The 107345-nt window shown below is 39.1% G+C and overlaps 4 protein-coding genes and 1 pseudogene across 4 annotated transcripts; 3 read left to right on the top strand and 2 right to left on the bottom strand.

Moving 5' to 3' along the window:
- The first annotated feature begins 10459 nt into the window (after window positions 1–10459).
- LOC139953047 (protein dispatched homolog 1-like) lies at window positions 10460–34519 on the top strand. The gene is made up of 4 exons (XM_071952442.1): window positions 10460–10587; window positions 28537–28660; window positions 28978–29146; window positions 29436–34519. Exons 1-4 carry the CDS (start codon window positions 10460–10462, stop codon window positions 32312–32314), a joined length of 3300 nt encoding a protein of 1099 aa, XP_071808543.1. The 3' UTR covers window positions 32315–34519.
- A 12249-nt stretch (window positions 34520–46768) lies between these two features.
- On the top strand, window positions 46769–49008 carry LOC139953203 (uncharacterized; annotated as a pseudogene).
- A 48-nt stretch (window positions 49009–49056) lies between these two features.
- On the bottom strand, window positions 49057–52469 carry LOC139953204 (uncharacterized). The gene is made up of 4 exons (XM_071952659.1): window positions 51665–52469; window positions 51232–51403; window positions 50670–50824; window positions 49057–50262 (listed from the first exon to the last, which is right to left on the bottom strand). The coding sequence occupies exons 2-4, from the start codon at window positions 51336–51338 to the stop codon at window positions 49934–49936; spliced, it is 591 nt and encodes a 196-aa protein (XP_071808760.1). The 5' UTR covers window positions 51339–51403; window positions 51665–52469; the 3' UTR covers window positions 49057–49933.
- A 2030-nt stretch (window positions 52470–54499) lies between these two features.
- Window positions 54500–82191, top strand: LOC139953141 (protein dispatched homolog 1-like). The gene is given in 6 exon segments (XM_071952560.1): window positions 54500–54622; window positions 55115–55335; window positions 77373–77496; window positions 77795–77963; window positions 78242–79425; window positions 79427–82191. Coding segments are annotated over 5 exon segments (3291 nt in total). The 5' UTR covers window positions 54500–54622; window positions 55115–55207; the 3' UTR covers window positions 81113–82191.
- A 1594-nt stretch (window positions 82192–83785) lies between these two features.
- On the bottom strand, window positions 83786–106447 carry LOC139953142 (glyoxal reductase-like). The gene is made up of 8 exons (XM_071952561.1): window positions 106277–106447; window positions 95603–95851; window positions 94614–94712; window positions 93438–93529; window positions 91407–91478; window positions 90642–90752; window positions 89291–89350; window positions 83786–87123 (listed from the first exon to the last, which is right to left on the bottom strand). The coding sequence occupies exons 1-8, from the start codon at window positions 106335–106337 to the stop codon at window positions 87007–87009; spliced, it is 861 nt and encodes a 286-aa protein (XP_071808662.1). The 5' UTR covers window positions 106338–106447; the 3' UTR covers window positions 83786–87006.
- Between the last annotated feature and the right edge of the window lie 898 nt (window positions 106448–107345).

Genomic DNA, 107345 nt, shown 5'->3' with positions numbered 1-107345 from the left:
AAAAACTATCTATGAACCGCTAACTACCTTTAAAATGCTCAAGACGATAATTAGAAGGGAGGATTTGGAAATCATCAGCTGCATTCAATTAGAAATTGAAACAGGGAGCTCGAGGTCATTGATAAGTTTACAATGCAATTTACATGGTATAATTGTGCTTAGCAGAACTATGAGGCACATGAACAAGTTGGATACATTAACCACTTGCTGCTTTATGATGGCCATCTTACACAACTTTTAGTGTGACCTAAATCTAAAAGGAACTCAAAATTTCACAAGTGATTGTGGAATGAAGCCACAATAATGGATTTTCGAAAGCAACAACATTTTGTTATTTCTGAAATGGCTGCATTATTTATTTCATGTTCCAGATGATGAGTGTTTTGATCCAGAGCCGTTGGGTCTTGAAGATGGAAGCATTCCTGATTCTAGAATAACCGTCTCATCTAACCCTGGTGCCGGAAGAGGGCGTTTGAATGGAGCCCCGTGGTGGCCATGATGAGTACCAGTAGAGATAACATGTTTTGTGATAGCTACAGAGACAACCAAATCTAAATTTTCTTCAAAGTTGTTTTCAATAATTATATCTAGGATATATCTGAGTCTGTGCAATTGTGCCAAAATAAAGTTTAATATTATTACAACGCATAAAATTTAACGCTTTTTTTTGTCAAAGAACATCAAAGCAAAATATGGTTTGGGTCTACACAATCTTTGCAACGATTTGAGTTATCCTCGTTATGTTTGATATCAATTGAACAGGTTACGAAAAGTATGTTGGTTTGAGGTTGATCTCGGTGTGAGCACATTGGTGTCTGGTTTCATCACACAAGGCTATTGGGACTGGCGAGTTACTCAATACACAGTAATAAGAAGCTACCATCATCGGACTAGTGACGTCGTACATCGCAGTGGAACCATTATTGTACGTTTATTCAAAGTCTAAAATAAGCATGTGCTCGAGTCACTAACAAACACACAGCAAAGCTCAATAGTTTTTGATCTGCAACAATATTTGGTTTCTAATTAATTTAACCATTAAATACAAATTATGCTCTAGGAAACTCCCGAAAACAAATAAACAAAAACAAAAACAAACAAACAAACAAACAAACAAACAAAAACAAGCAAACAAAAAACAAACCAAAGACAACAAACAGACAGACAGACAGACAGACAGACAGACAGACAGACAGACAGACAGACAGACAGACAGACAGACAGACAGACAGACAGACAGACAGACAGACAGACAGACAGACAGACAGACAGACAGACAGACAGACAGACAGACAGACAGACAGACAGACAGACAGACAGACAGACAGACAGACAGACAGACAGACAGACAGACAGACAGACAGACAGACAGACAGACAGACAGACAGAAAAACAATCCTACATTTACACCAATAATTTTTGTTCAAATGTCATTAAAAAACTTTCTTTTCTACACTATTACACATCGAATCACATCGAATCAATCAGTTGCAAATGCATGTTAAATTAAAATGCATCCATTATTGTTTAAATAAAATTCGATAAGAATTTCGCAAGAAAAAAAAAGAAGAAGAAAAAAATGGTTTCCGTGTCAAATCGGTGGTTCCAACAGCCTAATGTTCTTCAGTTGTCTTATAAACATAGTATTGACAATTGCTGCGTCGATTCACAAAGTACTCTATAATTGCTTCCCAACCTGCATGGGTATCACTAATACTTTACTTCACAATGCTTAATTTATATTACTTGCAGGTGTTCGAAGGTAACATTCATGAAGCTTACACCCCAGTCACCAATATGTTTGGTCAGAGCATCATGGCTACCACAGTGCGTATTGTTAACTTAGCGTGGATATCTGGCATTGCCCTACGATTGGAGTTGCTTGGATGCCGAACTGAAGTTGAAGAATGATCACAGCTATTTGTTTTCTGTATTGTTCTGTGTTGCTTATTAATTTCATCATTTTGAATTCTTTAGAGTTCAGATGACACTTTACTTTTGTTATGGTAAATGAACATACTGCTCTGTAGTACTTGATTCTAACCTAAACGGTGGACAGGTGACAGCATACTTGTTTTACATGACAATGTACAGCATATAGTTCAATTACTAAACAGTTCCAAAACCTAACACGAATAAGAAGAAAGAGAAGACGAGCAGAGTACACTGTTCGAAACGTCGAGACCCAACCGTCTCTTTTCAGAGCCAACACTCACCCTAAGAGATTTACACATGGTTGTACCCGCGGGTTTACTGTTTATTTATAGTTTAATCATATGATGTCTCAACACCATGGAAAGCTTCAAACAATACATATTAACATGAATGTTGAACCACTTTCACTTATTATTAAACATATCGATTGGGAACAACAATCAATAGGTCTCATTACATAACTGACATACAGATCCTTGTCATTTGATTGGTGGAACTTACTTCACGTGACATTCACTATTACTCCCATCCGCACCGGCGACCAAAAGTACCTATTCGCCCATGGGGAGTAGCATTTCCAATTCAACAGTTAAGATCATCCTTGTTCCCAATGTTTTTGAGCAGTACAGCGCCGCCGCGCCGCTGCTAAAACAATGAGCAAAAAGGTTGTGGTCCGATTTGTGCATTGTTGCCGCTACGCGGCGCTATATGATTGTTGGTTGTCAGTAATTTGTGTGACTTTTCATAATGTTATACTAAAATACAACAAATGACAATGATCTATAATATGTCAGTTATATAAAACAAATATTGAGTGGCTTTACTTTGTGGAATGGAAGTAATATTATCGCTCGGTAAAATTTGAACTGTTCCATTTCACACGGCTTCGCCTCGTGAAATGGAACAGTATTTTTTTTTTTCTCTCTTTTAATTTTGTCCTGTTGGAAACAACAATAATGAAGGCTATTTTAGTTTGGTTTTACCCGTATACACTGGTGTTTATTAGCATTGTATACTCGACACTTTCCCGAGTTTTGTAAGAAAAAACCCCAGACATATTACTCGGGTGGGATTCGAACACACAACCTTTGCAATTATAAATAAAAGAGAATATTTCACTTTTGTGTTTCATGCTTTTATTTGATGGTTTATCAGGCAAACTGTAACAGTAATAGTTCATTGCTTTTAATGAAGCGGGCATTACTACTAATTTGTTGATAATCTTGCGTGAAAACAGTTATATCAAAAACACGCAGTCTCTAGAGCAGTATGTCTCGCTGGGGCCAGCAGTCCCCAGAGAACATCGCCACTGTCGCAAGATTCTCGGGGAGAGTTGGAACGCCGCTGTCATCGCGATTAATATTTAACGACTTGTGCCAGAGTCTAACCATTCATTAAGTATAAGAACAAAGTAATAAGAATACAAAGCGAAGCATGAAAGTCGAAGCCTATTTTCAAATGACGGAACAATATTCTTGGAAATTTCTTATTGTTTTAACTTCGTATAAGAAGCGCGAAAAGTCAAATTGACTCTAAAACCCAATCAATACAAGAATTAAATGTGTGTGATCTAAATGGAAGGATTTTTGAGACACCAGGTGGCAGCAGATTTAAGTATGTATTCGATGAAAATTTACCTGGTAAGTCTGCTGCCACCTAGCGTTCCAAAGAATCCCAAACTGAATAAAATCCACAGAGCTATATATAGCTCTACGATCAAATCATAAATCTAGTGAAGAAACACGTGTAAAGAGTATAAGATGAATTTAGTATAAGAGTGACCTTAGCAAATGCCAACACACTTGTGAAGTTTAAACCTATTGGCTTGCAACTGTTCGTGTTTGCCTTTATTAAAGGGACACGTCGCCTTGGATCGGTCGAGTAATTAGATTATAATAATACACACAAATTTGCCTCGAAATTGCGTGGTTTTCCTTTAAATTGCAAACTAACACGGTCGGCCATACCGGACTCCATAATGACCGACCGAGTTAGTCGACCAGGTAAAAGGAAAACCGTGCAATTTCGAGGCGTGTTTGTGTGGATAATTGTATTCTACTTTTACAACAGCTTCCTACCCATATGCATTTTATAACAAACGGTTACAAACGCTTTTCAAAGACCAACTCGACCGATCCAAGGCAACGTTTTCCTTTAATGTAAATGACCATGTACATTATTCAATTCAATACAATTCTCAGACGTTTATTCCATACTCTTGTTGTAAAATAGTAAACAATGATAATTGATATATCTTTTAAGACTACTAGTTTGTATGCATTTGGCTGTTACACTTATTTTAACAGATAACAACCATGTGTTATTGTTGACTTATGAGAGTGTACTTTCAATATGATCCTATCTGATGTGAACTGCAATGGAATGGAACTTGATTAATTAATTGTTACTTCAATGGTTTTGCTGAGATATCTTACAGAACACGTGATTCCCATAGACTCACTTCTAATCGGTCTCTTTCACAAAAACTTCGTCTGCAGCGTTGACTCCCCAAACAACAAGTGATAGGGATTCGACCTGCTTCAATGCCCCCAGTATGAGCTGCCAACCCGTACCTGTCGGTGTACCGGCAGATACTCCTTGACGATAGAAGATGGCATCGGCAGAACTGACTCCGTAGATTTTATCAGAAGAACTGATGTACTTCAGCAGCTGTCCAGTTACCTCTACCACCCTGTCAGAACCACCGGTACCCAAGTCAGGATCACCGAAAGTTCCTCTATGGTAAAAAACGTTGCCATCGATTGAGAGGGCCCATACACCCCCACTACCCACCAAGATCTGCGTCGCTCCAGAACCGACCCGACGCCATTCATCGCCAAAAGGCTGACAGTTGCTGGCCCCGATGCGAAGGTAATAGCCACCGTTGGTATTGAAGGATTTCCGTACATATAATTTGTAGATAGTTCGGTCCATTGTGTAATGATTGGTCAAATACCGAGTGCTTAATACAAAGTAGCCTGATGTGCACATTGGATTAAAGCGGCTTTCATTTTTGGTAAGTTTGTAAAGGAGTTATTAAAGCTAAAAAACAAAGTCTAATAAAGTACGTACCCGTCTGAGTTAACAAACACTGCACAATTTCTTCATAATTATCTACCAAACTACTTGAACTGCTGAGCTAGAAAAAAAACAATGGCACCTGAAAATAAAAAGTAGTTTGAAAGCTCACTTGATTGTTGTTGACATAACCCACAGTGCAACGACAGCAGCTGTCATGATTAGTCTGAGCAAGTGAGAAGCGTTATGCTTGAGATGGCATGGCAATTATTAGCCCTATATATAGGACTCTTTCTCTGTACACAGGAACAGAAATTGTAGTACAAAACGAAAGTGTAAGGCCGCGAAGGCTAGGCAATTGTGTACATAGTGTAGCGTTGACCGTGGGTTGCGTTGCACACAGTTGAATGACACAATTGAAGGTACAATTAACTGCCTTTTCTCTCGGTTTCTTAGGAGGTTTATTCACAAACAACAAGTCATAAAATTACACAAAGCAGAAACCTAAGCCAGAGAGCGCCCTCTCCAGCGAGCAGACACGATCGGCTTGTCTGGGCCACCAGCGTTGCTCCGAAGGGAGTCGTGCTGGCGCCCCTACCGGTCGATCGGCACCGCCGCTACCGTCGGTACTTGGATGTTACATTGTATATCTTGCTCATTACACAAAGACTAAATGAAAACCCCTTTTGGACTGAGCAGGGCCCAATTTCATGGCTCTGCTTACCGCCGAATTCTACTGCGCTTACGATCACGATTCCCTGCTTACGTGCAGGGAATCGTAACGTGGAGTCATATATATATAGTTAAAACGTTCTATGGAACTTATGCATTGACGTCATCCAGCGGCCTTCTAAGTGGAAAAACGGTGACGAAACGATCGAAACGCACAGATTTGTACGAGCGGCGCACAGGATTGGCCAATGAACAACCTCCTTTTAACCTCTAGGTGAGGGCGCCCTACTGAAATGACGTCATGTGCATAAGGTCTATTGACCCATTTCACCTGACGTCATCATCAGAAAATCTTGAATGCGCCCGGGGGGGGGGGGGGGGGGCGGAAGGGGTCGCGGCACGAACCCGCCACCTACGTTGAAAATAATCTCATTCTTCTCTCCCGACGAGCGCCGGTCGAAGCTCTCCAAACAAACCTACGCAAACGGCGCGCTGTGTAGTGCACGTACATTCCCTTTATAAAATTAAAAGATTTCAAATACGTTCTACCCTTTGAACGCAGGCGCGCGGCCGTTGAGACTGCCTGGACGGGTCCATTTAATCAAGGGGTACGTTCATCTTTAAGTAGTGTTAATTCACCCAATGTCTACACTAGAAAACTTCGTAAATACATTTTTGTTTTGTATTACCAACTGCTTTAGTAATGTAATAATTTTTTTAATTATTAAATTACTAAAGCAGTTGGTAATGCAATTTTTTTTATTGACGTTTATGGGGGGGGGGGGAATGGTTCATAGAGGCACATAATAAAGAAAAACAAAATCAAAACCACATACTTAAGTGATATATTATCACTTAAGTATGTGGTTTTGATTTTGTTTTTCTTTATTATGTGCTGATTAAGCCTCTATGAACCATCCCTCCCCATAAACGTCATATTGAATTGTGAACTGAACTGCACAACATGTGCATGTACGGACACTGACCATGGTGCAAATTAGGCCTTGAGAAACATTGCCAAATCACAAACGTTTTCTTTACATGCCTTTCGTGAAACTAGCAGGTCTGAGTCCATTGACGTTATGCAACATAAAAGTAAAATAAAAAGGAACATGAGTTGCTAGCCGGTCCCACCCAGTTCCGATCTCAACTAAAATGCCGTTTCCGAGTTAGAGACAAAGTCTTCGGTTCAAGACTCTACTGAATGAGCCACAAGAGGGCGTGCTACTCACGCAGAATTTGACGAGAAAGTGTAGATTCGTGAATAGAATCTACGAGCCGAAGGCGAGTATAATAATTGTATTCACGAGTCTAGAGCTATTCTCTGACGTAAACTATTTCCCCCATTGGTCATGTAGCAGTTTCAATGAATTGGATTTCCCAATGTAACATCACAGTTGAGTCTATCTACTTTTGTACACATTGTCAAACGACGGTTGGTCACATTTTTTTAAATAATGTTAAAACGTATATGGGCATTTAACATTATAGCTTTAAACATTATAGAGTAGGCTATAATGCAACGTCACTTTGCTCAGCTAACAATAAATTATGTTACTAAAAGTTTTTTTTTCACAAATTTTTTTGTTGCACTTCATGCTATCTTTCAGCGGGAAAGACAGTAATTTTCATGTTGAGAATCTACACTCAACTGTAGAAAATGTTACGAAGCTACACTAAAGTGTAGATTCGTAACGAATCTAAAGTTAAATGTAGATTCGTAAAAATAATCTACGCTTTCAACAATAGAGTGACGTCACAAAAATAGTTTAAGAGATAATGTTATCTCATATTCAGCCTTTATTGCCAAGTTACCAGCTTTTATTCACTTATCCCGAGAATACATAGGTGTACCATTACCCCACTTTGTTTGATTCGTTGTCTTCATTGAGCCATAATCACCATTTCGATGTGTGTGACTTTTTATGGACACGGTTTCAACAAAAAATCACGAAGTCCTAAAATCTTAAAGGGGTGTTTTATATTTTCTGGGTTTGTTTTACTCATGCAGTACGGAGTCCAGAGCCAATTACGAATCAACTACACACGCAGTGAATCACTTTGAGGCCATGTTGTCATGACATACCAAGTCTTGCAGCAGAGTTTTGAATCAATTGAAGAGAGTCGGGTAACACAACAGTAGACCATTGCAGTTATAATGTAAAACCCAGAGAGCTCGAGGTGCACTACAATTTCCGTTGTTGTGGTTTTAAAGAACCTTTTAAATATTTATTGTCAACTTCATCAAACAATTAATTTATTCATTTAGTAGGCCTATTATGCACAAGTTTCATAACAAAAAGTACAGATGCGAATCACAATAGTAAAAAGTACAGATGTTAACAATTATATAAGAGTATTAAAACATAAATGTACACTGAACAATGGGTTGTTCTATAAAAAAAACTCGACCCCTCGACCCACGACTCTTCGACGATGTCTGCCCCGTATCAAAAGCGTGTCCCAATTGCGAATGCATAAACGGCGTAGTAAGAGTGCAGCCCGATTTAGGATTCACAGTGTGTGATCTAAAGAACAGGCGACACAACTTCCTTCTAATGTAACATTTTGTGCCAACACCAAATCAGTAAAGAAATGGTCTGCATATTTTTTTCCCAGGACAAATGAGGCAACTTGGCATAAAATGGGAGTATCCGCTTCCGCACGCCGGGTGTGTGAGAAACAACAACCCAGAAACGGTAAACACGTATGGGCCATTATTTGGTCAGTCGGGTCTCCAACCTCGAGCTATTGCCTTTATACACAACCACGAAGTGCATTGCTCTATGGTGGTACGTTGTACACGTATTAATTAGGGCTGCAGTTATATGCAACAATGGCCTAATGTGTAGCCTACACTACGTGCGCGAACGAACGCCGCATATAGCCATAGCAATTCTCTGAACTTTGCAAAAAAAAAAAACAACAACAAAAAACACGAGATTTCAAACTTTAAAGTCACCTGGAAGTGGTACTTTTTCAAAATAAAGCTTTTGTCACTGATGTGTGTTTTGATTAGTGGAATGTGAAAAAACAGTTAACTAAGGTTTTAAAAAATCATTTATTATGTTATTTACAAATTTAAGAGTAGACCCTGACCCGAGAGGGCGCTGTTCGTGACGTCAATCGAGGCAGACTTTGCCTGTAATGCGTAGAGTAAACACAATTGCAAAGTACATGTATGGACCAAGTCGTGAGTTTGTATGTTTAAATAAAAAATGTTTTTTGTTTTTTCCGGCAATGCCGACCAGGTGTTTTGCTGCTGAATGCAGAAAAACACTTTTTTGAAATGTACCAACTCACGACTTGGACGTACATGTACTTTGCACGTGTGTTTACTATACGCATTGCAAGCAAAGTCTGCCTCGATTGACGTCACAAAAGGGGTAGGCGGAGTCAGCCCCCAAACAACTTTATATATTTCTTAAACATATAAAACGTGACAAAAAAATACTAAAAAGAAAAAAAATATTGTTCGTAAGCATATTATACTCTTATGTTTGAAAGAAACAAAAATATTTCCAGGTGACTTTAAATCACAGTTGACTGGGGCTCTTTTGGTATGCATCAACCTTGTATTGGCTCAATCATCAGTGTGATATGCCAGCAAAAAGCTCTTATTCCGTGAAGTCCCCATGATGGGGTTTTCAAATGGCTCTGCTACCTCCATGCTCTACCATAAGCAAACAAATAAACTTGCGGAAGCAGGGAATTCTGTAGTTGCGCTAACGTAACCCTCAACTAGGAATTCTGTGCTTACGTCAAGCGTATTTCACAAGATAGTGGGGGGGGGGGGGGGGATTTTGGCTTGTGCGCATGCGTGCTCCACGTCAGCACTGGCAGCCCATATTTCAATTGCTTTACCGCAAGGGCATGAAATCGAAGCTTGGAAGCAGGGAATTCTTTGTTTCTTTCGAGCGTTTTACGGGTTAGCGAGAGATTTTGTACTCAACTTTAGCATTCTACGCTTACACAGCTAGCGCAGAAATTTGGCGCTTGCACCTTAGTGGAGAATAAGATAAATTGTATCTCGACAGTGTTCTGGGCCAAATTTCTGCGCTAGCTGTGTAATGTTGATAGTTGGTGATGATCAACCCAAACTGTCCCAGTTATTTATGAATCATTAATTAAACCGATATGGACATAGTATGAAACAGATGTGTATAACATAGGATCTCAACTAATCTGCCAGTAGCACAACCCAGATTCAAATTTTCGGGATAACAAGTTGTATTTTGTTTTTCATAACAGCCGCACTTCGTAGTGTGTATAGTTTATCAACATGCATTGTACTCTCAAAGGGGGCTGTGACTTCTTAGAATAGTATTACCTTAGCAAGTTTGTGATGTCGCCCCCAGCAACGCGACATTCAACACATACAAAGACACATCAGGACAAACCCAATGTCAGGGGCCTAGATAAAGTTTTTGGAATCTGACGAAAATAGATTACTGCTGATGGGCTAGTCTTGGTGCAAGACGTTTCTCGTTTCCTTTTCACACACACCGCGCGCGCAACGACTCACCTGACTTATAGTCCACTCACCGCCGGTTTCGGCGGTGAGTGGACTATAAGTCAGGTGAGTCGTTGCGCGCGGTGTCGGTGAATTCGCCGCGGTGTGCGTGATAAAAGAAAACGAGAAACGTCTTGCACCAAGACTACTGATGGGCGGAAAGTCCCATAATTATGAAAACGAATAAGAAAGCTCGCACAAAAAGTCTGGTATGAACTGTTGTACCGCAGTACTTACGCACAGGTGAATGTTATAAACACCAACAAAGTTTGATACGATAAGTAGCGAGAACACCCAGGTCGGAATTACTAATTCGACATCATGACTAGTACACATAGAGCTTCCATGAACGGTGACTGTTTGCGGGATTCGCACGAAGATGCACGCCGTGAAAATCTTAAAGGAGGCGGCATTGATACACGGCCACGACCAGGTGGTGTATGCTTTATGTAAGTATTTCAGATTGTCGCATCCCTTTGTTCGACGTGACAGAATTCGAAGTTAACGCAATAATTTGTTGCTAAAAATCTGTACACATTTCCGTGTCCTGCCACCACTATTATTTTTATTCGTTATGCAATAAAATATAATCAAATTTACTCAAATAAGATGTAATAACTTTTCGTAAAAATGTGATAAGGTGGTAGCGAAAACGGAAAGTGTTCCAAATTACTATATAAGAATTGACTAACATTACTTATAAATTAAAAAAGGCCCACACTTCGTGTATCACAACTTATACATGAAAATGATAAGCCTGTGAACATTTAGGATCAATCGGTCATCGGAGTCGGGAGAAAGTAACGGGAAAACCCACCCTTGTTTCCGCACGTTTCGCCGCGTCATGACATGTGTTTAAATTAAATCGGTAATTCTCGATAACGATAATTTATAATTGTTTTAATGTTTTCTCAAAAAGTAAAACACTTCTTGGAATGATATTTCAAGAGAAGTATTTCACCGTTACCTTCTCTAAACCCAGTAATTTTTTTGTAAATCTGTGATGTTCATTTTTTCTGTTGCGAAAGTGTATAATGGCTTCAACGTAATATTACGCTCGGATTGTAAACTTTCATGATACAGGAAAACTTCCCTGGAAATATGATTGCCTTGAATGATTTAGTTCCTGGATAATTTACATTCTATTTTGCATTTACATTATATTTGAAATCAGTGATTTTCGTCTTCACTATTTTCTTTTGACGCCGTTGACCGACGGAGCTCACTAACAAACCTTAGCAGTGACTTTCCCGAAATAGTAGTTTCAAATTGAAAGGGTATTGACTGTTACCAATTCAGCCATTGTTGTAAGCAAATGGTTCAATACAATTGTATTAATTTAATTATACCGATTTCAGATTGTCAAGTTATCGTTTAGCAACAACTATTGTAATTAAAACTTTAAAGGATTCGGGTACTTTTTCAAAATGTCCATAGATTTACATTAAACTTACAGGGTGTGAAGATAATGATAGTGGAAAGCTTCACTTCAAATATTACTTACTGAGGTGCTGTAGTTTTTGAGAAATGAGTAAAACAATGTAATGAAAATAGTTTGTAAACGCTTCAAATAATGTTGGTCTCATGAGACCAACATTATTTTCATTACATTGTTTTACTCATTTCCCCAAAACTACAGCACCTCAGCGTATAATATTTTCATGGTAGCTTTCTACATCACTATCTTCAAACTGTGTAAGTTTAGTGTAAATCTGTGGACATTGTGTTTTTGTCCTACAAAAAGTACATACACCCTTTAAAGACACTATAATTGGTTGTTGTTAAAGACCAGTCTTCTCACTTGGTGTTTATCACAACATATACATAAAGTAACAAACCTGTGAAAATTTGAGCTCGATTGGTCGTCGGAGTTGCGAGATAACTATGCAAGAAAAAACGCACTTGTCACACGAAGTTGCGTGCTTTTAGATGCTCGATTTCGGGACCTCAACATTCTAAACTTGAGGTCTCTAAATCGAATTCGTGGAAAATTACTTCTTTGTCGAAAACTACGCCACTTCAGAGGGACCCGTTTCTCACAATGTTTTTTTATTATCAACCTCTCCCCATTACTCGTTACCAAGTGAGATTTTATGCTAATAATTATTTTGAGTAATTACCACAGGACGAGAGAAGTTCCATAAAAGTGGCTCAGCCAAACGTGGAGACTTTAGCAAACTTGACACCGATATCCCATCAGTCGGTTAACTGGTTTGGTCCAGGTTGTTAATGCTCCTACAAGAGGACAAGCCATTCTTAACAAGATTCCTACTAATTTCAAGATTCACTATGAGGGGCGCATAAATGTGCTGTAAACCTTTCCCCTTTGGCATGTATTTTCTTTTCATTAATTGAGGTTTTTCTGTATTTTGCAATTATATTTTGCAATTCTGTATTTTGCAATTGTGTTTACTCTACGCATTACAGGCAAAGTCTGCCTCGATTGACGTCACGAACAGCGCCCTCTCGGGTCGGGGTCTACTCTTAAATTTGTACATAACATAAGAACTGATTTTTTTTCAAAAAGTAAAGCATTTCATGGAATAATATTTCAAGAGAAGTATTTCACCACTACCTTCTTTAAACCCTGTAAGTTATTTGTAAATCTATGAACTTTTTTTTTCTGTACCGAAAGGGTCCAATGGCTTTAATACTCATTCACATAAACCCATTTATGGAGCAAAGTTTAGTGCAGGCATAACTACTCTCCAAACTGATTATATAATACGCATTTGCTTTGTTTTCTTAACTGTATGCTTCAAATTATGCGCGGTGTGCGTGCACACTGCAGTGACTTTATGCTACTATACCGGTGACAAATAAATGATTAGCCTCTGTTAGACTCATACTTTTGTGCTTATGTTGAGTTTATGAAGTCTGCTTGTTGTCACTTATAATAGATATGGGTCTTTAAAACTGTGCGACAAACCTGTCAAAATAACATAGCCCATCGTGTGTTTAAGGACTGTTTTCAATGTTCATATTCAGCACGTTAAAACCAGCACGTGACTTATTAACGCGTCCATGAAGAACCAGGAATGTTTGTGTACGGCTAATGGCGCGTATGTACGCGCGGCCGAACTAGGTGCTATATTTAGGGAATAACAGTGTGAGTACCCGGTCTTCACTGCGTGGTAATGACCGGGTTGGTGGTTGGCGCTGTTAACGGACCGAGCGTGCGATAACAGTGCAACGCGCAAGGTTTACACAATGTATGCTGATTTAGTGGCCACTTTTTCGCTATTTTCCAAAGCCGGTCTTTATACCACCATTAACACTCTCACACGTGACCGGGTATTGACCAATCAGAGACTTGAAACCGTCCAAGGTATTTATTAATATAATATAAGGTCACTAACCCCTGTGAGGGATGTACTAGGAAACAACGCTGATTGGCCCAGGAAATTGGTGATGCATTATATGCATAGAAATCATATAGCTATATATTGACTAGAGCGCTAAGTTGCTCTGCGTTTTGAAGCCACCCTGGGCGCAGACATGTTTGATGTGTTGCGTAAATTCGGAACGATTTTAATTTTAAGAGAACACACTTTGCAGCGATTTTTTTTTTATTATTCGGCGTGTGCGCTTAACGTACGCGACTGCCAAATCGCGTACGTCCGCGCTACGAAAACCGTACCTTCGACTTGATTGACGTACTAAAAGAAATATACGCGCCTTGTAAACATGACGCACATGGCGCTCGCAGTTCGTACGCTGATCAGCAGATTGTGCGTTCACATTTGCTGACACATAACAAAAGAACAAACGCGCTATCATGCAAATAGCCATACAATTGCCGTACAAAATGTCAAGCTTTTGTATTGGTTTGTACATAAACATGGATGCGCCCACACGGCTTTAAAACCTTAGTGCGTGTATTATTATGGGGTGTTAGCGCTCTAGTCAAAATATATAGCTCTATGATAGAAATAGAACCCGGAGAATGCTGAGTGTCTCATTTTGCGTGCGGTTTCGTTGTGAGACCATTTTTATGGACGCGCACACGCCATTTTCGCGTGTATGGCAAAATATTTTGCCATACAGTTTTGCCATACAATGACATCATCATTGACCAATGAAAACACTAGAAATGGTCCATGTGCGCTGACATCTTGCCATCTTGCCATACGCGCGTGTCACACGATGATAATTTTGCCATACGCGCGTATTGCGCGGTATTGATACGCCGCGTCCACAGACGACACAGAGGGTGGTCGAGGTCAGCGTTCTCCGGGTTCTATTTCTAGTTCTATGTCAAGTGCGGCGCGCGTAGTTTTAAGATTATTTGCGTGTTGATCACGCCCGCGTTTTTTATGACACGAACATGTTTTTTTAAAACAAAACATTCTTTAAGAAGAAAAACATACGTGCGCGCTTAGAAAATATTGAATAATGAATATGTACGTTCATTAATGGCTCATTTAAATGTGCTAGCATAGCACATACAGGCCGTGTCCGAAACGACGAATTCGGCTACAGCTACGGCTAGATCAGCGCGTCTACCAGTGTTGAAGAATAGGCAGACGCGCGCGATCTAGCCGTAGCTGTAGCCGAAGCATAGATATAGAATTAAAATAACTAGATCGGCCGCGCGTACATACGCGCCATTGCCTGTGTAGAAAATTTTTTTGTTCGCCATGGACGCAGTAAAAATTTCACGTTCGAAAGGCGACGCGCGAAAATGAACACGGGAGATAGGGCTTTGACGCGCTAAATGTCACGTGCTGACGGCAAAAAGTCACGTGCTGACGGCAACGCACAGAAAATGTACACGGAAGATAGGCAATGGCGGCCCCCATGCCAGAACCCGCGTATGTACGCGCGGCCGATCTAGTTGTTCTATTCTATATCTATGAGGCGAAGTCGCCGTTTCGGACACAAAGTGGTTTCGTCACAGGCATATTTCTGAACAGAGCAGGGAGATCCTGCAAGACAGGCTATGAATTAATTGGTGTCAGTGTAATCCCTACTAATCCACTCCAAGTTGACAAAGAGGTTATCTGGGCCATTGTGATGCTACTTGTACTGACAGGGTTTAGGTTTGTATACAAACAGGACCCCCCTCCCCCCAATGTGGATGGCTATGCATTTATACATCTCACATTTTATTTATCTCTCTGCTTTTACTATAATCATTGATAACTTTCCTCAAAAAAATGTTGGCATTTAGTCAAATTTGTGCCTATGTTTTTATTCATTTCTTAAAGTAGCTACAGCATCCTGGATCAAAGTTGGAAATGGTCGAGCTTTAATCCATAGGCTATTGACAATGAAATCGAAACCAACACTCACTGGCCTTTGTGCTCGGTGTTGTTGAAACCGATTTCATTTGTGCTGCAGCAGCCAATTTTAACGAAACAGAGCTGGGACCTCATTGTATGTAAAAAAAAAAAAAATATATGTATTATAATTTTATGGTGAACAAACTTTTATCCCTTTGATCATCAGCGTATGAGGACAGGTGACTGATCGTTGCACTCTTGGTATTAGACCGGCAGCCCAGAGCACTTTGGTTAAAGGAACGAGGTACCAATATTTGACTACGGGAACGTTTAGTGGATAACCTGACATAATCAGATATGGATGTCTGCCGGGGACCCCCCGCTGCATGTGGCGCATGGACCCCCAACAAAGAGGCAAAATAATGGGCTGAATCAAACATTCTAGGTACCACATGAAACCAAGTGGAAATGGTCATTACCATGATACTAAGTAAACAAAATCAACCGCCAAACAAATTTTCTGCTGCATTAGGCCTGCCAGACACCCCCTTCCCCAAATATTTCGTGTACAAACCTATGAGTTAAAAATAACCAGTTGTCAAATTACCTCAGATTTACATGAAACTTTGTTTAACTGTTCCACTATGGCTAAAATGAACACAAACCAAAAATTAAATCCATACTCCATGTCGTTTCTGAGATACAGCCTCTTACAATATACTAAAATCTCCCCCTTTTGGAGCTCCGCCCCCGGCCGACACCGCGCGTCGTGGTGGTATTCTTTCAAACGTTAAGCCCGTAATTTAATAACGACACCAGCTTTGCGGCTGAAAGGTGTGTACTATTTAAGTTATGGCCCTTGATTCATAATTTGGCTGCATTGGGCCTACCAGACACCCCCACCCCCGGGGTTCAACATCGGAGGAACGACCTAAAACCAAGTTGAAATTACCAAGGCCTATTGCACTATTCTTAATACAAGACAATATCAGGCGCCGGACAAATGTTTTGCCCGGCAGACACCTCCCTTACCCGGTTTGAACAAAGGAATCACCTGAAACCAAGTAATGACCAAACACACTATTCTTTGACGTCCAGTATCAATCACCACCAGACGAACGTTTTGCTGCATTTGGCCCGGCAGACACCTCCCTTCCCCGGGTTAAACATCAGAGGAACCACTGAAACCAAGTTGAAATGTGACCAATACAATATTATTCTTAATACAAGTATCAACTGCCAGACAGCAGTTTTGTTGCATTGGGCCCGGCAGACAACTCCCCTCCCCCGGGTTAAACATCAGAGGAACCCCTAAAACCAAGTTGAAATGGCCAATAACAATATTCTTAGTATCAACTGCCAGACAAAAGTTTGGCTGCATTGGGCCCGGCAGACAACTACCCCCCCCCCGTGTTAAACGTCAAAGGAACCACCAGAAACCAAGTTGAAATGGCCAATAACAATATTCTTAATACAAGTATCAACTGCCAGACGAAAGTTTTGCTGCATTGGGCCCGGCAGACAACCCCACTCCCTCGGGTTTTAGAAGAACCGCCTAAAACTAAGTTGAAATAACCAATAACAATATTCTTTAATACAAACGGAAGTACAACCGCCAGACATTTTTATGATTCTTCATTGGGCCCGGCAGACACCTCCCCAACCCCGGGGTTAAACTTCGAAGGAACGGGTTTGTCTGCCGGGCCCAATGCAGCAAAACTGTTGTATGGCAGTTGATAATGGTATTAAGAATGTTGTTATTCGTCATTTCAACTTAATTTCAGGTGCTTCCTTTGATGTTTAACCCAGGGGGAGGGGAGGTGTCTGCCGGGCCCAATGCAGCAAAACTGTTGTCTGGCAGTTGATACTGGTATTAAGAATATTATTGTTATTAGTCATTTCAACTTAATTTCAGGTGGTCCTTTGATGTTTACCCCGGGGGGAAGGGGAGGTGTCTGTCGGGCCCAATGCAGCAAAACTGTTGTCTGGCAGTTGATACTTGTATTAAAGGAACACGTTGCCTTGGATCGGTCGAGTTGGTCTTTGAAAAACGTTTGTAACCGTTTTTTATAAAATGCATATGGGTAGAAAGATGTTGTAAAAGTAGAATACAATGATCCACACAAACATGCCTCGAAATTGCGTGGTTTTCTTTTTACCTGGTCGACTAACACGTCGGCCATTTATGGAGGTCAAAATTTTGACTCCCATAAATGGCCGACGGTGATAGTTCGCACAGTAGAAGGAAAACCACGCAATTTCGAGGCAAACTTGTGTGGATCATTGTATGCTACTTTTAAAACATCTTTCCAACCATATGCATTATATAAAAAACGGTTACAAACGCTTTTGTTTTGACCAACTCGTCCGATCCAAGGCAACGTGTTCCTTTAAGAATATTGTTATTGGTCATTTCAACTTAATTTCAGGTGGTTCCTTTGATGTTTACCCAGAGGGAGGGGAGGTGTCTGTCGGGCCCAATGCAGCAAAACTGCTGTCTGGCAGTTGATACTTGTATTAAGATTATTGCGTTTGGTCATTTCAACTTGGTTTCAGGTGGTTCCTTTGATGTTTAACCCGGGGAGGGTATAGTACTGTCGGGCCGCACCCAATGCAGCAAAACATTGTCTGGCGGCTGATATTGTCTTCTGTTAAGAATTGTGCATTAGGACTATTGGTAATTTCAACTTGGTTTTAGGTTGTTCCTCCGACGTTTTACCCCGGGGTGGGGGTGACTGTCAGGCCCAGTGCAGCCAAATTATGAATCAATGTCCACAACTTAAATAGCATACAATTTTTAGCCACACATCTGGTGTCGTTATTAAATTACGGGCTCTTAACGTTTGAAAAGAATATCACCACGACGCGCGGTCGTTCGGGGGCGGAGCGCCAAAAGGGGGAGATTTTAGCATTTTTCAAGAGGCTGTATCTCGGAAACGATATGGAGTATGGATTTAATTTTTGGTTTGTGTTCATTTTTGCCATAGTGGAACAGTTAGTCAAAGTTTCATGTAGATCTGAGGTAATTTGACAACTGGTGAATTTCAACCCTTAGGTTTGTACACTAAATATTTGGGGGAGGGGGTGTCTGGCAGGCCTAATGCAGCAGACAATTTGTCTGGCGGTTGATATTTTTTACTAAGCATGATGTTAATGAACATTTCCACTTGATTTCATGTGGTACCTAGAATGTTTGATTCAGCCCATTATTTTGCCTCTTTGTTGGGGGTCCACGTGCTACACACAGCGGGGGGTCCCTGGCAGACATCCATATCTGACTATGTCAGGTTATCCACTAAATGTTCCTGTACTAAAATATTGGTACCTCGTTCCTTTAACCAAAGTGCTCTGGGCTGCCGCTCTATATGTTTGAGCTTGGTTGATTACGGACGGGGACAAAACACTTTTTTCCTTTTGAAGTGAACAGTTTCTCAGAATGCATTACGCTATGAATACAACATTATAATGTGCCTTTTAGCCATTATTCCCTTTGTATTCTGTGTATGGGTAGTTTAAAGGGCAGGCATGAGAATGGGTGATGATAAAAAAACAGGAAAAAATTCAGTTGATTGGAAATGTCAATATTCCATCATTTTTGTGTTCGAAGCAACACGAGCGCGCAGCGCGAAGTCCCTTACGGCCGGGGTCCAGGGCCCGCTTAAGGGCCCTGGGAGCTATGGGTATTTTAGAAGCTCTGTGGTGGTCTCTGATGCATTTCTGATACCTATTTTTCCAGTAGAAGTGAGCTACTTTTGTATGATTTTTCCTTTTTTTAAACAAAAATAATAGGTTTAAGGGAAAATAAGGAATGTAAAGCTCAAAAAATTCAAACAATTTTGGGTTCGCCTGCGATTTTGTTACAATTCCAGAAAAAAAGAAGGGGGAAAAAAAAAAAATAATAATAATAATAACACTATTTTTATTTTTTTGACGATCTTATCCCTTATTTCTGCCCTTGAAAATCCTTTTTGTCTCACCAACAGCCATTTTTATAGGTTCTTGATTTGAAATTCGGTTCAATTAAATGTTTGTGATTTTAACGATCCGTCGGCGACGCACATTAATTTTTGGCGAGAGCGATGTGTTTTTGAGAAAGAGGTTGTTATTCAGCATAGAGTATAACTGGAACGAGGTTGAGATTAGACCCCAACATAGACATAGAACCAACGAAGAAAGCACGTCGTCCGGACGTACAGTGTGTTCGCTGGTTCCCAATATATCTTTCGCTGGTTGTGAGGCAATAACAGGTACCAGTTTGCCATGGCCTGCCGGCGATCTCAGATTCGTGCCGCGCCGCTCATTGGTTCGTGTACAAACCTGCACGTACACGGTTACACATGGTGCAAAACACGTGCATTGTTTTTTCAGTAGACTTTCAAAAGTCTCCACACGTGTTATCTTTGCTGTAGCAGCAAGCGCATTACATGCAAACATTATTAAAACGTACCACTATAAACGAAGCGAGGAATGAGGCAAGTTTATACATCTGTCGCTGCTGCTGCATGCATGCGCGATGCCAGGAAGACCACCACAAGCCGTAAACTGGGCCAACTGCTGGACGGCAATTTATTGTTAAGGTGCCGGTTTTTTCATGAACGCCGTGTGGATCCGCGATAATAACAATTACAAAGGTAAACTTACATTGTCTGACTAGAGAAGAGGGATTAGAGAAATCAAAATGTATACCCCCCAAAACCTACCCCCCGAATTTTATAGCAAATTCACATCGAACTCAGAGACCACAACTTTCAAAGGAAAAAAAACGGAATTCCGGTTTAAACCGGAAGATTCTCATGCCTGAAAGGGGGATTCCCTCAGAAAACACAGGTCATTCAACACATACAAAGAAGACAGAAAACAGCAAGAAATCGCAGCAAACCAATTTCCATGCTTTTATTCAGGGGTTTGTAAAACGAAATTCAGCTCGTGGGGGGTACCCGGATGCAGAAACAGTCCACCTTTCTGGAAGAAACATTGCAGGAGACTAAGATAAATAGAAACATAAGGAAATCATGTTTCTTTTCTTTTGTATTGAAATTTAATGTCTTTCTCGACAATCTATGCGATTTCTCTGACATGGCTGCATGATATGACGATTTACTACATTCTAGCTATTTTTTTTGAAAATTAAGCACAAAGGAAAATACCGACATTCTGCCAAATCTCATTTAGTGACTATTTTATGCAGTTTCCGCGTCTTTTCCCCCTAATTCATCTATAAGACAAGCACCGTTTTCAAGATGATTCGGTTTCAGTCTATTTAGTTGCTATTTGTAGTCGGTGATCTTCATTATTATATCATGACCAGTGTTCCCACTTGGTGTATCCCATCATAAGCATAAAATAACACGCCTGTGAAAATTTAGGCTTAATTTGTCAGCGAGAAAATGATGAAAGAAAAAAAACACCCTTGTCACTAGAAGTCTTTTAATATTTTAGTGAGGATTTACCTCTTTCTCAAAAACTATGTTACTTCAGACGGAGTCGTTTCCCACAATGTTTTATACTATCAACAGCTCTCCAATGCTCGTTAACTAGTCAGTTTTTGTTTTTAGTAACTACCAAACGTATACCTTCCTTTTAAGCGCATGTCCCCGTTTTATATACATTTCCAGACGCCGGCATACGCAGACTTAAGACTGGGTTGCTGTAAAAATCATAGCCTTGCTCAAGGCAGTCGAATTATTCACTCCGAAAAAAGACCGCCGCTGTATAAAAACCCACCCGTATTCACTGTGCGTAAAACCCACCCGTATTCACTGTGCGTAACATCGCACGACACGATGCCCCCGTACACTATCCGCATGCGGAGGCCGTCAGGCCGACAGCCTTGTAGGATCTGTGTTGAAGTAGTCTTGGCCCAAGACGATGGTGCTTGATTCTGGATAGTATACTACATATACTGCATATCATAAAAGGCTACACGGACGCTGAGCTCACGCGCTAGTTTTTACGCACAACGAACAGCCGTTGCCCAATCATTGGTCTCCTTTGAGCACTTTTTGTTACCCCACGAGGGCGCTTTTTGACCCTGTGACGTCACATTCAAGGGGTCTATTGTAGGCCTATAGCCTGTGAAAGAAACAGTGTATTCATAATCATGCTTAAAGGTAGTGGACACTATTGGTAATTACTCAAAATAACTATTAGCATAAACCTTACTTGGTAACGGGTAATGTTACACAAATTTGATTTTTGAGACCTTAGAGTTTAGAGTTTAGAATTTGAGGTCACGTGATCAAGCATCTGAAAGCACACAACTTTGTGTGACAAGGGTGTTTTTTTCTTTCAAGTTATCTCGCAACTCCGACGACAAATCAAGCTCAAATTTTCACAGGTTTATTATTTTATGCATATGTTGAGATACACCAAGTGAGAAGACTGGTCTTTCACAATTACCAATAGTGTCCAATGTCTTTAAAAAGGATCTTAATCAGCTAAATAGTGATCTAAGGAATGTTTTTATAAGTACTGAGCAACGGATACAACTTTCACGACTAACCTTTCCTACATTACATTGAAAGCAACATGCGGCATAATTACGATCTATAAACAGTTAGTTTTCATTTTAGTGTAAAGTCAATCTCAGGAGAAGAAAAATTTAGTTAACCTGACTCAAAATTTAGTTATTATTAAATGGAAGAGATATCAACTTTAGATTTTAATCCTACACTGAAATGTCAACCTGATTTGATGTCTTGAAAACAAAATTCAAATAAGTTATTTCTCCATTTCCTTCCAGAAAATCAATTAGCAGGATTTCGTGTTTGACTTATGTTTGGTCTTTACCTAATCTCAACAAATTTTCAATTAGAAATTTTGCTTCGAACCGAGGGCTATTCCGCTAATTTCATAGTGCTACCCAGCATCCATTTTCATAAGCACTGGAAGGTTTGTATACCTTTTTTGCGTGCTTACCCTTAGCAGTGCTACCTTTGAAGTAAGAACAAAATTGACCACTACGCAGCTCTATGAAACTGGGCCGAGGTGTATAATAACAAGCAGTTTGAATTTATTTGAGGGTCGACTTTGTAAACTGTACACAAATTAGATTTGAGTTGTTTTTATACACTGTACATATATGTATGATAAGAAATGGGCTACCTAACACAGTAAGCCTGTAGTGGCTACTGGCTACAGCTACGACATGAGAACGGCGTAGGAGACCTAGGTTTGACTCAGGGAAGCTACTCGAACGCAACCATGACTTTCATTTACAGACCGACTTTAAAGCAACGTGTACCAGACCATTCATGCAATATATAAATACCCACAGTCTACGTTGTCATGCCGATGATATATAAATAGTTACGACAAATATTGCTTTGGTGTTACCTCAATGCTATAATATGATTCCACAACCAGTAGTAACAATTCTGAGAACCCCAGGAAAGGTGTGAACATAAGCTTAAATAATGTGAATAAAAAAAAATAAAAAAATAATTATTAATTAACCACTTTATCTTCATTTGAATATACCTGATGCAGTCACTTCCATGTTATTTTTAAACATTCCCTATGGTACAAGCAATACAGTATGTACCTGTCATGAGTTGTGACTTACTTTTTTCGTCAAGATTTTTATTTTGTGTATTATTATTATTATTATTCTTTGTTTTCGCCTAAAGCCCCATATCGTTTGTACAGCGTTTTTGTTTAGGCCCCGCCGTCTCCTAAAGTACAAGGATAAAAGAGTTATCATATATCAAATTGAAGCTTAGAACATAAGCTTTACTCTAATAAAAAAGTGTTAAAATTCTTAATTAATTAACCACGTGGTCTTCATTTGAATTTTTAATTTGTAAACTTGATGCAGTCACCATGTTATTGTGAAATATTCTCTTTGGTAATACAACACAGTATGTACCTCTACGAGTTGTTGACTTCTTGAGAGGAGTCTGTGCTATTTTTTTTCCCTACCCGCGTTCTGGACCCTTTACTGTGTACACGCACAAAAAACGAAGGTTTACGATTTTCAATAGAACGTGCGTTAAATTTGTCTTTGGTTTTTCTCACCGCGTTCTGGACCCATTACTTTGCATTTACCAAGTACGAAGGTTTAGGGTTTTCGTTAAAACGAACGTGCGTATTAGATAGGGGTTTTTGACGACGTCGTCGTCAAAAACCCCTAAAGCCAAAGGCATCTAAAACATTTCAACCCTAGAAAATACTGATAGGCGTTAGCATTTCATATTTAGTGACAATGGTCGCAAAATGATGGAATGGAAATTATTCCGCCGGATCATCCCCTCTCCATGCTCTCTTGACGCACGCACGATGGACGCTGAAGACTACATGTATGTATATGATGTGTAAAACCCATAGTTCAGAATTGCGAGTTCGGGCGTCTGTCCGAAATAATCCGAAATAAAAATAATTTGTATCCCCCCACGAAACAAAACATAATTTCTTTTTTTAATATTTAAGTTTGATTCTTATCTTTAAATCGATAGTGTAACCTTTTCTTTTTCTCAATTGTTAGCCCAGCATAACCTGTGTGCATGCATTATGTTTGAAAAACACAGTTAGCGGAAAGTGGTGATCATAAGCACAGAGTTTAGTGGTTAAGAGTTCAGTGAAATCCACTCGTACTACTAGATCAAACATCAAACCACCGACCATATACAAAGATTTTACCCTTAGGAGTTTGTCACATGACAATGGACTCTAAAAATACTGTCATGAACTCAAGAAACCAAACAAATCAAACAATCCTGAGTCAAATACAAGTTTGTACATTTATTCAACTTTTTAATTGAACTTTTGGGGATAAACAATTCAGTTAAACATTATTTGCCTTAAAAGAAAAGAGATGTTGATACCACTCATCTTATATACCGCCCTCTATTGACAAGTTACAGTGGAAATCTTTGCAGCACCATATCTCAAGAAGCACACGACCAATTTTAAAACTCATTGGGGCGAGGAGATTATTTTGAGATTAATTTTGAAAAACCTTGACCTCAAGTTGACCTCTACTTCCGGGTCAACCGGAAATGAGACCATATCTCAAGAAATATACAACCTATTTTCAAATGTTACAGTTATAGACTCATTGGTCATTTTAGCACATGATCCAAGCAAAAGAACACGGAACAGCTTTGTGTTTGTTCACAAACACCTAATGTCTAGTTTTTCCTTGTTTTTCTAAACACGTTCTGAACCCATTACTTTCTAACCGTGTATGTACGAAGTACGAAGGTTTAGGGTTAGGGTTTTGTGAGTAATTAAATAGGGGTTTTTGACGACGACGACATACCGTCGTGTCCACAGATTTACACTTCACTTAAAGTCACCTGTAAATATTTTTTTTTCTTTCAAACATAAGAGTATATGCTTACGAACAATAAAACAATTTTTTTAGTAATTGTTTGTCACGATTTATATGTTTAAAAATATATATATAAAGTTGTTTGGGGGGCTGACTCCGCCTACCCCTTTTGTGACGTCAATCGAGGCAGACTTTGCCTGCAATGCGTAGAGTAAACACACGTGCAAAGTACATGTACGTCCAAGTCGTGAGTTGGTACATTTCAAAAGGTGTTTTTCTGCATTCAGCAGCAATATACCTGGTCGGCATTGCCGGAAAAAAACAATTTTTTTTTTTGAAATGTACAAACTCACGATTGAGTCCGTACATGTACTTTGCAATTGTGTTTACTCTACGCATTACAGGCAAAGTCTGCCTCGATTGACGTCACGAACAGCGCCCTCTCGGGTCGGGGTCTACTCTTAAACATAAGAACTGATTTTTTAAAACCTTAGCTAACTGTTTATTCACATTCCCTCATCAAAACACATATATTAGTGACAAAAGCTTTATTTTGAAAAAATACCACTTCCAGGTGACTTAAAACAGTTTGAAGAAAATGATAGTTGAAAGCTTCCCTTAAAATATTACTTGCTGTGGTATTGTAGTTTTCGGGAAATGAGTAAAAACAAAATGTCACGAAAATTATTTTAGTCTCAGTTTTAGCAGTTTGCATCACTACAGAAAACACTGTACGAAAACACAGAGCAATTGTTCTTTCATCTAGCTGGAGGCCATGCTAAATTCCTTCAAAATGAACGCAGGACCCAGCTAACATATATACGTCGGCCCAAAGTTGGCAAACGTACAACTTGTTGGTAGGGCAACCGTTGGCAAGTGACGTTGTGCTGACCTAAGGATGCAGACGTTAGGTTGCCCGTATTAAAACTACGTTGAGCCAACGTCGAAAAACGAAATGATTCACTGCATACCATTTCCCGACGTTGACACAACATACAAAATAGACGACTTTAAGTTGCCCCATCATAACTAAGTTGTGACAACGTTGTAATTCTGACTGTTGTATTTCATACTGTTTTAATGCAAACGTTCGTACAACGTTTAAAAACTCAGTCCGACCTTCCCAACGTCTGTTCAACGTTCGATGTTGGCCCAACGTATGCATGTTAGCTGGGGAATTTTACAGGCCGACACACTTGCCCCATTTGTGTTCATTATTGTACTGGACTACATAATGAGGAAGTCAACCACAGATGCAGAGCGACTAGGTTTTACACTCAACCAAAGAAGAAGCTCCAGATACCCTAAAGTAGTCCTATCCCAGCTAACAAATATACGTTGGACCAACGTCGGTAAACGTCGGCAAAGTCGGCATCAAAAAACAAACGTTAAACAGACGTTGGGAAGGTCGGAGTAGTGTTCATAGGTTTTGGTTTTGGAGGTACGTCGGCCGGTCGACCACGTCAGAGCCAATGAACAGCTTTCCCTGGGTAGCTACACCCACAATTTACATACACGACGAAAGTTGCACAGGTTTCCTCTATACTGGGTGCATTCGTTTAGTTTCCCTGGGTCGACCCCGATGTGGCGTATTTTATTTTTTTCCAGGACGAACGTGGGCACACAATTACCCCACGTTCGTCCTCGAACCCGGAAAAAACGTGACATCATCGTGCACCTCGGGCCAGCCCCAAGAGCCCCGCTTGAGGATAGGGTCACTTGAGGCTGACCCATAGAGTTTTATATAAGAACTAGAGGGCGCACTGGCCTATATACGCGCTCCGGCATGCGCGCAGGCGGCCATTTTCTAAGTAAGTTGACAAAACTGGCATCTCACAGCGTGTGTTTGTGCGGCCATTTTGTAAGTTGAACAAACAGCATCGCGTGAGCGTTCAATTAAAAAAAAACCTCAAACGGGTATTTCATATTCAACGCGCGTGCAGAATTACGCGCTTGTCATCTTGCGGTCTCGTGGCGTTTGTGCACGTTCATCACTCGTGCGCCCTCTAGTTCTTATATATAACTCTATGGGCTGACCCGAGGTGCACTGACGTCACGACGAGAAGGCTCACGTGATAATGAGTCTGTTTTTTTTCCAGGTGGAGCGTGGGTAAACATCTGCACACGTTCGTACTAGAAAACAAAATGAATTTTAAATTGAATGGTTATTTTATTAAATCTATGGCGCAACATTACATTTGACTAATCTTAAAACGAAATCGAATGACCGTTTTCAGTAGCATTCGATTTCGCGCGAATTAGAACAGCTTGGTGGTTAAATTGGCTGCTCATTTGCCGAAATTGACCGAGAAAACTCGTAACCAAGTGAGGTTTTATGCTATTAATTTTTTGAGTTACCATTAGTTTCCACTGCCTTTAAGTCTGCTCCAGGTCGCACATTGTCTCATCTTGCTCTAAACACTAGAATAATTATACTCACAACCACAATAAGGGAGTCAATAAGTGTATCAAACATTATCTTTATCCAACCTAACGCGCTGCGTTGTTGGCTTAGTGACGCTTTACAAAATGGTCTTTATGTATGTATGTATGTAGGTATGTAGGGAAACTAAATGAAGTATGGGATCATCAACCATGACGCGTAAATCTCTTTTCAAGAGAAAGGACGGATAATTGATGTAAACATTTTTTTGTTTTATTCATTTATTGATTAAAGCCATTATACACTTTCGGAACAGAAAAAAAAACAAAGTTCACAGATTTACAAATTACTTACAGGGTTTACAGAAGGTATGGTAAAAGACTTCTCTTGAAATATTATTCCATGAAATGCTTTACTTTTTGAGAAAACATTAAAACAGTTATCAATTATCGACAACGAGAATTACGGATTAGAGTAAACACTGCGATGACCGATTGAGCCTAAATTTTTCCAGGGTTGTTATTGTATATATAAGTTGTGATACACGAAGTGTGGGCCTATGGACAATACTGTCTACCGAAAGTGTCCAATGGCTTTAAGCACATTCTGTAAATTAAAGTCACCTGGAAATATAGTTCTTTTCTTCAAACAGTTTTATGTTCCTGAACAATAACATTTTTTGAGTAATTGTTTTTAACGATTTCAAAAACATAAATAAAAGTGTGTGGGTGACTCCCCTACCCCTTTTGTGACGTCAATCGAGGCAGGCGAAAAATGTTTTTTTTCTTGCATTTTTTCCGGCAATGTCGACCAGGTGAATATTGGTGCTGGATGCAGCAAAACAACTAAAGATGGGGTCAGTTTGCAAATCTTTTCCAGCGCTGTGCAGCAAACACTTCGAGCCGCGTTGCTTCGAAAATCCGGAATACACTACACATTTTGACATAAATAGAAAAGTTCTTTTTTAAAACATGACGCCATCCCAACAATTTTTCCAGCTAGTGGGGAAGTCGAAGAAGGTACCTGAAAGACAGGGATTGTTTCAACTTTGTGGGCATGTTTTAAGCCTGGCCACAAGCGTCACTATCTTGTGTTGGCACTGCATGCGATTAATCGTGCCTCGATTGACGTCACGAACAGCGCCCTCTCGGGTCGGGTTTATTTTCAATTTTGTAAATAACATGAAAACTAATTATTTTAAACCTTAGTTAATATTGTTTACTCATATTCCACTCATCAAAACACAGATTTTTGTGACAAAAGCTTTATTTTGACAAAAAAATACCACTTGCAGGTGATTTCAATGATTTGTTGGGTTTTACAATTATGTGTTTTTCGCAATAATTTTAGTGCGTTTAACCAAAATCAAATTTCAACAAACTGAAATGTTCTTCCCGCCGTAAATCATGTTAACGGCTGCCTCAATTGTTTTCAATACGGAGGGACTAAAATTACTCTTATTTATTTATTGATCGTAACTTGATCAAGACCTTGTTATATTGATTTTGACCACGTGTAGGTATTCAAGGATCCTGGCTCGTTTCTGGTACGTGATCTGCCTGCTCGTTTTCCTGACGGTGGGAGCGTATACAACTTTGGCATTAACAGCGTACGAGCTCCCGGACTTTTCAAACCCGTCAGAGGTATTTGTATTAGTATTTTATTATTATATCTATTTTTTTTATAAAGTCAATTCAGCATGCATTGAAACATAGAAATGAGCTGTTTGCGCCTGACGTCCAAATTATGTGGACAACCCTTAGTATCGCATACTGACTGTGTACACATAAGTGTACATGTTTACTTTATGAAGGATTCTTTTAGCAGACAGGCATTCGTAGTTAATGCACAATCAACCAAACTTAAATCAGATCAACAAAATATGAAGGCTATTATAACACAATTAAATTGTACGTCAGGCACCATAAAGGAATATCCTTTATAATGTTGTTCTCCACAGGGCTTCGAGACGCGCGGTACAGTGATACAATCACGATTAATTAGTCTCAGTAACCTTATGAAAGATGAAGACCAGGTGATGAGTCTCCCTCTAGCGGTATACAATAGCCAACCAAGGATAAAACGACAGGCCGGAACTGATGCTGGTGTCCAGTTTTGTTATTCCATCGGTAAGTTGACACAGTGAAACATCTCCCCATCCGTAAATAAATTCTTTCTTCTGTGTAGCCTTCATTTTTTGGTTCACCCTTTTTCTCATTTCAAAATGATACTCCTAACTTTGGACTCTGTTGAAACTTAAAAAAACTTATGTCTGTTTCTAAGTTAGGAGACGTAACGTGTCCTAACTCGAAAGAAAACAACCAAGCTATTTCGCCCCCTACGGCACTTTTGAGGAACTCTCGAATATTTTTTTTTTTTTTTTTTATTTTTTATCTTTGCTTTGTTTTGTTTGTACAGAATATTGGGTCGACTTTGTTCCGGTCATGGTGTTTGAAAAAGTAGACGGTGGAAACACTCTAACAACGTTGGCCATCAAGTCGGTTTGCACTACCGAGAAACAGCTCGTTACGAACCATCCCTTGTTCATGTCGAACTGCCTCTGTGTCGGCAGCTACTCGGACAGAGCCTGCCCCAGCACATGGTCTTTAGGAAATTACATAGCACTGTTCTCCAATAAGTCATCGTGTGCAGATATAACAGACGATGATGTAACATCTACTATGATTATACTTGAACGCTGCGCACCGTATTTGCACAACATAACACGATTAGAGCTGAGTTCAGCCGCACCCGGTTCGATTCCCGCTGAATGTAGTCAACATGACTTCGCTCCCCATACCGTGCTGTACTATCTCCTACCGGCAGTTTTCACCCAGGATATTCTAGACGGCGTGACACCACTAGAGAGTCGAATCAATGCCGTGTTTTACCCGATACACAGCCAACAGAAAGATGCACTCGAAACCATCTATACAGAGAACATCATGCCAGTTTTATACGAAGATGGGATCACAACGGTCAAGGCTGTGAAGTTTTTCATCAAGTTCAGACTGTTTTCCTCGAGCCTCTTTGCAGATACCCTGTACATGGGCATTGGGATAGGCCTCGTGTTCTTCTTAATATGGGTGTACACCGGGTCTTTTTTGGTCACCCTCACGGCACTTTTCAACATGGTATTCTCCTTGGTCCTTGGGTATTTTTTCTTCACTGTTGTCTTCAGCAGACCCTTCTTTCCGTTTGGGAACTTCATGACCGTGATTCTGATTATAGGCGTCGGTGCTGACGACACCTTTGTGTTTATGGACTTGTGGAAGCAGTCGAGAGCAAAGCTTGGTGTAGAGGACCTGCCACTACTTGTCTATGAGACGTTACGTCATGCTTCGGTCACGATGTTCGTCACAAGTGTAACTACATCAGCCGCACTCTTTGCGACTGTTGTCAGCCAAACCACCGTGGTCAAATGCTTCGCTGTTTTCGCTGGTACCTCGATCATAATGAATCTAGTATTGACCCTTACACTGTTGCCTGCCGTCATCGTCATGCAACATAGAATAACCTTATGCTGCTGTCGATCAAGAAAACAGCGTTCAACAACCACCAAATCTAAATGCACGATATGTCTGAACAATATTTTGTTCAAACCCATAAGCGTAGTTTTTGAGCGCGTTATCCCATTCCTAGTGAGTAAACTTAGATATCTATGGATAACCCTTTTCACACTGTTGATGATAGGTGGTGCTTATGTGATATTCTTTCAACCCGGGTTTCAACTTCCTTCCCAAGCTGACTTTCAGTTCTTCGCAATCTCTCACCCATTTGAGCAGTACGATTTTGTTTACAAAAAAGAATTTTCGTTCAGTGAGGAGGATACTTATGATGCCAAAGGTACCATCATTTGGGGCGTCCAGGCTGTAGATAACGGGAATCACTGGGAACCTGGCGATTCTGGAACGTTGATTCTAGACGATAGTTTCCAGTTCTACGAGACAGAACACCAAACGTGGATGCTGAACTTCTGCGCCGAGCTCCGTAACCAAAGCTTTGTCAATCCGGATGAACCAGTGAGATGCTTTATTGAAAACTTCAAAGACTATATGGAAATGAGCTGTACAAACCCTCGCACTGGAGAAGACGTATCCTCCTGCTGCAATCAATTTGATTTCCCGTATGATCCCGCCCTCTTTGACCTTTGCCTTTATGCGTTCGCAAAAGAGGACCTTTTCCCGGATCTTTTCTTCGGGAGAAACAACTCGAGACTTGTGGTTATCAATGTCACATTCACCACAACATTTCCTAAAAGTATTCTGTACTCATCAAATGATGAATTCTGGAAGTCTGTTAATCCTTGGATGGAAGAGAAGATCAGTTCAGCCCCGGATCCATTACACAATGGCTGGTTTATTTCCGGATTCAACAATGGACTTAAGTTCTACGATCTTCAGCAGAGTCTTTCCTCCGGAACTCAAATCTCTATGGTCATTACGCTGGCGATAGCATCCGGAGTCCTACTCCTAGTCATTCAGAATGTATTAATAACAATTTGTGCTATGGTTACAATAACAAGTGCTGTTTTTGTAACAGTAGCTAGCCTTGTTCTTCTTGGATGGGAGTTGAATATCATCGAAGCGACTATCGTCACGTTGGCTGTTGGGTTATCGGTTGATTTCACCATTCACTACGGTGTGGCATTCAAGCTCTCTCCTAGCTCGGATCGTGACCAACGTACTCGCTACTCATTAACAACCATGGCGGCTGCTATCACCATAGCTGCTCTGTCGACCTTCATAGCAGGGGCCATAGTGCTGCCAGCTACGGTCGTGGTCTACTATCAGTTCGGAGTCTTCTTGATGCTTGTAGTCAGTATCAGTTGGAGTCATGGAACTTTCTTCTTCCAAGCCCTTTGCATCACGATTGGTCCGCAAGGGCGTTGTGGCGACGTACCTTGCCTGCCATGTTGTGAATGCTGCAGGCTGGGCGAGAAGCCAAACAATGCTGTCAAACCGGCTCGTTTATCAACCGTCATTCACAGTTATGATAACCCACCACTTGCAAGCCATATTGTCACTGGGGAGAGAGTTCAGACTATCAGTAGGGGACTTGTCCTTGCTGCCCCTCGAGAAGAGTCTATTTTTCTTGCGCAGAACAACAGAGATCAAGCTAATAGTCAGAACCATCAAGTGCAGAATGGCGTCTCAGAACGTCGCACTAGCCATCGCAACGGGTCAGCAAATCAGGGTCACAACGATAGCCATGAGACTCAGGAACAGCGTGACAGATATGGTTATCTTTATCTTAACCAAATAACATTAGACCGCCGGGTACCAACGGGACAGTAGTATCCAACGGGGCAAACCACATACGCCTCTCCTAATACTTATGCATGACGTCATAATTCTTACCCCAAATGAGGCTATGGGCGCACGTCCCCCATCACTTGCAGTGGCTGCGCCCATCGCCTCGTTTTGGATTAGCATTTCCTCCCTCGGGAAAAAATCAAACACTTTCGATCTTGACTGTGCTCCGTGGTCATAATGGGTTGATGTGTGGCAGCCAAAGGCGCCCTTGCATGCCAGCTTCTCGAACACGCTGTAGCCGCGTCCTTCTCAATTCAGCTCTTAGCTGCGAGTAAGGATGATTAGCCCCCAAAATTATTATTATTATTACAATGGCCCGTGTTTCATAGTTAGTAGCTCTTCAGGGCAAACCAAAATCATGCCTCGTCAGAACCCAACTACTCTGCCACACCAAACTCAAATCAAGTTTATACACTTAACTACTTGGTAGACTTTGACCGTTTGCCTCAGTCCCCTCATTAAAAACCTTAAGGTAGTGGATACACAACATTAATCGGACTTAATGCAAGTTCATGTTTTAACCACATAGTCGCGTCTGGGAGCAAACACGGTAAGCAGTACCCCATTCCGAAACTGCACCGATTGTATGGTACATTTACCCTATTCTGGTAAGGAATACAAGCTGTTGGTTACAAGCCTATACAATACGGCAGCTTTCGATAAAAGCATTTTGAGGAACATTTCACCTCAAAATAAATAATATTATGTTAAATTTAATCGGGAATAAAGAACGTTTTATGGTAGGTTCTCCGGGCAGTTTCAGAAAAAAAAATCATCCAAATTCATTAACGTGCACTCAAATTCACCGTTTTCCTCTAACCCTTTCAAACTAGGATTTCATTTTAGCTCTTAATGCATAATATAATCTCAAAGGGCAATCGAGACTACACGTTGACCATTCTTAAGTTGAACTTAAACTATGGACATTCGTAGTAAATGCACAATTAAAAACATTCAGAAAAAGTGTTACGATCCGAAAATCCCCAAACTTTTCTAAATGTCGGTTATCCCATGGAGCTATAAAAAGTATAGCTCCATGGTTATCCGAAAATTTGATTTTTCTCAGACGCAACAAAGAATCAAACAAGGTGACACTGAACCAACGTGGACAATTGTGATTTAATAAAACACTATTCTTAAGCCGTCAAAGACGATAACAATAAAATGTTGATCAATACTAATTTACAATGTTAAGAGTAATAATCAAAAAATGATCATACAAAAACAAGAAGATCTTACGTGCGGGAGCTTGAGACACTACAATACTGGACACAACAAAACTTCCTGAAGTTAAATGATGATAAGACAGAGTTCCCTTTATTTGGGTCACGTCAACAGTTAACTAAGGTTTCAGTGCCATACATCTCCATCGGTGATGCTCGGATAGCTCCCTCGCTGAAAGCTCGGAACTTAGGGGTTATTTTTTATTCATCGATGACACTTCAGCCACACATCAACAACATTGTTCGTTTATCATCATATCACATCAGGAATAAGATTCGCAAGTACTTGGACAAAAGTGCCACTGAAAAGGTCATTCACGCATTTGTTACTTCTCGTCTTGACAACGGCAATGCTCTTCTCTACAGTCTTCCTAACAACCAGATTTCCCGACTTCAACGGCTCCAAAATACTGCTGCTCGCATTGTGACACTGTCTAGAAAATCCTGTTCTATCACCCCCATTCTGAAACAACTACACTGGCTCCCTATCTCTCAACGAATCATCTTCAAGCTGATGCTCATTGTCCACAAAGCTCTAAATGGCAAGGCTCCCCACTATATTTCTGAACTGCTTCAAGTTTACACTCCATCAAGGAATCTTCGATCAAGTTCCATGCTTCTCCTCATTGAACCCAAGTGTCGACACTCATGGGGTGACAGGTCTTTTTCTGTAGCCGCGCCACGCATCTGGAACTCTCTACCACTTAATCTTCGATCTTGTCTTTGTACCGCAAAATTCAAGTCTCTTCTCAAAACTTATCTTATGTCACAGGTTTTCAATGACTAATTTTGTTGTGTCTGTTTTTCTTTGTGTTGTGTTTTTGTTTTGTTTTGGTTTACTGCGCCTTGAACACCCAGCAGGGTGGATATGTGCGCATTACAAGTCTTATTATTATTATTATTATTATTATTATTATTATTATTATTATTATTATTATTATTATTATTATTATTATTATTATTATTATTATTATTATTATTATTATTATTATTATTATTATTATTATTATTATTATTATTATTATTATTATTATTATTATTATTATTATTATTATTATTATTATTATTATTATTATTATTATTATTATTATTATTATTATTATTATTATTATTATTATTATTATTATTATTATTATTATTATTATTATTATTATTATTATTATTATTATTATTATTATTATTATTATTATTATTATTATTATTATTATTATTATTATTATTATTATTATTATTATTATTATTATTATTATTATTATTAATACTGGTAAACACAGTTCAGTCCTTATCGGTGCACAAATTAGCTGCAACTGGGGCGAAAATCACCTCAAACACGATGACCGGTCTCGAGACGAAACGGCGGCGTGATGACCGTCGCAAATACGGGAACCGATGATCCCAAAACTGGAACTGCAGATTCAGCTCACAACACTGTCTCTCCCGGAACAAAATTCAGCTCCACAACTCTCTGGGGCCGCATACCTTATGCTACCTTGAAACTAAATGTCTCTCTCAGCCCGTATTTATACCAAGTTGTGTGTTCTAGAAATGTCTTATTTATACAAACTACTTAACATTACATCATCTTCCTAAACAGTCTTCTAGTAGATTCTCACAATTTCTCACTATTTCTTGAAAATACACATCCCGTCTAAAAAAAAAAGAGATTGGGAGGTCAATGCACTGTTTGAGAATACACTGTGTGCGTGATTGTATTGTATATTGTAACAAAAGTTTTAAGGCTGTGTGCGACCAAGATTAAAGTGTGCACAGATGTGTACATCAGGCAATACATAGATAAGGGAAATATGTATACACTCAGAAAAATATTAACACAAGTTGTGTACAAAAAAACACGTTTTAGAGGCATGGGGTGAACCTGCTAACAGTTAGGTAAACTTTTACCAGTTCGTTGCAGGGTAAAACTTACACAACAAAGACTTACCAACTTAATACTTCGTTTATTTACCTAAATTTTAAGTAAACGCTAGATATGTAAAATATTACACATTGATGGTGTAAACCTTACAATTGTATTACATGTAAAACTATTCCGCGTTAACCTTTTTATGTGTAAAAACTTTTATTTACCTTATAGCTGTGTAATTATTATTATTTTACCGTTTGTTTAGGTAAAATGTTTATTGGATTGTGTGTAGTCGTACAAAATTACATACTTTTACCGTTGTAACCTTTTCCCGTCTGAACGTTTGAGTATGTTCTAGTAGTGATCATTCGTTTTACACGTTTAAAGTACCGTAGCACGTCCAGATCTTGACAATGCCCAATTACAAGCTGTATACTGAAGGCTCCACCCTACTCGGACCGTTGTCTTTGTTAAACGCTATACATATTCATGTTATTCAATAGAGCAGGAGAGCTATAGGCATGTGTAAGCCCCAGGAAAATTCTCTTATTGTCTGCTCCTTGTAAAGCATGCAGGTAGAGGACAATCACTCACAAGATAATGTAGTGTTAGCATTCACTATAGAGGAAAAATTTACTAAGCAAGCAGGGTGTGTAAAAAAAAAACATGCAACAATCGCCTACAAAAGTATAATACCACTATTTGTGAGCACAATACAAACATGTGCAAGTCCCTTTGGTTGGGCAGTTGGAGTCTAACAATAAAACAGGCTTCATGTACAAACCTCAGTATCAGCTAGCTTTTACACTTTATTTAAATTTAGCGATCCAAAGTGCGCACTCAAAGTTAAACTCGTAGGAAACTTTACTTTTGAGTTGTCACCTGCCAACCTTCCTTTTTTCAAAAGAGCTTTGTTAGGTTATCATTTCTTTGTTTAGTGCCATATAAATTTATTGCTTTAATGTTAGTATTATTATTATTGTTTTTATTAATATAGGTTTTCTCGGTCAATTTCGGAAAATTAGCAGCCTATTTAACCACCAGCCTATTACATTTCGCACGAAATCGAGTGCTTCTGAAAATGGTCATTCGATTTCATTTTAAGACTAGTCAAAATGTACTTTTACGTCATTCAATTAAATAAAAAAAATAACCAAGCGTGCGTTAAGGCATTCAATTTCATTTTTGGGCAGTCAATTCTGGACTTTGTGCATTCTTAAAAACGCTTGGTTTACTTGTGTTTCCTTACGAATGTTAAAGGCTGTTCATTATTTTGGCACTCTTGAACATAATTATGCCAATATGTCTGGCACGCCAACAGATTGATGGTTGGCAAAAATTTACCCACAAAAACCTTATAAAAAAAATAAAAGAAATACAAAAAAATCATTCAAACACATTCGAATCGGGTCTTGCTCAGTTAACCATTAAATCTCTCACGAAAAAAAAATAAAGAAGGCAAAAAAAAGCTTATGGGGCCCCAGGTAAAGTCTACTGGAAACATAACAACAAACAAATAAGATTCGCTTAATTTAAAAGGGAAGGTATGAAACAGTTGCCTTTAACTTTACAGTTTATCTGTTTATTCGTTTTTCTTTAGTCGTAGACTTATTTCAATCCTCGTTTAGCGAAATTGATTGCCTCTTTACGAAATTGAAAATGATTAAATCAGCAAATCTCTAGTCGAACCAGCTTTGCTAAATTGATTGATGATTGTGTGTCATAAAAAAAATGAGTGTGCTAGGAACATGAATGCCTCCAAACGAAATTGAATGACCGAATTCTAAATTTGAAACGCAGTAAAAACCGGAGAGGCAAAGTAGCTTTAATTCGAACGCCTGAAAATTAAATTGGCTGCTCATTTTCCGAAATTGACCGAGAAAAACCTGTATTATTATTATTAATAATATTACTATGTTTACTTACGAATTTGATTGTGGCATGTTTATAAGCAGGCATACTCAGATAAAATTGTATGTTTTTAAAAAATAAATATCGAACTACTGCATGTATTTCATATTGCAAGTTGCAGTTTCTGTTCATGAGTTATTGAAACTGGTTAATGCCCTGGGGCGGTATTCATGAAACTTAACTTAGTGGAGTACTTAAATTTTCACTGAAGTCTAAAGCACACACCCTGCTAACTTAAGTGGGGCGCTTAAAGGAACACGTTGCCTTGGATCGGTCGAGTTGGTCTTTGAAAAGCGTCTGTAACCGTTTGTTATAAAATGCATATGATTAGAAAGATATTTCAAAAGTAGAATATAATGATCCACACAAGTATCACTCGAAATTGCGTGGTTTTCCTTTTACCTCGTTGACAAACACGGTCGGCCATTTATGGGAGTCAAATCTTTGACTCCCATAAATGACCGACCGTGTTAGTTCGCAAAGTAAAAGGAAAACCACGCACTTTCGAGGCAAATGTGTGTGGATCAATGTATTCTACTTTTAAAACACCTTTCTAACCATGCATTTTATAACAGACGGTTACAAATGCTTTTAAAAGACCAACTCGACCGATCAAAGGCAACGTGTTCCTTTTAGTAGCTATTCACAAAACATCTAAGTACCCCACTTAAGTCTAAAAAAGTTAAGTTGTTGAGATCAAGTTAGTGCACATGCGCACAAAACATACGTCATCAATGGTTACTCTGATGATTCAGAGGCAATCAATTATCATTACCCCGAGACGAGAATAGTTGAATACTTTTTCGCAGAGGTTTGCAGCTATTGTGACACTATTTCCACGGGACAAGTACAACTAATTTCAACGTTCTGCGGCATTGGTACCAAGTCGACATCCGTGTTAAATAAGGGAATCAATAAGTAGTGAAGAGGTTTTCAAGTAGTGGTTTAATCCCAACGAGGCCTGGGGTGGATTTCACAAAGGTAGTCCTAACTTAGGACTAGTCCTAGGCAATGCTAAGAGATAGGACAAGTCCCAAGTTAGGATGAGTTACTGGTCCTAACTTAGGACCAGTCCTATCTCTTAGCATTGCCTAGGTAGGAGTAGGACTAGTCCTAAGTTAGGACTACCTTTGTGAAACCCACCCCTGGTTCTTGATAATTTTACCGAGACGAAATGCCTCACTGCACAAACACTCAATAACGGTTCAAGAGACCAATGGCGGAATTCCCTTTCAGTGTACAATTTGTATAGAACTAAGATTTCGCCTTCTTTGTCATCACGCTCCATCAGTATGCATTATAAACCAAAACATCCAAGAATAGCACATTGAGTCCCATTGACCCAGTGACCAGTGACCTTTAACCCGTTAAATACGCTTGCCGTAAGCAAATAATTCCCTGCTTTCGCAAGCGCCGATTCCTTGCTTACGGTATAAGCAGAGCCTTGAAATCCGGCCCAGCCCTCTGCAGTAGGTAAATCACAAGAGCCAAACAAATATCAAGAGGACATGACGTCAAAGCATTGTCATTTTTACTTGCGCCGTCAGCGGCAGAAGTGTTTTTATTTTTACAAAACATTGTGGGTGCATGGAGCAAGATTTTTAAATCGATAGTTAAAGCAATTGGTGGACCCTTTCGGTACAGAAAAAAAAAAGTTCACAGCTGATTTACAAATAAGTTACAGGGTTTACAAAATGTAATGGTGAAAGACTTCTCTTGAAATATTAGTCCATGAAATGCTTTACTTTTTGAGAAAACGGTAAAACAATATAAATTCTCGTTAGCGAGAAATACGGATTTGTTATAATACACATGTCATGACACGGCGAAACGCGCGAAAACAGTAGTGGGTTTTCCCGTTATTTTCTCCCGACTCCGATGTCCGATTGAGCCTAAATTTCCACAGGATTGTTATTTTATATATAAGTTGTGATCTCCTAATTAACCGACCCCTCCCCCAAAAAGAACAACTACTATTTTCGCTTAACCTTCCCATTGTTTACAATAATACTATATCAGAACAATTAGAGATGTGTCTTCTATAGATGATCAAGATAATGGATTGTCTTGAAAATAAACCAGAAACGTGTTAAACAAGTATACTTTATATATACATGTATAATGCAGCCATTCAACGGGTTCTCCAACGGGGTTTAAAGACTTTGCACCACTGCTGGTGGCTGAATTAGAGTCGTAACGACTGGGGATGTGGGTTTGGGATTGGATAACTCCTTTAGTATAAGAGTATAGTGTTATTAGCATTGTATTCTCGACGGCATTCCTTACGAACCAAGCGGGTGAAAGAAACCAACAATGAAAAACCGGGGCTCGTTGGGGGATTTATAAGGATGTGGACAGCCGTAGAGGGAGGGGCTTGGGATGGAGTCTTCAAAGCAGACCTTTTTATTGGCCAGGAGCTTAATGAACGTTGTACGTACTTGCAAAACGCATGAACACTATTGAAAATCGTAAGCCTCCGTACTTTGTGCGTGTACACAGTAAAGGGTCCAGAACGCGGGTAGGGAAAAAAATAGTATAGACTCCTCTCAAGAAGTCAACAACTCGTAGAGGTACACACTGTGTTGTATTACCAAAGAGAATATTTCACAATAACATGAAAGTGACTGCATCAAGTTTACAAATTAAAAATTCAAATGAAGACCACGTGGTTAATTAATTAAGAATTTTAACACTTTTTTATTGGAGTAAAGCTTATAATAGGGGGGGGGGGGGATTTTGGCTTGTGCGCATGCGTGCTCCACGTCAGCACTGGCAGCCCATAATTTCAATTGCTTTACCGCAAGGGCATGAAATCGAAGCTTGGAAGCAGGGAATTCTTTGTTTCTTTCGAGCGTTTTACGGGTTAGCGAGAGATTTTGTACTCAACTTTAGCATTCTACGCTTACACAGCTAGCGCAGAAATGTGGCGCTTGCACGTTAGCGGAGAATAAGATAAATTGTATCTCGACAGTGTTCTGGGTCAAATTTCTGCGCTAGCTATGTGTAATGTTGATAGTTGGTGATGATCAACCCAAACTGTCCCAGTTATTTATGAATCATTAATTAAACCGATATGGACATAGTATGAAACAGATGTGTATAACATAGGATCTCAACTAATCTGTCAGTAGCACAACCCAGATTCAAATTTTCGGGATAACAAGTTGTATTTTGTTTTTCATAACAGCCGCACTTCGTAGTGTGTATAGTTTATCAACATGCATTGTACTCTCAAAGGGGGCTGTGACTTCTTAGAATATTACATTAGCAGTTTGTATTGTCGCCTCCAGCAACGCGTCATTCATCACATACAAAGACACATCAGGACAAAAATCGCAGCAAACCCAACGTCAGGGGCCTAGATAAAGTTTTGGGAATCTGACGAAAATAGACTACTGCTGATGGGCGGAAATTCCCATAATTATGAAAACGAATACGAAAGCTCGCACAAAAAGTCTGGTATGTACTGTTGTGCCGCAATGCGTACGCACAGGTGCATGTTACTAACACCAACATTACGGAAATAAGTTTAATACGTGGTCTACTGGGCTTAGTGCTGTATCACTCTCAGGACGAGTCCCTCCGCGATACAAAACAGTTCATGTCATATTCTCATTTACATTGTTTTGGTATGGAATTAACAAGAATTTGTGTATTTTTGATACCATGTGAAACTCCATTAAGTTTTGGTGACAACAGAAAGTAGTTTGATTAATTATTAGTTGGCTTATTGGGGGTTTCTCAGTGCGTAGTGTTTACGAGAGGTTAAGTGGTTCTTGGCAGGGATCCGAGAAGGCCTCTTGCTTTGCGATTATTGTGGAGAGTGGTTATTACCTTGAAAGATTGCCGACTTTGTTGCTGATATTTGCTTTTTATTGTGATTTTTGTGTCCATCAATAAGATGAATAGGGGAGTTTAAACAACATAGAGATTGGTGGTAAGTCTCATTTTCATATTTGTAGTTGTTCTTTATGTGAACTTTGTGCGGGAAGAAATAAGTTTTATGCTGGGCAGTGACGTGAAGTTCACAACGTATACGTATACAGTGGGTTATGGGGCGCCGTTTGTCCATTAATTGTTTGACAATTTTAAGGCATGTTTTTACCATGGTTTACAGCAATTAGATGTCAACCATAAAAACTGTTGCCACATCCTGTTATGGTTTACATACCAGTAAAGTATTTGTTGTGTCTAAGTTTATGGTTTACAAACCATGAACATACAAAAAACATTTACAAATCGTGGTTCATAAACCAAGAAAATTTACGCATCTTAAAAACATGTTTTATAAACCATAACAAATAAAGCATCAAATTCATGGTTTACAAATCATGGTTTACAAACCATGAAAATTGAGACATCTAAAAACATGGTTTACAAACCATGAAAATTTAAGATAAAAATCGTGGTTTACAAATCATGGTTTATAAACCATAACAAATGAACCATAAAATCATGGTTTGTGACAATGGTTTATAAACCATGAAAATCGAGACTTCTTAAAAAACATGGTTTATAAACCATGAAAATTGAGACTTCTTAAAAAACATGGTTTATAAACCATGAAAATTTACACATCTCTAAAACGTTGTTTGTAAACCATAAAAAAAAGTGCACTTACAAATCATGGTTTACAAACCATAAAAAATGTGCACTACAGAAATCATGGTTTATTCGCGAATTGTTTCACGACATTGCATTCGTGTGCGCACATATTTGCGAATTGTTTCACGACATTGCATACGTATGCGCACACGTTTACGATATGCGATGTCCCTTCAGGGCCACCATAATTATTGCATCAGCATTACACACACGGTGCATTGATCACAGCATTGACACACACGGTGAATTGCATATTGCTGGCTCGCACGTGGCATGGGGGGAAATGGGGGTGAAATGGGAACCGATCAGAGTTGGGAAGGAGGTTTTAGAGACGATCGTAATAGAATTTTATGTTTTGTAAACCATGATTTGTGTACGCAACTTTTTTTATGGTTTGTAAACCATGATTTGTGTGAGTGCACATTTTTTTAATGGTTTGTAAACCATGATTTGTGAGTGGAAGTTTTTTTATGGTTTGTAAACCATGATTTGTGAGTGCACATTTTTTATGGTTTGTAAACCATGATTTGTGAGTGCACGCTTTTATGGTTTGTAAACCATGATTTGTGAGTGGAGTTTTTTTTATGGTTTGTAAACCATGATTTGTGAGTGCACGTTTTTATGGTTTGTAAACCATGATTTGTGAGTGCACATTTTTTATGGTTTGTAAACCATGATTTGTGAGTGCACGTTTTTATGGTTTATAAACCATGATTTTTGAGTGCACATTTTTTATGGTTTGTAAACCATGATTTGTGAGTGCACGTTTTTATGGTTTATAAACCATGATTTTTGAGTGCACGTTTTTATGGTTTATAAACCATGATTTCTGTAGTGCACATTTTTTATGGTTTGTAAACCATGATTTGTAAGTGCACTTTTTTTTATGGTTTACAAACAACGTTTTAGAGATGTGTAAATTTTCATGGTTTATAAACCATGTTTTTTAAGAAGTCTCAATTTTCATGGTTTATAAACCATGTTTTTTAAGAAGTCTCGATTTTCATGGTTTATAAACCATTGTCACAAACCATGATTTTATGGTTCATTTGTTATGGTTTATAAACCATGATTTGTAAACCACGATTTTTATCTTAAATTTTCATGGTTTGTAAACCATGTTTTTAGATGTCTCAATTTTCATGGTTTGTAAACCATGATTTGTAAACCATGAATTTGATGCTTTATTTGTTATGGTTTATAAAACATGTTTTTAAGATGCGTAAATTTTCTTGGTTTATGAACCACGATTTGTAAATGTTTTTTGTATGTTCATGGTTTGTAAACCATAAACTTAGACACAACAAATACTTTACTGGTATGTAAACCATAACAGGATGTGGCAACAGTTTTTATGGTTTACATCTAATTGCTGTAAACCATGGTAAAAACATGCCTTAAAATTGTCAAACAATTAATGGACAAACGGCGCCCCATAGTGGGTAGTGTAATGTTAATACATGTATGTACACTCGCCATGTGTGCTAGGTCAAGTTGGGTAAAGTTTATGTGTGGGCTGTGCGTTACATGGAAACAGACGCCATTACACAGAGCACAACTTGTGTGTACATATACTCGGGTAGCGTAATAATAGCCTATGTTCTTATATCTCTGTACCTCCAGATTATTTATGTATTATTCTCATTTATCTTCAGTATCTCCATCTGGCTGGTGCTTGGGTTTTTTTTCTGTTTCTTTAATTTTGTGTTGAGACCATACTACTGTGTAAGTGCATATATTGTTCCTTCATTGGAAGAAGTCGAGGAATAAACAGTAGGAACACTTAAGACTTGATTCAGCGCATCCTTATTTTAATTAATAAGCGGACGGAGGAGGACACATCATGCCCCCCCTACCTCTGCAAAATGGCGACGAGGATGGGATGCGCCGAATAATCAATCACAGACCCCAAGCTCCAAAGTTGCCGTGGATTATATAAACCCAGACTTTGGATTTTTTCTCCAATTGTAGTGGAGAACTGATATAATGTGAGCGATGTCGCATTTTCGTTGCGATTTATGGATGTGATGGTCATCTAATAATTGCCCCCTGCATCGACAAGAGGACTTCTTCTATGAATATATATTTTGTTAACATTTTATGATGTGCAACTTTCATTGTATAAATTCTGTTTGTAGAATTGTTTGTAATTTGACAATTTAAATCCAAGCTTTCTAGATCTGCTGTAGTTAAAAGGCAGTTGTGTCCTGTGTGAGTCTGTTAAGATTCATTATTTTGAGAAACAGATGATTTTTGAGCCAGTTGTAGGCCAGTGCTTTGGATAAAGTGTGTTTTAGTCAAATAATTTTCTTGTTGCACACATAATATTGTAACTGAGTTTTCAGCTAACTGCATATTTCTTGTTGCACTTGTGTGATGGTGTATACTTATGACTACTTGTCTCGGCAAACTAACAACTGTTTAAGTCTTTCTAAGACTGTGTGTATTGTCAGTTGAGAGTTCGTGAAATGCAATAGTACTTTTTGTCTACCGTGTAGGTGAGACATCTTTTGGACTTGTATTTTTGTCTGTATAAAGAGCAGACTGTTTTGAAGGTCGATAATTTAGGCCTCAGTGTATTTCAACAAGCCATAATTTTGTATGTACATTGCTTATAGAAATAAGAAGAAGATAATAATAGTATTCAAACTATGTCTGTGCCAGACAATGTTTCAAAGTCAAACAGTGCTTTAGCTGAAACCATTGTGAGTTCCTTCACTATATTTTAAGTGAAGACGAAGACGAAGATGAGTGTCCTATTAATACAAATGTGGTCGATAGCATCAAAGCTGCATTAGATGCTAGATTTTCTAATATTTGCAGGTGTTTTGAAAATTTGAATGCAGACACCGATAAATTGCAGTCACCTAACCCGATTGATTTTTCCCCTTCTATTTCTCATGTATTTTTTGAGGAGGCTGTGCCGCTTAATATTAAGCCAGTTGTTTTTGAAGCTGCTAGTTTTTGTTATGTAGAGGTGGCAGAAGGAGTTTTTGTTTCTCCTACTGTGAGTGTTTTTAACGATAGCCACCATGTCAGCTTCAACCGCCCCTCATTTTGTTCGCTAGATGGCAAAGCAAAGGAAAAAGTAGGGAAGTCTCCCTTGTATTTAGGGATTGCAATTTATTTTCATATTCATGTACATGTCTGGGCCGTAGCGGTGACCATCAGTAGACCCACTGTACATTTTATCTTGGGTCTGTGGCCAAATGCCATTACTTAAATTTTGTGTAAATAGCAGAGGATTGTCTGTTCACTATAGGTGACGGAACGTGCGAGTGGCACCTCTACGAGTTGTTTAGGCCTATTTGTAATTTGTGTTCAAAAGTGAACCTTTTTCACTAATATACCTACATTGTGGCCAAGGAGGTAATTGAGTAATTGAGTCTTATATTTTGAAGTATGATCTTTCTGTGGAAAAACAGATAATTGACTTTCTGGAACATGTTCATATTGTGATCTTAGAGTGTTTTTTGGAGAATTTTAAGTGCTATTGTTGTTATGTATCAATCACTATATTTATTGGTTTGGAGTCAGTTATGTACACTTCGATGTGAGTATATGGTACCCTAAGTACGTGTAGTGACGGGTTGTGTTCAGCGTGAATATCTAGCAAGTTATCAAGTTGTGTATTTTTAATGACTTCCAATTCCTATATTTTGTGACCCTAAGAACTTTAAGTGACGGGCGTTGCTCCTAAAATACTGTTTGAAAGGCATGTTTGATTAGTCAGCATTTTATTCCTATTAAAAGGATTTGCTAGACATTGGTTGGCCTTATACAGTTTAATGAGTAATAATGTGATCGATTGATATTGAGTGCTATGTAAAGCCATTTTATTCTCCAGTTCCTCTGATTTGTGACATCTTCGTTGTATAAAGATAACTGTACTTGTATTTTTGAGCTAAAATAGTTATTGTATTCACATATCTGTGGGTAGTTGAGATAAGTATAGTTTTGCCTGCCTTGTGATATCCAATTGAGTAGTAAGAGTAGTGAGAGTAAAAAGTAGTAAGAGTATAGTGTAGTAAGAGTAGTAAGATTGCCTCACGTAAGAACTTTGAGAGTCTTGATTCACCATTTATTGTCATAGTATGTGGAATCAACTCTGGTTGACCTTAAAATGTATAACAATGTCTAAACAGAAACGTGGCCAAAAAGACCTCAATTAAAATGTATAACATTGTATGGACTACGCCGTTCCAAACGACTCATTGCTAAACGCGGGCAATATCCTACCGCGATTACTTAGATTTTAGAACTATGCTCTACTCTATACAAGTGGCTGCCTGTAAATTTCACAGGGCATGACCTAAGTGTCACCACAATATATGTATACATTGAGTTGCAAGTGTTTTGTATGATAATAGTTTGTTTTACTTCTGATGTTCAGAAAGAAAAGAAAAAAAAATCATTTATTGCCTGTTGATTGTCCGTAAAGATAATGGACAGTTCAATTTTTCTTATTTGTGGTTTATTTTGTGTCTTACAGTTCCACAAAGATGTCGAACAAACGTTCAATCTATATTTTTGGCCATTCCTTCCCAGCAAGACTCTCTCGAGAGGCAGTAACACGCCATCAATCAATTGAGAGCCTGCTTGAGGTTCAAGCTGATTTTAATGTTCACATTGAGGGACACCCGGGACTGTCATATGACCGAATCTTTAGCAACCCTAATCATTATTTTAGTAGTATAAAGAAGTATATCACACTGATGAAGGGAATCATCCTCAGATATTTTCTCTTTGATTTTGGTTAAAGCTGGGTTGTTTAGTTAATTACATAGTGCGGTTTTTCAGTGTTTGCTTTTGATTTAATATCACGAGACACCTTGACACACTGATAACCATGCTCCGTTTATAGACTTAAAGTGCGTGGAAAATGAGAAGTTTCCATTCAATCCACTTTCAAAATCTAGTTGCTGATGTATCAAACACAATATATAAGTATACAAAGATAATTTCTCGAAATTGTAAAAAGATTAAAACAAGGATTTTTTAAAAAGCCCGCGCGTCGCGATTCTGAAAATGCAGAGGTCACGATTGGTTGTTGCGCAATGGCTGTGACGTCATAAAGGAGACTGACTAAGTCTGGTACCCATACAACTCACGCACGCTACGCAAGCCCCACATGTAATGTGCGTGTATTGTCCGCCGATTCTTTCCTCGACGAAGTAAACATGTCAGACTCTGAAAACTCCGGTGACTAATTTTGGGAAGAAATCAGTGTAGATTCTGATGGTTTCAGTGAAGGATCAGAAAGTATCTCAGGGGGATCGGGAGACAGCGATGACGTTGAGCCAGACGATGAGGATGAGGAGGTGGTTCGTGGGGCTGAACCATATAGATTCGAGCCACTGGCAAGACCACGCCAACAGCAAGGTGACGCCGCTGCTGCTGATGACGCCGACCCCGATGAAGAACAAGATGGGAATGACCAAGCTGCCAACAACGAGCGATTGAACAATACCGACTGGTAATTTTAATTTCTGAATAATTGATATAGTATAGTTCACTGATTTTACATAGCCTGTGTATGTAGGCTTTTCCTGATATTGATGAGGGCAAAACACGTACCCATGTGTGTATACCTGGTCATTTGGCTCATAAAATCATAGGCCTTTTATACTCGCTCGTCTATATCTACACAATCATACATCATACAATGCAAAGACAGCTTTGTTTGTGAGTAGTTTTCTGTAACTGTTAGTGTCTAATTTGTCATGATGTCAACCAAGTGAAATTCAGTTGTGTACATGAATGTTGAGTTAAATTCCATGCCACAGTTCTCTAAAAAATGTCTGACTATTTAATTGTCTTGCTTTTTGAATTGAAGGTGTTCCTGTGGTAAATATGTGGTGATGGAGTTCGTTCACAACTGCATTTGCTGTAAAGAGATTGCAGCCATACAGGAGAAAATCGTTCATACTGGAGTCGACACTGAGGGTTTCAGTTGTTTTACAGACCATCCCTGGTCTTCGGCTACATGTCTGAACCCCGGAACACTAGAGACAGCGTACTATGCGTACCGACAACAGTAAGGGGCTAGAGCTGTTGAAGGTGACCTTCCACGGTAAGATTTCAACTTTTTTTTCTGTAAGATTTTTGAACCGAAATAGAAACACACAACCTGGATATTATATTCAGATAATCTATTTTATGAGAAACGTGACATACATGAACATGTATCAGGACACTTTTCCCACCCCCAAAGTAAAGACGACTCTCTTGATAAGCCCAATATTCCTTGTTTGAGCCCATTTCGTCAATCCCACTTATCCTGGTAACACTGATACTGGCTAGAACACTGGTCAATTCAACGTAACAAATGGACAAATGATATACAGTTTGTTGATTGTAAAACAGAACGGTATTATTTTTTATTTCACAGAAAGTACAGACATGTGTCTTATCGGCAGGTGATCAGGTGGTGTTATGGTTACCTTGGAAGACACAACAGAGTGCCCCTCCCAGCATGCATAATGGGGATAACCAGAACGACTTTCCCTGATGAAGGAGGCAACTATGAAGGGTTTAGATTTCCTGACCTTGATGACATGTAGATTTACAATATAGTAACACATAACTGGATATCAGTAACACTTTTACATGGTTTAGGAGTAAATATACACTTTACAATGTAAATATGATGATAGTCTTTCAAAAATGAGTTTGAACGGTCAAGCGTTTTTGTAAAGTTAACAAAAGAGGCCTTTGCATTTTTTTATTATTTTTTTACACAAAATATTTTACATTCAAAGTTTTGGACTAAATATATTTGAGGGAATGCCATGTTAAATTCATTTTTGTGATGCACTCATGGATGAGTAGGAAAAATAAAACAGAATTTGTACTTTACAATAAAAAAAATGTACAATTATACGGCACAAGTACATGTGTTTGTTAAAATTCAAGCTCACCACGATGTCAAATTTAAAAAATATGTTGTTGCATTTTTATTTAAAAATGTAGTGGTAGCCATGGCTAGTTATATTGGTTGAGTTCAGTCGAATAGTATTCTAGTGTGCAAACCAAGTAACAATAAATGCATGCTGAAATGAATGCATAATGAATATCAAAGGATTATGCTCTGTTGTGTCGTCACCCCCACCCACCCACCCACCCACCCACCCATATATACTGCAGCAAATGGGTCCCTACACTGACAAATTGAGAAAATATTATGACTGACGATAATCCAAAATTTTTGTTTGAGGAAAAAGGGTGTGAGATGCCATTTCGACTTTTTCAATACCCCAAGGCACAGGTTGCATTCATGAACCTTTGTTTTGGAAGCATGTTTTTTTTTATCTTGAGAATTTTGATAAAATCACTGTCAGAGGCATCTTCACTGTATTACCTGTAACAAACTAAACTACATCTTCCCACTGAGCAGTGGAATGCAGACACACCAATTTCATGGGCAAAATAAAATTTCAAAAAAAATCTTTCACTTAGTTCAAAATTGGCACTGCGATTTATTAAATCTTGTGTTTTTTTTATTTTTAGTACAACAGGTTGGTCGAGTCATTAAAAATCACCTTAACAAGGAAGTCCTGCTTACAAAGAGTAAATTCTTGGGTCCCAAATATCCAGTTCTCTTTGTGTTTCTTTGACAGTTGAGTGTTTCACACAGAACATCTTATTGTGTTTCTTTTTAGAATTATGAAACTGACCGCATTTGACGAATTCTTGTGTTTTGTTCAGAAGTGGGCAACAGTATAATAAAGATTGTGCACGTAAACATTTAGCTTATTTAAACCAGGCAAACGCAGCATTCCAAGTTGATATTTTTTGTGGCAATTTTGTAGGTCGGTACATGCCTTGCCAGTATCTACTGTAATGTTTCACAAGAATTTATCAAAGGTATTAAAACCCAAAAACTTCCAATTTTGTGTTAGTTGCAACAGTCCTTATCCACAAGTTTTCAATGTACCCTGTTGGTTTACACACAACTTTAACAAAATCACAAAGAATGTGCTAGCGGCAACTTGGCGTTTACTTCTTGCGTTTCTTTCTGGATGAAGGTTCTCCCTCTTGTTGGCCCTCAGTATGCCTTTTGTCAGCATGCTTGCTCTTCTTCTTCTTCTTCTTTGTTGCCATACTTGCTGGAACAACCACACCTTCAGTCCCCTCTGGTCTTCCTACAGGCTCCACCGCTTTACCAAACCTTGACACAAATTCTTTCACAGTCTGTGTTTTGTCAGGGCGAGTTACCTTTGCTGTTAGATATCCAGGATTTGCCTTCAGCTCCGGGTACTTGGCTCTGGTGTCTGCCCCAGCTGCGCAGAGTAACAGAACCTTTTCCATGATCCTCTTGCTGAAATCTATAATGTAATAAAATCAATTATAAGGACACAACCCACAAAGTGCACATAAAACTTCATGTGGATTTGCCTAATCAATTGGTTAACTTTGATGCATGCAAAATATTGCTAGAGGAATGTGAAGGGTGAAAAACTAGGCGCAAATTGTGAAACAAGGAAAATTTTATACACAAAAATAAGGGGGTGCCCCCAAAACAAAGAAGTTGTTCATTTGAAATAAACTGTAAAAAAAGGAGACTTGAACATCAACTGTATCTTACAGAAATTTAGTCTTTGTACTGTGCCCCAAATAAAAAGTAAAATTTACTTAGATCAGTTGAAGTTTATTTGCAAAGAAATTATTAATCAGGACAAGAACACCTCTTGTGCCAGCATATGTATGTACTTGCACACAACCATGCACTTACTGTGAGTGGCCTTTATGAGCACCTTCCTGACAGTATATCCCCCCGTGGTCTGCTTGGCCCTTGGATAGCGAATGCTGAATGCTGGATTGCCCTCCCTGTCCATGGCCTGTGCCCTGTTGGTGTTCTCGTTGAAATGAAGCGCAGCAAGGTATATTCTGAAATAAACAAGGATGTACTTGTATGATAAAATGCATGGTGTTGCAGTATGTACTGCCAAAACCTTGGCCGAACCTTTAAATGAAAGCTAGTGGAATGCACAAAATACTAATGCACTGTACATGTACATTTTGTTTTTACACCTTAATCATCCAACCTAAAAGTTTCACCCAATTATGATCTACTCTTTGAAAAATTGCAAAAATCAAGGGCAGGTCCCATAAATTAGTTAGGGGGGTCAGGCCCATAGTTATTCTTTCTAGTCAATTCCCCATCCCACAGCTTCTAAGGCATACACTACAGATAGCCTTGGGAGATCTGCAGTGCACCTCAACACCCCCCCCCCCCCCCCAACCACCCTCTAAAGTATATGGTTAAACCTAGTATGTAGACCAAATTTGCTCACCTGCATAACATGCCCTCATACGAAAATGAAAACATCTTAGGCGCGTACTGGTTAATAACCGAGTGGAAGCCTTCCACCGAGGATGTCTGCATGGATGGCGACAACATTTTCACATCCTTTCTTGTCCACGTGCTGTCCAGAATGGCTGCAACTTTCTTGGCAGAAGCCGACCCTGAAAAATATTCAACAAAAGGTGTACAAACCTTTAGTGACAAATACAGTGTCTGCTGGTCCATGAGAGAACAGTTTTAAAATTCAATTACTTCAAGCTGAATGAAGTCCATGGCATGGCATTGACTTAAAAAAAAAATAGAAAAAATTTTCAGATAAATTTTTGTATTAATTACTGTTAAATTTACAACCGCATTGAAACTTTCCCCAATGACCATGATTATGAATAATTGGACAAACGAAATCGGTGGTTTGTACATACCCTTGCTCTTTCCCTTTTGAGGTATGCTCCCCCAGAGCGCTTACGAGGATCTGTACTCCATGTCTTCTCTGCGGTGCTTGTGCTAGGGCCGGGCTCATCCGACTGAGTCTGCACATCGGCGGACGTCGAAGGAATTCCCGTCGAAGTACTCGGTGTCGGACGTTGATGCATGACCGATACTGTTGGTTGCTTGGGATGATGCTTGGGACATACCCAACTTTAAGTCTGAACCGAAATGGCAAGCCAAGACTTCGCTTCTTCTTAACTGTTTCGGCAATACAATCATCGGTGAAGTGAGCCGAGCAGACAAAAGATGAACTACCTACATGTAGTGTGAAGTCGGAACGTGTGTTGTTGACGAAACGAACTCATGCTCGCTGGTAGTGCACTATCTTGGGGAAACAACAACCAAAATACTTCGGGATTTTTCAGTATATTACGTGTGCACCCGCCTACAACACACGATTTGGGCATTTTGATAGTGTCGGCACTGATCTTTAGATACACAAATCGAAGATTAAATGATACTAAACTGGGATACAACCAGAGGATAAAATTGTGAAGCTCGCATCGCTACGGCGAAAACAAAGCATACACACACACGTTGAAGCTCCTAGTGTACTTCCGCGTCACGTGACTCGATCTCCTTTATGACGTTTTTGGGGTCACGTGCATATCATTATCTCAATGTCCTACTTTTACGTTTTGGGGGCAGAGGGGGTCATGCGAGTGCTAGGGTTGTCGCTTCTTTTTCAAGGTCAAATACACAGATAATGGTAAAGTAATATTTTATTTGGAATCAGTAGGGCTTGTTTTATAAAGTATATGTGTTTCCGTCCCTCAAAGCTATCATTTTTCACGGCCTTTAAGTATTTTTCTTAAGGTATGTTTTACCTTTCTATTTACATATTCATTTTTGTATATCTATATACCTACTCTGTTCCATGTTTCGCAGTGGGAAATTGTGAGAAGGTTTGATATAAGAAGTGTTGAGTATTTCGAGTAATTCTTGGTGATTATTGAGAAAGTTTAAGATTACACGTATATCCGTTTTACGTCTACACTCTCAAATGAGAGTAGAGAAACTCATTACTTTGAAGAGTTACAAGTTTTGATAACTATGGTTAACTATGGTAAACAGACACACAAAACGCAAAAAAAAAAAAAAAATACTGTTTTTGATTGGATTTTACTTGTGTAAAGTGAGGTTGACTTATGTTATAATACTTTCCAATTGAAACTTGTGGTATTGATGTAAGTTAATGTTTAGTTAATGATGTAAATTTATGATTGTTTTTCTAAAGGTTTCAAAAAGAAGCAATCAGTGAGGAGAAATTTGAAGATATATTAAGTATTTAAAAATTGGATCGTTCGAGGGCGACTGATCTTTAAAGTAGGGAAATTGTGGGGAAACGGCCTTTGAGGTATTTACATACAGCGTCCCTTTAATCAACGTTTCGCGGGCTTAGTACTGTATCCATGGGCGTCAATCAGGGGTGGGACAGGGGGACATGTCCCCCCCACCTTTTTGAGGGTGGGGGACACAATATCAAATGTCCCCCCCCCCACCTTTTTGACCACCTTTATCATGAAGCCCAAGTTTTGCCCTGTGTAAGACGAAACCCGGTGTCCCTATATGGGCATTAATCCTGTGGGCAAAGGATGACACAATTTTTTGAAGGGTGGGGGACACTATAACAAATGTCCCCCCTCAAAATTGGCCATAGATTGCATCACAGAGCATCTAAAATGCAAAATTTCCCCGGGCCCTTAATCGGGCCCGCACCTCACGACGTAAAGGTTTCACACTCGTGTGCTCACTCTCTCACAGATTTTACCCCTAAAACAAGGTTCATAGATCCGCACTTGAAGATGCTGTTAACGCAAAAGGTTCTACTGCTGCTCACATTTTACATATGTTCTGTTCCGTCCTGTATGCCTCTTATTGGCCTTAGATTGCACCACAGAACATCTAGAATGCAAAATTTTCCCCGGGCCCTTAAGCGGGCCCGGACCCATGCCGTAAAGGTTTCGCCCTCGTGTGCTCACTCTGCGACAGATTTTCCCCCTAAAACAAGGTTCATAGATCCGAACTTGAAGATGCTCATTGTTTAATAACTCAAAAGGTTCTACTGCTGCTTACATTTTGAAAATGTTCTGTGCCATTCTGTATGCCTCTTATTGGCCTTAGATTGCACCTCAGAGCATCTAAAATGCAAAACTTTTCCCGAGCCCTTAGGCCCGGACCCAAGGCTGTAATAGGCTTTGCGTTCCGCTTTAATACCCACCAGGGATGAACTGCCGTCTGAGCATTAGAATGCAGAAACAAAATGGATATTACGAAGCTATAGTTGAATTGTTTTTTAGGTACAATAACCATGATAGAAAAAATAGGTGCATCATAGCTTGAAATAGGCATTAAATCTGAGAGGGGGGAACATCACCCCTCAGACTCCATAGATTGCACCAGAGAGCATCTCCGGACAAAAAAAATTCCGGGGCCCTTAAGCGGGCCCCAGACCCCACGCTGTAAATGTTATGTCCCCACCATCTTTCAAGACGGATTGACGCCCCTGGCTGTATCACTCTCAGGACGAGTCCCTCCGCGATACAAAATAGTTCATGTCATATTCTCATTTAAATTGTTTGGGTATGGAATTAACAAGAATTTGTGTATTTTTGATACCATGTGAAACTCCATTAAGTTTTGGTGACAACAGAAAGTAGTTTGATTAATTATTAGTTGGCTTATTGGGGGTTTCTCAGTGCGTAGTGTTTACGAGAGGCCAAGTGGCTCTTGGCAGGGGACCGAGAAGGCCTCTTGCTTTGCGATTATTGTGGAGAGTGGTTATTACCTTGAAAGATTGCCGACTTTGTTGCTGATATTTGCTTTTTATTGTGATTTTTGTGTCCATCAATAAGATGAATAGGGGAGTTTAAACAACATAGAGATTGGTGGTAAGTCTCATTTTCATATTTGTAGTTGTTCTTTATGTGAACTTTGTGCGGGAAGAAATAAGTTTTATGCTGGGCAGTTACGTGAAGTTCACAACGTATACGTATACAGTGGGTAGTGTAATGTTAATACATGTATGTACACTCGCCATGTGTGCTAGGTCAAGTTGGGTAAAGTTTATGTGTGGGCTGTGCGTTACCTGGAAACAGACGCCATTACACAGAGCACAACTTGTGTGTACATATACTCGGGTAGCGTAATAATAGCCTATGTTCTTATATCTCTGTACCTCCAGATTATTTATGTATTATTCTCATTTATCTTCAGTATCTCCATCTGGCAGGTGCTTGGTTTTTTTTCTGTTTCTTTAATTTTGTGTTGAGACCATACTACTGTGTAAGTGCATATATTGTTCCTTCATTGGAAGAAGTCGAGGAATAAACAGTAGGAACACTTAAGACTTGATTCAGCGCATCCTTATTTTAATTAATAAGCGGACGAAGGAGGAGGACACATCATGGCCCCCCCTACCTCTACAATACGAAAAGTAGCGAGAACACCCAGGTCGGAATTACTAATTCGACATCATGACTAGTGCACATAGAGCTTCCATGAACGGTGACTGTTTGCGGGATTCGCACGAAGATGCACGCCGTGAAAATCTTAAAGGAGGCGGCATTGATACACGGCCACGACCAGGTGGTGTATGCTTTATGTAAGTATTTCAGATGGTCGCATCCCTGTGTTCGACGTGACAAAATTTGAAGTTAACGCAAGCATTTGTTGCTAAAAATCTGTACACATTTCCGTGTCTTGCCACCACTATTTTTTTTATTCGTTATGCAATAAAATATAATCCAATTTACTCAAATAAGATGTACTAACTTTTCGTAAAAATGTGATAAGGTGGTAGCGAAAACGGAAAGTGTTCCAAATTACTATATAATTATTGACTAACACTACTTATAAATTAAAAAAGGCCCACACTTCGTGTATCACAACTAATACATGAAATGATAAACCTGTGAAAATTTAGGCTCAATCGGTCATCGGAGTCGGGAGAAAATAACGGGAAAACCCACCCTTGTTTCCGCAGGTTTCGCCGCGTCATGACATGTGTTTAAATTAAATCGGTAATTCTCGATATCGATAATTTATAATTGTTTTAATGATTTCTCAAAAAGTAAAGCACTTCTTGGAATGATATTTCAAGAGAAGTATTTCACCATTACCTTCTGTAAACCCAGTAATTTTTTTGTAAATCTGTGATGTTTATTTTTCTGTTGCGAAAGTGTATAATGGCTTCAACGTAATATTACGCTTGGATTGTAAACTTTCATGATACAGGCAAACTTCCCTGGAAATATTGTTGCCTTAAATGATTTATTTCCTGGATAATTTACATTCTATTTTGGACACGGCCCCAAACGAACGAGAATCGAACTCCTCTTTCTCAACTGACTACGATTTCTTACGAGCACCTCACATCTGTTTGGGCCGACCATCTGCAGCAATTTATCATTGCCATGGTAAAGACTTGTCTGGCTCTCTTTAAAAATAAGTTTTTTTTTCATTTTTTTTTAAATGCCTTAACATTGGTAAAACTGGACGAATAAAAAATACAAGAATGATCACACCAGTCTAACTGTTTATGTCAACATAACACTTCCATTGTTTGTTTACATGAGCGGCTTGTGTTCTGTTGGACTTGGAGCATGGATTGATCCATGGCATGCAGTCAGGACAGGGACTGATATTGTGACATTATGTTTGGATCGACATGTTATGGTTTACTTATGTAAGTTAATTTTCTATTAGGATTTAGCTATAAATTATCGGATTTAGTACAAAAAGCATTTCCGAGTTACTACAATGACGTGACAGAATTATTGTATAAGAAGCTCTGCAACCTACACAAAATTCACAAGGTTGGTTTTGGCATAGTAGAGCAAGGGTATGGGGATTCTATCATGTATGGAAGAGCACCCACGAAAGGAGGTCCTGTAAAATCAAGTTTATATGATGACATTTAATTTGCGACTTACACTGTTTGATATTTTTAGTTCGTGTGTAGAGATCAGGATTCACACCATAAAAGGGATTTCATTTTACAACCGCAAAACATCAAAAAGGCTCGGTTTTAATTAGTACAACCATGCTCTATGGTACAACTTGAGTACATGAGCTGTACTTATAGCACGGACTGTTTCTTTAGAAAGTATGGGGATATGTTTGTTTATCAAAAGAGTGTTCATTTGTACACAATGCCTTGAGACAGTGCAACTAGTGACCAAACTATAGTGACCCATCCGAGAGTAATCTGACTTTAGGGTGCAGATTCAGTAGCCTACTTGAACTTGTTGAAGCAACCTCGTTGCCCAATGCTCACAAGTTTCTATAGGTGTAGTTTACAGTAATAATGCAACTTGAAAGCAACTTGAATGCACCACATTATTATTAAAATAACAGTATTTGCAGCAAAACAACGCGGAAGTCGTTACGTACTGCTGCACAAAAATTATCCACCCGTTTCTATTTGTATGATGCAGAATTAATGGAGAGCAAGGAGTACCAAAACGCTAGAGAGCGAGCAAGACACCAGCCAAGAGATCTGACAACGATAATCATCGATGGTATGGACCAGGATAAGACTGACGTCCCCCATTTCATAAACAGACACAAAGCGTTTACATGTAATTAACAAAAACAGAAGAAAAAAAAACTATTTGAAAAAAAAACCCCGCAAATCAAAAGAAATGCAAAGTAAAAGCTGTCACTCGGGGCTTGTAAAGATATGTTTTTGTATTCATTTTACTCTCTGTACATAGGAGTATAGACTCTTCATGAAGGGTGCCAATCGGCACCCCTCATACCCAAAGCATTTTTATGGTTTGCCTTTTTGTATCCATTTCAGTCTCTGATAGACTCTTCATGAAGGGTGCCAATCGTCACCCCTCATAGCCAAGTTACTTTATTGTTTGTCTTTTTGTATTCATTTTACTCTCTGTACATAGGAGTATAGACTCCTCATGAAGGGTGCCAATTGGCACCCCTCATAGCCAAAGCAACTTTATGGTATGCATTTTTGTATTCATTTTACTCTCTGTACATAGGAGTATAGACTCTTCATGAAGGGTGCCAATCGTCACCCCTCATAGCCAAAGCAACTTTATTGTGTGCCTTTTTGTATTCATTTTACTCTCTGTACATAGGAGTATAGACTCTTCATGAAGGGTGCCAATTGGCACCGCTCACAGCCAAAGCAACTTTATGGTTATCATGTTTTAATTGATTTCATTTTCTGTACATTAAGAGTATAGACTCTTCATGGAGGGTGTCAATTGGCACCCCTCATAGCTAATGTAATTTCATGGTTATTTGAGAATTTACAAACAAAATTAAGAAAATAGGGAAAAGCTTCATGGAAACATTCAATATCACTTTTGAATGCTGAACTTTTTAAAATCCATTGATTTGATGCAGGAAAACAACACTATATAGTTTTTATCTGTACAAAATTAAACTCTCTGAGCAGAATTGTGTTATTGTGTATTTGTTATTGATAATAAACCATCTTTTCATAAATTGAGTCGTCCGAAGGTATCAAGTCAATTTTGTTTGAACAATCTGAAGGTTACTTCATTGCCACTGCTATGTAGCATTTCGTAACTCATTTGTATCTGATTAAAAACACAAAATTGAACTTCCAATAAAGACAATATGTTTCCTATTGTGTTGTGTGTTCATGACTACAACTGCGGACCCCATGTCAGCCCGTTTAATCACTATGTCTAGTGATTGGCGGAGTTGTGTAAGGGCGTGCCGCTCATCTTGGGGGAGGTTATTGGGAGTAGGGGCACTGGGGGCCTTAAGAACCTCGGAGGTAACCGAATTGATGTATGTCTCTAGAGACACATCTCGGTTCCTAGGGGGTAACCCAAGTACTCGTTTCCCTGAAGCGGTTGCGGGGAATAGGTTGGGTCTCCACAGATGACTCGTCATCCATGGAGGGCTCTACATGAAAGTATTCACGTAGGCGTAACCTACGATTGAATTGGGCCATGTCCTGTTGGAAAAGAAGTTAGTTAGGTTCTCTGGGTGTGGGGCAAAACTTAAGACCCGTTGAGAGGAGTTTAACCTGTGGGTCAGAAAGGACCATGTCAGACAGGTTAACTACAGTATTGGTCTCTGGCGACCTAACAGTAGGGAGGAGCAATGGTGGCTCTCTTAGCTTACTGTGGAAACGTCTATGAGTGTGTTTCTTATGGTTAGCCAGGACAGCGCGTCTGTTGAAGAATAGCAGACGCGCGCGCCCTAGCTGTTAGCTGTAGCCAAAGTCGCCAATTCGGCAACGGCCTAAGCTCCGCCCACCGCGCACGTGAGCAAGACACGTGTACGAACACTCCCAATAGACCTTTTCGCAAATACTGGGGCGCGCGCGTAAAGCTTGGAATTAGGTGCATTGTGGTCTAGCTGATTACAAATTTGATTCATTATCCCACAATGCACCTCATTCAACAGTCTGCGCTTGCGCATTGGTATTTGCGACAAGGTCTATGACATTCTGCACGATTCTGCCGCGCCTGCCAAATATACGCGCACGCATAACCGAGTTTGTCCGACCACAATCATTGCTGTGATTGGTCAAATGGGTGAACGCGCACAGTTTGATTGTTTGGCCGGATCGGTCCATTGGTGTATACCATAAAGTTATTTATAACACCCCTTACAAATAATCTGCCTGCTCATTGGTTTAGAGCGCGTCACACGACGTGTCTTAGTTTTGCTAGACGACGGCCGGGGGGGGGGGGGGCGGAAGGGGTCGCGCCACGAACCCGCCACCTACGTTGAAACTAATCTCATTCTTCTCTCCCGACGAGCGCCGGTCGAAGCTCTCCATACGAACCTACGCAAACGGCGCGCTGTGTAGTGCACGTACATTCCCTATATAAACCTAACAGATTTCGAAAACGTTCTACCCTTTGAACGCAGGCGCGGCCGTTGAGACTGCCTGGACGGGTCCATTTAATCAAAGGGTGCGTTTATCTCTAAATAGTGTTAACTCACCCAATGTCTACACTAGAAAACATCGTAAATGATTTTTGTTTTGCATTGCCAACTGCTTTAGTAGTTTAATAATTAAATAAGCAACATATATTTAGCGTAAACGACATGTCTTACATGTTATGCCTCAGAATTAACATTACCTGTGGCGAATGTTCCCGTCCGTCAACAGACGATCGTTTGCGTGGAAACAAAGTATAGGCAGAAACCATTTTTTCAAAAAATACTCACAAGAAACGTTTAATATCCAGAGGATGTACGGAGGGATTTTGTTTAAACTTTCAGGAATAAAGTTTTATTTCGAGCATCGAAGAAAAACTCATTTATCCACGGCAAATAGTGATCCGGTCCGCTAGGCCTCATTGTCTCCTTGTTTTTGGAGACGCACGGTCTGGACCAATCATGATGCGTGTTTTAAAGGTTCTATCAATTTGAAGAACCAATCACAACCGGCGTAGTTCGATAACGCTTCGGTAAGCCGTGTTACAGTTCACTCTCTGTCTCGGCAACGGATAGAGAAGGTCAAAATATTTTTTCTCCCCCACCCACCTCTCCCATAATGAAGACACATTATTATGAGGAATTGAGAATATCACCCTTGACGGGGATACGTTCAAATATGGAATAAGGTTGTTCTCTGCAAAATAATTACAATCATGTGGTGAAAAGGTGGTTTGTAAAATATGTACTTAAATTATGATAAAATATAAATAATTAGCTTGAATTCATAGTGTCTTTCAGGTAGACTCCTATGAGAAATGCTTCGGCAGACGCTCGGAGCAGGTGATGTATTATGTATACATGTATACTTATAACGAGACAAAAATTAAGGTGTCAGCCATTAAATCTCATGTGCATGCTTGTTTTTATTGCCAGGTCCCTTTGGCTTCACCGGTAATAGACACTGTGAGGTGGAGTCAGTGCTTTGGAGTAGACACTTCCAAAGCCGTTTATATTGGGATGCAATGTTTTGTAAGTCCGCGGCGAACTTATTTGAATTGAATGTTCTTGGATTCCCGGTAGACATCAGGAAGGTCCTCAAGTATTATCACTGGAGGAAAAGAACTGTGTGTAGTGGCATTTTGTCCACTTTGTTGTAAACCTTTTGAGTTGGCTGACTCCTTTCCTTGTTTAAATGTTTTCTGTTGAACAAAAGAGTAAAAATTGAGAGAAATAAATTTTGACCCTGTCCGTGCTAGACAGCGAACAACAAATACTTTGTGTCATGAGTCTTTCATTATTTGTCCGGGATAATGAAAGATCTATCCCTTATCATAACATTCAGTATAAAAAATCAGAGGATGAACTATAATTCTTTCACATTATGTCGATGTTTATAGCCATTTTAGGGGTGACGTTTTGTAACAAAACTCCCGCCTGGACCCATTCATAAACGTTGGCCGCTGCAATAAGCAAACGGAAAATTTCGGTAAAATGTTTAAGCATTTTATGTAAAACTAACCAGTTTAACAATTGAAAATGCTCCTACAATAAGTACTGTTATGTTTTCAGTGCTGTTAAAGAGAGCATTTCAGCGGTATTCATGTTATCTTGTTATGTATTCGTGTGATAGCGCCTCGGGAAAATAGAACGCTCCGGGGATCACCTCGGGAGTCATAGTTTAACCATGGCACTCGAAGCAGTCAATATTTGTACAATATAACACTTTATAACACCACTTACAATTATTCTGCCTGCTCATTGGTTTAGAGCGCGTCACATGACATGTCTTAGTTTTGCTAGACATCGGCCGTGTGATAGTGCGTCGGTTTGCCGTGCGCTAGTCCGAGGACTAGCACACGGCGTGCAGTACCCAGACGTCCGTTGCGTGTGCGAGGATGGTAAATTAACAGTCTTTATCCATTTCGGATTGCACGACACTACATGCAGCACAGTAAAGTTTTTGCAATCTTTATTAATTTGCGTCGTCCGTAGATTGTTGCATTCAGGTCTGTAACTTAATAATAATAGTACAGTATTTAGAAATGTTTGGGGTGTTATAAAACAAATATTGACTGCTTGTACTCGTGCAATGGTTAAAACTATGACTCCCTCGGCGATCCCCGTAGCGTTTTATTTTATTTAAAATAGAACGCTCCGGGGAGTAGTATTGTCTAAGGAACGCCTACCGCAGTTGGGTAGAGCAACACGCCTACCGCAGTTGGGTAGAGCAAAACGCCTACCGCAGTTGGGTAGAGCAACACTGTGGTTGCCAACCAGGTTGCCGAGCAATCGGTGGATTGTGGGGTGTGTTTGTGGTTATTGCCACGAAGTGGTGGGACAATGGCGAGCCACGGAGTGGCGAGTCGGCCGGCCCACGGCAGTATTGGGGTAGGCCCGAAGGGTCGACGCGTGAACATGATGCAAGGCATCATGTTGCGCGGGGTAAGACACCGCAAGAAGCGCAAACGAGCCGTACACAGCTCGTTTGTATTTTCACGAAGTGAAAACCAAGGGGCAGATTCCTCTACGTCTGACAAGACGTAGCGGAAGAGATAAAAAGGTGTGTGTCCTTTGTCCTTAGTCCAGCTCTGTCGTTTTGGGTTTAATCGAATATGTCTGCCCCACCTCGTTATGGAACACGTCCGGATACGTTTCTATTTGTACATGTTTATATCTATGTCTCATTTGATGGCAAAACGTTGGGTCGAGTATTTACTTATTAAATATATGTATTTTATATAGCACTCGGTCTGTACCGTGTAACGTCACCCTACGTCCAGGAAGGTCGGAGTCGCGCGTGGGTGGTTTCCATTGTTGAGTTGTACTTTGTTTTTGTTTTTTTTTGCACCGTTACCCTTGACTGGGTCATATAGGGTGTTTATCGGAGATACCGAGTTGCACCCGAATAAGTATTATTATCATTTATTTTTAATTAAATTTTAAATTATTTTATTCATTATTGGGTTGGCCATGGAGGCGCATGAATAATTTTTGTTTACCCGAATCAGTTTGTTATTCGGAAAGATCGGGGTGTGTTTGAATAACTCTTTGTGTAATCGATCACGTTTTGCACTTTTGACCAGAATGCCTGCACAGGTCCGATCTGTTTTCACATTAAAAGAGCGCGGAACCCCATTTTGTTTCCTTTCCTTTTCTGCATTTAACCAGAAGGAAAACTTACATGATGGTTGGCGATATTTATGATCTGTTCTTCGAACTAATAAAAGTGAAGGAGGTATCCATACCACTGCTGGAGTTTGTGCGGATGAAAACAAACACTGATCCGGTCCTACGGGACTGGAACGCGATGGGCCCGGTGAAGAGATGATCACTACCGAGTCGGCTATGAGAAAAGCCATTATGGCAGACAATACAGAGTACGCAAAATGGAACATTAAAAATGAGTTATGCCTGTTACATTAAAAGCAGATAATTGTCTAGTAAGGGCCCCCTAACGAAGAAAGCAATGTAAGCAGTTATTAGGCGGTGTAACAAAGGAATATGTTGCAGCATAACAACACAAAACTACAACAAGAGAACAAAGCTAAATCCGCCTCCACAGTACTTTAAGCAGCATGCAGCATCAGAGTCCAGCTTACTCCACAAGAAGATCAGAGCATACTGATCGAAACGTCGAGTTGAAACCAACGGTTCTTTTGAACCACCCCAACTCGTTAGAGATAGTCATTACATGGTGTTACCGCAAACCTTTCCATATGGTATTTCCACCATGCAAAGTTTCAAATCCTGCTTAAAGAGAACAAACACAAAACAAAAAATCGTTTAAGGAATAAAATAAGATATTTGTATAAATAAAGCAGTTTTTACTAAAGGCCCTGTCACACCTTGCTTGACGTTTTAGCCAGCGTATGACAATTTCGGCAAATACGCTGACGTTTGTCGAATACGTTATGGGTAAATTTTGTGTAAGTTAAGAGCACACTGAAACAAGCTGATACACGTCGTATAAGGCGAGGTCGTCGAGAAATAATGTCTGCGCGTGCACAATTCTCGACGTATGCCAGCTTGTGGCTCATAAGTTCCGCATAAGTTGTACGTGCGTTATACGATCGTTGATACACGTTTACACACGTCACTTGTAAGTCGTCACACGTCGAGATAATGTGTAGCGTACCCACAACTTATTTCTAACCTATGAGTAACGTGCTTTGAACTTATTAGTGCAGCGGCTTAGCAAGAAAAGTGTGCACTTTTTGAGAAAAGCATGAAACTTCTAGCATAGTTAGGTTGGACCATGAGAAACATTTTTAGATGTGGAGGGAAGTCAGATTTGACCTCAAAAAGTGCACAATCTTCATAATATGGGAGCTTATCCGCTGTACTATATGTCGAACGTATTTGACGTGTTCCGGACGACAACATAACTTACGTGTTTCTAACTTACAGCTACCGTTTAATGGCGCAATGGCAGCGTTTATGGGAATTCAACTTGGGTTCGCAGGAGGATTACTAACTGCGAAGTCAGGTGCAGTTACTATTTCAATCGTCGAGAGGCACCCTCTTTGTAGGCTCCTACATGTGATTGTCGGCAAAACGCTGCCGTGCGCTATGCAGTAGTTAGACTACTATCGTAGGACATAAGTTGTGAACGCCGGCAACACGCTAAGTATTCGGTATGGAAACGTTCTATGTAAGTTTCTAATACGGTTTGTATGCGTCCAACTTGTTATGAATACGCTTTTATACGCTAAGAATTGAAATATACATCGATAGTTCACTGGATGCCAACGTTGTATATACATTTGCATACGTCGGCATACGCAGACTAAAACGTCAATGTGTGACAGGGCCTTAAAGTCACCTGGAAATATAATTATTTTTCTTTCAAACATAAGAGTATATGCTTACGAACAATAAAACAATTTTTTTAGTAATTGTTTGTCACGATTTATATGTTTAAAAAATATATAAAGTTGTGTGGGGGTCTGACTCCGCCTACCCCTTTTGTGACGTCAATCGAGGCAGACTTTGCCTGCAATGCGTATAGTAAACACACGTGCAAAGTACATGTACGTCCAAGTCGTGAGTTGGTACATTTCAAAAAGTGTTTTTCTGCATTCAGCAGCAATACACCTGGTCGGCATAAACTCACGACTTGGTCCGTGCATGTACTTTGCAATTGTGTTTACTCTACGCATTACAGGCAAAGTCTGCCTCGATTGACGTCACGAACAGCGCCCTCTCGGATCGGGGTCTACTCTTAAGTTTGTAAATAACATAAGAACTGATTTTTTAAAACCTTAGTTAACTGTTTATTCACATTCCACTCATCAAAACACATAATTTATATTAGTGACAAAAGCTTTATTTAAAAAAAAAAAAAAAAAAAAAACACTTCCAGGTGACTTTAAAGGCAGTATACACTATTGGTAATTGTCAAAGACTAGCCTTCACAGTTAGTGTATCTCAACATATGCATAAAATAACAAACATGTGGAAATTTGAGCTCAATCGGTCATCGAAGTTGCGAGATAATAATGAAAGAAAAATAACCCTTGTCACACGAAGTTGTGTGCGTTTAGATGGTTGATTTCGAGACCTCAAGTTCTCAACTTGAGGTCTCGAAATCAAATTCGTGGAAAATTACTTCTTTCTCGAAAACTACGGCACTTCAGAGGGAGCCGTTTCTCACAATGTTTTATACCATCAACCTCTCCCCTTTACTCGTCACCAAGAAAGGTTTTATGTCAATAATCATTTTGAGTATTTACCAATAGTGTCCACTGCCTTTAACATCTACAACCAACATTGTGAACATGACAAACGATTGTGAGAGGCCCATAAAGGTCGGTCTATACGATGCCTCTCTTAATATTTAAGCATGACGTCATAATTCTTGCCCAAAATGAGGCTATGGGCGCACGTCCCCATCACTTGCAGTGGCTGTGCCCATCGCCTCGTTGTGAGTTAGCATTGTGACGTACCCCATGCATAAATATTAAGAGGGGCGTATATTCGGTCGCGCGATGGTCGCGCGATGGAAATCTTGACAGGCGCGCACCGGGCGCGCAAAGGTTGAGCACCGCGGCCATAGACTTTGCCAGTCTCGCGCGGATTTGAACTTCCGGGACCATTGTGGTCCCAACCTTATGGAGTTTTACGTTGGGGAGATTTTGTTTCGTCCATTACTTTAGTTTAATGTAGTTTATGACCATAAAAATGACATATGTTGTTAAAAATCGAATACTAATTAACATCATATATAAAAGTAAAAATAAAGTCAACATAATAACGAAGAAAAACCGATATTTAAACTTGACCTCAGGTCAGGTTAGCCTACGTGGTAAAAATTGAGAATTTGTGCCCATCTCCGATCACGAAACTTACGCAGACGCTTGTTTTGGTCGCGCGGGGTGAAAAGCTTTTTCATTGGTCGTTTAGGCGTCGGCTTCCTCTTTAAACTGCGTCACGCGTTTATCTAACGCCCTTGCGACCATCGTGCGTCCGCGTATAAACCAGCTGTGAGTAGTTTCACCTTCGGGCGTACATTTACAAAAGGGGTTTCAAAAAATTTAAGATCAAACAAACATCCTTGTCCCAGAGTTTTACTTTTGTCTATACATAGACTTTAACCGATAATTGTGTGTTTGTTTAAAAAGCTAAAACTAATTTAAACAAGCTCTATAGGGTATTTGTGTTGTTCAGATTCAGCATTAAGAATAAATTAAAGCAAAGATTTGATTCATTAAAAAAATAAAGTTCTTCAGTTGTCGTGTTTTCTCCCTCCGGTGCGCGCGAGACTTGCACAGTCTATTGCTGAGGTAACATGTGCCTAGTTTTGTGCACAGAGACATAAGGAAATCATGTTTCTTTTCTCTTTTTATGGAAATTTAATGTCTTTCTCGACAATCTTTGCAATTTCTCTGACATGGCTGCACGATATAACGATTTACTACATTCTTGCTATTCTTTTTTTTTTATTAGGCACAAAGGAAAATACTGATATTCTGCCAAATCTCATTTAATTACTATTTTATGCAGTTTCCGCGTCTTTTCCCCTAATTCACCTAAGACAAGCACCGTTTTCATAATGACTCGGTTTCAGTCTATTTAGTTGCAAATTTTGTAGTCGGTGATCTTCATTAGTATATCATGACCAGTGTTCCCACTTGGTGTATCCCATCATAAGCATAAAATAACAAGCCTGTGGAAATTTGGGCTTAATTTGTCAGCGAGAAAATGATGAAAGAAAAAAAAAAACACTCTTGGCGCTAGAACTGTCTTTTAATATTTTAGTGAGAATTTACCTCTTTCTCAAAAACTATGTTACTTCAGACGGAGTCGTTTTTCAATTTTTTATTATATTATCAACAGCTCTCCAATGCTCGTTACCTAGTCAGTTTTTGTTTTTAGTAACTACCAAACGTATACCTTCCTTTTAAGCGTATGTCCCCGTTTTATCTACATTTCCAGACGTCGGCATAGGCAGACTTAAACGTCAAGGTGTGGCTCGGCCTTAAGAGACGTTTTGTATTAACTTTGGTTGGTGAGCGGAAACAAGCAAAAACATATTAAGTTTTGGACATCATTGTACGCATACAAAAAAATATATGTTATAATTTTATGAGTCATTTTTTTTTTTGAGTCATTTTCCCTTTGTATTATGTGTATGAGGTAGTTTAAAGGGGGATCCCCTCAGAAAACACAAACAGGTCATGCAACACATACAAAGAAGACAGAAAACAGCAAGAAATCGCAGCAAATCAATGTCCATGCTTCTATTCAGGGGTTTGTAAAACGAAATTCAGCTCGTGGGGGGTACCCGGATGCAGAAACAGTCCACCTTTCTGGAAGAAACATTGCAGGAGACTAAGATAAAGATTGTCAACCTACTAAACCTTTATCAAATTGGTCACAGTCAAAAGTATACACTATTGACAATTCATCGAAATAACTATGGATCTGTTTTGCTGGTAACGAGCAATGGCGAGCTGTTGATCACATTGCGTGAAACGGCTTCCTCTGAACTTATGTAGTTTTTTAGAAGGAAGTTGTTTATCACTCAAATAGCATAATTCTTCGGGTCTGAAGCCCTTTTTTATGCATCTGAAAACACTCAAATAATGTGCAACACGGGTGGTCTTTAGCTGTTCCGACCTACCGTCGGAACATGTATTGTTTTCGTCGAGATTTTGATTTGTCTTTCTTCTCTGTTTCCGGCTTAAACCCATAGCAATTGTACACGTTTTTTTTCTTTAAACCTAATCTCCTAAAGTAAAAAGTTAAATAAAAGAGTTAAACAACTTACCAAATTTAAGCTGAGAACATAAGCTTAAATAATGTGAATAAAAAATAAAAATAAAAAATTACTATTAATTAACCACTTAATCTTCATTTGAATATACCTGATACAGTCACTTCCATGTTATTTTTAAACATTCCCTATGGTACATGCAATACAGTATGTACCTGTCATGAGTTGTGACTTACCTGAGAGGCTTGAGAGGAGTCTACTCAATTGTTGTACAGCGCAGTCTTTTTAGCTGTTCCGACCTACCGTCGGACCAGGTATTTTTTTCGTCGATATTTTTATTTTTTGTATTGTAATTATTATTCTTTGTTTCCGCCTAAAGCCCCATAGCGTTTGTACAGCGTTTTTGTTTAGGCCCCGCCGTCTCCTAAAGTACAAGGATAAAAGAGTTATCATAAATCAAATTGAAGCTTAGAACATAAGCTTTACTCTAATAAAAAAAGTGTTAAAATTCTTAATTAATTAACCACGTGGTCTTCATTTGAATTTTTAATTTGTAAACTTGATGCAGTCACTTTCATGTTATTGTGAAATATCCTTTTTGGTAATACAACACAGTATGTACCTCTACGAGTGGTTGACTTCTTGAGAGGAGTCTATACTATTTTTTTTTCGCGTTCTGGACCGTTTACTGTGTACACGCACAAAGTACGAAGGTTTACGATTTTCAATAGAACGTGCGTTAAATTTGTCCTTGTTTTTCTCACCGCGTTCTGGACCCATTACTTTGCATGTACAAAGTACGAAGGTTTAGGGTTTTCGTTAAAACGAACGTGCGTATTAGATAGGGTTTTTTGACGACGTCGTCGTCAAAAACCCCTAAAGCCAAAGGCATCTAAAACATTTCAACCCTAGGAAAATGATGGTCGCAAAATGATGGAATGGAAATTATTCCGCCGGATCATCCCCTCTCCATGCTCTGTTGACGCACGCACGATGGACGCTGAAGACTACATGTATGTATATGATGTGTAAAACCCACAGTTCAGAATTGCGAGTTCGGTCGTCTGTCCGAAATAGTCCGAAATAAAAATTATTTGTATCCCCCCCCCCCCCACGAAACAAAACATAATTTCTTTTTTTAATATTTAAGTTTGATTCTTATCTTTAAATCGATAGTGTAACCTTTTCTATTCTCAATTGTTAGCCCAGCATAACCTGTGTGCATGCATTATGTTTGAAAAACACAGTAAGCGGAAAGTGGTGATCATAAGCACAGAGTTTGGTGGTTAAGAGTTCAGTGAAATCCACTCGTACTACTAGATCAAACATCAAACCACTGACCAAATACAAAGATTTTACCCTTAGGAGTTTTTCACATGACAATGGACTCTAAAAATAGTGTCATGAACTCAATAAACCAAACAAATCAAACAATCCTGAGTCAAATACAAGTTTGTACATTTATTCAACTTTTTAAATGATTTTTTGGGGATAAACAATTCAGTTAAACATTATTTGCCTTAAAAAAGAAAAAGAGATGTTGATACCACACATCTTATATACCGCCCTCTATTGACAAGTTACCTTGGAAATCTTTGCAGCACTATATCTCAAGAAGTACACGACCAATTTTAAAACTCATTGGGGCATGGAGATTATTTTGAGATTAATTTTGAAAAACCTTGACCTCAAGTTGACCTCTACTTCCGGGTCCACCGGAAATGAGACCATATCTCAAGAAATATACAACCTATTTTCAATTGTTACAGTTATAGACTCAGTGGTCATTTTAGCACATGATCCAAGCAAAAGAACACAGAACAGCTTTGTGTTTGTTCACTAAAGTCTAGTTTGTCCTTGTTTTTCTAAACACGTTCTGAACCCATTACTTTCTAACCGTGTATGTACGAAGTACGAAGGTTTAGGGTTAGGGTTTTTGACGACGACGACATATCATCGTGTCCACAGATTTACACTTCACTTAAACAGTTTGAAGATAATGATAGTTGAAAGCTTCCCTTAAAATATTACTTGCTGTGGTATTGTAGTTTTCGGGAAATGAGTAATAACAAAATGTCACGAAAATTATTTTAGTCTCAGTTTTAGCAGTTTGCATCACTACAGAAAACACTGTACGAAAACACCGAGCAATTGTTCTTTCATCTAGCTGGAGGCCATGCTAAATTCCTTCAAAATGAACGCAGGACCCAGCTTACAAATATACGTCGGCCCAAAGTTGGCAAACGTACAAATTGTTGGTAGGGCAACCGTTGGCAAGTGACGTTGTGCTGATCTAAGGATGCAGACGTTAGGTTGCCCGTATTAAAACTACGTTGAGCCAACGTTGAAAAACGACATGTTTCACTGCATAATATTTCCCGACGTTGGCACAACATAAAAAATAGCCGACGTTAAAGTTGCCCCTAGCATAACTAAGTTGTGACAACGTTGTAATTCTGACTGTTGTATTTCATACTGTTTAAAAACGTTCGTACAACGTTTAAAAACTCAGTCCGACCTTCCCAACGTCTGTTCAACGTTCATTTTGATGCCGAATTTGCCGACGTTTACCGACGTTGGCCCAACGTATGCATGTTATCTGGGGAGTTTTACAGGCCGACACACTTGCTCCATTTGTGTTCATTATTGTACTGGACTACATAATGAGGAAGTCCTCCACAGATGTAGCCCTGGCGGCCTTACACTTTCGTTTTGTACTACAGTGACGTCCTTGACATCAGGGTACATTTCTGGGGCGGAAATTTTTTACAGCTTCATAACTCAAATCTTACCTGCAAGAAAGCACCAATTTCAACAGATTCACATTCCATGGCAGCATATGTTTTTCTGCGGTGGGTTTTGATCGTCATATATTCTTCACAAATGCGTCATTTTCATGAAATCATGCAGCTCCCAACGTTAAGGAATTCCCATTTTTGTTCGTACTCTCACAGTCTGCCGTGTGTACGCAAGACGCACGACGCGCAAATTTTGAATTGTGTTGTTGACGCTGTGCAGTCAAGATACGGTGACCAAGAATTCATGCGTCTAAGCTTGCATAATGCGTCTTGCACGCGAATGTATACGCGTACGCACGACAACAGACAACACTGTGAGAAACGATCGAAACGGGAATTTTTTAACGTTGGAAGCTGCATTATTTCACGAAAATTACGGATTTGTGAGGAAAATATGAGGACCAAAACCCACCGCAGAAAAATGTATGCCGCCATGGAATGTGAATCTGTTGAAATTAGTGGCTTTTTGCAGGTAAGATTTAAGTTATGAAGCTGTGAAATTTTTCCGCCCCAGAAACGGGCCTAAATAGTTAGGACTATGTTCCTGTGTACAGAGAAAGAGTCCTATATAGGGCTACCACAGATGCAGAGCGACTAGGTTTTACACTCAACCAAAAGAAGCTCCAGATACCCTAAAGAAGTCCTATCCCAGCTAACATGTATACGTTGGACCAACGTCGGCAAAGTCGGCATACAAAAAAAAACAAGAAACACATCATCACGTGAGCCTTCCCGTGGTGACGTCAGTGCACCTCGGGCCAGCCCCAAGAGCCCCGCTTGAGGATAGGGTCACTTGGGTCTGACCCATAGAGTTTTATATAAGAACTAGAGGGCGCACTGGCCTATATACGCGCCCCGGCATGCGCGCAGGCGGCCATTTTCTAAGTTGACAAAACTGGCATCTCACAGCGTGTGTTTGTGCGGTCATTTTGTAAGTTGAACAAACAGCATCGCGTGAGCGTTCAATAAAAAAAAAACTCAAACGGGTATTTCATATTCAACGCGCGTGCAGAATTACGCGCTTGTCATCTTGCGGTCCCGTGGCGTTTGTGCACGAAGCATCACTCGTGCGCCCTCTAGTTCTTATATATAACTCTATGGGCTGACCCGAGGTGCACTGACGTCACGACGAGAAGTCTCACGTGATGATGAGTCTGTTGTTTTTTCCAGGTTAGCGTGGGTAAACATCTGCACACGTTCGTACTAGAAAACAAAATAGGCGACTTTTCCAAAACGAACGAGGGGTAATTGTGTGCCCACGTTCGTCCTGGAAACAAATAAAATACGCCACATCGGGGTCGACCCAGGGAAGCTAATTGAGTGCACCCTCTGATTCATTACAGCAGGATGAATAATCATGTAAACCCCCGGTAAGCTAATCGCGCTATTCAAAGGCGAATGAATAGACTGTGTGCTCGTGACATACCGAGTAAACAGCCAATGTGAGTTAAGACAGTCCTGCACTGTTTGTGTTACTTGGTATGTGACGAGCACACAGTCTAATCGTTCGCCTTTGAATAGCGCGGGTAAGTGTGTAAGCTTCAGGTGTTTCGTCATCGCAGAGGCCGATACATGAATATTTACCCTGCTGTAACGAATCAGAATAAAGGAAACCTCTGCAACGTTCGTCGTGTATGTAAACTGTGGGTGTAGCTGCCAAGGGAGAGTTGTTCATTGGCTCTGACGTGGTCGACCGGCCGACGTACCTCCAAAACCTATGAACACTAGTCAGTTTTTAAACGTTGTACGAACGTTGGTAAACAGTATGAAATACAACAGTCAGAATTACAACGTTGTCACAACTTAGTTATGATAGGGGCAACTTAACGTCGGCTAATATAGGTTGTGCCAACGTCGGGAAATGTTATGCAGTGAAACATGTCGTTTTTCAACGTTTGTTCATCGTAGTTATAATACGGCCAACCTAACGTCTGCATCCTTAGGTTGTGCCAACGTCGGGAAATGTTGTGCAGTAATGACCGGTCAATTTCTAACGTTGGCTCAATGTAGTTAAAACACAGGCAACCTAACGTCTGCATCCTTAGGTTGTGCCACCGTCGGAAACGTTTTGCAGTATAACCGGTCAATTTCCAACGTTGGTTCAACGTAGTTAAAATACAGGCAACCTAACGTCTGCATCCTTAGGTTATGCCAACGTCGGAAACGTTGTGCAGTAAAACAGGTTAATTTCCAACGTTGGTTTAACGTAGTTAAAATACGGGCAACCTAACGTCTGCATCCTTAGGTTATGCCAACGTCGGAAACGTTGTGCAGTAAAACAGGTTAATTTCCAACGTTGGTTTAACGTAGTTAAAATACGGGCAACCTAACGGCTGCATCCTTAGGTTATGCCAACGTCGGGAATTGTTGTGCCGTATAACATGTCAATTTCCAACGTTGGAATAACGTAGTTAATATGTGGGCAACCTGATATCGTCATCTTAAGGTTGTGCCAACGTCAGGAAATGTTGTACAGTCCAAAGGGTCACTTTCCAACCAAGATAACATTTCACACGTTGGGCCAACGTTGGAATGTATTTAGTTATTAGTATCATCAATTACTTGTAAATAACATAACTGCTAAGTAATAAGTTTTGTTGGTGGGATTGCGTACTAAATATTGAAGAAGAAGAAAAAAGTTTCCAGACCCCCAAACCGGCCTAAACTGGCCTAAACACTGAGCTGTTATCATGGCAACGTGTTAAATTATTTTTTGAAATGCCTACCACCCACAAACTATAAAAAATATTAATCTTTTGTTTGCCGTGGACACAAATAGTAATTATGTCAACATTGTGTAAAATTGCCCTTACAATTTATTGTTACGAACTGCACAACATAATACAATTGCCCAAGTTTTTTTTTTCTCTCGCCAGGGGTCGATTTCACTAACGCGTTTTGGTCATCGCAAACGCCGAAATCGATCGTTAAATCTAAAATCCATCGCAACTTAGCGATGGATTTTTAGCCGACGATTTCACTAAAACTTAACGTTGAATATACTCGTCGCAAAGTTTTATTTAGCGATGACAATCTTGCGATGACGTGTTAGTGGTCGCAAAGTAAAAATTCGCAAACTTATGATACATTGCGCCATTATGTGCTTATAGTTATAGCGGTGTACGTTTTAAAGTATAAATTGTCCGTGATTTAGAGTAAAATGAGTGGCGCTACATTATTTTAGTCTTGCGGTCTTTTACCTGGTAGACTCAGATTGCCGATGACAACTATCAGCGACGCAACTGCAGCGAAGAACCCCTTAATATCGGTAAAAAGGAGATACTATATGGGTCCGATTATTTTAACCATCATTTTTAGAAAAAATGTGTAATGTATTGGCAAATTGACAGTGTGAAGCTATAATATTAGACAGATATGTCAGAATTTTTATCAATCCCACCGTTACAACAGATTAACGAAAACTGTTTATTAAAATCTACATTATAATAGAGGCCATAGGCCTATAAATGCTTTAACCCTTTGTAAATGAATGCCTAAACATCGTCCACAATAGTTCGTATGCACCAACATGACAACGATTTACATATAAACTGCACATTGCCATTTCATTTCGAGCGACGACCGACGATTTTGTTGCGGAATGTCAAAGGTCACTACTATTAGCCTCGTACAAAAACTTTATTTCCCTTTTAACGTCATCGCAATTGCGATGACTTTAGTGAAACGCAGAGTTAGCGACATCGCAATTGCGATGTATTTGAGGTTTGCGATCTCATCGCAAGTGTGTTAGCGATGATCGCAAACATAGACGTTAGTGAAATCGGCCCCAGATATGAAAAGACCAATGTTGGCCCTAAATCACAACCAAAATGAAAACATTTCTGAGACCCATGGCAAGTTGACAATTTGGGGCCCAAACATATGGTAAATGTGGATTGGAGGGTAATGTGCAATAGCAACTTCCTGCGAAAGCATAACATAACGCATATTCAACGATCACCTTATAAAGCACCTCCTGCCTCTGAGAGTGTGCGCAATCTCGGTATTGGGTTTGACACTTCATTGAGTGTCATGCTGAATTAACATCCCTGTGCAAAAGTCTCAACTAGCTGATGCGCAATATCTCTAGAATCAGAATATTCCTCGATAAGGACACTTGCCATCGTGTTGTCCGTGCTCTGATTCTTACCAGGCTTGACTATAGTAATGCCTTGCTGTTTGGGACCAACTCAACAATCAGACAACGACTAGTGCTTAGTGGGGCGTCATACGTAATGGCGATGGCTTGGACAATCTCAGCTGGGACACCGTAATTCAAAAGAATGTGCAGCATGATTTTTCTGTTGACACTGTCAAAAGCCTTGGCGAAATCTACAAATACACATGATGCTTTACGTTTGGAGATTTTCAGTTCTTCAATGATTCTTCTGAGGGCGAGAATCTGGGGAAGTGCTGATCTGCCTTTGCGAAATCCATTTTGGTTGGGCCGTAGGATGGGGTTTATATATGGGGCGATTCTGTTTAGGAGCAGTCAGCTGTAAATCTTTGAGGCCAGAGGTGATAGTGTGATTCCTCTGTAATTTGAGGTTGCTGAAGATCACCTTTCTTTGGAAGAGGAATGATGGAGGATAACGAGAAGGCTGCTGGTTTATTTCCCTTATAGGTCTCGTTACAGAAGTCTCATAGATGGCTGAGAAATAAAGGGCTCTTCCAAATGACGGCTGGGATGTTGTCGGGACCAGGTGTCTTGGTGTTGCTTAACCTTTTCAGACAGGTGTTAACCTCCGTCATTGTGAAAGGGCCAGTCTTGATTGGCAGGCTATCTGCTACTTCGAGATTGAAGAAAGGATCGTCGTCTGGCTTGGAGTAACATTGCACTCGTTTACCGAGAAGTGAGCTAAAGTGCTGAAACCATGTTTTTCTAGGCGCTGTTCGGTAGTTTGACCCGCAACGCGGATTACTAGGGAGGCCCTTCTGTTGGTAAGCTCTCTCAGAATCACCCAGGCAGCAGCATTTCACTTCAGAGGAAGCCGTTTCTCACAGTGTTTCATATTATAACACCCTTTACAAATATTCTGCCTTTTCATTGGTGTATAGCGCGTCACATGGTATGTCTTAATTTACTAGACGGCGGCCGTTTGATAGTGCATCGTTTGCCGTGTGATCGTCCGACGACTATCACACGGCGTGCAGTACCCAGACGTCTTTTTACCCACCTCGAACCCAATCAGTTGTGCATCTGTGTATCTGAAACGCGCGTACGAACGTTACGTGTACGAAGATAATAAATAGTCTGTTGGGGTGTTATACAACAAATATTGACTGATTTAACTCGTGCTATGGTTAAAACTACGACTCCCTCGGTGATCCTCGGACCGTTCCATTTTCCCTTGGTTGCGCCTCGGGAAAATAGAACGCTCCGGGAATCACCTCGGGAGTCGTAGTTTTTACCATAGCACTCGAAGAAGTCAGTATTTGTATAATATACACCCCTTACAAATATTCTGCCTTTTCATTGGTTTAGAGCGCGTCACATGATATGTCTTAGTTTTACTAGTCGGCGGCCGTGTGATGGTGCACGACTATCACACGGCGTGCAGTACCCTCGGGAAAATAGAACGCTCTGGGGATCAACTCGGGATTCGTAGTTTTAACCAGCACTCGAAGCAGTCCATATTTGTATACTATAGGTTTTCTCGGTCAAATCCGGCAAATGAGCAGTCAATTTCATTTTCATGCGTTCGAATTAAAGCTGTTTTGCCTCTCCTCGTTAGTTACTGCGTTTCAAATTCAGAATTCAGCCATTCAATTTCGTTTAGAGTCGAGTCAAATTCCTTTAGCACTCTGTTCAATTTAGCGTACCGTTATTCTTTTTCGTGACACCCCCCCCCCCCTCAGAATTTGAATGCTGCTTTGATGAATTTTAAATTGAATGGTTATTTTATTAAATCTATGGCGCAACATTACATTTGACTAATCATAAAACGAAATCGAATTACCGTTTTCAGTAGCATTCGATTTCGCGCGAATTAGAATAGCTTGGTGGTTAAATTGGCTGCTCATTTGCCGAAATTGACCGAGAAAACCTTTATTAACCTCTCCCCACTACTCGTTACCAAGTGAGGTTTTATGCTATTAATTTTTTGAGTAACCATTAGTTTCCACTGCCTTTAAGTCTGCTCCAGGTCGCACATTGTCTCATCTTGCTCTAAACACTAGAATATACTCACAACCGCAATAAGGGAGTCAATAAGTGTATCAAACGTTATCTTTATCCAACCTAACGCGCTGCGTTGTTGGCTTAGTGACGCTTTACAAATGGCCTTTATGTATGTATGTATGTAGGTATGTAGGGAAACTAAATGAAGTACTGGATCATCAACCATGACGCGTAAATCTTTGTTCAAGAGAAAGGACGGATAATTGATCTAAACATTTTGTTTGTATTATTCATTTATTGATTAAAGCCATTATACACTTTCGGAAAAAAAAAACTCACAGATTCACAAATTACTTACAGGGTTTACAGACGGTAATGGTAAAAGACTTCTCTTGAAACATTATTCCACGAAATGCTTTACTTTTTGAGAAAACATTAAAACAGTTATCAATTATCGACAACGAGAATTATGGATTGGAGTAAATCCCGCCGTAAATCATGTTAATGGCTGCCTCAATTGTTTTCAATACGGAGGGAATAAAATTACTCTTGTTTATTTATTGATCGTAACTTGATCAAGACCTTGTTGTTTTGATTTTGACCACGTGTAGGTATTCAAGGTTCCTATCTCGTTTCTGGTACGTGATCTGCCTGCTCGTTTTCCTGACGGTGGGGGTGCTTACAACTTTGTCATTAACAGCATACGAGCTCCCGGACTTTTCAGACCCGTCAGAGGTATTTAGTATTAGTGTTTTATTATTTTATCTATTTTTTTATCAAGTCAATTAAAATGAGCTGTTTGCGCCTGACGTTCAAATTATGTGGACAACCCTTTGTATCGCATACTGACTGTGTACACATAAGTTTACATGTTCACTTTATGAAGGATTCTTTTAGCAAACAGGCATTCGTAGTTTATGTACAATCAACCAAACTTAAATCAGAACAACAAAATATGAAGGCTATGATAACACAATTAAATTGTACGTCAGGCACCATAAAGGGATATCCTTTATAATGTTGTTCTCCACAGGGCTTCGAGACGCGCGGTACAGTGATACAATCACGATTAATTAGTCTCAGTAACCTTATGGAAGATGAAGACCAGGTGGTGAGTCTCCCTCTAGCGGTATACAATAGCCAACCAAGAATAAAACGACAGGCCGGAACTGATGCTGGTGTCCAGTTCTGTTATTCCATCGGTAAGTTGACAGTGAAACATCTCCCCATCCGTATTAAAACAAATTCTTTCTTCTGTGTAGCCTTCATTTTTTGGTTCACCCTTTTTCTCATTTCAAAATGATACTCCTAACTTTGGACTCTGTTGAAACTTAAAAAAACTTATGTCTGTTTCTAAGTTAGGAGACGTAACGTGTCCTAACTCGAAAGAAAACAACCAAGCTATTGCGCCCCCTACGGCACTTTTGAGGAACTCTCGAATAATTGTTTTTTTTATGTTTGCTTTGTTTTGTTTGTACAGAATATTGGGGCGAATTTGTTCCGGTCATGGTGTTTGAACAAGTAGAAGGTGGAAACACTCTAACAACGTTGGCCATCAAGTCGGTTTGCACTACCGAGGAACAGCTCGTTACGAACCATCCCTTGTTCATGTCGAACTGCCTCTGTGTCGGCAACTACTCGGACAGAGCCTGCCCCAGCACATGGTCTTTAGGAAATTACATAGCACTGTTCTCCAATAAGTCATCGTGTGCGGATATAACAGACGATGATGTAACATCTACTATGAGTATACTTGAACGCTGCGCACCGTATTTGCACAACATAACACGATTAGAGCTGAGTTCAGCCGCACCCGGTTCGATTCCCGCTGAATGTAGTCAACATGACTTCGGTCCCCATACCGTGCTGTACTATCTCCTACCGGCAGTTTTCACCCAGGATATTCTAGACGGCGTGACACCACTAGAGAGTCGAATCAATGCCGTGTTTTACCCGATACACAGCCAACAGAAAGATGCACTCGAAACCATCTATACAGAGAACATCATGCCGGTTTTATACGAAGATGGGATCACAACGGTCAAGGCTGTAAAGTTTTTCATCAAGTTCAGACTGTTTTCCTCGAGCCTCTTTGCAGATACCCTGTACATGGGCATTGGGATAGGCCTCGTGTTCTTCTTAATATGGGTGTACACCGGGTCTTTTTTGGTCACCCTCACGGCACTTTTCAACATGGTATTCTCCTTGGTCCTTGGGTATTTTTTCTTCACTGTTGTCTTCAGCAGACCCTTCTTTCCGTTTGGGAACTTCATGACCGTGATTCTGATTATAGGCGTCGGTGCTGACGACACCTTTGTGTTTATGGACTTGTGGAAGCAGTCGAGAGCAAAGCTTGGTATAGAGGACCTGCCACTACTTGTCTATGAGACGTTACGTCATGCTTCGGTCACGATGTTCGTCACAAGTGCAACTACATCAGCTGCACTCTTTGCGACTGTTGTCAGCCACACCACCGCGGTCAAATGCTTCGCTGTTTTCGCTGGTACCTCGATCATAATGAATCTAGTATTGACCCTTACACTGTTGCCTGCCGTCATCGTCATGCAACATAGAATAACCTTATGCTGCTGTCGATCAAGAAAACAGCGTTCAACAACCACCAAATCTAAATGCACGATATGTCTGAACAATATTTTGTTCAAACCCCATAAGCGTAGTTTTTGAGCGCGTTATCCCATTCCTAGTGAGTAAACTTAGATATCTATGGATAACCCTTTTCACACTGTTGATGATATGTGGTGCTTATGTGATATTCTTTCAACCCGGGTTTCAACTTCCTTCCCAAGCTGACTTTCAGTTCTTCGCAATCTCTCACCCATTTGAGCAGTACGATTTTGTTTACAAAAAAGAATTTTCGTTCAGTAAGGAAGATACTTATGATGCCAAAGGTACCGTCATTTGGGGCGTCCAGGCTGTAGATAACGGGAATCACTGGGAACCTGGGGATTCTGGAACGTTGATTCTAGACGATAGTTTCCAGTTCAACGAGACAGAACACCAAACGTGGATGCTAAACTTCTGCGCCGAGCTCCGTAACCAAAGCTTTGTCAATCCGGATGAACCAGTGAGATGCTTTATTGAAAACTTCAAGAACTATATGGAAATGAGCTGTACAAACCCTCGCCCTGGAGAAGACGTATCCCCCTGCTGCAATCAATTTGATTTCCCGTATGATCCCGCCCTCTTTGACCTTTGCCTTTATGCGTTCGCAACAGAGGACCTTTTCCCGGAACTTTTCTTCGGGAGAAACAACTCGAGACTTGTGGTTATCAATGTCACATTCACCACAACATTTCCTAAAAGTGATCTGTATTCATCAAATGATGAATTCTGGAAGTCTGTTAATCCTTGGATGGAAGAGAAGATCAGTTCAGCCCCGGATCCATTACACAATGGCTGGTTTATTTCCGAATTCAACTATGGACTTCAGTTCTACGATCTTCAGCAGAGTCTAGCCTCCGGAACTCAAATCTCTATGGTCATTACGCTGGCGATAGCATCCGGAGTCCTACTCCTAGTCATTCAGAATGTATTAATAACAATTTGTGCTATGGTTACAATAACAAGTGCTGTTTTTGTAACAGTAGCTAGCCTTGTTCTTCTTGGATGGGAGTTGAATATCATCGAAGCGACTATTGTCACGTTGGCTGTTGGGTTATCGGTTGATTTCACCATTCACTACGGTGTGGCATTCAAGCTCTCTCCTAGCTCGGATCGTGACCAACGTACTCGCTACTCATTAACAACCATGACGGCTGCTATCACCATAGCTGCTCTGTCGACCTTCATAGCAGGGGCCATAGTGCTGCCAGCTACGGTCGTGGTCTACTATCAGTTCGGAGTATTCTTGATGCTCGTAGTCAGTATCAGTTGGAGTCATGGAACTTTCTTCTTCCAAGCCCTTTGCATCACGATTGGTCCGCAAGGGCGTTGTGGCGACGTACCTTGCCTGCCATGTTGTGAATGCTGCAGGGTGGGCGAGAAGCCAAGCAATGCTGTCAAACCGGCTCCTTTATCAACCGTCATTCACAGTTATGATAACCCACCACTTGCAAGCCATATTGTCACTGGGGAGAGAGTTCAGACTATCAGTAGGGGACTTGTCCTTGCTGCCCCTCGAGAAGAGTCTATTTTTCTTGCGCAGAACAACAGAGATCAAGCTAATAGTCAGAACCATCAAGCGTGGAATGACGTCTCAGAACGTCGCACTAGCCATCGCAACGGGTCAGCAAATCAGGGTCACAACGATAGCCATGAGACTCAGGAACAGCGTGACAGATATGGTTATCTTTATCTTAACCAAATAACATTAGACCTAACGGGACAGTAGTATCCAACGGGGCAAACCACATACGCCTCTCCTAATACTTATGCATGACGTCATAATTCTTACCCAAAATGAGGCTATGGGCGCACGTCCCCCATCACTTGCAGTGGCTGCGCCCATCGCCTCGTTTTGGATTTGCATTTCCTCCCTCGGGAAAAATCAAACACTTTCGATCTTGACTGTGCTCCGTGGTCATAATGGGTTGATGTGTGGCAGCCAAAGGCGCCCTTGCATGCCAGCTTCTCGAACACGCTGTAGCCGCGTCCTTCTCAATTCAGCTCTTAGCTGCGAGTAAGGATGACAACCAACAAGCTGCAACTAAACGAGTCGAAGACAGAGTTTTTCGTTGCAGCTTCCGCTAGGTTCGCTCCCCGCCTTTCCAACGTTACTTTGACTCTTGGCGATGTTACGATAAAACCATCTAAATCGTTGCGTAACTTGGGTGTTGTCATTGATCCTCCGTTGAGCATGAGTGGCCAAGTTTCTTCCATCGTTAAATGTGTCAGTTTTCATCTCCAGAACTTATCACGTATCCGTCGCTTCATGAACCAAGAGACATGTAAATTGGCTGTTCAGTCGCTAATTTTCTCACGGATTGACTACGGAAGTGCATTGCTGTATATTGCCAATGAAGGTGACTTAACTCGTCTGCAAAGGCTACAAAATAGGGCTGCCAGACTAATCTTTCTCGTTGCTCGCGACCATCCGAGTGCGCCATTGTTACGTCGCCTTCATTGGCTACCAATTCGAGCCCGGATTAATTTCAAACTTCTCGTCATTGTTTTCAAATGTATTCACTCTACAGCACCTTCATATCTTCAAGAACTCATTTCGTTCAAATCATCCGCCTATGCCACCCGCTCATCGTACGACAAAACACTTCTTCACATCACCAAAACTAAATCACGCGCAGGAGATCATGCCTTTCAAGCCGCTGCTCCCCGGCTCTGGAATTCCCTTCCCCGTAACATCCGGGAAGCCAACACACTGGAACGGTTCAAAAATATGCTCAAAACCCATTTATTTGTTTAATCTGGCCATTTTTTGTTTTTGCTTGTACTGTTTTTTGTTTGTATCTTAGTCTTTGCATTGTTTGTTTCTTTGTATATTGTAAAGCGCTCCGTTCTTTGTGGGGCGCTATATAAATGCTTTCATTATTATTGTTATTATTATTATTATTATTATTATTATTGTTATTGTTATTGTTATTGTTATTGTTATTGTTATTGTTATTGTTATTGTTATTGTTATTGTTATTGTTATTGTTATTGTTATTGTTATTGTTATTGTTATTGTTATTGTTATTGTTATTGTTATTGTTATTGTTATTGTTATTGTTATTGTTATTGTTATTGTTATTGTTATTGTTATTGTTATTGTTATTGTTATTGTTATTGTTATTGTTATTGTTATTGTTATTGTTATTGTTATTGTTATTGTTATTGTTATTGTTATTGTTATTGTTATTGTTATTGTTATTGTTATTGTTATTGTTATTGTTATTGTTATTGTTATTGTTATTGTTATTGTTATTGTTATTGTTATTGTTATTGTTATTGTTATTGTTATTGTTATTGTTATTGTTATTGTTATTGTTATTGTTATTGTTATTGTTATTGTTATTGTTATTGTTATTGTTATTGTTATTGTTATTGTTATTGTTATTGTTATTGTTATTGTTATTGTTATTGTTATTGTTATTGTTATTGTTATTGTTATTGTTATTGTTATTGTTATTGTTATTGTTATTGTTATTGTTATTGTTATTGTTATTGTTATTGTTATTGTTATTGTTATTGTTATTGTTATTGTTATTGTTATTGTTATTGTTATTGTTATTGTTATTGTTATTGTTATTGTTTTGTTATTGTTATTGTTATTGTTATTGTTATTGTTATTGTTATTGTTATTGTTATTGTTATTGTTATTGTTTTGTGTTGTTTTGTTATTGTTATTGTTATTGTTATTGTTATTGTTATTGTTATTGTTATTGTTATTGTTATTGTTATTGTTATTTTTATTGTTATTGTTATTGTTATTGTTATTGTTATTGTTATTGTTATTGTTATTGCTATTGCTATTGCTATTGCTATTGCTATTGCTATTGCTATTGCTATTGCTATTGCTATTGCTATTGCAATTGCTATTGCTATTGCTATTGCTATTGCTATTGCTATTGCTATTGCTATTGCTATTGCTATTGCTATTGCTATTGCTATTGCTATTGCTATTGCTATTGCTATTGCTATTGCTATTGCTATTGCTATTGCTATTGCTATTGCTATTGCTATTGCTATTGCTATTGTTTTGTTATTGCTATTGCTATTGCTATTGCTATTGCTATTGCTATTGCTATTGCTATTGCTATTGCTATTGCTATTGCTATTGTTATTGTTATTGTTATTGTTATTGTTATTGTTATTGTTATTGTTATTGTTATTGTTATTGTTATTGTTATTGTTATTGTTATTGTTATTGTTATTGTTATTGTTATTGTTATTGTTATTGTTATTGTTATTGTTATTGTTATTGTTATTGTTATTGTTATTGTTATTGTTATTGTTATTGTTATTGTTATTGTTATTGTTATTGTTATTGTTATTGTTATTGTTATTGTTATTGTTATTGTTATTGTTATTGTTATTATTATTATTATTATAACTCTGCCACACCAAACTCAAATCAAGTTTATACACTTAACTACTTGGTAGACTTTGACCGTTTGCCTCAGTCCCCTCATTAAAAACCTTAAGGTAGTGGATACACAACATTAATCGGACTTAATGCAAGTTCATGTTTTAACCACATAGTCGCGTCTGGGAGCAAACACGGTAAGCAGTACCCCATTTCGAAACTGCACCGATTGTATGGTACATTTACCCTATTCTAGTAAGGAATACAAGCTGTTGGTTACAAGCCTATACAATACGGCAGCTTTCGATAAAAGCATTTTGAGGAACATTTCACCTCGAAATAAATAATATTATGTTAAATTTAATCGGGAATAAAGAACGTTTTATGGTAGGTTCTCCGGGCAGTTTCAGAAAAGAAAATCATTCAATTTCATTAACGTGCACTCAAATTCACGCGTTTTCCTCTAAAACTATTTGTTTGTTTTGCTCTAAATGCATTCAGTTTCATTTAAGGGCATTATCAAGACTACACTTTGACCGTTCTTAAGTTGAATTTCTACTACCCATTCACAGTTTACGTATTCAAATTAACACGCACCGAAGCAAAATCGCCGGCTTTTGCTGCTATTTTTTTTTTTTTTTTTTTTTTTTTTTAAAGATGACTTAATGGATGTATGTGTAAAATGGGAATTATAGCCCCTTTACATGTATATAGGTGTTCCAGGCCAATTTCAGCAAACAAAAATCTTTCAATTTCATAACATGCATTCAAATTCACCGTTTTCCTCTAACCCTTTCAAACTAGGATTTCATTTTAGCTCTTAATGCATAATATAATCTCAAAGGGCAATCGAGACTACACGTTGACCATTCTTAAGTTGAACTTAAACTATGAACATTCGTAGTAAATGCACAATTAAAAACATTCAGAAAAAGTGTTACGATCCGAAAATCCCCAAACTTTTCTAAATGTCGGTTATCCCACGGAGCTATAAAAAGTATAGCTCCATGGTTATCCGAAAATTTGATTTTTCTCAGACGCAACAAAGAATCAAACAAGGTCACACTGAATCAACATGAACAAGTGTGATTTAATAAAACACTACTCTTAAGCCGTCAAAGACGATAACAATAAAATGTTGATCAATACTAATTTACAATGTTAAGAGAATAATAAAAAAATGATCTTACAAAAACAAGAAGATCTTACGTGCGGGAGCTTGAGACACTACAATACTGAAAACACATTTCCGTCCTTATCGGTGCACAAATTAGCTGCAACTGGGGCGAAAATCACCTCAAACACGATGACCGGTCTCGAGACGAAACGGCGGCGTGATGACCGTCGCAAATACGGGAACCGATGATCCCAAAACTGGAACTGCAGATTCAGCTCACAAAACTGTCTCTCCCGGAACAAAATTCAGCTCCACACCGAATAGCTCTCTGGGGCCGCATACAGTCGGTCTACATCCGTTATGATACCTTATGCTACCTTATGCTACCTTTAAACTAAATGTCTCTCTCAGCCCGTATTTATACCAAGTTGGGTGTTCTAGAAATGTCTTATTTATACAAACTTCTTAACATTACATCATTTTCCTAAACAGCCTTCTAGTAGATTCTCACAATTTCTCACTATTTCTTGAAAATACACATCCCGTCTAAAATACACATCCCGTCTAAAAAAAACTCACCAGCTGGCGCGCAGCCACGAGATAGGGAGGTCAATGCACTGTTTGAGAATACACTGTGTGCGTGATTGTATTGTATATTGTAACAAAAGTTTTAAGGCTGGTACACTTTTGTTATATGTAAAACTATTCCGCGTTACCCTTTTTATGGGTAAAAACTTTTATTTACCTTATAGCTGTGTAATTAATATTGTTTTACCGTTTGTTTAGGTAAAATGTTTATTGGATTGTGTGTAGTCGTACAAAGTTACATATTTTTACCGTTGTACCATTTTCCCGTCTTAACGTTTGAGTATGTTCTAGTAGTGATCATTCGTTTTACACGTTTAAAGCACCGTAGCATGTCCAGATCTTGCCAATGCCCAATTACAAGCAGGATACTGAAGGTTCCACCCTACTCGGACCGTTGTCTTTGTTAAACGCTATACATGTACATATTCATGTTATTCAATAGAGCAGGAGAGCTGGAGGCATGGTAGGCCCAGGAAAATTCTCGTATTGTCTGCTCCTTGTAAAGCATGCAGGTAGCGGACAATCACTCACAAGACAGTGTAGTGTTAGCATTCACTATAGAGGAAAGATTTACTAAGCAAGCAGGGTGTGTAAAAAAAAACATGCAACAATCGCCTACAAAAGTATAATACCACTATTTGTGAGCCCAATACAAACATGTGCAAGTCCCTTTGGTTGGGCAGTTGGAGTCTAACAATAAAACAGGCTTCTTGTACAAACCTCAGTATCAGCTAGCTTTTACACTTTATTTAAATTTAGCGATCCAAAGTGCGCACTTAAAGTTCAACTCGTAGGAAACTTTACTTTTGAGTTGTCACCTGCCAACCTTCCTTTTTTCAAAAGAGCTTTGTTAGGTTTTCATTTCTTTGTTTAGTGCCATATAAATTTATTGCTTTAATGTTAGTATTATTATTATTGTTTTTATTAATATAGGTTTTCTCGGTCAATTTCGGAAAATTAGCAGCCTATTTAACCACCAGCCTATTACATTTCGCACGAAATCGAGTGCTTCAGAAAAGGGTCATTCGATTTCAATAAGACTAGTTCAAATGTACTTTTACGTCATTCGGTTTAAAGCCATTGGGACCTTTCGGTACAGAAAAAAAAGTTCACAGATTTACAAATAATTTACAGGGTTTACAGAAGGTAATGGTGAAAGACTTCCCTTGAAATATAAGTCCATGAAATGCTTTACTTTTTGGGAAAACATTAAAACAATTATCAATTCTCGATAGCGAGAATTACGGATTTATTTAAAACCCATGTCATGACACGGCGAAACGCGCGAAAACAGGAGTGGGTTTTCCCGTTATTTTCTCCCGACTCCGATGTCCGATTGAGCCTAAATTTCCACAGGATTGTTATTTTATATATAAGTTGTGATACACGAAGTGTGGGACTTGGACAATACTGTTTACCGAAAGTGTATAATGGCTTTAAGAAAAAAACAAAAGTTTACTCATATCAAAATTACATTAAAATGGTTGACAAACGCACTATCAACAAGTGGAAATAGCATTTCCCGTAAAAAAAAAACCAATTCCGCTCAAGTAGCTGTTTAAAGTGCCAGCTGATCGAACCGCACCCTGCGTGGATCTGTAACACGTTGACCATCTGTCACGTGTATCTGATTCAGAGTTTCCATATCCTCATCCGATAGCGTGAAGTCAAACACCTGTAAAACACATCATTAACTTGTTTATTTTTACTTTTTCCTAAAGTGACTTAAACGCGTGGACACTATTGGTAATTGTCAAAGACTAGCCTTCACACTTGGTGTATATCAACGTATGCATAAAATAACAAACCTGTAAACATTTGAGCTCAATTGGTCATCAAAGTTGCGAGATAATAATGAAAGAAGAAAACACCCTTGTCAGTTGTGTGCTTTCAGATGCTTGATTTCGAGACCTCAAAGGTCTCGAAATCAAATTCGTAGAAAATTACTTCTTTCTCGAACACTATGGCACTTCAGAGGGAGCAGTTTCTCACAAAGTTTTATATCATCAACCTCTCCCCATTACTTGTCACCAAGAAAGGTTTTATGCTAATAATTATTTTGAGTAATTACCAATAGTGTCCACTGCCTTTAAATACAAATGAAATGTCCCTGCTGATAGATAAACGGTAAAAATGAAGGTCCATAGAAGAGAAGCACATGAGGGCAGTCTTTGTTTTTCTACACAACAGATGAACCAACCATTGAAACATCCCTTTGACCATACCCCCGTGTGAACAACATGTGTGACCTTGTACATTCAATGTTAGGTCTTGGCAGGCAAGATAGCACACTGGTTTTATAATGTAAATCTCCCCTTTTTGTCACAATTTATGCATAAGTTCAAGAGTTATAACAGTAACAGCTGGACATATTTTCGCCTTAGGCGGCATTCCCCGTACAGTGGGTGCGTTCGTTTAGCTTCCCTGGGTCGACCCCGGTGTTTGGCGGTTTTTTCTTCCAGAACGAAAGCGGGTAATTATCTGCACACGTTCGTCCTGGGAAAAAAAAACCCGTCACACACCGGGGTCGACCCAGGGAAGCTAAACGAACGCACCTATTAAACAACTTTGTTGCACGCTGTGACGGGGTCCTTGTCGTTTTGTATAGCCTCGAGGGGGAAGTGGCACCGAAGCGAAGCCAATGGTGTATTTCCCCCCGGGCCCAGAAGGAACGGAGCACATCTCAAAACACTGGTTGCGTTCGTTTAGCTTCCCTGGGTCGACCCCGGTGTGTGGCGGTTTTTTCTTCCAGGGACGAACGTGGGTAATTATCTGCACACATTCGTCCTGGGAAAAAAACCGTCACACACCGGGGTCGACCCAGGGGAGCTAAACAAACGCACCCATTATCAAACCTTTCTGTACGTCACTTGAGTTGACGCGGAAAGTACGAAATAGCCAAAAAACACCCCAAAAACAGTACTATACCATAGAGAAAGGACAACAGACTGTTGTCCTTTCTCCATGATTATACCTACAGATAAATGCCTGATCGGAATGCAAAAATGTAAATCACTTGTAAAAAAAAAAAAAAAAAGGGGGGGGGGTCTATAGGGCATTAACCCATTAGGTTAAGCATGAACAAAAAAAATTGACATTCCCCACCACCCCCTTCGATGTTTCTTAATAAACAATGCACTACAATAGAATCGCAAGCCTTCTGAAGTACTATTTACAATAATGTTTGATCGCATGGAGGCGCTTTCATTCGGGACCTGCCTATGAGGGCAGCAGTCCTGTTTCATCTAACCTTACTTGCCATGTTTGTAAATTTCTTGCATTAATTACGTAATACATCAACGTATAAAAAAAAATAAAAAAAAGTTTACTTGTTTAGCAGCACGTTTGCATATTAAAAGCAGTGGACACTATTGGTAATTACTTAAAATAATTATTAGCATAAAACCTCACTTGGTAACGAGTAATGGGGAGAGGTTGATGGTATAAAACATTGTGAGAAACGGCTCCCTCTGAAAAGGCGTAGTTTTCGAGAAAGAAGTAATTTTCCACGAATTTGATTTCGAGACCTCAAGTTTAGAACTTGAGGTCTCGTAATCAACCATCTAAACGCACACAACTTCGTGTGACAAGGATGTTTTTTCTTTCATTATTATCTCGCAACTTCGACGACCAATTGAGCTCAAATTTTCACAGGTTTGTTATTTCATGCATATGTTGAGATACATCAAGTGAGAAGACTGGTCCTTGACAATTACCAATAGTGTCCACTGTCTTTAAACATTCAACATATCGGGCCAATCCTTTTAAGCGTGCGGCACAAAACTACTGGAAATAAATTGAAATGACTGTAAGTTTAACTACTTTGTAAAAAATAAACGTACCTTGCTGTTTTCTTCGACTCGGCTACATTTTGTGGATTTAGGTATCGCTGCGAGGCCGTGCTAGAAAATAAAGACAATTTGAAACGTTATTTGAAACATCTTTGGTCTAAAGTCCAGAACACTTCTCGTTCGTTTGCATTATTATGCATTAATATAATTAGCTTTATGTCAACAGAGGGCGCTCATGTTCTAAGGAATACAAAACAAAATCAAAAGTGTTCAGGATCAGTCAAACACATGAAAAAATTGCTAAAATTTGAACCGCTGTTAAACACCTTCTTGTCCGCGTTACGGCACCGTAAAGCAAGCGCTATTTGCAAGCGTATTGCAAGCGCTTTATTGTACATACCGTAAGCTCTGAATCCCGCGCTATGCAGTGCCATTGTCCTTTTTGAGATGGACACTCAAATTAACACTTTGCTTCGCGGGTGCATACAGACAAATTTACGTAAACCTAACAGTAACATAATATTAATTCCACATCTCTCGTGTGTGACAATCGCCAGTTAGAATAAAGCCACGCACGTAAGTGTGAACACACCTGCAATCGTGGACCCTCCTTTGTTCAAGTAGTTGTGAAAGCAACCGTTACGTGGACCGCAATGGTTGTCTGTGTGATATCAACCTGTTGTCCATTTTTAATCCTACCCATTGATAATGGTGCAGCATTGGCTATAACCATCGATTGACCAATGCACGCTCTCCTCCGCTGAGTGCACTCCGACATACCAGGGTGACATTTCAAGTCACTAGCTTAGCTCATTATTTGCCAGTACCACATTTTTGGAATTTCGCTCACTTTTGGGGAATTCCATTGCTTTGTACACAGAATAGCACACGTATGTAAACCAACAAACACAAATACTGAAAACACTACCATTGTACCGCTTGTGCAATACGTGACATAACCAGTTTCGGGAATATTAAGGTTAAAGGTATAAGACAAGAGTGGTGGAGCTGACAAAATATTTGCAGAGTGTTCACGTTTTTGTGATCAACTAAATCCACAAAACAACAAACTTGTAAAAACTGTTCTTTAGCTGGTTTCGTAAGACAGGAGAATAAGTGAAAAACCATGCACAGGATCGAGTCTGGTTACACAATGTCCTTATGTGTAGGTGTGTTACAACCGAAACCGGCTGTTGCGTATTTTTTATTATTATTATTATTTTTTTTGGTAAGGCTCGCAGAAACAGTTTATTCGAATGTTACTACACTTCATAGCGAAATATTTCAGAGGAAACAGGTTTGTTATGCACTTCACCAAGTCAACTTTCAGACTAAAATTAAACAGGATTTTCTTTGATAACTAATTATGTGTATAATACATTTAACATTGCCAGGTTCTTACCTGTATAACCCAACGACTCGCAATCTGACTGCACTTCCTGCTTAATTTGTCCGCCATATTGATAATCACGTGATGAGCCATGACCTTTCCTTTAGCCAATGGGCAGTATGCCTGCAAAATAGAAACAGGAGGCGAAACTAATTGATGTTATGACAAATTCACAATCCTATTGTTCATTGACCTTCTTATTAAGGCCAACCAAAAATTACGTTATTTTAGTGGGCGCCCACGTCTAGAAGTCAAAGAGTGTTGTTCATTGGCCAAGCCTATGTGCCGCACGTACAAATCTGTGCAGTGTTATTGTCGGTATACATATAATATGCCGGCAAGGACACCGATGCTTTCTAAAGGCCATGTCTCATAAGGTAATTAAAGGCAGTGGACACTATTGGTAATTACTCAAAATAATGATTGGCATAAAACCTTTCTTGGTGACGAGTAATGGGGAGAGGTTGATGGTACAAAACATTGTGCGAAACGGCTCCCTCTGAAGTGCCATAGTTTTTGAGAAAGAAGTAGTTTTCCACGAATTTGATTTCGAGACCTCAGATTTAGAACTTGAGGTCTTGAAATCAACCATCTAAACGCACACAACTTCGTGTGACAAGGGTTATTTTTCTTTCATTATTATCTCGCAAGTTCGATGACCGATTGAGCTCAAATTTTCACAGGTTTGTTTTTGTATGCATATGTTGAGATACACCAACTGTGAAGGCTAGTCTTTGGCAATTACCAATAGTGTCCACTGCCTTTAATGTGTCTTACCACAATCTGCATCCCGAGTCCTTGACAATACTCGATCAGCTCTTTAGGATAGTAGAACACATGGACCTCGATCTAAAAGTGACCAAAACATTATTTAAAAAAAGTTACCACAACATTTAGAAACAGTTTTGAACTGTCTTCTTCATGACGCTAGCTGCCAGCAGACTTACCAGGAAATGGTGTTTTCTCTTAAAGGCAAGTGGAAATAGGATTTTTTCTTTTAAACATAAGAGTATATGTTTATTAACAATAAAATAATTTGTTGAGTAATTGTTTGTCACGATTTATATGTTAAAATAAATTAGTTAAGTGCTTGGGGGTTGACTCCGCCTACCCCTTTTGTGACGTAGGAAAAGGAAGACTTTGCCTCGATGCGTAGATAAACACACGTGCAAAAGTACATGTAATTCTAAGACGTGAGTTTGTACGCTGCGAAAAAGGTTTTTTTTCTGGCATTTTTCCGGCAATGCCGACCAGGTGTATTGCTGCTGGATGCAGCAAAACAACTAAAGATGGGGTCAGTCTTCATCTATTTCCTGCAGATCCCAAGTATAGGCGGTTGTGGGCTGCGAAAGTCAGATTAACTAGAGCAAAGTGGTCCGGTCCGACGTCTTTTTCAGCGCTATGCAGCGAACACTTCGAGCCGTCGTGCTTCGAATCCGGGATACACCACTCATTTGACATGACGAGAAGAGCCATTCTTAAACACGACGCCGTCCCAACAATTTTTCCAGCTAGTGGGAAATCGAAGAAGGTATCTGAAAGACGTGACGAACCCAGAGGAGCATTTGCTAAACGTGAAAAAGTTCGGGTAAGTTGGACTTTGAGGGTATTTTTTTAACTTTTGCCAAGTGACACGATTTTTTTTGGTACCGCATGCGATTCACCGTGCGTGCAGATCCTATGTGACCGTCCGCAAATTATACAGCAGCCATAGTGCGTGCGTGCAGTCTGCTCCGTGGCCGTATTTCTATAATAATACGTAGGCAGACCCACATCTTACAACCCATTTGGTCACTAAAAAGTCGCATAGTTAAGTAAAAAATAGCAGCAATAGCTTTTGTAAAAACCACTAGGCGTTCAACATGTTCAAGTTTCAATGTACGAATGTGTGTAAAATCGTGTCTAAATTTGTTTTGATGTGCCATGTTCCCAGACGTAATGTACGGGGGCCTGACTACAAATTTCCTCTTCAAATATCGCGCCTTGAATTACGTCATGAACAGCGCCCTCTCGGGTCGGGGCCTACTCGTACATTTGTAAATACAATCAAAACTAATATTTTTAAACCCTAGTTAACTTTTTATTCACATTCCTCTCGTAAAAACACATATTTTAGTGACAAAAGCTTTATTTAAAAAAAAATACCACTTCCAGGTGACTTTAATAAATTTGCACATGCAAGAAGTACAAAAGTTGACAATGGAAATTAATTACCTAATTACCTGTTGCAGAAACTAGCATTGCGGAGTCTCATATGGAGACCGGGTTCTCAGCAGTCGACTAATTCAATGGCACTTCTCTTCCTAGTTCATTCATAATATTGTGAAGTCTGTTGACGCATATGTCGTTCAAAACTGTTTATAAACACTCGTGGTGCTCAAACGGGCATCACCCTTTTCAATGGATATTATTTCGTAAAACGTATAATGAAGACATTTCAAAATATAATTCAGTAACTTGGGAGGCTGGTCTTGCTTTAGAGCACAGTGTACCTGAATTGTGAAGAACTGTCCTGCAAGGTGTCAATGGGAGACTTATGGGACGCTTGGTGGCAGCAGACTAACCAGGTAAAATCCATTGTTCGCACGCTCAGAACTAACTACGGCCGTGTCCGAATTGGCGACTTCGGCTACAGCTACGTCTAGGGCGCGCGCGTCTGCCTATTCTTCAACACTGGTAGACGCGCTGATCTAGCCGTAGCTGTAGCCAAAGTCGCCAATTCGGACACGGCCTACGTACACAATGGAATTTTACTTGGTAAGTCTGCTGCCACCTAGCGTCCCAAAGTCTCCCATTGATGTAACCTACCTGATTGACCATGGGAATGACCGTCCACGTTTCCTTCAAGTTTTCAATGTCCGAGATCTCAAAGTTACTCACTCCAATGGATTTGCAAAGACCTGGGAAAAAGAACATTTCAAAAGACACTCTCAGCATAACCCAAGCTCATAACTTACTTCACTTTCTCTGTCCGTAAATCGCTGTTAACCCCAAGGTTCAAGTGTGTGAGCTACAGCAATGCTATGTTTCAAAGTGAGACTTTGAATCGCTAGGTTGCAGCAGATCGAATTATCAGGTAATAATTATTAACATTGTTCACCTTGGTATGAGTATGCGCATATTATTGATATTTTGATGATTATTGTTTACAGCAACCATCTCTAAAAACATTACTTATGATTCTACACCCCTATATTGCGTAAACGGTGAGCCGGTGTGTCCCTTTATAATTTATATTGCATACAATCTTAAACAGTTAAGGCATCTTAGCCGTACCAGGCAGAGTGTCCGATTCACGTATGAATTTACGTAAAAGCGTTACCATAATTAAGCTGTAAAAGGTGTAACCAGGAAAATTTCCTCCGGTCGCATCTAAAATGGCCAGTTTAATTGCAAGTTCAACAGCATTATTCTGATGGACTCCTCTTAAGATTAAACACATCAACACTCTTTTTTTCATCCCGTCGTTTTTTTCAGTAGCCTCTCTGTGACTATGTGAGTACGGGCATCTTCTTAAACAAAACTTGTTTTTAAGACACATTCATAAATACCTAAAACAGCTTATCCATTCTAATTGGTCGAGAGTTCATCACGTGGTGGTGTTTAAACGGATGATAGTGTTTAAACATTGGCGTGACACGTGAGCTTGTACCTGTGCTTATCAGACAGTTTCTTAATTCCTATTGGTCAAGAGCAACGGCTGGAACACCCGACATCACGCGATACGCGCGACGCACGTCAATCTCCATAATGAAGAGTTTTTACAGAGGGCCTTACCATTTTCAACGCTAATTAGTCGTATGAAACATGATTTTGACTAACTTGCATCAAAATCATTTCCCTTATGACTAATTAGCGTTGTTTTGACTAATATATTTTTACAGTGTAGTTCAATTTTTTTTTTTGTGATTAACAAATAAATCTGAGTTTTTAGTAGAAAGCGGACCCGATTAGCTGTAAAAAAAATAAATAATAACTAGCTACCTTGTGCGTACAGTTCTTCCAGTGCCTTCCAAGATTCACTGATTAGTTTCTTATCGCTGGTTCCATCAGGCGACTTCGGAAAGTGAAGTAAGTAAAGGTCTGAATTTTTTTAGTAAGACAAAAATTATGATATTATTGTCATTCTCAAAACAGTTCCCTACAAACTTCGTAAAAGGGACAGTTTATCTACTATTTTATTAAATAAAGACACCATAACAGGTAGTTTAACGAGCAGTTTATATAATGGTTTCTGTCAAACTAATACTGATTAATGGGATTGAAATACACGTCAAAGGTCACTTGTGAAAAGGTTCAGCTGAACGCAGTGTTTAGTTGTTGAGAAAACAAAAAGCTGTCACTAGGAATACATATGCACAAAAAGACAAATCCGTCCCCGTTAAGTGAGATGCCATCAGGGAGTACCAACCAACTGCAGTGCTGGTGGCAGTGTTGGTGCAAATGGACACCAACCCCGGTTATTTGCATGAATTATTTAGTATCAAACGCTAGTATCAAAACCATTCTAATGGACTTTTTTCTTCTTCTTCAAAACAGTTTGTGCAACCAACAGTTCTAATACTTTTCAACAAAGTAATTTTGTAATTAATGGTGAATAATTATTGTTGGATTATTAACCAATGTATGACTCCATATTCAGGGTCTAGGTACGTTACAATGATTATACAAGCTATACTAAAGCACACGAAGTAAGGGTATGACTTAGAATGTGGCGGGGTCCAAATGCAACATTTTATAACTACACGGTTGTATACTCTCAACATCTCTCAACAGTAAAAGGCAGTGGACACTACTGGGTAATAACTCACAACAATTATTAGTATAATGTTCAGATACACCAACTGTGAAGACTAGTCTTTGACAATTATCAATATAGTGTCCACTGCCTTTAACAACTAAGTTTTGATGCTCACTTTGAGCAATTTACAATAGTGTCCAGTGCTTTTCAAAAACATTGTAAATGTATTCACCAAAATAATCCACTTGAGTTTGTTGGAGAGACTCTCGGAAGGCTGTCTTCGTGCTCTCGTAACCGTAATCGGACGGCCATGCCTTACTGGTGATAAACAACTTATCCCGCACCACTCCACTTTCCAGAATAGCCATAGCTACTAGGTGTTCGTTGTGGTACTTCCTAGCCGTGTCAATATGTCTGACATTGCAATGTTTCAGCGCGTGGACCATTGCCTCGTGACTGTAGCCACCAACAAATGACGTTCCTATGAGATATTAAAACCATTGCAATAGTGATGTTGGAATTATTTGTTCTGTATACGCCTCTTTTAATACTTATGCATGACGTCATAATTTGTACCCAAAATGAGGCTATGGGCGCACGTTCCCCATCACTTGCAGTGCCTGCGCCAATCGCCTCGTTTTGAGTTAGCATAGTGACGTGCAAGCACATGCAAGTCCTAGTCGTGAGTTTGTACGTTTCGAAAAACAAAAAATTTTCTTGCATTTTTCCGGTAATGTCGACCACCGTGTATTGCTGCTGGTTGCAGCAAACCAACTAAAGATGGAGTCACTTTGCAAAGTGGTCCGGTCCGACGTTTTTTTCCAGCGATGTGCAGCAAACACTTCGAGACGTCGTGCTTTGACAATCCGGAATACACCACACATTTTGAAGAGAAAGGTTCTTCTCTAAAACATGACGCCATGCCAACATCACATAATGTTGTTGGAAATGTAATACTAATTAGCAACACATACTCTTCGGATGTCGACATCCCGAGACAAATTATCACAGCGAGACGACTTATTTGCGTTCGTGATGTCGTCATCCGGAGAAAAATTGTTTTTGTCAGGTTCACAACATGTCGGCTGACACCTAAAGAGCTCCGTATGAGCTTGATTCGATTATAGATAAAACCATGATAAAACTGATCATGCTACTTTTCAAAGCAAAACAAACAATTAAAGCCCTCAAAACATTTGTTAAAGGATAAGATAACGATGTGTGGCTGAAACCTCTGAAATCACTTGCCGTTCATGGTGACATGGTTCATATGTAAATCTTCCATATTTAATACTCCTCAAGGTGTTATGAAAGTCGTGCTTAATGCAGCTTTCCTGGACACGTTTTTAAAAAAAGGGCAAATCTTCGTCCATGAGGCAAGGTCGTTATACGAAAAGTGTTGTGTGCTTAGATCGAGATCCAGATCAACGTAATCCGTTTGTTGTATCCTGTATGATACAAATCACTAACTGTTATAATTATATTAGTAAATTTGCACCAGGGACAAATAATAGCAATCTTTGGTTTTACCCATACTTAAAAACGATTTTTGTTAGCACTGTATTAACCGGTGACTGCTCTATATTCCGACACCCCTATGTTCCGAAACCCTTATATTTCAACGACCCAAACACCCCTATGTTCCGACACCCCTATGTTCCGACAACTCAACCTATATTCCGACCCCCATATGTTCCGACACCCCTATGTTCCGACAACTCAACCTATATTCCGACCTCCATATGTTCCGACACCCCTATATTCAGACACCCCTATGTTCCGACACCCTTATATTTCAACGACCCAAACAACCATATGTTCCGACACCACTATGTTCCGACAACTTGCACCAATAATATTATTTTGTGTTAGCCATTTTTAAAGAAAAACGGACCTGACCGCAAGTTTAATTTCTGTATAAAACGTGTCGTCCTGCTATTAAAACATAACAACTTTGGTTTATATTTAGAAGAGGACTGAGTCATGGGTGGGTGGTAGGACTTAATTATTATATATTATAAATTGTTAACAAATTATTATTATTATTATTATTATTATTATTATTATTATTATTATTATTATTATTATTATTATTATTATGAAGAAGTTTATTTTATGCTATCTACGATACATCCTACAGAGCCGGATCCAGACTATGGATCTGAGGCGCTAAAGGGGTGATGTTATTTAATGGACAGAATTCTACGTAGTATGTGAGCTGTGCCGAGGAGTGCAATCTTCTGGACTAAGTTGATGCTTATGCTGCCAGGGATACGTTCAATGAATTTCTCCAGTCCTTTCTTTACTAGTCCCAGAGCTCCGATGACCACTGGGATTGTCTCGGTCTTCATACTCCACATTCTGCTAATCTCGATCTCAAGGTCTTTGTATTTAGACAGCTTCTCGGCAACTTTAATTGAGGTGTTTCGTTCGGAAGGTATTGACACATCAATTAGTATACACACTGGTCTTTCTTGTCCTTGATGATGATGTCGGGTCTGTTGGCTTTAATCTCTTTGTCAGTATGGATTGGCATGTCCCAGAGGATGGTGACTACATCATTCTCTGTGACCGTTGTCGGCTGATGTTTGTACCACTCCCCTGTCGTCTCTATGTTGTAATGCCTGCAAATTTTCCAGTGAAGGTACGCCGCTGTCTTATTGTGTCGATGAATATACTCCGTCTTCGCCAGCTCTGGACATCCAGAGATAATATGGTCTACGGTTTCTTCATATTTTCCGCATATCCTATATTGTGGGTCTATTCCATCTTTGATGATGCGATGGTGAAATGATCTGGTGGCGAGACTCTGGTCTTGGGCGGCAATGATAAGGCCCTCCGTCTCTGCTTTCAGCCCGGTGTTTTTAAGCCATTGGTGTGTCTTCAGTTGGTCAACATCTGCTTCTTTCGTCCTTTTTGGATACTTCCCGTGCATTACCTTGTCTTCCCAGGTTTTCTGTAGTTGTTCATGACCCTTGGTTTTTGCTGTCTTCTTTACTCGCTTTGTATAGATAGTTGTTGCTTCATTATCTGATGGTGTGATTTCTGAGTAGTCAAGTTCTCTTTTGAATTTTACTGCTTCTTTTTTGATGGAGTAGAGCTTTTTCTTGTCATCATGTTGTTTCACTATTTGGAGGAGTGGGTCATTAGTTTTCGTCAGATAAGCATCTAGACCGATTGTGGAGGTTTTGAAGGTCAGTTCAAGCTGGATCAGGCCACGTCCTCCAGTTGATCTTGGCAGGTACATCCTGTCAATGTCTGCTTTTGGATGGTGCATCCTGTTCATGGTCATTATTTTTCGTGTCTTTGCATCCATCCTCTTAATCTCCGACAGTTTCCAGTTGATGATATTGAAACTGTACGATACTACAGGTATTGCAATGGTGTTGATAGCTTCAAATCGGTTGGCTGCATTAAGTTCACTCTTCAGTATCATCCGCACTCTTCTATAATACTCTTTCCGGACCTTCTCCTTCATGGCTGAGTGTTGTATGCCGTTACCTTCATTTATTCCAAGGTATTTGTATGTACCCTCTTGGTCCATCTCCTTGATTTTAGTGACAGTGTCAATGTCTAGGTCTGTTGTTTTGGTGAGTTTTCCCCTTATGAATGTGGCTTTGGCACACTTATCGAGTCCGAACTCCATCCTGATGTCGTCACTGAAGGTCTTCACAATGGTGAGCAGACCCTTTTGCTGGTTGTCATCCTTGGAAAATGTCTTGAGGTCATCCATGTAGACAAGATGGTTAAGTTTGCCATTTTCGGATGTGTATCCGTAACTACTGTTGTTCAGCAGGTTGCTAAGTGGTGCTAGCGCTAAACAGAAAAGTAGTGGTGATAGTGAATCTCCTTGGAAAATCCCGCATCTAATGTTAATCGGTCTTGATGTTAACGACCCTTCTGCATGGTGGAGATTCAAGGTGGTTTTCCAGTTCATCATGCTTGCTGTGATGAAGTTGACAGTAGTTGGACATATTTTGTAGATTTCAAGGCATTTTCTTATCCAGGAATGAGGTACACTATCAAATGCCTTCTTGTAGTCAATCCACGCTGTTGATAAGTTTTTTTTCTTAAATTTGGCTTCTTCCATTACGGTTTTGTTGATCAGTAGCTGGTCTTTGCAGCCATAGCTTCCTTTTCTACACCCTTTCTGTTCTACTGGTAGCAAGTTGTTTTCATCAAGGAAGCTATACGTCCTCTCTGTTAGGATGGAGGTGAGGATTTTGTACATTGTGGGCAGGCAGGTGATTGGTCTATAGTTCTTAGGGTTCCGAGTCTCTTCCGACTTTGGAAGCAGGAATGTAGTTCCTCGTGTCAGCCATTCGGGGCATTTCTCTGGGTGTTTGACTATGTCGTTGTAGGCCAATGCAAGATCTTCGTGGATGCTAGGCAAGTTTTTGATCCAGAAATTCGCAATTCCGTCTAATCCCGGTGCCTTCCAGTTATTGGTTTTATTGATAGCTGCAGTGGTCTCAATGGTGTTTATATCTGACCATTCTTGGCTCGTTACATCTGTGTATTGGTCCTGTTGCTGTTGGATCCAGGTAGCTCGGACGTTATGCATTTTGTTGTTTTCAAGGATCTTACTCCAAAACTCCTCAACTTCTTCTATAGTGGGTGGCTCGGTGACATCTATCTTCTTATTGCTAAGCTCACGGTATAATTTCTTTGCATCTTCTTTAAAGATCTTGTTTTGCCAAAAGAACTTGCTCCTTTTGTCAAATCTTCTGAGTCTATGTGCCTTTGCTTGGATCCGTTGTTTGAGTATTTCTTTGGCAGTTGATATGTCTTTCTTACATTTGATTTTAAATTTTCGTTCCAGATGTTTTCTTTTCCTGTCTTTGATGTTGGAATTCCGTTCAACTTCACTCAGGAGTGATAGTTGTCCACGTAGTTTCTTAATCTCCTTCTCTATGTTCTCCTTCCAAACAGGCTTCCTTCTCTTCCGCTTCCGTTCTTGCCTAGGTTTCTCTCCCACTGTGTCTGCAATGGTTGAGGCGGCTGCATGTATGAGTTGGTTTATCTCTGTTATGTTCAAAGGTCTCGTCATCTCACCTGTGATATTTTGGATGGCTTCATTGGCGAGTCTAAGGACTTCTATGGATAGGTTTTTCTTTATTTTTGGGATTCGTGGTCGTTGTTTGAAAGACGTTTCCTTCAGTGTTTCAAATTTCTGCTTTATGTTGTTTATCATTTCGTTTAACTTTACATTGTCTCCTTCTTGGGTAGTCTCTGTTTGGTGTTGTGTCAATGGGTGGTCAACAGTGGCATTTCCTGTTGGTTCTTCTTCCTCAGCAGCGGTAGCTATCTCATCTGGATTGTCACTAACTATATCGTTGTGGTTGATGATGCTCACCCTTATCTTTACTCTGATGTTTTCAAGTTCCATTTCTGTTAGACGTTGTTTGGATACAATGTCACGTCTAACGTTGGAGAGTTTGTTAATAATAATAATAAATAATATGAACACTTATAGTGCGCCGGTATCCACCACAAGTGATGCTCATGGCGCAAGGAAGAAACACAAAATTAATGAAAAGCAGCTGTGAAAAAGTGGGTTTTGAGGGCCTCTTTGAACTTATGAATAGAGGACATGTTACGGATACTAAGAGGCAGATTATTCCAAAGTAAAGGACCAGCATGAGACAAAGCCCTGTCACCCCAACTGTTGTGGGTGTGGGGAACAACCAGTAATGACGAAGTGGATGATCTAAGACATCTGGAAGGATTGTAACGGGTAATTAATTGACAATTATACTGAGGAGCAGAACCATGTAAAGAATGAAAAACAAGCAGAAGTAATTTGTATTGAATGCGATATTGAACAGGGAGCCAGTGAAGTGCATTTAAAACCGGAGTGATATGGGTTCTCCTGGAGGACAAAGTGACCAGCCGAGCTGCAGTGTTTTGCAGTCGTTGCAAACGAGAGATTTGATTCTGTTGTAGAAGACAGAAGAGAGAATTACAATAATCAAACCGGGAAGAAATCAGAGCATGAACAATCTTTTCTGTGGTAGAACGAGTTAAGTATTGACGGATAAAGCCCAGATTTCTTAATTGATACCAAACTGATTTACATATGTTAGAAACCTGGTTAGACATAGACATAGCAGAGTCAAATGTAACACCTAGATTTTTACAGACTACAGAAGGCTTAATTTTACAATTACCAATGTTGATATGAGAGACTTTGACCTTGGCCAGATGAGCTACAGAACCAAGTAAAATCATTTCAGATTTGTCATTGTTTAACTTGAGTGAATGGGATCCCATCCATTGTATGACATCAACTAAGCATGATTCTAGTTTGTGGATGGCACTAGAAGCATTCTGTTGATTAGGAACAAAAGAAACATAGATTTGAACATCATCAGCATAGCAATGGTATCTAATGTGATGGCGATCAAAAACATCCCTGAGTTCACTCAAATATATAGAAAATAACATTGGCCCACCAACTGAACCTTGTGGGACACCACAGTTCAAGGAGATAGGATCAGATTGAGTCCCGTTTATGTACATGACTTGCTGGCGATTAGTCAGGTAGGATTTAAACCAATCTAACACAACGTCTTGAAGACCGAGGGATGAGAGAATATTTAAGAGAATGTCATGATGAACAGTGTCGAAAGCGGATGAAAGGTCTAACGAAACTAAGACAGTTATCCGCCCAAGGTCCATCTCCATGAGAATGTCATTAGATAAGTTCACGAGGAGTGTCTCAACACTGTGGTGTGCCCGATACGCAGACTGTCGACTATCGAGAAGATTGTTTTCACGGAGGTAGTCTGACAGTCTTGAGAAGACCACATCTAGATTCATGTTAGCATCTAGATTCAGTCGATCTGCTGGGTGTTTTTTTCGCCATATATTGTAGGCGGCTTTGGTTGTTGATGTCTCAGTCGGGTTTAGAGAAGCGGTGTAGAATGCTTCCATAACATCTTTATACTCTTCCCGGGACCATTTGTTTCTTGTGACTTTTTTCGGGTTTCCAGTGGTTGCACATAGGGGGCCATTTTGAGGTGCGTCCTCTGCATGGGGTTCCTCTAGTACTTGGTGGGTAGAGCTTGTTCCAGCAGCATACTTTTCGATCCCAATCTGGTTCCTCACTGGAGATCGCGGTCCACGTTGACCCGCGTGACGACCGATGCGGTTTGTTGATCTGGTAAGTTGGAGTGGCGTATTGTCACTCGGATCGTACACGATTTATTTATTATTATTATTATTATTATTATTATTATTATTATTATTATTATTATTATTATTATTATTATTATTATTATTATTATTATTATTATTATTATTATTATTATTATTATTATTATTATTATTATTATTATTATTATTATTATTATTATTATTATTATTATTATTATTATTATTATTATTATTATTATTATTATTATTATTATTATTATTATTATTATTATTATTATTATTATTATTATTATTATTATTATTATTATTATTATTATTATTATTATTATTATTATTATTATTATTATTATTATTATTATTATTATTATTATTATTATTATTATTATTATTATTATTATTATTATTATTATTATTATTATTATTATTATTATTATTATTATTATTATTATTATTATTATTATTATTATTATTATTATTATTATTATTATTATTATTATTATTATTATTATTATTATTATTATTATTATTATTATTATTATTATTATTATTATTATTATTATTATTATTATTATTATTATTATTATTATTATTATTATTATTATTATTATTATTATTATTATTATTAGTATTAGTATTAGTATTAGTATTAGTATTATTATTATTATTATTATTATTATTATTATTATTATTATTATTATTATTATTATTATTATTATTATTATTATTATTATTATTATTATTATTATTATTATTATTATTATTATTATTATTATTATTATTATTATTATTATTATTATTATTATTATTATTATTATTATTATTATTATTATTATTATTATTATTATTATTATTATTATTATTATTATTATTATTATTATTATTATTATTATTATTATTATTATTATTATTATTATTATTATTATTATTATTATTATTATTATTATTATTATTATTATTATTATTATTATTATTATTATTATTATTATTATTATTATTATTATTATTATTATTATTATTATTATTATTATTATTATTATTATTATTATTATTATTATTATTATTATTATTATTATTATTATTATTATTATTATTATTATTATTATTATTATTATTATTATTATTATTATTATTATTATTATTATTATTATTATTATTATTATTATTATTATTATTATTATTATTATTATTATTATTATTATTATTATTATTATTATTATTATTATTATTATTATTATTATTATTATTATTATTATTATTATTATTATTATTATTATTACATATTTTTTTACAAAAAAATACACATCGGCGCAATAAACGCAGGGGAGGGTTGGAATTGATATAAATTGAAAGCTCATGAAATGTTATCAACACGTACACGCATCTAACAATAGCAAAGTACCGAGTATTTTATTTTCAGCTAACTATTATTATTATTATTACATATTTTTTTACAAAAAAATACACATCGGCGCAATAAACGCAGGGGAGGGTTGGAATTGATATAAATTGAAAGCTCATGAAATGTTATCAACACGTACACGCATCTAACAATAGCAAAGTACCGAGTATTTTATTTTCAGCTAACTCGGGGAGCCATAACTCATGTTTATAACCACACCAAAAATGAAATGCATGCCCAACAAGCAACAAAATCATGTGATTCGATTATCTTAAGTGATTCCATCACTTTTAAAAACAGTACCAAATTCAACTTATGAATGTTCAAACCTATTCCCGGCCGAAATTCGCCAGGAAACAAGATTGTAATACAAGTTTTGAAACGTACAAACTCACGACTTGGTCCGTACATGTACTTTGCAATTGTGTTTACTCTACGCATTACAGGCAAAGTCTGCCTCGATTGACGTCACGAACAGCGCCCTCTCGGGTCGGGGTCTACTCTTAAATTTGTAAATAACATAAGGACTGATTTTTTAAAACCTTAGTTAACTGTTTATTCACATTCCACTCATCAAAACACATTTATTAGTGACAAAAGCTTTATTTTGAAAAAATACCACTTCCAAGTGACTTTAAGTATTTTACTTTTAACATATATAAAGAATGTAGTACGTTGTTACATCAAGCAACCATATCAGGGAAATTTAATTCCCAAAAATGTGAAAAGGAAAACGATTTCCTCATGTCTGTGTGCACAAAACTAGACACAAAAAAAGACACCGCAGTGGTGGCGCATGGCGCCTATGGTTCTAACCTCGTTCATCCAAGAAGCTGGATTTATCCCCGAACGTTTGAGGGTTATGAAGCTAGTAGCCTTGCTCAAGGCAGTCGAATTATTCACTCCGAAAAAAGACCGCCGCTGTTTAAAAACCCACCCGTATTCACTGTGCGTAACATCGCACGACACGATGCCCCCGTACATTATCCGCATGCGGAGGCCGTTAGGCCGACAGCCTTGTAGGGTCTGTGTTGAAGCCACTGACCTCATTACTATAATAAGCGAAGAGTTCCCACGGTCAGCTCATTACCATAATGCCCGCGAAAGACGAGACATGTTTACATCACACACCACCACTACGGACGCATGATAGGGTCCAAAGGTCGTGATAAGGGAAGTGCGTGATTGGACGTCACATCCTGTGTTGTCTGATAGGTCTGACGAAAGATATACATATTCATGGATTGCATACTAGCATACCCGAGAGCCCCCCCCCCCCATTTTTTTCCACTTGTGGAAATTTTTCAATACAACACATTAAACCCAGAAGTTACAGACCCGACAAGGCTGTCGGCCTGACGGCCTCCGCATGCGGTTAGTGGTACGAGTGCGGATGACTTATGTGCACAGTGGTCGTACGATGTGCAGTGTGTATACGGGTGGGTCATGCGGTGTGATCGCACGCACCACGCACAGGGTATACAGGTGGGTTTACAGCGGCGTCTTTTCGGAGCGAATAGTGCGACTGCCTTGGGCAAGGCTATGAAGCTATAGGTGAAATTTAGGGAAGTGTGTTATGGCTATTATGATGAAGATGTCGAAACAAGATGTGAGTTTCATTTATTAAGTTGGTCAATCGACATGGATAGAAAACAACAAATAAATCGTGTACGATCCGAGTGACAAGCGGCGAGACAGCTAGCACTGTAGCAGAATTATGTTCTCTATATTTACAGTTTGCTTTAAAGGAACACGTTGCCTTGGATCGGACGAGTTGGTCTATAAAAAGCGTTTGAAACCGTTTGTTATGAAATGTATACGGTTAGAAAGATGTTTTAAAAGTAGAATATAATGATCCACACAAGTATCACTCAAAATTGCACGGTTTTCTGTTTACGTCGCGAACTATCACGGTCGGCCATTTATGGGAGTCAAAATTTTGACTCCCATAAATGGCCGACCGTGTTATTGGACGAGGTAAAAAGAAAACAACGCAATTTCGAGGCATATTTGTGTAGATCATTGTATTCTACTTTTAAATCATCTTTCTAACCATATGCATTTTATAACAAACGGTCACAAAACGCTTTTCAAAGACCAACTCGACCGATCCAAGGCAACGTGTTCCTTTAAACATTATGGTAAAGGTATTAATGAATGGGAATCACAATGTGTTGAATCGGTTTTAAACCATTGGTTTAAACCCGCCCAGGCCTGGTTCTTGATAATATTTACCTCGACTTCGTCTCGGTAATCAAGAACCACGCCTCGCCGGGATTAAACCACTAGTTTAAAACCTCTTCACCAATGGCAATATTAAATTTTTGTTTTAATTGATGGTATGCTTACCAATTCCCAACGTTGGTATTCTGACGCCATTCCACAGTGTCAAACAGTCAATGGTTTCCATATTGGGTTGCAACGTTCTCACACGAAAATTACAGACACAAAACAAAAACCTTGTAGGACAACTTCTCCTGTTGAAGTACAGCTTCCAAACTTATTTGTGGTAGACACAGAACTGTGTGCGCGTGTGAACTCAACAGGAAATACCAGTGGCATTTCCACGCATAACCAGAGTTATAATATGCCACGCATGTTTAAACACAAATAAAACACCTCTATCCTTGGGCAGCAACCCTTGTTGTTGCCCAAGGATAGAGGTGGTCAGATTGTACATCGTACCATCGCTCTGAACTTTTGTTAATTGGTTGTGCGTTGTCGTCACCAGTTTGTGATTTTAGTGGTTCTTGTTTCGTCTTCTCTGTTTGTCAGTTTGTTTGTCTGCCTAAAGGCTGCCTTCTACTTCTAACGTAGCTCTACCTCATAAAATATCCCCTAGTTAATTTGTTATCTGTTTTAACAATAACATATATCACTTAAGTATGTGGTTTTGATACATATATTAATTTTTTTTTATGTGCTGATTAAGCCTCTAATGAACTCCCCCCCCCCCCCAAATAGTATGGAATAAACGTCACATTGAATTGAACTGAACTAAACAACATGTGCATGTATGGACACTGACCTTGGTTCACTTTAGGCCTTGAGAAGTAACGTGCAGCTAAACCTCCCATTTGCTTGTCGATACGCCCGCGTTTTTTATGATACGAACACGTTTTTCCTTTTAAACAAAAACAAAAACATTATTTAACCCTTCCATGCAAATTTCTACTCCCTGCATGAGACCCACTGTAGTTTACTGCGTTCAGGAAAATCTTAATTAGCCTGGGTAAATAAAGCTATTTCCAATGTTTCAAGCCCAACACCTTTCAGAGGGTCTAGGTATAAGTTGGCAACAACACAAAATAAAATAAAAACAAATTTGCTAATAATCTCGGATCTAACCTCTTTTGCACCTTTTTTGAAGAAAGAAAAAAAGAAAAAAAAATATTTGTCTTCAGATTATAAAACACGC

The sequence above is a fragment of the Asterias amurensis genome, chromosome 21 (genome assembly GCF_032118995.1).
Source record: "Asterias amurensis chromosome 21, ASM3211899v1".
NCBI classification, from domain to species: Eukaryota; Metazoa; Echinodermata; class Asteroidea; order Forcipulatida; family Asteriidae; genus Asterias; species Asterias amurensis.
Note: the sequence above shows the minus strand (reverse complement) of the source record. Positions and strands in the feature narration are given on the sequence as shown.

Excerpts from the sequence above, each read along its gene's own strand:
- LOC139953047 (XM_071952442.1), top strand. The coding sequence starts at position 10,460 with ATGACTAGTACACATAGAGCTTCCATGAACGGTGACTGTTTGCGGGAT. Across the intron at positions 10,588-28,536 it reads CCAGGTGGTGTATGCTTTAT|GTATTCAAGGATCCTGGCTC; the intron begins GTAAGTATTTCA and ends GACCACGTGTAG. Across the intron at positions 28,661-28,977 it reads ACTTTTCAAACCCGTCAGAG|GGCTTCGAGACGCGCGGTAC; the intron begins GTATTTGTATTA and ends TGTTCTCCACAG.
- LOC139953142 (XM_071952561.1), bottom strand. The coding sequence starts at position 106,337 with ATGGAAACCATTGACTGTTTGACACTGTGGAATGGCGTCAGAATACCA. Across the intron at positions 94,713-95,602 it reads AACTCAAGTGGATTATTTTG|ACCTTTACTTACTTCACTTT; the intron begins GTGAATACATTT and ends AAAAAAATTCAG. Across the intron at positions 90,753-91,406 it reads GACTCGGGATGCAGATTGTG|GCATACTGCCCATTGGCTAA; the intron begins GTAAGACACATT and ends TCTATTTTGCAG.
- LOC139953204 (XM_071952659.1), bottom strand. The coding sequence starts at position 51,338 with ATGTTGTCGCCATCCATGCAGACATCCTCGGTGGAAGGCTTCCACTCG. Across the intron at positions 50,825-51,231 it reads TATGAGGGCATGTTATGCAG|AATATACCTTGCTGCGCTTC; the intron begins GTGAGCAAATTT and ends TGTTTATTTCAG. Across the intron at positions 50,263-50,669 it reads GCTCATAAAGGCCACTCACA|ATTTCAGCAAGAGGATCATG; the intron begins GTAAGTGCATGG and ends ATTACATTATAG.